This window comes from Scyliorhinus torazame, chromosome 27, assembly GCF_047496885.1.
Source record: "Scyliorhinus torazame isolate Kashiwa2021f chromosome 27, sScyTor2.1, whole genome shotgun sequence".
NCBI classification, from domain to species: Eukaryota; Metazoa; Chordata; class Chondrichthyes; order Carcharhiniformes; family Scyliorhinidae; genus Scyliorhinus; species Scyliorhinus torazame.
The window spans coordinates 8,414,193-8,558,371 of NC_092733.1; the positions used below are offsets into that span (position 1 = coordinate 8,414,193).

Sequence of the window (144,179 nt, forward strand, 5' to 3'; positions counted from 1 at the left end):
GTCTCTGAGTGTGACTGAGTGAGTGAGTGTGTGTCTGAGTGAGTGTGTGTCTGAGTGAGTGTGACTCTGATGTGTGTCTGAGTGAGTGTGTGTCTGAGTGAGTGTGACTCTGATGTGAGTGTGTGTCTGAGTGAGTGTGTCTGAGTGAGTGTGACTCTGATGTGTGTGTGTGTCTGAGTGAGTGTGTGTCTGAGTGAGTGTGACTCTGATGTGTGTGTGTGACTGATGAGTGTGTGTCTGAGTGAGTGTGTGTCTGAGTGAGTGTGACTGATGTGTGTCTGAGTGAGTGTGTGTCTGAGTGAGTGTGACTCTGATGTGTCTGAGTGAGTGTGTCTGAGTGAGTGTGTGTCTGAGTGAGTGTGACTGAGTGAGTGTGCCTGAGTGAGTGTGTGTCTGAGTGAGTGTGACTCTGATGTGTGTGTGTGTCTGAGTGAGTGTGTCTGAGTGAGTGTGTGTCTGAGTGAGTGTGTCTGAGTGTGTGTCTGAGTGAGTGTGACTCTGATGTGTGTGTGTCTGAGTGAGTGTGACTGAGTGAGTGTGTGTCTGAGTGAGTGTGACTCTGATTGTGTGTGTCTGAGTGAGTGTGTCTGAGTGAGTGTGTGTCTGAGTGAGTGTGTCTGAGTGAGTGTGACTCTGATGTGTGTGTGTCTGAGTGAGTGTGACTCTGATGTGAGTGTGTGTCTGGGTGAGTGTGACTCTGATGTGTCTGAGTGAGTGTGTCTGAGTGAGTGTGACTCTGATGTGTGTGTGTGTCTGAGTGAGTGTGTCTGAGTGAGTGTGTGTCTGAGTGAGTGTGACTCTGATGTGTCTGAGTGAGTGTGTCTGAGTGAGTGTGTGTCTGAGTGAGTGTGACTCTGATGTGAGTGTGTGTCTGAGTGAGTGTGTGTCTGAGTGAGTGTGACTGAGTGAGTGTGTCTGAGTGAGTGTGTGTCTGAGTGAGTGTGACTCTGATGTGTGTGTGTGTCTGAGTGAGTGTGTCTGAGTGAGTGTGTGTCTGAGTGAGTGTGTCTGAGTGAGTGTGTGTCTGAGTGAGTGTGTGTCTGAGTGAGTGTGACTCTGATGTGTGTGTGTCTGAGTGAGTGTGTGTCTGAGTGAGTGTGAGTCTGAGTGAGTGTGTGTCTGAGTGAGTGTGACTCTGATGTGTGTGTGTGCCTGAGTGAGTGTGTCTGAGTGAGTGTGTGTCTGAGTGAGCGTGTGTCTGAGTGAGTGTGACTCTGATGTGTGTGTGTGTCTGAGTGAGTGTGACTCATGTGAGCGTGTGTCTGAGTGAGTGTGTCTGAGTGAGTGTGACTCTGATGTGTGTGTGTGTCTGAGTGAGTGTGTCTGAGTGAGTGTGTGTCTGAGTGAGTGTGACTCTGATGTGTGTGTGTCTGAGTGAGTGTGTGTCTGAGTGAGTGTGACTGAGTGAGTGTGTGTCTGAGTGAGTGTGTGTCTGAGTGAGTGTGACTCTGATGTGAGTGTGACTCTGATGTGAGTGTGTGTCTGAGTGAGTGTGTCTGAGTGAGTGTGTGTCTGAGTGAGTGTGACTCTGATGTGTGTGTGTGTCTGAGTGAGTGTGTCTGAGTGAGTGTGTGTCTGAGTGAGTGTGACTCTGATGTGTGTGTGTGTCTGAGTGAGTGTGTGTCTGAGTGAGTGTGACTCTGATGTGTGTGTGTGTCTGAGTGAGTGTGTCTGAGTGAGTGTGACTGATGAGTGTGTGTCTGAGTGAGTGTGTGTCTGAGTGAGTGTGACTCTGATGTGTCTGAGTGAGTGTGTGTCTGAGTGAGTGTGACTCTGATGTGTCTGAGTGAGTGTGTGTCTGAGTGAGTGTGACTCTGATGTGTGTGTGAATGTTTGAGTGAGTGTGTGTGTGTCCGTGTCTGAGTGAGTTGTGGTGGTATGTATTAGGGGTATTAAGGTACCCTGTGATGCCGAGAGGCTATTGGGGGATAACACTGGGTCCCGATTGGATCAGCCGCCTACTGTCTCCACCCAGTAAGGCGGAGTATAAGAGCCCGGGTACTCCCAGCAGCCGCATTCTGTAACTGTGCTGGGGAACAAGTCTGCGTAATAAAGTCATCGTTCGACTCCTTCTCATCCCGTCTCGTGACTGATTGATTGCGCCACAATTTATTACGCGAACTTTAAAGGACATGGAGCTCCGAATCATTCCGGAGTGTCTGCGAATCAGCCCCCACGCGGCAAATTCAGCGGCCACTTTTAAACATTGGTTAGCGTGTTTCCAGGGATACCTCCGAACGGCCCCCGGCATACCTACAGAAGACCAGAAAATGCAGGTCCTGCATGCCAGGGTGAGCCCTGAAATCTACAATCTCATAGAGGATGCGGACGATTTCCAGGTGGCACTCGCCATGCTGACAGGAATCTACGTTTGGCCCGTCAACCAGGTCTAAGCACGCCACCAGCTCGCGACGAGATGGCAAATCCCCGGGGAATCGCTGGACGAATTCTACGGTGCGCTGTTAATACTGGGGAGAAACTGCAACTGCCCATCGGTTTCGGCTAACGAACACACGGAGCTACTGGTCCGAGATGCGTTCGTGGCAGGTATGCTTTCATCCCAGATTCGCCAGCGATTGCTGGAAAGAGACACGCTAGGCCTCAAAGAGACACGGGCCCTCGCGGCCTCGTTCTATGTGGCATCACAGAACACCCGTGCCTACGCCCCCGACTGCACGGAAGCCCCTTGGGCACCGTGGACCACCGCTGCGACTGAACCCCCGGGACCCCACGCCCCCCCGTAGGCCTCCGCTGCCAGAGCGGCAGATCACCCGGGGGGGGCCCCGTTGCTACTTTTGTGGGCAGGGGAAACACCCCCGAATGCGCTGCCCGGCCCGCTCAGCCCTGTGTAAAGGGTGCGGCAAAAAGGGGCACTTTTTAGCAGTGTGCCAGGCCCGGGGGGTAGCCGCAATCTCCGGGGGAGAACCCCAAACTCAACCCCCCCAGCGATCCATGTGCGGCCAACGGGCGCCGCCATCTTGGGTCCCGGACTCCATGCGGGAGGGATGGCCGCCGCCATTTTGTGCTCCTCCGGCAATGTGCGAACCATGGGCAGTGCCATCTTGTCCACCCCAACCGTGTGCGATCCGTGGACACCGCCATCTTGGCTGACGGTTAAGGACCCCGGGATGGATGGCCCCACGGGGCCTGAACAAAACGCCCCGATGCAGCAACTACGACTGGCTTCTGTGACCCTGGACCTGTCGCGGCCCCGAACGCTCCAAACAGCAACGACAGTATTTATAAACGGGTACGAGACGCCCTGCCTGATCGACTCTGGGAGCATGGAGGGTTTTATACATCCCGATACGGTAAGACGCTGTTCCCTTCCGATCCACCCGAGTAATCAAAAAAGATTTCTGGCGGCAGGGTCCCATTCTGTAGAGATAAAAGGGTTTTGCATCGGGAACCTCACGGTGCAGGGGAGGGAGTTCAAGAACTACCGGCTTTACGTCCTTCCCCACCTCTGCGCTGCCACACTCCTGGGATTGGATTTTCAGTGTAACCTCCAGAGTTTAACGTTTAAATTCGGCGGCCCTATACCCCCACTCACGATCTGCAGCCTCGTGACCCTCAAGGTCGATCCGCCTTCCCTGTTTGCGAACCTCACCCCGGATTGCAAACCAGTCGCCACTAGGAGCAGACGGTACAGCGCCCAGGACTGATCTTTTATCCGGTCAGAAGTCCAGCGGCTGCTGAGGGAAGGCATAGTCCAGGCCAGCAACAGTCCCTGGAGAGCTCAGGTGGTAGTTGTAAAGACCGGGGAGAAGCAGAGGATGGTCGTAGGCTATAGTCAAACCATCAACAGGTACACGCAGCTGGATGCGTACCTTCTCCCCCGCATATCTGACATGGTCAATCCGATTGCACAGTAAAGGTCTTTTCCACGGTGGACCTTAAGTCCGCCTATCACCAGCTCCCCATCCGCCCGAGCGACCGCAAATACACTGCTTTTGAAGCAGACGGGCGGCTCTATCACTTTTTAAGTGTTCCATTCGTCATCACTAACGGGGTCTCGGTCTTCCAACGGGAGATGGACCGAATGGTTGACCAGCACGGTTTACGGGCCACGTTCCCGTACCTCGACAACGTCACCATCTGCGGCCACGACCAGCAGGACCACGACGCCAACCTCCGCAAATTCCTCCAGACCGCGAACGCCCTGAATCTCACATACAACAGGGAGAAATGCGTGTTTAGCACCGACCGTCCAGCCATCCTCCGCTACGTAGTGCGAAATGGAGTGATAGGCCCAGACCCCGAACGCATGCGCCCCCTCATGTGTGTGAATGATTGTGGTTTTGTGGGAGTGAGTGTGTTTGCTTTGACAAAGAGTCATCCAGACTCGAAACGTTCGCTCCCTTCTCTCTCCACAGAGGCTGTCATACCTGCTGAGATTGTCCAGTATTTCCTGTTTTTGTTTCAGATTCCAGCATCCACAGTAATTTGCTTTAATCCTATGTGTTTGTGGGTGGGTGTTTGTGGGTGTGTGTGTCTGAGTGTCTGTGTGAATGATTTTGGGTTTGTGAGTCAGTGTATGTTTGTGTGTGTATCTGAGCGTGTGTGAGCGATTGTGTGTGTGTGAGAGTGTGTCTGTGAGAAGGAGAGTGTGTGTGTGTGATTATATGGTTTTGTGTGTGCATGAGTGTGTCTGAGCGTGTATGTGCGTGTGAGAGTGTGTGTGGGAGGGAGAGAGTGTGTGTGTGAGAGGGTGAGTGTGTGTGTGAGAGAGTGTGTGTGTGTGAGAGAGTGTGTGTGTGTGTCAGTGATTATGTGGTTTTGTGTGAGTAATTGTGACTGCGTGTGAGAGTGTGAGTGAGTTTGTGTGTGTCAGTGATTATGTGGTTTTGTGTGTTTGTGAGGAATTGTGCATCTGTGTGTGAGAATGTGTGTGAGGGTGTGTATCGGAGGGTGACACCATGCTACACACTGTGCTACACTCACACTGTGCTACACACACACTGTGCTACACACACACTGTGCTACACTCACGCTGTGCTACACTCACACTGTGCTACACTCACGCTGTGCTACACACACGCTGTGCTACACTCACACTGTGCTACACACACACTGTGCTACACTCACGCTGTGCTACACTCACGCTGTGCCACACTCACACTGTGCTACGCTCACGCTGTGCTACACTCACACTGTGCTACACTCACGCTGTGCCACACTCACACTGTGCCACACTCACACTGTGCTACACTCACGCTGTGCTACACTCACGCTGTGCCACACTCACACTGTGCTACGCTCACGCTGTGCTACACTCACACTGTGCTACACTCACGCTGTGCCACACTCACGCTGTGCTACACACACGCTGTGCTACACACACACTGTGCTACACTCACGCTGTGCTACACACACACTGTGCTACACTCACGCTGTGCCACACTCACGCTGTGCTACACACACGCTGTGCTACACACACACTGTGCTACACTCACGCTGTGCTACACACACGCTGTGCTACACTCACGCTGTGCTACACTCACGCTGTGCTACACTCACACTGTGCTACACTCACGCTGTGCTACACTCACGCTGTGCTACACTCACACTGTGCTACACACACACTGTGCTACACACACGCTGTGCTACACACACGCTGTGCTACACACACGCTGTGCTACGCTCACGCTGTGCTACACTCACACTGTGCTACACACACACTGTGCTACACTCACACTGTGCTACACACGCGCTGTGCTACACTCACACTGTGCTACACACACGCTGTGCTACACACACTGTGCTACACACACACTGCTACGCTCACGCTGTGCTACACTCACACTGTGCTACACACACACTGTGCTACACACACACTGTGCTACGCTCACACTGTGCTACACACACACTGTGCTACACTCACACTGTGCTACACACGCGCTGTGCTACACTCACACTGTGCTACACACACGCTGTGCTACACACACTGTGCTACGCTCACGCTGTGCTACACTCACACTGTGCTACACACACACTGTGCTACACTCTCGCTGTGCTACACACACGCTGTGCTACACTCACGCTGTGCTACACTCACGCTGTGCTACACTCACGCTGTGCTACACACACGCTGTGCTACACACACGCTGTGCTACACTCACGCTGTGCTACACTCACGCTGTGCTACACACACACTGTGCTACACTCACGCTGTGCTACACTCACGCTGTGCCACACTCACGCTGTGCTACACACACACTGTGCTACACTCACACTGTGCTACACACACACTGTGCTACACTCACGCTGCGCTACACTCACGCTGTGCTACACACACGCTGTGCTACACTCACGCTGTGCTACACTCACGCTGTGCTACACACACACTGTGCTACACTCACGCTGTGCTACACACACGCTGTGCTACACTCACGCTGTGCTACACTCACGCTGTGCTACACACACACTGCTACACTCACGCTGTGCTACACTTACACTGTGCTACACACACGCTGTGCCACACTCACGCTGTGCTACACTCACGCTGTGCTACACTCACGCTGTGCTACACACACGCTGTGCTACACACACACTGTGCTACACTCACGCTGTGCTACACTCATGCTGTGCTACACTCACGCTGTGCTACACTCACGCTGTGCTACACTCACACTGTGCTACACTCACACTGGGCTACACACACACTGTGCTACACACACGCTGTGCTACACACACACTGTGCTACACTCACGCTGTGCTACACACACGCTGAGCTACACTCACGCTGTGCTACACTCACACTGTGCTACATTCACACTGTGCTACATTCACGCTGTGCTACACTCACGCTGTGCTACACTCACACTGTGCTACACACGCCTGTGCTACACACGCGCTGTGCTACGCTCACACTGTGCTACACTCACGCTGTGCCACACTCACGCTGTGCTACACACACGCTGTGCTACACTCACGCTGCGCTACACTCACACTGTGCTACACTCACGCTGTGCTACGCTCACACTGTGCTACACTCACGCTGCGCTACACTCACACTGTGCTACACTCACGCTGTGCTACACTCACACTGTGCTACACACACACTGTGCTACACTCACGCTGTGCTACACTCACGCTGTGCTACACACACACTGTGCTACATTCACGCTGTGCTACACTCACGCTGTGCTACACTCACGCTGTGCTACACTCACACTGTGCTACACACACGCTGTGGTACACTCACGCTGCCACACACGCTGTGCTACACACACACTGTGCCACACACACACTGTGCTACACTCACACTGTGCTACACACACGCTGTGCTACACTCACACTGTGCTACACACACACTGTGCTACACTCACGCTGCGCTACACTCACGCTGCGCTACACTCACACTGTGCTACACTCACGCTGTGCTACACTCACGCTGTGCTACACTCACACTGTGCTACACACACACTGTGCCACACACACATTGTGCTACACTCACGCTGTGCTACACTCACGCTGTGCTACACACACGCTGTGCTACACTCACGCTGTGCTACACTCACGCTGTGCTACACTCACACTGGGCTCCACACACATTGTGCTACACACACGCTGTGCTACACTCACACTGTGCTACACTCACACTGTGCTACATTCACGCTGTGCTACACTCACGCTGTGCTACACACGCGCTGTGCTACACATGCGCTGTGCTACACACACGCTGTGCTACACACACACTGTGCTACACTCACGCTGTGCTACACACACACTGTGCTACACTCACACTGTGCTACATTCACGCTGTGCTACACTCACGCTGTGCTACACTTGTGCTACACACGCGCTGTGCTACACACACACTGTGCTACACTCATGCTGTGCTACACTCACGCTGTGCTACACTCACACTGTGCTACACTCACACTGTGCTACACACACACTGTGCTACACTCACGCTGTGCTACACTCACGCTGTGCTACACTCACACTGTGCTACACTCACACTGTGCTACACACACGCTGTGCTACACTCACACTGTGCTACACTCACACTGTGCTACGCTCACACTGTGCTACACTCACACTGTGCTACACACACGCTGTGCTACACTCACACTGTGCTACGCTCACGCTGTGCTACACTCACACTGTGCTACACTCACGCTGTGCTACACTCACACTGTGCTACACTCACACTGTGCTACACTCACGCTGTGCTACACTCACACTGTGCTACACTCACACTGTGCTACACTCACGCTGTGCTACACTCACGCTGTGCCACACTGTGCTACACTCACACTGTACTACGCTCACGCTGTGCTACACTCACACTGTGCTACACTCACACTGTGCTACGCTCACGCTGTGCTACACTCACACTGTGCTACACTCACGCTGTGCTACACTCACACTGTGCTACACTCACACTGTGCTACACTCACGCTGTGCTACACACACGCTGAGCTACACTCACGCTGTGCTACACTCACGCTGTGCTACACACACACTGTGCTACACACACGCTGTGCTACACTCCCACTGTGCTACACTCACGCTGTGCTACACTCACGCTGTGCTACACACACGCTGTGCTACACTCACACTGTGCTACACACATGCTGTGCTACACTCACACTGTGCTACACTCACACTGTGCTACACTCACACTGTGCTACACACACACTGACACACACGCACTGGGCTACACACACTGTGCTGCACACACGCTGTGCCACACACACACTGTGCCACACACACACTGTGCCACACACACGCTGTGCCACACACGCTGTGCCACACACAATGTGCCACACACACTGTGCCACACACACACTGTGCCACACACACGCTGTGCCACACACACACTGTGCCACACACGCTGTGCCACACACGCTGTGCCACACACACACTGTGCTACACACACGCTGTGCTACATACACACTGTGCCACACACACACTGTGCTCACACACACTGTGCCACACACACACTGTGCCACACACACACTGTGCTACACACACACTGTGCCACACACACACACTGTGCTACACACACACTGTGCTACACACACACTGTGCCACACACACTGTGCTACACACACACTGTGCCACACAAACACTGTGCCACACAAACACTGTGCCACACACACACTGTGCTCACACACACTGTGCTACATTCACACTGTGCCACACAAACACTGTGCTACACACACACTGTGCCACACAAACACTGTGCCACACAAACACTGTGCCACACACACACTGTGCTCACACACACTGTGCTACATTCACACTGTGCCACACAAACGCTGTGCCACACACACGCTGGAGCCACACACACGCTGTGCCACACACACACTGTGCTCACACACACTGTGCCACACACACACTGTGTCACACAAACACTGTGCCACACACACACTATGCCACACACACACTGTGCCACACACACGCTGTGCCACAAACACGCTGTGCTACACACACACTGTGCCACAAACACGCTGTGCTACATACACGCTGTGCCACACACACACTGCCACACACACACTGTGCCACACACACACTGCGCTACACATGACAAAGGTGCCATGGAACCAAGGGCAAAGTAAGTGGTGATTGATGCGAGTATAAAAGAAGAGGAGGGTGGCCAGCCTCTGGTTGTGGTCCACGTTGGTAGGAACGATGATGAGGTCCTGAAAACAGATATGAAGGAGCTGGGAAAAGCAGGATATTAGCAGCAGTAATCTCACTCCACAGGCAAGTGCATAGAGAAATAGGAGAATTGAACGATTCAATACATGGCTGGAAAACTGGCGTTTAGCAGACTAACACCAGGAATGGGTGGGTTGTTTGATGAGGAAAGGTTGGAGTTTAGCAGAGTGAGAGGCGACTTGATTGAAACCTTTAAGACCCTGAGGGGTGTTGACAGAGTGGGTGTGGAGAGGATGTCTCCTCTTGTGGGAGAATCTAGAACGAGGGGACCCTGCTAAACAATAAGGGGTCGCCCATTTAAGACGGAGATGAGGGGAATTTCTTTCTCTCAGAGGGGGGGGGGGGGGGGGGTGGTGAGTCTGTGGAACTGTCTTCCTCAAAAGGCAGTGGACGCAGAATCTTTGAATATTTTTAAGGCAGAGCCAGATTGGTTCTCGGTAAACGAAGGGGTGATGGGTTACCAGGGGGTCAGACTTGAAGCTACGATCAGATCAGCCACGATCTTATTAAATGGCAGGGAATGGTTTGATGGGCCGAACGGCCCTCCTCCTGCTCCTTGTCCATTTGTTCGATGGGCCGAATGGCCCCTCTCCTGCTCCTTGTCCATTTGTTCGATGGGCCGAATGGCCCCTCCCCTGCTCCTTGTCCATTTGTTCGTCGGAGGAAGGGCAGCAGACGTCCGCGGCACTGGGATGATGGGACTGTGGTCCAGAAGCTTGGATAAAATAGAGATTAAAGAATTGGATAAAAGGGGATTGAGGGGGGTTCAGCCGCCCTGAGGGGTTTTTGACACGTGCACTGAAGGTCAGCGCTGACTGAAGTACAGGACTGGCACTTGGGGCGGGAATCAAAATGGAGGACAGGGTTCAAGGTCTTGATCGTAATGTTGAGTCCTCAAGGCTGTTCCTGTAGCAGGGTTGGGCTTCACTGGAGCAGTGCGGCCGGCCAAGGACAGACATGTGGGCGTGAGGTGGTGGCTTTAAATGCCAGGCTGCAGGGGGGGAGGGTTTGGGGTTACGTTTGTGGACTGAGAGAAGGTGTTCCGCAAAGCGGTCACCCAGTCTGCGTTTATAGAATCATAGAATTTACAGTGCAGAAGGAGGCCATTCAGCCCATCGAGTCTGCACCAGCCCTTGGAAAGAGCACCCTACTTACGCCCCATGCCTCCACCCTATCCCCTTTATCCCCGTAACCCAAACTAACACTAAGGGTAATCTAGCACGGCCAATCCATCCAACCTGCACATCTTTGGACTGTGGGAGGAAACCGGAGCACCCGGAGGAAACCCATGCGCACACGGGGAGGACGTGCAGACTCCGCACAGACAGTGACCCAGCCGGGAATCGAACCCGGGACCCTGGAGCTGTGAAGCAACTGTGCTAACCACCATGCTACCGTGCTGCCCACTGGGATGCCCGTTTAGTCTCCCCAGTGTAGAGCAGAGAGGATTGGGAGCAGCAAACACAATCGACCGGACTGAAAGCAGCACGTCTGAATTTCCGCTTAACCTGGATGGGATGTTTGGTACCCGCGGACGTGAGGAGGTAAGGGCGCGGGTGCTGCACTTCCTGCGGTTGCGCGGGAAGATGCCGTGGGAAAGGGATGAGGTTTTAGGGATGCAACAGCAGTGGGCCAGGGTGTTGGGAGGGAACGGTCCCTTCGGAATGCTGCGAAGGGAGGTGAGGGGAAGGGGTGGCATCAGGCTGGAGTTTTGCAGAAATGGCAGAGGATCATCCTTTGAACGTGGAAGTTGGTGGAGTGTGTGGTGTTCTTTGGGTGACTCACTGTCAGGATGGATTTGTAGTGTACACAAGACCACAAAATGCTGAGTCAAATAAACAAAGCTACATTTATTACACTACTTATACAGTTCCTAAAGCAATCAATATTCTAATTAAATTACAATCTACACTATACTAAATTGTACTCTACTCTGCTCCTAGTCTCTCTAACCTTCTTGTTGTGTTAGGTACACTGGTCTAACACTGGCTGCAACTGGATGCAGCTTAGATCAGAAAGATACTCCAGTCCTTGAAGTTAGTTCAATCAGGTTTGTTGAACTAATAGCACAGTTAGCACAGTTCTCTGTGAGTTCGACTCTCTGCTAATTTAAGTGTGGTTACTCAGTCTGACTGAACCAGACTAGCTCTTAGCCACGTGCTGGGGGTGTGAGATTGTAACAACACCCTTGACTGATTCTCTAGATGTTCATCAGTGGAAAGAGGTGGAGTGTGAGGGCCTCGTCTCTTTTATAGTCAGATCCCACCCCTGAGTGTCCTGCCTGCTTATTGGTCATGTCCTGTTCTCTGTGTCCATTAGCTGCTTGTCTGTATATCATTGTGTTTGTGTGCATATCACAACACTTCTATCGCCTTCTCTGTACTCTCCACTTCTCCTGCGAGGCATTCCCTTTTATAAGTTTGCTCCCCAGCTCCATCTGGTGGCCGATTATGACGTTACATTAACCCTTTATGTACTAGACATTATGCATAATGTCACAGAGTGAAAAGTGAGCATCTATTATATTCCTGGGAGGGAGGAGAGGGGGAGAGGGCAGAGGAATGGGAAATGGGTCTGACAAGTTGAGGGCCCTGTTGACCACAGTGGGGGGTGTGGGGGGTGGGAGGGGGGAATTAATAATAATTAATAATAATCTTTAGTGTCACAAGCAGGCTTACATTAACACTGCAATGAAGTTACTGTGAAAATCCCCTGGTCGCCACACTCCGGCGCCTGTTCGGGTACACAGAGGGAGAATTCAGAATGTCCAATTCACCTAACAAGCACGTCTTTCGGGACTTGTGGGAGGAAACCGGAGCACCGGAGGAAACCCACGCACACACGGGGAGGATGTGCAGACTCCGCACAGATAGTGACCCAAGCCGGGAATCGAACCTGGGACCCTGGAGCTGTGAAGCAACAGTGCTAACCACTGTGCTACCGTGCTGGAACTATGGAAACATGGAAAATAGGAATAGAAGTTGGCCATTCGGCCCCTCGAGCCTGCTCCGCCTTTAAATATGATCATGGCTGATCCTCGATCACATAGTTACCGACTTCCTTCTTAAATATATTCAGTGCGTTGGCCTCCAGCCTTCTGTGGTAGAGAGTGCCACAGGTTCACCACCCTCTCTATTTCTCCTCATCTCAGTCCTGAATGGCCCACCCCCTGTATCCTGGGACTGGGACCCCTGGACCCCCCAGCCAGAGGGAACAACATCCCGGCTCCCAGCCTGTCCGGCCCTTTCACAATTTGATACGTTTCAATAAGATCCCCTCCCATTCTTCTAAACTCCAGCGAATACAGGTCTAGCCGACCTAACCTCTCCTCGTAACACCTCGGTTGAGGAAAATGGAAGACCGCCCAATGCCTTCTGAATGTAAGGCACTGCACCGAGACCAGCTCAGCATTACCATCTCAGTTAACCTCCCCTCCAAGTACGTCAGCAGTGTAAACCCAGGAAACCCACAGTTCCTCGGACACTGGCCCTGAATTACTTTGACGGGCAAATCACGGGCAGGCTAAAAAATCTAAAGGGGGCTTGGAGTGAAGCATTTTAATGACACCAAATTTGGGAGGGCAGGATTCCCAAACTGTAAGAAGCTCCCCCCACCCCTCAACCCCCACCAACACCCCCCCCCCTCCCCCCCACACCCACACTCCGCGCACGCAACTCCTGAAGCGTGAGTCACTGCGAAACTGGGCGACAGCTTTAATCGGACGCCACGTAGAACGAAACTAACATCCACGACAGAGACAAGAGAGAATTCCCAAACGTGGTTTTATTCAAAGATTTCACATCACAAGGGATGAGCGAAGATTCGCGAAAAACTCACCAGAACCCAAAATAAAATGGATCCCAGATAGAATCATAAAGTCGCTCAGCACAGGAGGATGCCATTCTGCCCCTCAGCTCTGTGAAAGAACTGTTTAACCAGACACCCCCACCCCCCCGGCTTGATCTCTCTGTCCCTGTAAATGTTGACTTGCCAACTCAGGTGAAAAATGAGTGAAGATACGGGTGGGGCGGGGCCCAGAGCATGTGACGCACATTCAGGTTGCATTTTGTGCGGTGGGCAAGAGGTTGTGGGGGGGGGATGGGTGCATTCAAATGAATGAATGAAAATCGCTTCTTGTCATAAGTAGGCTTCAATGAAGTTACTGTGAAAAGCCCCTAGTCACCACATTCCGGCGCCTGTTCGGGGAGGCTGGTACGGGAATTGAACCGTGCTGCTGACCCGCCTTGGTCTGCTTTCAAAGCCAGCGATTTAGCCCAGTGTGCTAAACCATTCCCCTGATCAGCTGCCGTGCGGTTCAGTGTAAAATCCCAGATGGACAGATAGATTCGGCGAGACTACTTGGGAGAGGAATGGGGGTGTCTTCCCCAGTATCCTGGTCAATATTTACCCGTTCACCAACATCCCGGGAACAGGTCACCTGGACATTATCACATTGCAGTTTGACGGGGCTGCCTGTGAGCAAATTGGCTGCCGCGTTTCCGACATTACAACGGTGCCTGCATGTCAGAAGTGCTTCATTGCGAGAAGTGATGAAAGGTGCTACATAAATGCAGTTAGAGGTGAGCGGGAAGGGATTAAAGAAAATCCAAAATAGTGCTTTCCCATTCCAGACGTTGAACGGTCACAGTGTAGCAGACTTGGCAACAGGCTTATTGCTGAGCCTCCATTTCACAGACAAAGTACTCTTTCCCGGTACAGGGGGCGTCGTTCCAGGCTCCATCCACCCACAAGTGAGCACAGCTTTCATCAAGGTTGCTCGGTTCCCCAGGCATCCAGTATCTGAGGACAGTATCCAGTATCCAGAACAAATCACGGTTATTACAGCGTCCAATCCTGGCTATCCACCACGTTAGCACAGGCTAAATAATACTGTTTACAAACAAACCAGCCCATCCAAATTCTCATCCGTGTTTCCAAATCCCTCCATTACATTGCCCTCTCCCTATCTCCAACCCCCTCCAGCCCCTACACCCCTCCCTATCTCCAACCCCCTCCAGCCCCTACACCCCTCCCTATCTCCAACCTCCTCCATCTCCTACACCCCTCCCTATCTCCAACCCCCTCCATCCCCTACACCCCTCCCTATCTCCAACCTCCTCCATCTCCTACACCCCTCCCTATCTCCAACCTCCTCCATCCCCTACACCTCTCCCTATCTCCAACCCCCTCCATCCCCTACACCCCTCCCTATCTCCAACCTCCTCCATCCCCTACACCCCTCCCTATCTCCAACCTCCTCCATCCCCTACACCCCTCCCTATCTCCAACCCCCTCCATCCCCTACACCCCTCCCTATCTCCAACCCCCTCCATCCCCCACACCCCTCCCTATCTCCAACCCCCTCCATCCCCTACACCCCTCCCTATCTCCAACCCCCTCCATCCCCTACACCCCTCCCTATCTCCAACCCCCTCCATCCCCTACACCCCTCCCTATCTCCAACCCCCTCCATCCCCTACACCTCTCCCTATCTCCAACCCCCTCCATCCCCTACACCCCTCCCTATCTCCAACCCCCTCCATCCCCTACACCCCTCCCTATCTCCAACCCCCTCCATCCCCTACACCTCTCCCTATCTCCAACCCCCTCCATCCCCTACAACCCTCCCTATCTCCAACCCCCTCCATCCCCTACAACCCTCCCTATCTCCAACCTCCTCCATCCCTTACACCCCTCCCTATCTCCAACCTCCTCCATCCCCTACACCCCTCCCTATCTCCAACCCCCTCCATCCCCTACACCCCTCCCTATCTCCAACCCCCTCCATCCCCTACAACCCTCCCTATCTCCAACCTCCTCCATCCCCTACACCCCTCCCTATCTCCAACCTCCTCCATCTCCTACACCCCTCCTAATCTCTGTAACCAACTCCAGCCCCCACAAAGCCTCCCTATTTCTGTAACTTCCTCCAGTCCCTGCAACCCTCCCTATTTCTGTAACTTCCTCCAGCCCCGACACCCCTCCCTATCTCTGTAACCTCCTCCAGCCCCTACTCCCATCCGTATCTCTGTAACCTCCTCCAATCCCTACACCCCTCCCTATCTCTGTAACCTCCTCCAGCCCCTACAACCCTCCCTGTCTCTGTAACCTCCTCCAGCCCCTACAACCCTCCCAATTTCTGTAACCTCCTCCAGTCCCAGCAACCCTCCCTATCTCTGTAACCTCCTCCAGCTCCTACAACCCTACCTATCTCTGTAACCTCCTCCAGCCCCTACAAAGCCTCCCTATTTCTGTAACCTCCTCCAGCCCCTACTCCCCTCCGTATCTCTGTAACCTCCTCCAGCTCCTATACAGCCTCCCTATTTCTGTAACCTCCTCCAGCTCCTACAACCCTCCCTATCTCTGTAATCTCCTCCAGCCCCTACACCCCTCCCTATTTTTGTAACCTCCTCCAGCTCCTACAACCCTCCCTGTCTCTGTAACCTCCTCCAGACTCCACAACCCTCCCTATCTCTGTAACCTCCTCCAGCCCCTACAACCCTCCCTATCTCTGTAACCACCTCCAATCCCTACAACCCTCCCTATCTCTGCAACCTCCTCCAGTTCCTACAACCCTCCCAATCGCTGTAACCTCCTCCAGTTCCTACAACCCTCCCTATCTCTGCAACCTCCTCCAGTTCCTACAACCCTCCCAATTTATGTAACCTCCTTCAGTCCCAGCAACCCTCCCTATCTCTGTAATCTCCTCCAGTCCCTGCAACCCTCCCTATCTCTGTAACCTCCTCCAGTTCCTACAACCCTCCCAATCTCTGTAATCTCCTCCAGTCCCAGCAACCCTCCCTATCTCTGTAACCTCCTCCAGTTCCTACAACCCTCCCTATCTCTGTAACCTCCCCAGGTCTCTGCAATCCTCCCTTTCTCTGTAACCTCCTCCCCCCCCATCATCCTCCCTATCTCTGTAACCTCCTCCCCCCCCATCATCCTCCCTATCTCTGTAACCTCCTCCACCCCCTACAACCCTCCCTATCTCTGTAACCTCCTCCACCCCACCACCCTCCTCCAGCCCCACAACCCTCTGAGATCTGCGCTCCTCCAATTCCAGCCTTTCTTCATCCCGATTGTCACTCCTCTGCCGTTTGACACCGTGTTTTCAACTGGCTGGGTGCGAACCCCTGGAATTCCCTCTCTATCCTTTCCCGCTCCTTTAGGATTCTCCATAAAACCTAGCTCCTTGACTCAGCTTCAGATCACCTGTCCCAATATCGCCTCATGTGGTTTGGTGCAAATTTTGTTTGAAAATGGTTCCCCTGAAGGACCTTGGGATGTTTTACTAGTTTGAAGTTGCTATATAAATGCCGGCTGTCGTTGTTGCCGCAAAGACGGTTGGGAAACCGCTTCAGGAGTTGATTTCCATCAGAAGTCCTTTTCTGAGGGCAGCACGGGGGCGCAGTGGGTTAGCCCTGCTGCCTCACAACGCCAAGTTCCCAGGTTCAATCCCAGCTCTGGGTCACTGTCCATGTGGAGTTTGCACATTCTCCCCAAAGATGTGCAGAGTAGGTGGATTGGCCACGCTAAATTGCCCCTTAATTGGAAAAAATTAATTGGATACTCTAAAAATTAATTTAAAAAAGAAGTCCTTTTCTGTCCCTCACACTACATGTCCGAGGTGAGCATTGACGAAAAAGAGACACATGCCGTCGAAGCTGATTGTCTTGCACTCATCAGATCAGTTTGCAAGAATACCAAATTGTAAAGGGAACAACAAGCTACATTAAGTGAGAAGAGAGTGCCGGTTGGTTGGCAAGTGGACTTTTATTGGTCGAGGCGTTGCCGTGGAGATTGGAAGATGAAAAGCTTTGACAACACGCCTCTTATTTCTTGTTGTGGAGATGCCGGCGTTGGACTGGGGTGAGCACAGTAAGAAGTCTTACAACACCAGGTTAAAGTCCAACAGGTTTGTTTCAAACACTAGCTTTCGGAGCGCTGCTCCTGATTCACCTGAGGAAGGAGCAGCGCTCCGAAAGCTAGTGACATCGCAACAAACCTGTTGGACTTTAACCTGGTGTTGTAAGACTTCTTACTTATTTCTTGCTGTGTGCTCCCAAAGGACTATTTGTTCACATACCAGGCAGCTCGCTGTTCTTTGTCATTAAGGAAGCGCCATGACTTTGTAGTGCAATAATAATTGTTGCAAACAACGTCCAGCTCGGAGGCAATATTGGAACCGTAGTTTTTATATTACGGGCTAGATTCTCTGGTGCCCAAGCTGCGTGTGTCTCGGTGGCGCACCATTCTCTGGTGGCGGGATTCTATACTCCCGCCTGTCGCTTGTCAATGGAATTCCCCATTGGAGCCACACCCCCAGCCGGGAGAGCCAGGGTTGGGCCGCCAGCGGGAAAAGTGAATCTCAACAGCGGAGAATTCCGGAATGTGTTCCCTCTGTTGTGTTGTGTTAAAACCAGGTATAGGGATTGGGCCGCGAGGCACTCAGATAGCCAGTGTTGGGTTTTGTATCTCTTGGCTGGACTTACGTGGGTGTTTTTGTGTAATCTGTGCCGTCTATCCACTGCCATTTATTCACCTCTTTGTGATCAGTCAGACCAATCCAGAACCTCCTGGATTGGGTTTCCAAGGTCGCAAAATGCTGCGTACGGATGGAGATGGAACATCGTTAGTATTTTTCAAATTCTTTCATCGGGCGAGAGCGATTCATTGCCCGTCCCCCATTGGGCGTCGAGAATTGATCTCCAGGCCTTGGTCAAGGACAAACCTGGGGAACAAGCCGTTGGTGCGTTGCCCTCGCTCCCTCTCCTACCCGTGCGGCCCAGGCCAATCTCGGCTCCGCAAAGCATCCAAACTCCCTCCTTGCTATCAGCCACGCCCAGAACCGGAGACATCCCGCGATGGATTTAAAAAATACAAATAAAAACCCGGCAGCTCTGCGGACTGGGATCGAGTCAGCCACACCTCTGGGCAGCATAGCGTTGAGGAACCCCCCACCCCCACCCCACCCCCGCATTGTCTCTTGAAGGGGTGGGAATGATTTTGCGTAAGCGGCAGTAGAATCCCACCTTCCGCCGTGTCCCGGCCTCTCTGTCATACCCCAACATCCCATCCTGTCTCTCCCCTGTCTCTCTGGGCCCAGCCTCATTCCTTCCCTGCCACCCAGCTGTGGTGGGATGCCAGAGAATTCCGGCCCAATGGCCTCCGCAAACGGAGACCAGACATGGTGGCCACACTGGTGGTCTTGGAGACCATGGTGGTCCCTGCCCAGGGACATGGCAACTGGCACTCCCAGGTTGGCACTGCCTGGAGGAGGCGGGGTCTGAGGGGGGCGGGGCGTGAACAGGACATTAATTGGGGGGCATTTGGTGCCCTATAGCAGGGTGTGGCTCTCCAGGGGCTGGGGGGGTTTACTGGCGCGTGAGGGGGTGCAATCTGATGCTGGAGGAAAGTGGGGGACGTCTTTGCCAGAGAGAAGTGGGTAGGGCAGGGGGGGGCGGTTGGAGAGAGGCCGGAGTGTTAGTTTGAGATCTGGCTGGCCTTTACAAAGGGCGCCTCGATTCATGAAGCGCCGGACCTTGCCGGCGTCTCCAGGTCCCGCGCGCGTCATCCAGGGCACAGTTTACCTCCTCCTCCGAAAGAATTTCCAAGTGTGGGCGAATGCCGATCTGGATAACTCCAAACCAGCCAGCGGGGAAATCACATGGCCTTTCCCAGCGGTGATCACGTGAAGAAAGCTGATGGGAGGACTGCGCCCACTATCGCCACCTCACCTTCTGAACTGGAACAGTCATCGCTGCACAGGGACAGGAGGCCATCCAGCCCCCTCAAACCACCTCCATCAATCGATTGGACCACAATCCTCACTGGGGGGGGGGGGGGGGGGGGGGGTGGGGGGGGGGGGTGGGGGGGGGGGGGGGGGTTGGGGGGGGGGGTGCTGAGGGGTGTGGTGTGGTGCTGGGGGGGGGGGGGTTTGCCTGGTGCAAGTTTCGGAAAGAAAGGCAACAGATGAACAGACATTTGTCCCAACTCCATCCACCTACTTGGTTCTGTGAGCGAAGGAAAGTCTGGAATTTAAGAGGGCAGAAAGCTTTTATCCATCACGTTGTGTCACCGCATTGAAGAGATCTGAAATGAATCCCAGATTTCTCCTATCACTCTGTAAATCGGCCCTCTTCAGAAACATTGTCCTTTCAAACCTTCCAGTGGAACCTGACCTCAACCCTCCGCTCAAAGGGGAATGTCGCAAACCTCTCCATTGTCTGCACAGATCTGGATCTCTCATCTCTTCTCTCTACTCTCTCCGCCGCCACATTCCCTATTGCAGTATATTTCAAACTTTTTTTTACGGGGACCCATTTTTACCAACCGGTCGACCTTCGGGACCCAACCCGGCCGACCTTCGCGGCCCACGCCGGCCGACCATCGCGGCCCACGCCGGCCGACCATCGCGGCCCACCATTTTCTCTTCCCTTGTTTGTTGCTGACAAAAATGGAGGACATGGTTTTGGCCCCCCCGAACTTGAAAAGAAAAGGCTGCGACCATATGAAAAAAAAATGCGGCCGCACTGCACATGCGTGCCCGATCATCGGTGAGCATGCGCATTGTTTTGCGCATGCACAGTGCGGCCAAATTTTTTAATCTGTTCCTGGCCAAGTTGAAGGCCGCTCGCATTCGGCATTATTAAAAGCCAGCCGCTGCGTGCGGATTTGCGCGATCGGGAGCGCCGCGACGGACGGCTCCACGACCCTCCAGACACCCGCCCGTGACTCACCCGCGGGTCACGCCCCTGAGTTTGACAATGCCTGCCCTATTGGACATCGGCGGATTGTATAAAGCTGGCTTCACCTGCTCCCGAAGGCTGTTAATGACGAGAAGGTGGGTCCCACGCAGGGAACAGTACAAACTGCTTGCATTCCACGAGGCTTGGTTGGTTGAGAAGTAGTAACAGCTCTCATTGAAGTATAGCCAGTGGCGAGGGCATTGAAGATTCTGACAGGCTGGAAAACATTTAACATTGACCTGGAAATGCTGAGTAGACAAGTCAACAAAGGAGCATGAATTTCACCAACACAACACAACATGGAGTAGGAATGGCTTCCAGCCACCCACAGTTTCCTGGTTTAAGAGGGGCTCCCTGTTGTACTGGGCCAAACGTGAAAAGTATTGATTTCCCTCCCATCTTGGCCACTCCAGCAACTCCAATTTTCAATGCTCCGTCAATGACGACTTGTCTCCAGCCGCTAAAGGCCTCAATTCTATGATTTTCTCTTGAAACCTCTCCACCTCTCTCTCTGCCCCTTTAAGGTGCTCCTCTGAACCTACCTCTGACCAAGCTTATGGTCATCCTCCGGGCACTAATGCGGAACCTTCCTCTCTGAAGTGTAGGATTGGTGGTGGGTGGGGAGGTAAGGGTGATTCCCCGGCCTGGGCGCAGGATGGGTGACCACATGCGATCGCGCGCTGCGGCTTGCCCATTCACGTGGCTGCAGGTCGTCGTCCCCGCCCTTCGGTTCATTGGGTCGGAGGTCAAGGCGCCATATTTAAAGGGCACAGGGGCAGCCGGCACTCTCCCTCCCACCTTCGCCCGTACCCTGGTCTAGTCTTGCCCGCTAACCCTCCCTCGGTATCCTCCACGCAGCTTTTACTGGCACCGCCCGATCTCCAGCACAGGTTGGCCATTCGCACACGCTCCCTAAAGAGGGTAATGGATGCCTACCCCACCAGGGGCAAGACAGTTGTAAAGGTCAACGTTCTAGTTTCTGACTGGTGGGCAACTTAATTCTGGTCGGTGGCATTTTAATGAGCTGGCCTGATAGGCTTCCCGATGTTGTATATCAGAAAAGCTCAAACCGGCCTTAAAGTCCCAAGAAATCCATTCCTAAAGTTCATCCCGGGAAACTGATTTCTGGCCTCGCTCCTGCCAGCTTCCTGCTGCCAATGGAAGGGAAGATTCCACCTTAAACCTATTTAAATCAGCTTATCATCGGATAACTCACCAGGTTCGGGTAACATTTCCAATCTTCTGGTCATGATCTTTATAAAGTTATTGTTCTTCAGTAACTCGGCCATAACTGAATTGCAAGAGTGCATCGTAAGGGAGATAAAATACAAACACCTTCACCCCCACACCCTCACCCACAAACCCCCACCCTCCCCACCCATCCCCACCCTCTCCACACTCTCACCCACAAACCCCCACCCTCCCCACCCACCCCCTCCATCCCCACCCTCCCCACCCCGCCCCACCCATCCCCACACCCCCACACCCTCACCCACAAACCCCCACCCTCCCCACCCATCCCCACCCTCTCCACACTCTCACCCACAAACCCCCACCCTCCCCACCCACCCCCTCCATCCCCACCCTCCCCACCCCGCCCCACCCATCCCCACACCCCCACACCCTCACCCACAAACCCCCACCCTCCCCAACCATCCCCACCCTCTCCACACTCTCACCCACAAACCCCCACCCTCCTCACCCACCCCCTCCATCCCCACCCTCCCCACCCCGTCCCACCCATCCCCACACCCCCACCCACAAACCCCCACCCATCCCACCCATCCCCACCCTCCCTCCCCACATCCCACCCACACACCAATCCCCACCCTTCCCACCCATCCTCCCCACCCTCCCCATCATCCTCCCCACCTCCCCTCCCCACCCATCCTCCCCACCCTCCCCCCCAACCCACCCTCCCCTCCATCCCCACCCTCCCCACCCACCCTCCCCCCTCCCCACCCACCCTCCCCTCCATCCCCATCCTCCCCACCCATCCCCCCACCCACCCTCCCCTCCATCCCCCCCTCCCCACCCTACCTCCCCACCCTCCCCTCCCCCACCCACCCTCCCCTCCATCCCCACCCTCCCCACCCATCCCCCCACCCCACCCTCCCCACCCCCCACCCACCCTCCATCCCCACCCTCCCTCCCCACACCCCACCCACCCTCCCCTCCATCCCCACCCTCCCCACCCATCCTCCCCACCCGCCCACCCTCCCCTCCATCCCCACCCTCCCCACCCATCCTCCCCACCCTCCCCACCCCCCCAACCCATCCTCCCCTCCATCCCCACCCTCCCCACCCATCCTCCCCTCCTCCCCACCCCCCCACCTACCCTCCCCTCCCTCCCCACCCCCCCAACCATCCTCCCCTCCATCCCCACCCTCCCCACCCATCCTCCCCTCCATCCCCACCCTCCCCACCCATCCTCCCCATCCCCACCCTCCCCACACCCACACCCTCCCTCCCCCACCCGCACACCCCCCACCCAATCCACCCTCCTCACACCCCCACCATCCCCACCTCCCCACCCATCCCCACCCGCTCCACCCACACCCCCCACCCTCCCCACATATCCAAACCATCTCCACACTCCCCCACACTCTCCAACCCCCCACTCTCCCACACCTGCCCACCCTCCCCACTCACCCCCACTCACCCTCCCTATCCCCACCCACCCCCACCCTCCACACCCATTCATTCTCACAAACACAAACACACTAATACACTCACACAAACACAAACTCACACACAATCTCACATAAACACACACTAATACACACACTCACACTAATACACACACTCACACAAACACAAACACACACTATTACACACAAACACACACATTCAGTGGCACAGTGGTTAGCACTGTTGCTTCACAGCGCCAGGGTCCCAGGTTTGATTCCCGGCTTGGTTCACTGTCTGTGCAGAGTCTGCACGTTCTCCCCGTCTCTGCGTGGGTTTCCTCCGGGTGCTCCGGTTTCCTCCCACAAGTCCCGAAAGACGTGCTGTTAGGTGAATTGGACATTCTGAATTCTCCCTCCGTGTACCCGAACAGGCACCGGAGTGTGGCAACTAGGGGCTTTTCACAGTAACCTCATTGCAGTGTTAATGTAAGCCTACTTGTGACACTAATGAAGATTATTATATTATTATTATTCTCTCACAGATTGTACCTGATAAAGTAAGCTTGCATTCATTTACTGTCATTTTACACAAAATATTCCGAGCTGATTCATGCAATGAATTTTTAAAAATGTTATTATATGTAGCTGCTCTACCAACATAGGAAGGCCTCTGTGAGGAATGGGCCATCTGATTCGGAGGCATTGCTGCAGGAATCTTGGTTGAGGGAGTGATGTTTGTCAAAGGGGCGGCACAGTATCACAGTGGTTAGGTCTGTGCGGAGTCTGCACGTTCTCCCCGTGTCTGCGTGGGTTTCCTCCGGGTGCTCCGGTTTCCTCCCACAAGTCCTGAAAGACGTGCTTGTTAGGTGAATTGGAGAATCTGAATTCTCCCTCTGTGTACCCGAACAGGCGCCGGAGTGTGGCGACTAGAGGCTTTTCACAGTAACTTCACTGCAGTGTTCATTGTGGCACTAATAAAGATAACTATTATGTTGATTGAGGGAGGGATATTGATTGAGGGACGGATATTGATTGAGGGAGGGATATTGATTGAGGGAGGGATGTTGATTAAGGGAGGGATGTTGGTTGAGGGAGGGATGTTGATTGAGGGAGTGCTGTTGGTTGAGGGAGGGATATTGATTGAGGGAGTGCTGTTGGTTGAGGGAGGGATATTGATTGAGGGAGTGCTGTTGGTTGAGGGAGGGATGTTGATTAAGGGAGGGATGTTGGTTGAGGGAGGGATGTTGATTGAGGGAGTGCTGTTGGTTGAGGGAGGGATATTGATTGAGGGAGTGAGGTTGGTTGAGGGAGTGATGGTTGAGGGAGGGATATGGAATGAGGGAGGGATATTGATTGAGGGACGGATATTGATTGAGGGAGGGATGTTGATTGAGGGAGGGATGTTGATTGAGGGAGGGATGTTGATTGAAGGAGTGATATTGATTGAGGGAGGGATGTTGGTTGAGGGAGGGATATTGATTGAGGGAGGGATATTGATTGAGGGAGGGATGTTGATTGAGGGAGGGATATTGATTGAGGGAGGGATGTTGGTTGAGGGAGGGATATTGATTGAGGGAGGGATATTGATTGAGGGAGGGATGTTGATTGAGGGAGGGATGTTGGGTGAGGGAGGGATATTGATTGAGGGAGGGATATTGATTGAGGGAGGGATGTTGGTTGAGGGAGGGATGTTGATTGAGGCAGGGATGTTGGTTGAGGGAGGGATATTGATTGAGGGAGGGATATTGATTGAGGGAGGGATATTGATTGAGGGAGGGATATTGATTGAGGGAGGGTGTTGATTGTGGGAGGGATGCTGGTTGAGGGAGGGATATTGATTGAGGGAGGGATATTGATTGAGGGAGGGATATCGATTGAGGGTGATGTTAGTTGAGGGAGTGATATTGATTGAGGGAGGGATGTTGGTTGAGGGAGTGATGTTGGTTGAGGGAGGGATGTTGGTTGAGGGAGGGATATCGATTGAGGGAGTGATGTTAGGTGTGGGAGTGATATTGATTGAGGGAGGGATATTGATTGAGGGACGGATATTGATTGAGGGAGGGATATTGATTGAGGAAGTGATGTTCATTGAGGGAGGGATGTTGGTTGAGGGAGGGATGTTGATTGAGGGAGTGCTGTTGGTTGAGGGAGGGATATTGATTGAGGGAGTGAGGTTGGTTGAGGGAGTGATGGTTGAGGGAGGGATATTGATTGAGGGAGGGATATTGATTGAGGGACGGATATTGATTGAGGGAGGGATGTTGATTGAGGGAGTGATATTGATTGAGGGAGGGATGTTGATTGAGGGAGTGATATTGATTGAGGCAGGGATGTTGGTTGAGGGAGGGATATTGATTGAGGGAGGGATATTGATTGAGGGAGGGATATTGATTGAGGGATGGATGTTGATTGAGGGAGGGATGTTGGTTGAAGGGAGGGATATTGATTGAGGGAGGGATATTGATTAAGGGAGGGATATCGATTGAGGGAGTGATGTTATTTGAGGGAGTGATATTGATTGAGGGAGGGATGTTGGTTGAGGGAGTGATGTTGCTTGAGGGAGGGATGTTGATTGAGGGAGGGATGTTGGTTGAGGGAGGGATATCGATTGAGGGAGTGATGTTAGTTGTGGGCAGATATTGATTGAGGGAGGGATATTGATTGAGGGACGGATATTGATTGAGGGAGGGATATTGATTGAGGGAGGGATGTTGATTGAGGGAGGGATGTTGGTTGAGGGAGTGCTGTTGGTTGAGGGAGGGATATTGATTGAGGGAGTGAGGTTGGTTGAGGGAGTGATGGTTGAGGGAGGGATATTGATTGAGGAAGGGATATTGATTGAGGGACGGATATTGATTGAGGGAGGGATGTTGATTGAGGGAGTGATATTGATTGAGGGAGGAATGTTGATTGAGGGAGTGATATTGATTGAGGGAGGGATGTTGGTTGAGGGAGGGATGTTGGTTGAGGGAGGGATATTGATTGAGGGAGGGATGTTGATTGAGGAAGTGATATTGATTGAGGGAGGGATGTTGATTGAAGGAGGGATGTTGGTTGAGGGAGGGATGTTGATTGAGGCAGGGATGTTGGTTGAGGGAGGGATGTTGGTTGAGGGAGGGATATTGATTGAGGGAGGGATGTTGATTGAGGAAGTGATATTGATTGAGGGAGGGATGTTGATTGAAGGAGGGATGTTGGTTGAGGGAGGGATATTGATTGAGGGAGGGATGTTGATTGAGGGAGTGATATTGATTGAGGGAGGAATGTTGATTGAGGGAGTGATATTGATTGAGGGAGGGATGTTGGTTGAGGGAGGGATGTTGGTTGAGGGAGGGATATTGATTGAGGGAGGGATGTTGATTGAGGAAGTGATATTGATTGAGGGAGGGATGTTGATTGAAGGAGGGATGTTGGTTGAGCGAGGGATATTGATTGAGGGAGGGATGTTGATTGAGGGAGGGATATCGATTGAGGGAGTGATGTTAGTTGTGGGAGTGATGTTGGTTGAGGGAGGGATGTAGATTGAGGGAGGGATGTTGGTTGAGGGAGGGATATCGATTGAGGGAGTGATGTTAGTTGTGGGAGTGATATTGATTGAGGGGGGAATATCGATTGAGGGAGTGATGTTAGTTGAAGGAGTGATGTTGGTTGAGGGAGGGATGTTGGCTGAGGGAGGGATGTTGGTTGACGGAGGGATAGCGATTGAGGGAGTGATGATAGTTGAGGGAGTGATGTTGGTTGAGGGAGGGATGTTGATTGAGGGAGGGATGTTGGTTGAGGGAGGGATGTTGGTTGAGGGAGGGATATTGATTGAGGGAGGGATATTGATTGAGGGAGGGATGTTGGGTGAGGGAGGGATATTGATTGAGGGAGGGATGTTGATTGAGGGAGGGATGTTGGTTGAGGGATGGATGTTGATTGAGGGAGGGATGTTGATTGAGGGAGGGATATTGATTGAAGGAGGGATGTCGGTTGAGGGAGGGATGTTGATTGAGGGAGGGCTGTTGATTGAGGGAGGGATATTGATTGAGGGAGGGATATTGATTGAGGGAGGGATATTGATTGAGGGTGGGATGTTGGGTGAGGGAGGGATAGCGATTGAGGGAGTGATGATAGTTGAGGGAGGGATGTTGGTTGAGGGAGGGATGTTGGTTGAGGCAGGGATGTTGGTTGAGGGAGGGATGTTGGTTGAGGGAGGGATGTTGATTGAGGGAGGGATGTTGGTTGAGGGAGGGATATTGATTGAGGGAGGGATATTGATTGAGGGAGGGATGTTGATTGAGGGAGGGATGTTGGGTGAGGGAGGGATATTGATTGAGGGAGGGATATTGATTGAGGGAGGGATGTTGGTTGAGGGAGGGATGTTGATTGAGGCAGGGATGTTGGTTGAGGGAGGGATATTGATTGAGGGAGGGATATTGATTGAGGGAGGGATATTGATTGAGGGAGGGATATTGATTGAGGGAGGGTGTTGATTGTGGGAGGGATGCTGGTTGAGGGAGGGATATTGATTGAGGGAGGGATATTGATTGAGGGAGGGATATCGATTGAGGGTGATGTTAGTTGAGGGAGTGATATTGATTGAGGGAGGGATGTTGGTTGAGGGAGTGATGTTGGTTGAGGGAGGGATGTTGGTTGAGGGAGGGATATCGATTGAGGGAGTGATGTTAGGTGTGGGAGTGATATTGATTGAGGGAGGGATATTGATTGAGGGACGGATATTGATTGAGGGAGGGATATTGATTGAGGAAGGGATGTTCATTGAGGGAGGGATGTTGGTTGAGGGAGGGATGTTGATTGAGGGAGTGCTGTTGGTTGAGGGAGGGATATTGATTGAGGGAGTGAGGTTGGTTGAGGGAGTGATGGTTGAGGGAGGGATATTGATTGAGGGAGGGATATTGATTGAGGGACGGATATTGATTGAGGGAGGGATGTTGATTGAGGGAGTGATATTGATTGAGGGAGGGATGTTGATTGAGGGAGTGATATTGATTGAGGCAGGGATGTTGGTTGAGGGAGGGATATTGATTGAGGGAGGGATATTGATTGAGGGAGGGATATTGATTGAGGGATGGATGTTGATTGAGGGAGGGATGTTGGTTGAAGGGAGGGATATTGATTGAGGGAGGGATATTGATTAAGGGAGGGATATCGATTGAGGGAGTGATGTTATTTGAGGGAGTGATATTGATTGAGGGAGGGATGTTGGTTGAGGGAGTGATGTTGCTTGAGGGAGGGATGTTGATTGAGGGAGGGATGTTGGTTGAGGGAGGGATATCGATTGAGGGAGTGATGTTAGTTGTGGGCAGATATTGATTGAGGGAGGGATATTGATTGAGGGACGGATATTGATTGAGGGAGGGATATTGATTGAGGGAGGGATGTTGATTGAGGGAGGGATGTTGGTTGAGGGAGTGCTGTTGGTTGAGGGAGGGATATTGATTGAGGGAGTGAGGTTGGTTGAGGGAGTGATGGTTGAGGGAGGGATATTGATTGAGGAAGGGATATTGATTGAGGGACGGATATTGATTGAGGGAGGGATGTTGATTGAGGGAGTGATATTGATTGAGGGAGGAATGTTGATTGAGGGAGTGATATTGATTGAGGGAGGGATGTTGGTTGAGGGAGGGATGTTGGTTGAGGGAGGGATATTGATTGAGGGAGGGATGTTGATTGAGGAAGTGATATTGATTGAGGGAGGGATGTTGATTGAAGGAGGGATGTTGGTTGAGGGAGGGATGTTGATTGAGGCAGGGATGTTGGTTGAGGGAGGGATGTTGGTTGAGGGAGGGATATTGATTGAGGGAGGGATGTTGATTGAGGAAGTGATATTGATTGAGGGAGGGATGTTGATTGAAGGAGGGATGTTGGTTGAGGGAGGGATATTGATTGAGGGAGGGATGTTGATTGAGGGAGTGATATTGATTGAGGGAGGAATGTTGATTGAGGGAGTGATATTGATTGAGGGAGGGATGTTGGTTGAGGGAGGGATGTTGGTTGAGGGAGGGATATTGATTGAGGGAGGGATGTTGATTGAGGAAGTGATATTGATTGAGGGAGGGATGTTGATTGAAGGAGGGATGTTGGTTGAGCGAGGGATATTGATTGAGGGAGGGATGTTGATTGAGGGAGGGATATCGATTGAGGGAGTGATGTTAGTTGAGGGAGTGATATTGATTGAGGGAGGGATGTTGGTTGAGGGAGTGATGTTGGTTGAGGGAGGGATGTAGATTGAGGGAGGGATGTTGGTTGAGGGAGGGATATCGATTGAGGGAGTGATGTTAGTTGTGGGAGTGATATTGATTGAGGGGGGAATATCGATTGAGGGAGTGATGTTAGTTGAAGGAGTGATGTTGGTTGAGGGAGGGATGTTGGCTGAGGGAGGGATGTTGGTTGACGGAGGGATAGCGATTGAGGGAGTGATGATAGTTGAGGGAGTGATGTTGGTTGAGGGAGGGATGTTGATTGAGGGAGGGATGTTGGTTGAGGGAGGGATGTTGGTTGAGGGAGGGATATTGATTGAGGGAGGGATATTGATTGAGGGAGGGATGTTGGGTGAGGGAGGGATATTGATTGAGGGAGGGATGTTGGTTGAGGGATGGATGTTGATTGAGGGAGGGATGTTGATTGAGGGAGGGATATTGATTGAAGGAGGGATGTCGGTTGAGGGAGGGATGTTGATTGAGGGAGGGCTGTTGATTGAGGGAGGGATATTGATTGAGGGAGGGATATTGATTGAGGGAGGGATATTGATTGAGGGTGGGATGTTGGGTGAGGGAGGGATAGCGATTGAGGGAGTGATGATAGTTGAGGGAGGGATGTTGGTTGAGGGAGGGATGTTGGTTGAGGCAGGGATGTTGGTTGAGGGAGGGATGTTGGTTGAGGGAGGGATGTTGATTGAGGGAGGGATGTTGATTGAGGGAGGGATGTTGGTTGAGCGAGGGATATTGATTGAGGGAGGGATGTTGGTTGAGGGAGGGATAGCGATTGAGGGAGTGATGATAGTTGAGGGAGTGGTGTTGGTTGAGGGAGGGATGTTGGTTGAGGGAGGGATAGCGATTGAGGGAGTGATGATAGTTGAGGGAGTGATGTTGGTTGAGGGAGGGATGTTGGGTGAGGGAGGGATATTGATTGAGGGAGGGATGTTGATTGAGGGAGGGATGTTGGTTGAGGGATGGATGTTGATTGAGGGAGGGATGTTGATTGAGGGAGGGACATTGATTGAGGGAGGGATGTTGATTGAAGGAGGGATGTTGGTTGAGGGAGGGATGTTGATTGAGGGAGGGATGTTGATTGAGGGAGGGATGTTGATTGAGGGAGGGATGTTGGTTGAGCGAGGGATATTGATTGAGGGAGGGATGTTGGTTGAGGGAGGGATAGCGATTGAGGGAGTGATGATAGTTGAGGGAGTGGTGTTGGTTGAGGGAGGGATGTTGGTTGAGGGAGGGATAGCGATTGAGGGAGTGATGATAGTTGAGGGAGTGATGTTGGTTGAGGGAGGGATGTTGGTTGAGGCAGTGATGTTGGTTGAGGGAGGGATGTTGGTTGAGGGAGGGATGTTGATTGAAGGAGGGATGGTGATTGAGGGAGGGATATTGATTGAGGGAGGGATGTTGATTGAGGGAGGGATGTTGGTTGAGGGAGGGATGTTGATTGAGGGAGGGATGTTGATTGAGGGAGGGATGTTGGTTGAGGAAGGGATATCGATTGAGGGAGTGATGATAGTTGAGGGAGTGATATTGGTTGAGGGAGGGATTTTGGTTGAGGGAGGGATGTTGATTGAGGGAGGGATGGTGATTGAGGGAGGGATGTTGATTGAGGGAGGGATGTTGGTTGAGGGAGGGATGTTGATTGTGGGAGGGATGTTGATTGAGGGAGGGATATTGACTGAGGGAGGGATGTTGATTGAGGGAGTGAAATTGATTGAGGGAGGGATGTTGGTTGAGGGTGGGATGTTGGTTGAGGGAGGGATGTCGGTTGAAAGAGTGATATTGATTGAGGGAGGGATATTGATTGAGGCAGGGATGTTGATTGAGGGAGGGATGTTGGTTGAGGGAGGGATGTTGATTGAGGCAGGGATGTTGGTTGAGGGAGTGATATTGATTGAGGCAGGGATGTTGGTTGAGGGAGGGATGTTGGTTGAGGGAGGGATGTTGATTGAGGGAGGGATGGTGATTGAGGGAGGGATATTGATTGTGGGAGGGATGTTGATTGAGGGAGGGATGTTGGTTGAGGGAGGGATGTTGATTGAGGGAGGGATGTTGATTGAGGGAGGGATGTTGGTTGAGGGAGGGATGTTGATTGAGGGAGGGATGTTGATTGAGGGAGGGATGTTGGTTGAGGAAGGGATATCGATTGAGGGAGTGATGATAGTTGAGGGAGTGATATTGGTTGAGGGAGGGATTTTGGTTGAGGGAGGGATGTTGATTGAGGGAGGGATGGTGATTGAGGGTGGGATGTTGATTGAGGGTGGGATGTTGGTTGAGGGAGGGATGTCGGTTGAAAGAGTGATATTGATTGAGGGAGGGATATTGATTGAGGCAGGGATGTTGATTGAGGGTGGGATGTTGGTTGAGGGAGGGATGTCGGTTGAAAGAGTGATATTGATTGAGGGAGGGATATTGATTGAGGCAGGGATGTTGATTGAGGGAGGGATGTTGGTTGAGGGAGGGATGTTGATTGAGGCAGGGATGTTGGTTGAGGGAGTGATATTGATTGAGGCAGGGATGTTGGTTGAGGGAGGGATGTTGGTTGAGGGAGGGATGTTGACTGTGGGAGGGATGTTGATTGAAGGAGGGATGTTGGTTGAGGGAGGGATATTGACTGAGGGAGGGATGTTGATTGAGGGTGGGATGTTGATTGAGGGTGGGATGTTGGTTGAGGGAGGGATGTCGGTTGAAAGAGTGATATTGATTGAGGGAGGGATATTGATTGAGGCAGGGATGTTGATTGAGGGTGGGATGTTGGTTGAGGGAGGGATGTCGGTTGAAAGAGTGATATTGATTGAGGGAGGGATATTGATTGAGGCAGGGATGTTGATTGAGGGAGGGATGTTGGTTGAGGGAGGGATGTTGATTGAGGCAGGGATGTTGGTTGAGGGAGTGATATTGATTGAGGCAGGGATGTTGGTTGAGGGAGGGATGTTGGTTGAGGGAGGGTTGTTGATTGAGGGAGGGATGGTGATTGAGGGAGGGATATTGATTGAGGGAGGGATGTTGATTGAGGGATGGATGTTGGTTGAGGGAGGGATGTTGATTGAGGCAGGGATGTTGGTTGAGGGAGGGATGTTGTTTGAGGGAGGGATGGTGATTGAGGGAGGGATATTGATTGAGGGAGGGATGTTGATTGAGGGAGGGATGTTGGTTGAGGGAGGGATGTTGATTGAGGGAGGGATGTTGATTGAGGGAGGGATGTTGGTTGAGGGAGGGTTATTGATTGAGGGAGGGATGTTGGTTCAGGGAGGGATATTGATTGAGGGAGTGAAATTGATTGAGGGAGGGATGTTGGTTGAGGGAGGGATGTTGGTTGAGGGAGGGATGTTGGTTGAGGGAGGGATGTCGGTTGAAAGAGTGATATTGATTGAAGGAGGGATATTGATTGAGGGAGGGATGTTGATTGAGGGAGTGATATTGATTGAGGGAGGGATGTCAGTTGAAAGAGTGATATTGATTGAGGGAGTGATGCTAGTTGAAGGAGAGTAATTGATTGAGGGAGGGATATTGATTGAGGGAGGGATGTTGATTGAGGATGCGAGGTTGGTTTAGGGAGGGATGTTGATTGAGGGAGTGATATTGATTGAGGGAGGGATATTGATTGAGGGAGGGATATTGATTGAGGGAGGGATATTGATTGAGGGAGGGATGTTGATTGAGGGAGGGATATTGATTGAGGGAGTGATATTGATTGAGGGAGGGATATTGATTGAGGGAGGGATATTGATTGAGGGAGGGATATTGATTGAGGGAGGGATATTGATTGAGGGAGGGATATTGATTGAGGGAGTGATATTGATTGAGGGAGGGATATTGATTGAGGGGGTGATATTGATTGAGGGAGGAATGTTGATTGAGGGAGGGATATTGATTGAGGGAGTGATGTTGGTTTAGGGAGGGATATTGATTGGGAGAGTGAAATTGATTGAGGGAGTGTTCTTGATCGAAGGCGGATTGCTGACTGTGGGAGTGACAGAGCTCAGGCTCCATCCCAGTGGAGGTTGTCACTTCCGATCAGAGCTCCAGGCCAGGGAAGGCCTGGGTACTGCTGCCACCTGCAGGAGACTGACTCTCACTGCACGTCATTGAACTGAAATCCAATCAATCCCCTGTCGGCTCCTTCAGAATGTGGAGGAGTGACTTATTATTAAACCCGTCCTGCAAATTTACAATAAAATATGATGTCTCGATTTCTCCTTTCCAGCTGCAACAAACATGATGGGCTGAATGGCCTCCTTCTGTACCATAAATTTCTACATTCCCCCATGGGAATTCGCTCCACAATTTCTATTCACGCCAGCCGTTTGACCTAACCCAGCGCTGTCTCTCTCACCTCTCTCACTCCTCCGTGAAACTTCGCTGAGGATGCGCAGCTCGAGCTCCCGCAGCTCTGTCCTGTCGGAGACTAAAATGGGAGAAACGGTTTAGATTTCAAGATTAGAAATTTAAGCAAATCACCTCCTAACCGGGTGCAGGGTGTGTGAGCCACAATACGGGGAAACTTTACCCCCTCACCTCTCTGTAACCTGTTCACCAATTCATCGCAGAATATCAACTCACGGCAGAGATGTGTTAACCGCTGTGTTACCGTGCTGTCTGTGCGGAGTCTGCACGTTCTCCCCGTGTCTGCGTGGGTTTCCTCCGGGTGCTCCGGTTTCCTCCCACAAGTCCCGAAAGACGTGCTTGTTAGGTGAATTTGACATTCTGGATTCTCTCTCTGTGACCCGAACAGGTGGCAGAATGTGGCGACTAGGGGCTTTTCACAGTAACTTCATTGAAGTGTTAATATAAGCCTACTTGTGACAATAATAAAGATTGTTCTTATAATTATTAGTGGGTGCCTGGAATTCGCTGCCGGGGGAGGTGGTGGAAGCAGGGACGATAGTGACGTTTGAGGGGGGACTTGAGAAATACACGAATAGGATGAGAATAGAGGGAAGATTGGGGGGGAAGGGAAAGTCAGGGAACCAAGAGGTGAAGTAATCAGTGGGAAGCGTAGCTGCTTAGGAATACAAAAAAGCACGAAAAGACAGAACTCAGGAGAGGTTACGATAGTCCCCATCCCACAAAATATGACACAGTGTATGGAAAGTCTCAGTAAACCAAGGTCCACCACACTAAGAAAACAAAAAGGGACGGTCAATAGAGAATTAAAGGTGCTATATTTAAATGCGCGCAGTGTACGGAACAAGGTAGATGAGCTTGTGGCCCAGATTGTGACTGGCAGGTATGATGTGGTAGGCATCACAGAGACATGGTTGCAGGGGGTTCAGGACTGGCATTTAAACATCCAGGGATTCACAACCTATCGAAAAGACAGGGAGGTGGGCAGAGGGGGCGGGGTTGCCTTGTTAATTAGGAATGAAATTAAATCAATAGCACTAAATGACATAGGGTCAGATGATGTGGAGTCTGTGTGGGTAGAGTTGAGGAACCACAAAGGCAAAAAAACCATAATGGGAGTTATGTACAGGCCTCCTAACAGTGGCCAGGACCGGGGGCACAAAATGCACCACGAAATAGAAAGTGCATGTCAGAAAGGCAAGGTCACAGTGTTCATGGGGGACTTTAATATGCAGGTGGACTGGGTAAATAATGCTGCCAGTGGACCCAAGGAAAGGGAATTCATTGAATGTTTACAGGAGGGCTTTTTGGAACAGCTTGTGATGGAGCCCACGAGGGAACAGGCCATTCTGGACTTAGTGTTATGTAATGAGCCAGACTTGATTAAAGATCTTAAAGTAAGGGAGCACTTAGGAGGCAGTGATCATAATATGGTAGAATTCAATCTCCAATTTGAAAGAAAGAAGGTAGAATCAGATGTAAAGGTGTTACAGTTAAATAAAGGTAACTACAGGGGCATGAGGGAGGAACTGACGAAAATCGACTGGGAGCAGAGCCTAGTGGGAAAGACAGTAGAACAGCAATGGCAGGAGTTTCTGGGAGCAATTGAGGACACAGTACAGAGGTTCATCCCAAAGAAAAGAAAGGTTATCAGAGGGGGGATTAGGCAGCCATGGCTGACAAAGGAAGTTAGGGAATGCATCAAAGCAAAAGAGAAAGCCTATAATGTGGCAAAGAGTAGTGGCATCAGAAGATTGGGAAGGCTACAAAAACAAACAGAGGATAACAAAGAGAGAAATAAGGAAAGAGAGGATCAAATATGAAGGTAGGCTAGCCAGTAACATTAGGAATGATAGTAAAAGTTTATTTAAATACATTAAAAACAAACGGGAGGCAAAAGTTGACATTGGGCCGCTCCAAAATGACGCTGGTAATTTTGTGATGGGAGACAAGGAAATAGCTGAGGAACTAAATAAGTACTTTGCGTCAGTCTTCACAGTATAAGACATGAGTAATATCCCAACAATTCCGGAGAGTCAGGGGGCAGAGTTGAATATGGTAGCCATCATAAAGGAGAAAGTGCTAGAGAAACTAAGAGGTCTAAAAATTGATAAATTTCCAGGCCCAGATGGACTACATCCTAGAGTTCTAAAGGAGATAGTTGAAGAAATAGTGGAGGCGTTAGTTATGATCTTTCAAAAGTCACTGGAGTCAGGGAAAGTCCCAGAGGATTGGAAAATCGCTGTTGTAACCCCCCCTGTTCAAGAAGGGAACAAGGAAAAAGATGGAAAATTATGGGGCAATTAGCCTAACCTCGGTTGTTGGCAAGATTCTAGAATCCATTGTTAAGGATGAGATTTCTAAATTCTTGGAAGTGCAGGGTCGGATTAGGACAAGTCAGCATGGATTTAGTAAGGGGAGGTCGTGCCTGACAAACCTGTGAGAGTTCTTTGAAGAGATAACAAATAGGTTAGACCAAGGAGAGCCAATGGATGTTATCTATCTTGACTTCCAAAAGGCCTTTGATAAGGTGCCTCACGGGAGACTGCTGAGTAAAATAAGGGCCCATGGTATTCGAGGCAAGGTACTAACCTGGATTGACGATTGGCTGTCAGACAGAAGGCAGAGAGTTGGGATAAAAGGTTCTTTTTCGGAATGGCAACCGGTGACGAGTGGTGTCCCGCAGGGTTCAGTGTTGGGGCCACAGCTGTTCTCTTTATATATTAACGATCTAGATGACGGGACTGAGGGCATTCTGGCTAAGTTTGCCGATGATACAAAGATAGGTGGAGGGGCAGGTAGTATGGAGGAGGTGGGGAGGCTGCAGAAAGATTTAGACAGTTTAGGAGAGTGGTCCAAGAAATGGCTGATGAAATTCAACGTGGGCAAGTACGAAGTCTTGCACTTTGGAAAAAAGAATAGAGGCATGGACTATTTTCTAAACGGTGACAAAATTCATAATGCTGAAGTGCAAAGGGACTTAGGAGTCCTAGTCCAGGATTCTCTAAAGGTAAACTTGCAGGTTGAGTCCGTAATTAAGAAAACAAATGCAATGTTGTCATTCATCTCAAGAGGCTTGGAATATAAAAGCAGGGATGTACTTCTGAAGCTTTATTAAACATTAGTTAGGCCCCATTTAGAATACTGTGAGCAATTTTGGGCCCCACACCTCAGGAAGGACATACTGGCACTGGAGCGGGTCCAGCGGAGATTCACACGGATGATCCCAGGAATGGTAGGCCTAACATACGATGAACGTCTGAGGATCCTGGGATTATATTTATTGGAGTTTAGGAGGTTGAGGGGAGATCTAATAGAAACTTACAAGATAATGAATGGCTTAGATAGGGTGGATGTAGGGAAGTTGTTTCCATTAGCAGGGGAGACTAGGACCCGGGGGCACAGCCTTAGAATAAAAGGGAGTCACTTTAGAACAGAGATGAGGAGAAATTTCTTCAGCCAGAGAGTGGTGGGTCTGTGGAATTCAATGCCACAGAGGGCGGTGGAGGCCGGGATGTTGAGTGTCTTTAAGACAGAAGTTGATAAATTCTTGATTTCTCGAGGAATTAAGGGCTATGGAGAGAGAGCGGGTAAATGGAGTTGAAATCAGCCATGATTGAATGGTGGGGTGGACTCGATGGGCCGAATGGCCTTATTTCCGCTCCTATGTCTTATGGTCTTATGGAAACGGTCCCTGGAAGTGTAGAAGATTGTAGTTTAGTCGGGCAGCATGGCCGGCGCAGGATTGGAGGGCCGAAGGGCCTGTTCCTGTGCTGTACATTTCTTTCTTCTTTGTTCTAGGTTTGAGGCGTTGGAAAAGATTTGGGGGATGATGGGATCCTGAGTCCAGCTGCGGCGGAGTGGGAGATCATACAGGCCAGGCATGAAATGAAATGAAAATCGCCTTATTGTCACGAGTAGGCTTCAATGAAGTTACTGTGAAAAGCCCCTAGTCGCCACATTCCGGTGCCTGTTCGGGGAGGCTGTTACGGGAATTGAACCGTGCTGCTGGCCCGCCTTGGTCTGCTTTAAAAGCCAGCGATTTAGCCCAGTGTGCTAAACCAGCATGTCGAACATAAGGCAACAACAACTTGCATTTAGATGGTGCCTTTCACCGTAGGTAAGCATCCCAAGGTCCTTCGTGAGACCGTTGTCGCAAATTCTGACTTGGTGAGGGGACACTAGGGCAGGTGACCAAAAGCTTGGTCGAAGAGTTTGGGTTGCAAGCAATGTCTTAAAGGCAGTGAGCTGGGAGTTTCAGGAAGGGGATGCCCGTGTTTCTGGCCCAGCTGGCTGAGGAAGCGGCTGTCAATGGCAGAGATAAAAAAAGAATCTGTCCTGACAAGGATACAACAGAGAACTCAGAGAGTTGCACGGCGAGCCCCAATTCTTCAGTGTCCACCCCTCCATCCCCAATCCCTTGCTGCCCTCCAAGTACACACTCTCTATATTTAATTCTTCATTGACGAGAAAGTCACTGACAAAAGATGGCTGCCACGAGTCACCTCATTTTTCTTATTTCCAGTGACCAGTGTCTGGAATGTTCCAAAGCGGAATATAATCCAGACATGCCACGCCAACCATCTCTGGAATTTCTTAACTGAGGTTGTCGAGAACAACTTCCAAAGGATGGACTGAAAAAAATATCCTGGTCGTTACATTTACGTGTCTATAAGGGTACCTCTCCAGCAGAAACAGGAAGCCTGCTGGACCAATAGACGCATGAAAGATGTCTTCCTATCTCATCAAGAGAGGTATTGACTCATTCAGGGGACACTTCAGAATCCACTCACCCACCAGCCATGAAGCAAAAGCAACTATTGGTTCCGACATCAGACCAACAAATCCTCTTTGAAGTCATTATGGGAAGAGAGAGGTCATGTGACTGAAGTAACCATTTTGAAATTTCTTTTACTCCAAGCTGCTAAAGACAGAAGCGTTCAGTACTCTGGGAAAGCTGCCAACAGAGCAGTCAGGAACTCCCTTCTCCCCTCTCCCTATCACTTACAGATTAAAAATCCAGCACAGAGATAGTGAATTCTCCATCAAACGGAACATCAGGTGCAAAACCCATCGACTTCTGGAGGAGACAGGTTATGGATTAAAAAGGAATTATCGCCGGCAATTGTAGTTATCCGGGCTTCAACTCGACTCCTGGAACCTAAAGGAACTCGGGAAAAATTTCTGGCACAACCACAGCACCAACAAGGACTCTAAACAGAGAACACTCAAGTTTTAAAATCTTTCAGTAGTGAATTTTGATTTGGATAAATAAGTAACTACCAATGGTAAAACTTGTAAATTTTGCATGCTTGTGTGTGTGTTTGTGTGTGTGTTTGTGTGTGTGTCTGTGTGCGTGTGTGTGTGTGTGTGTGTGTGTCTGTGTATGCGTGTGCGCGTGTCTGTGTGTGTGTTTGTGTGTGTGTCTGTGTGCGTGTGTGTGTGCGTGAGTGTGTGTCTGTGTGTGTGTGTGTGTGTGTGTGTGTGTGCGTGTGTGTCTGTGTGCGTGTGTGTGTGCATGAGTGTGTGCGTGAGTGTGTGTCTGTGTGTGTGTGTGTGTGTGTGCGTGTGTGTCTGTGTGCGCGCACGTGTGTGTGTGTGTGCGTGTGTGTCTGTGTGCGCGCACATGTGTGTGTGTGTGTAAATGTGGGCCATGAAAGTTTGAGAAGCGCAGATTTACCTGTTTAAATATTTTGCTATCTTTTCCTGGGTGGGATTATTAACTCAATAAAAACAAGCCCCTCTTTCTTTTAAAATTAAAGACAGCCAGTTAGCTTTGTTACTGGTTGTAAATGATTAAAGGCAGACCTTCAGTAAAATACCTTCATCCTTCTAAATTCACAAAAGAAAAACCCTGTAATGGTCAGACACGGTGTGGTACAATAGGGGGATCAATTTGACCCCTCACCTGGTGCTAATGTCATGTAAAAAGCCAGTTAACCGACGCTGCTCAGGAAGGTGAACCTGTTGTGAACTCAGTTGTTTGAAAATAAATCTAAAGACGCACAAAACCCTCGGGGTAATACAGGACGTGTGATAAATGCGGACTTGTCATTGCAGTCTAAGAACAGAGGATAAATAGTTGTTAGAGTTCTGAGTAATTAGCTGCTAACCTAACTGGCGTTCTAATCATTTGTCCTTTACTCTGAATTCTTGGGTTTTTACAGGTGAAACTCTCCCAATGACATTGATTTCACAGAGACTGCACTCACCGTTATTCAGTGCGTGAGAGACTTGCATCTGGACTTTCGACTGAAACTCCTCCACTGTCTCATTGGTCTCTGAACCTGGGAAATCAGCAAGAACTTAGTCGCAAAGTTTAATTTAGCAGCCGAGAGATTGTAAGTCGAATTCTCCGAAACTCAATAACTAACAGCAAACACTTCAAACTGTGACAATCAATGGAACCTTCTGAAAAGTGGGAATGGTGAACAGATTTGAGTGTGTCGAGGGTGACGGCGGCATCTTACCGTCGGGCGTTCAACGTCGGACAAGCTTCTGGGACCTTTAATGTGGGCTTCACGGTAGCACAGTGTTAGCACTGTTGCTTCACAGCTCCAGGGACCCGGGTTCGATTCCCGGCTTGGGTCACTGTGCGGAGTCTGCACGTTCTCCCCGTGTCTGCGTGGGTTTCCTCTGGGTGCTCCGGTTTCCTCCCACAAGTCCCGAAAGACGTGCTTGTTAGGTGAATTGGACATTCTGAATTCTCCCTCTGTGTACCCGAACAGGTGCCGGAGTGTGGCGACTAGGGGATTTTCACAGTAACTTCATTGCAGTGTTAATGTAAACCTACTTGTGACAATAATAAAGATTATTATTATGCCCGGCAGTGGGAAGGTTGAACCACGCAAAACGTCGTAGACATCATCAGAATGGGAAGATCCCGTCAACAGCAATGGCGATTCACCCTTGCCACCAATAAACACGGGGGCGGGATGGGACATGGGGAATGGATCCTGCGGAATGTTTCACCTCTGTTTGTCTGTCTCCGCGGATACTGCTCGAACTGGTGACTACTTCCAGCGGTAGCTCATTTTATATCATTTATATTTTCAGCGCCGGCACAGTGGGTTGTGTTTTTGGAGATATGACTTTCTCCCAGAGGCCGACTCCCACCTGACTGAAGGCCCGCCTGAACTCGATTGCCAACGACCCCTCCTCCTGCGCAAGGCTCAGCCTCATGCAGCTGGAAGTGGTGCACAGAGCGCACCTGACCAGAACCTGAATGAGCAGGTTCTCCCGATGGAGGGTAAATGTGAACATTGCCAGAGGGGCCCGGCCAACCACGTCCAGATGTTCGGGGCCTGTCCAGATGTTCGGGGCTTGTCCCAGACTTGCTGGGTTCTGGACAGCCTCCTCCGAGGCAATGTCCAAGGTTGTGGGGGTGAGGGTGAAGCCATGCCCAATAGTGGCAATCCTCGGGGTATCGGAGCAGCCAGAGCTACACATGGGGAAGGGGGCCAACGCCCTTGCTTTCGCTTCCCTAATCGCACGCCGGAGAATCCTGCTCGGCTGCCGATCGGCAGCACCACCCACAGCTGCAGACTGGCTCGCTGACCTCTCGGAATTTCTCCTCATGGAGAAGGTCAAGTTCGCTCTGTGAGGGTCTGAAGGTGGCTTCCTCAAAGCGTTCCAAGACCTATTCGAAGTCAACAACCAATAGAGTGGGGGAAGGGGAACGGAGATACACGGGGGCTATCGGGACCACAGGGAGCAGACAGAAATGGGAGGGGGGGAGAAATCAGCGGGGTGGGGGTGTGGGCAGGGGAGACCTGAGGAAACAACAGGGGGGAGGCCAGAAAGTGGCCGACACAGAGACCAAAGGGCCCAACACAAAGCCACACGAAAGAGACAGGCTGACAACAGGAAGAGAAGAGGAGAAAAGATAACAATCTGCCTTCCTGATTTTACAACTAAAGTGGATAACCTCGCATTTATCAAAATTATACTGCCATTCATTTGCCCACTCACTCAACTTGTCCAAATCACACTGAAGGATCTCTGCATCCTCCTCACAGCTCACCCTCCCACCCAGCTTAGTGTCATCTGCAAATTTGGAGATAAGACATTTTGTTCCCTCATCTAAATCATTAATATATGTTGTGAATAGCTGGGGTCCCAGCACCGATCCCTGCGGTATCCCACTGGTCACTGCCTGCTAATTTGATAAAGATAAAGACTGTTAATTCCTACTCAGTTTCCTGTCCGCCAACCAGTTTTCTATCCACCATGGGGCTGTTTAGCACAAGGCTAATTCGCTGGCTTTGAAAGCAGACCAAGGCAGGCCAGCAGCACGGTTCAATTCCCGTACCAGCCTCCCCGAACAGGCACCGGAATGTGGCGACTAGGGGCTTTTCATTTGAAGCCTACTTGTGACAATAAGCAATTTTCATTTCACCTCAATACATTAACCCCAATCCCATGCATTTTAATTTTACATACTAATCTCATATGCGGGACTTTGTCAAAAGCCTCCTGAAAGTCCATATACACCACATCCACTGTCTCCCCCTCATTAACTTTACTTGTTCTATCCTCAAAGGATTCCAGTAGATTTGTCAGCACGGTAGCACTGTGGCTTCACAGTGCCAGGGTCCCAGGTTTGATTCCCGGCTTGGGTCACTGTCTGTGCGGAGTCTGCACGTTCTCCCCGTGTCTGCGTGGGTTTCCTCCGGGTGCTCCGGTTTCCTCCCACAGTCCAAAGACGTGCAGGTCCGGTGGATTGGCCATGATAAATTGCCCTTAGTGACCAAAAAGGTTAGGAGGGGTTATTGGGTTACAGGGATAGGGTGGAAGTGAGGGCTTAAGTGGGTCGGTGCAGACTCGATGGGCCGAATGGCCTCCTTCTGCACTGTATGTTCTATGATTTCCCCTTCATAAATTCATGCTGACTCTGTCTGATCCTGCCACTATTTTAGAAGTGCTCTGTTATAAATCTTTGATAATGAATTCCAAAATTTTTCCCACTACTTATGTCAGGCTTACTGGTCTATAATTCTCTGTTTTCTCTCTATCTCCCTTTATAAATTGTGGAGTTACATTAGCTACCCTCCAATCTGCAGGAACTGTTCCAGAGTCTGTAGAATCCTGGAAGATGACCACCAATGCATCAACTATTTCTAGAGCCACTTCCTTCAGTACTCTGGGATGTAGATTGTCAGGGCCTGGGGATTTATCGGCCTTCAATCCCATCAATTTCCCCAACACTATTTCTCTACTAATATTGATCTCCTTCAGTTCTTCCCTCTCACTAAACCCTGCGTTCCCAACATTTCTGGTATCTGATTTGTGTCCTCATTTGTGAAGACAGAACCAAAGTATGCATTAGTTGCTCAGCCAATTTTTTGTCCCCTATTATACATTCCCCTGTTTCTGACTGTAAGGGACCTACATTTGTCTTCACCAATCTTTTTCTCTTCACGTACCTCTGGAAAGTTTCATAGTCAGTTTTTATGTTCTCCACAAGCTTACTCTAGTACTTTATTTTCCCCTTCTTAATCAATCCCTTCGTCCTCCCTTGCTGAATTCTAAACTGCTCCCAATTCTCAGACCTGTTGTTTTTCTTGGCCAATTTATTGCTTCTTCCATGGATCGAACACTATGTTTAATTTGCCTCGGAAGCAATAGTTTGGCCACTTTCATGTTTTACTTTTGCGCCAGACAGGAATAAACAATTGTTTCAGTTCCCCCATGTGCTTCTCGAATGTTTGCCATTGCCTATCCACTGTCAGCCCATTAAGTTAAGTTTCCCAATCTATCACAGCCAACTTGCACCTCACACCAGTGTAGTTTCCTTTATTAAGATTCAGGACCGTAGTCTCAGAATCAATTACCACTCTGAATCTTGATGAAAAATTCTATCATGTTATGATTTGCTCATCCCCAAGGGGTCTCGCACAACTAGATTGCCAATAATTCCATTCTCATTATGGATGGCCTGATCTCTAGTTGGTTGCTCAACATATTGGTCCAGAAAACCACCAAGCACTCCATGAATGTCTCCTCTACTTATTGGGTCTAATTTGACCCATAATTACAGACATTCCTTTATCAAATGGGTCTCTAATTTACTGTTTAATACCATTCCCAACATCACCACTACAGTTTGGGGTCTATCTACAATATCCACTAACGTTTTTTACCCCTTGGTGTTTGTCAGCTCTACCCATACAGATTCCACAATGTCGGAACTAATACCCTTTCTCACTATTGCGTTAATTTCCACTTTAACCAGCAATGGAACTCCACCGCCCTTTCCTTTTTGTCTGTCCTTCCTAAGTACTGAATACCCCTGGACATTCAGTTCCCATTCCTGGTCACCCTGCAGCCACCTCTCTGTAATCCTGATTATATCATACCCGTTTATGTCTATGTGTGCGATTAGTTCATCTGCTTTGTAGCGAATGCTTCGCGCGTTAAGGCACAAAACCTTTAAGCTTGTCTTTGTAGGGGCAGTATGGTGGCGCAGTGGTTAGCATTGCTGCCTCACGGCGCCGAGGTCCCAGGTTCGATCCCAAGCTCTGGGTCACTGTCCGTGTGGAGTTTGCACATTCTCCCCGTGTCTGCGTGGGTTTTGCCCCCACAACCCAAAGATGAGCAGAGTAGGTGGATTGGCCGCGCTAAATTGCCCCTTAATTGGAAAAAACTAATTGGGTACACTAAATTTATTTTTTTAAAAGCTTGTCTTTGTAACATTACTTGTCCCGCTTCCAATACTTTTCACTGTGGCCCTGTTTGAATCTGGCTCTTGGTTTGTCTGCCGATCACTTTTCTTATTCCCCTTTCTGTCTTTTCCTTGTGTCCTTGTTTCCTCCCCCTCTGGCTCCTTCCAAAGGCTTCCATCCCCCCTGCCATTTAGGTTTAAACCCCCTTTTGTTTTAGCGTCAATGCCCCATCAGGGGTTGTGATTCCCTCTTTAATTTGTTTAATTCAGCGATTTCTGCTTTTTCAATAAGAGTATGAAACACATGCAATGCGGCATTCTGTGAATAAGCCTACTATCGGAGATAAGATTTCAGTCTAGTTTCACACTTCACCAACTGGGATCGATTTAACGTCACCAGTGACGCCCACATCCCAAGGATCAATTTGAAGAAAGCCAACGTGGACATGAAGTGTGCGGTTACTTACATTTAATGACCCCAGTGACCAGGAGAATAAGGAAGACACCGAGAAGGATACAGATTAGGAGCATCAACCCCTTTCCAGAGAAGATCGATTTAAATCGGCTACCTGAAATTTCAAACATGGCGCTGATTAGAATGTCATATTAAATGGTATCAAAATTTTCAAAATGATGATAATTGCTGCCAAAATAGCTCACCGTTAATAAGACGATTTAAATCCATAGCCTTGGAAAAGTAATATCAATCATTCAATCAATCAATCAACAGGAACACGCCCATCGCAAACCAGGTAAAGGAAACCGTGGGTTTTTATCGTGCCTTTTCTATCCTCACAACAGCCTGAAACATTTTACAACCAAATGAAGCTCTTCCGAATTGTTGCCACTGCTGTGAGGTAGGGAACACAGCGGCCAATTTGAGCACAGCAGGATCCCCAAAAAACAGTAACAAGATAACCAGAGAATCTATTTTGAGGGATAAATATTGCCCAGGAGAACCGAAAGAAGTCCCTTCCTCTTTTCCCGACTGAGCCTGAGGATCTGTTAGTCCCGCCTGCTGGGGAAGATGGGGCTTTAGTTTAGCGTCTCATTGTGAAGACAGGGCATCACGCCTTGGGTATTGCAGTGGGATGCCAGTTTAGGTTCAATGTACCCTTGACTGGGTGGTAATCCCAACACCTCTTACTCAGAGGCAAGAATCATATAATCTCTCCAGTGCAGCAGGGGGCCATTCAGCCCATCGAGTATGCACCAACCCTCCGAAAGAACACCCTACCTAGGCCCAATCACCTGCCCTGTTCCCATAACCCCATAACCCCACCTAACCGTTGGACTCAAAAAGGGCAATTTTGCATGGTCAATCCACCTGACCCTCACATCTTTGGACTGTGGGAGGAAACCGGAGCACCCGGAGGAAACCCACGCACAAACGGGGAGAACGTGCAGACTCCACACGGACAGTCACCCGGGCCGGAGTTGAAAGTGGGTCTCTGGCGCTGTGAGGCAGCAATGCTAACCTCTGTGAAACCATGCTGCCCGATAGAATGCTGTCACGGGGACAGGAATGACTCCTTACAGGAGCTCAAGGGCTCCTTGAACAGCTGATCTGTCCACAAATGTCACACAAATCTGGAAAGTTGCCGTTGTTGAATGCCAGCGTTGTAGCTATACTGTATCAGCTGGGCTAGGGGTGCGGCAGGTTCTGGAGGGGAACTCTTCAGTACTATTGCCAGAATATTGTCAGGGCCCATAGCCTTTGCAGTATCCTCTATTCAGCCAGACCGTGAGGTTACAGATTGGGGGCTGAGTACAGTTCCGCTGCTGCTGATGGCCCACAGAGCCTCATGCTTGGCACGTTTGATTTGTTATATGTGTTTGAAATCTCTCCGATTTAGCAGGCTGGTAGTGCCGCACAACACGATGGAGGGTATCCTCAATGTGAAGACGGGGCTTCATCTCCACAAGGACCGTGCGGTGGTCTCTCCTGCCGATACTATGTTGCTGGACTAATCTGTGGGACAGTTCTCCCAATTTTAGCACAAGGCTTTGCAGAGTTGGCCCGGCTGGGTTCGCCAGTGTCAATTCTGAAGTCTGGGTCGACGCTGGGTGATCTGTCAAGTTTCATGCCTTCCTGTGGTTTAATGCAAGGTCAGCCACATTGCTATGGACTCGCATGTGGGTCAGACAAGGTAAGAGCGGCAGATTTCCTTCTTGAAAGGGACATTCGTTTTTTTATGACAATGATTTCATGGCCACTGGCTTTAACTTCCAGATGTATCAATTGAATTTAAATTCCACCTGCTGATCTGATGGGATTCGAATCCATGTCCCCAGAAAATTAGCCTGGGCCTCTGGCCTTACTAGCCTGGTGACATGACCACCGTCTCCCCTCTATCTATAGTCTGACTGCAGTCAGATATGCTTTGCACTTGTTACATCTTCAAAATGAATGTTTTATTTTCATTTCCAAATCCCATGGATGCCCTCCCTATTTCTGTAACCACCTCCGGATCTCTGCAACGCTCTTATTCTGATTTTAATCACTATACTGCTCGTAGCCGAGTCTTCAGGCGTCCCTTAACTCTGCAATTCCTTCCTTAACCCTCTCCCCTCTTGTTACGCGTGACTGAAAACCGATCTCTTTCACCAAACCTTTGGCCACCTGTCCAAATATCTCCTTCAGGATCTCGGTGTCACCTTTGTTTTATCCTATCAAGTACTACCTCGGGGGGGGGGGGGGGGGGGTTGTAGATGAAATGAGATTCTTGATGTTGTACAAACAGTTGAGATAAGGGGTCAGCAGTGAATTGCAAAGAGATTCAGCAAATACTGCAAGGTATCTTACATAGCAAGGAATCCGACCAACAGAAACACTCTCCCGTTGCAATTCTATTTCTGATGGCCAACATCACCCCCCCCCCCCCCCCCCCACCCCGCCTCACTCAATACAATGAGAAATTCATGTTAGCAACACCCGTGACTGTTTACACACAATATACTCAGGACGAAGGAGTGTCCTCTCCGACGCACTGATCCCGACCTTCGCTGAATGAAAGTTTACCTGGAATCTGCATCTCCCATTTCTGCTTTGATCCATTCTCGAGACTGAAGTTATCAACATCATCATAAGCCAGTTCTCCAGCCATTCTGCAAGGCCACGCGGAAACTGATGCCGAGCTTCACAATGAACTGGCCAGGCAATGGGAAGCTTTGTATCATCTGTTATGTCAATGACCCAAGTATTCAAGTCACTGGTAACGTGAATTACACCAACCTCCCCCCCCCCCCACCCTTTCCTCTCCTCCCTCCTCACCCACATCCCCCCACCCCGCACCACTTTTGCAGAATTGAAACCAGCTCGTGGAAAGCTGACGCCACTGTTTATCAACAGATATAAATATTACAGAAGGAAATGGTGACAAATGTTCGAATTGCCCAAAGTGCCCTCTCAGCAATATTAACGCAAACATTCTGGAAAAATTAGGTGAGGGTTTTCGCATGTTCTGAACTTCAGGAACTCAAGACTCCGATCCAGGGTTGGGATATCTTACACATTGTGGTAACTTGGCCACAAAGGGTGATGGTTCCAGAAGGTTCGATCAATAAAACATCGCACCAAAGGCCTGTTAATATGTTAAGAGCCCATGGTGTTGAGGGTAGTATATTAGCATGGATAGAGGATTGGCTGACTGATAGAAGACAGAGAGTTGGGATAAGAGGGGTATTTTCAGGATGGCAATGTGTAACTAGTGGAGTGTCAAAGGGATCTGTGCCGGGACCACAATTATTCACAATATACATTCATGATTCGGACGAGGGAAGTGAATGCACTATTGCCACATTTGCGGATGACACAAAAATAGGAGGGAGGGTAAGTGGTGAGGACGATACCAAGAGTCTACAGAGGGATAAAGACCGGTTGAGTGAGAGGGAAAAAACTTTGCAGATGGAATATAATGCAGGAAAATGTGAAGTTATGCACTTTGGTAGGAAGAATAAAGGAGCTGAGTATTATTGAAATGGAGAAAGACTGCAGAAAGCTGCAGCACAGAGGGATTTGGGGGTCAACAAAGAACAAAGAAATGTACAGCACAGGAACAGGCCCTTCGGCCCTCCAAGCCCGTGCCGACCATACTGCCCGACTAAACTACAATCTTCTACACTTCCTGGGTCCGTATCCTTCTATTCCCATCCTATTCATATATTTGTCAAGATGCCCCTTAAATGTCCCCATCGTCCCTGCTTCCACCACCTCCTCCGGTAGTGAGTTCCAGGCACCCACTACCCTCTGCGTAAAAAACTTGCCTCGTACATCTACTCTAAACCTTGCCCCTCTCACCTTAAACCTATGCCCCCTAGTAATTGACCCCTCTACCCTGGGGAAAAGCCTCTGACTATCCACTCTGTCTATGCCCCTCATAATTTTGTATACCTCTATCAGGTCGCCCCTCAACCTCCTTCGTTCCAGTGAAAACAAACCGAGTTTATTCAATCGCTCCTCATAGCTTATGCCCTCCATACCAGGCAACATTCTGGTAAATCTCTTCTGCACCCTCTCTAAAGCCTCCACATCCTTATGGTAGTGTGGCGACCAGAATTGAACACTATACTCCAAGTGTGGTCTAACTAAGGTTCTATACAGCTGCAACATGACTTGCCAATTCTTATACTCAATGCCCCGGCCAATGAAGGCAAGCATGCCGTATGCCTTCTTGACTACCTTCTCCACCTGTGTTGCCCCTTTCAATGACCTGTGGACCTGTACTCCTAGATCTCTTTGACTTTCAATACTCTTGAGGGTTCTACCATTCACTGTATATTCCCTACCTGCATTAGCCCTTCCAAAATGCATTACCTCACATTTGTCCGGATTAAACTCCATCTGCCATCTCTCCGCTCAAGTCTCCAGACAATCTAAATCCTGCTGTATCCTCAGACAGTCCTCATCGCTATCCGCAATTCCACCAACCTTTGTGTCGTCTGCAAACTTACTAATCAGACCAGTTACATTTTCCTCCAAATCATTTATATATACTACAAAGAGCAAAGGTCCCAGCACTGATCCCTGTGGAACACCACTGGTCACAGCCCTCCAATTAGAAAAGCATCCCTCCATTGCTACCCTCTGCCTTCTATGGCCTAGCCAGTTCTGTATCCACCTTGCCAGTTCACCCCTGATCCCGTGTGACTTCACCTTTTGTACTAGTCTACCATGAGGGACCTTGTCAAAGGCCTTACTGAAGTCCATATAGACAACATCTACTGCCCTACCTGCATCAATCATCTTAGTGACCTCCTCGAAAAACTCTCGCACATTAACCATCAAAAAGCAAGTTCAGCAGATATTATGGAAGGCAAATGGAGTATAGATTATAGGGAAGCACTCCTAAAACTATACAAGCCACTGGTTCAACCACATCTGGAATACTGTGAACAGTCTTGGTCCCCTGATCTAAGGAAAGATATCCTGGCATTGGAGACATTTCAGGGAATGTTCACTAGGTTGATCTGGATATGGAGGGATTTACTTTCCGAGGAGAGGTTGAGTAAGTTGGGCCTGAACTCATTGGAGTTTAGAAGAATGAGAGGCGACCTTATTGAGACATATCGGATTCTCAGGGGGCTGGTCAGGATAAATGCTGAGAGATTGTTTCTCCTTGTGGGAGAGTCTAGGACCAGAGGGCACAATCTCAGAGTCAGGGGATCACACATTTCAGACAGAGATGAGAAGGAACTTCTTCTCTCAGAGGGGAGTGAATCTGTGGAATTCTTTCCCGCAGGGAGCTGTAGAGGACGGGTCGTTAAGTATGTTCAAGGCTGAGACAGATTTTTAATCAGTGAGGGAATCGAGGGTGATGGGGATAAGGCAGGAAAGTGGAGTTGAGGATTATCACATCAGACCAGCCATGATCTCATTGAATGGCGGAGCAGACTCGATGGGCCGAATGGCCAACTTCTGCTCCTGTGTCTTATAGTCTAAGGGTGATGGTTCCGGAAGGTGATGGTTCCGGAAGGTGATGGTTCTGGAAGAGTGACGATTCTGGAATAGTGATGGTTCTGGAAGGGTGATGGTTCCGGAAGGGTGATGGTTCTGGAAGAGTGACGATTCTGGAATAGTGATGGTTCCGGTAGGGTGATGGTTCCAGAAGCGTGATGGTTCCAGAAGGGTGATGGTTCTGGAAGAGTGATGGTTCTGGAATAGTGATGGTTCCGGAAGGGTGATGGTTCTGGAAGGGTGATGGTTCCAGAAGCGTAATGGTGCTGGAAGGGTGATGGTTCCGGAAGGTTGATGGTTCCGGAAGGGTGATGGTTCTGGAAGGGTGATGGTTCCAGAAGGGTGATGGTGCTGGAAGGGTGATGGTTCTGGAAGGGTGATGGTTCTGGAAGGGTGATGGTTCCGGCAGAGTGATGGTTCTGAAATAGTGATGGTTCCGGAAGGGTGATGGTTCCTGAAGGGTGATGGTTCCAGAAGGGTGATGGTGCTGGAAGAGTGATGGTTCCAGAAGGGTGATGGTTCTGGAAGGGTGATGATTCTGGAAGGGTGATGGTTCTGGAAGGGTGATGGTTCCGGCAGAGTGATGGTGCTGGAACAGTGATGGTTCCGGAAGGGCAATGGTTCTGGAAGGGCGATAGTTCTGGAAGGGTGATGGTTCTGGAAGGGTGATGGTTCCGGAAGGGTGATGGTTCTGGAAGGGTGATGGTTCTGGAAGGGTGATGGTTCCAGAAGGGTGATGGTGCTGGAAGGGTGATGTTTCCGGAAGGGTGATGGTTCTGGAAGGGTGATGGTTCCGGCAGAGTGATGGTTCTGGAATAGTGATGGTTCCGGAAGGGTGATGGTTCCGGAAGGGTGATGGTTCCAGAAGGGTGATGGCGCTGGAAGGGTGATGGTTCCAGAAGGGTGATGGTTCTGGCAGGGTGATGGTTCTGGAAGGGTTATGGTTCCGGCAGAGTGATGGTTCTGGAATAGTGATGGTTCCGGAAGGGCAATGGTTCTGGAAGGGCGATAGTTCTGGAAGGGCGATGGTTCTGGAAGGCTGATGGTTCTGGAAGAGTGATGGTTCTGGAAGGGTTCTGGTTCTGGAAGGGTTCTGGTTCTGGAAGGGTGATGGTTCTGAAAGGGTGATGGTTCCAGAAGGGTGATGGTGCTGGAAGGGTGATGGTTCTGGAAGGGTGATGGTTCTGGAAGGGTGATGGTTCTGGCAGAGTGATGGTTCTGGAATGGTGATGGTTCCGGAAGGGCAATGGTTCTGGAAGGGCGATAGTTCTGGAAGGGTGATGGTTCTGGAAGGCCAATGGTGCTGGAAGGGCGATGGTTCTGAAAGGCGATGGCTCCAGAGGGTGAAGGTTCCAGAAGGGTGATGGTTCTGGAATAGTGATGGTTCTGGAAGGGCGATTGTTCTGGAAGGGTGTTGGTTCTGGCAGGGTGATGGTTCTGGAAGGGTGATGGTTCCATAAGGGTGATGGGTCAGGACGTGATGGTTCAGGAAGGTGACGATTTCGGAAGGGTGATTGTTTTGGAAGGGTGATGGCTCTGGAAGGGCGATGGTCAAAAGGAATATTATGACACGTCTACCAAGAGTCTGAAACCTTTGAAACCAAATGACCTGGTGAGAGTGGAGGACCCTGTGGTCAAAATGTGCTGAGGAATTGCAGAAAACATGTCCAAGGTCCTCTACTGTGATAACTGAGCAAGGACGGCTTTTAAGGAGGAATAAACAAGCCAAAAAGTGAAGCAACCTGTTGCTGAACAGCAAGGTGAGGATGTATATGAAAGTTTACATCCATCAAAACTGACAAAAGCAGTGAACAAGTTAAATATCAAAGTACAGAATGATGTTCAGAACAGTGATACATTCAGAGTAGATATACCTACAGAAGTTCAGAACTATCACACAACTTCACCAGGTTTACCAAAGTTGAGACGATCAACGAGAAACAGAAAGATACGGAACGGTTGGATCTGTGAATGGACAGTATAACTGTACATGATGTAAAATACATTGTTATGCATATCATATGTAATATTTACTGAAATAATGTATTATATGTTTTCTTCGAAATCTCAAGGAAAGGGGATGTAGTGGTAGGCATTGACAAGTGTATGTGCAAAGATGTATAGCCTCCGACCAGTCGGTGTCAGGCAAGTTATAGCACGTGACACTGTAATCGGGAGGAGAAACCGTCGCGGTCAGTCGGGTTTGTATTAGTTGCGGTTTTATACCTGTAGATTCCGACCCACAGTTTTTATACTATAATAAAATGAAGTAGTCATGAACGAGATGTTCTTTAGTACGCCGAGTCAGTAATTGTCTCTGTACAAGAACATAACATCCGGCAGCTCCGACACCCCGAATATGTCCCCCAGGGGTCCCGGCTCCAAATCCACATGCACGATCGCCGACATGAACGAACGACCCCCAAAATGTCTCTAACTTTGGGCAGGACCAGGACATGTCTACATGATTAGCTGAGCCCCCCACCCCCCCCCCCCACACCATTCGGAAGTAACCTCTAGCCCCCCTCCCCTGTCAAATGCGCCCTGTGCACCACCTTCAACTATATTAACCCCAGCCTTGACACGGGGTTGAGACATTCACCTCCGCAGTACCTCACACCACAGTCCCCAACTCCTCCTCCCACTTGGCCTTAACCCTCTCCATGGACACCTTATCCTCCTCCAAAGTCCTCTCATAAATCGCCCTCCACCCCCATTACCGGCAGCACCTCCTCCAACAATGAGGAGGCAGGCACCATCGGAAAGGTTGGAAAGACCTTTTTTGCAAAGTCCACACCTCATATATTGAAAACCATCCTCACGGGGAAACCCAAACTTGTCCCTCAACTCCTTCAAGCTTGCAAACCGCCCCCACAGAAACAAATCCTACATCTCCTTCACCCTTCTCGCTTCCCATTCCCAAAACCTCGTATCCAGCCTCCCCGGCTCAAATCCATGGATCCTCGAACCCCTCTCTGAACCTAAAGTGCTGCCGAAATTGCCTCCAAGTCTTCAGCATGGCAACCACCACTCCTCCTTCCCAGAATCCCCCTAACCACTTCCTCTCGAAATCACCTCACGCAGTATTATCCCCATCCCCCCCCCCCCACCATTCTCACCTCCCAGGCTCATCGGTACCTGTCCATACAGGATCCAACGACAGCTGCCCCTCCCCCCACCTCGCTCCCGTTCACTAACCAACCTGCCAGCGAGGTGGCCCCCTGCCAGAGGCCCCTCCCCCACACAGAAACAAAATCAACACCCAACCCCTACCCCCAAACCTTCCAAACTCCCCACCCCATAATCCCACAAACACAACATGAAAAAACACACAAACTCCTAGTCAATCTCTACCGATCCCCAAACCTCCCCAAATACATTTAAAAAAGGAAAAGAGATCACGTTCAATATCATGGAAGTCCAAAGTTATCTCTGTCCCAGTCCTTCAGCCTTCACAAACATCTTCGCCCTCTCTGCCATCTCAAGATAAAAGTCCTTCAAGTTGTGTGTCACCCTCAGCTCCGCCGGATAGACCACTCCAAACCTCACGTTGCTACTATACAATGCCCCCTTCACCCGGCCAAAGGCCGCCCACCTTCTCGCCAGCTCCGCCGTAAGGCCTTGGTATATTCAAATGCCAACACCTTCCCTCTTCACCTCTCGATTCTGCTTCGCCCATCTCAGCACCTTCTCCTTCACCTGGTAGCTGTGGAAGTGGGCTATCGCAGCCCTCGGCCATTCAATTGTCTTTGGCTTCGACCGGAGCGCTCGATGAGCCCTGACCAACTCGTAAAGGGAGGGGATAGGACGAGGGAGTGGGCCTAGCTAGGATGCCCTTTCAGAGGGTGGGTTCAGACTCGATGGGCTGAATGGCCATCTTCTGCACTGCCGCGGTTCTATATTGCTGTTAGGTAAAGATGGCAGGATTTCTTCCCTCGAAGAACATCAGTGAAGCAGACGGGTTTCAACAATCGAGGACATTTTCATGGTCACCAGATTTTATTAAGTGGAACTTGAGTGGGATTTGAACTCATGTACCGGAGTATTAACCTGGGCCTCTGCATTACTAACCCGGTGACATTCACACTCTGCCACCATCTCCCCGTGACGTAAGATGTTGAATGAACGTTTCCTCCGAGCAGCTCCCCCTGAGCCAGTGTAACCTGCTGAGCAGTCACACAGCAAGCGGTCCCCACACTCAACCAGGAGCAGCTCTAAAATTCCTCATCGTTCGCTTTTCAATCACATTTTTCCAGCCCTTGGGATTCTCCCTTCGCGCCGGCAGCACACCCATGACCTTACCATCAGTGACCTGAATGATAATTTGTGTATTCCATGGCATAAGATGATTCATTGTGGGTAGCACCTTGCCAAATATGCGCCATATAAAAATTATGTTTGTTAGTTAAATTTGTGTTTTTTATCAATGAACTGAAATACGTTTTTAATCTGTCAAGAAATGTCAAAGTCTTAGTTTTGTTGTATTGAAATTAAAGAGCAGCTCGGTGGCACAGTGGTTAGCACTGTTGCTTCGCAGCTCCAGGGTCCCAGGTTCGATTCCCGGCTTGGGTCACTGTCTGTGTGGAGTCTGCACGTTCTCCCCGTGTGTGCGTGGGTTTCCTCCGGGTGCTCCGGTTTCCTCCCACAGTCCAAAGACGTGCAGGTTAGGTGGATTGGTCGCGCTAAATTGCCCCTTAGTGTCGAAAAAGGTTAGGTGGGGTTGCTGGATTACGGGGATAGTGTGGAGGCGTGGGCTTGGGTGCTCTTTCCAAGGGCCGGTGCAGACTTGATGGGCCGAATGGCCTCCTTCTGCACTATAAACGCTATGATTCATGGATCATCCCAACAGGTCCGCTTTCTGGCTGTTCCCCTCCTGCTTTTCCAGGTGACAGGGTTGCGGGGGATGGGGGGGGGGGGAGGGGAGGGGGGGGTGGGAGGCGAGAGAGGTAAAACCCCCTCCTTCCTCCAGCAGCAAATGAAACAACAGGAAAATGGTAGCAAAGGAAATGTAACTTTGACACTTGGGCCTGATTTCCACGTGCGTCTCGATGAGAATGTATACCTCTGCCTGTGTTATTTCAATCCAGCGCAGAGTCAAACTGAAACAAAAGGGTTAATCAACATGTGAGCAGTGAGCTGACAGGAAGTGGATGGGGACCCATTAACCTGTGCTCCAAGAGACCCATACCTAGGGGGGGCTTAATGCTATCTCATCAATGTATTCTGGCTGGAAATACTACAGCAGGATATTGATCATGGTAAGCAGTAAAGCGGACACGATAAAGTACTGAAGATATATAACATGTATCTTTATTCAGTCAGCTGTAAGATAAACAAGTGTGTAAAAACAGGTAGAGACTGCAGGCAATCTGAATATAGAATCTCAATAGAGAAAGCAGCCCTGTGGTTAACACGGTGTTAGCGACAGAGTGATGTGGCTGACATCCAGCTGGAAGGAAGGTTTACATTTCGATACTTGTGGTGGTTTTCCTTTGGAAATGTAGTTCCTGTTGCGAGGCAGAGAATCTCTGCCCACATGGGTGACTTGTCGCTGCTTGGGGCTCGGTTGAGTTGAGTTGAGTTGAGTGCGGCAGCCATGTACGTTATACTCATTGTAGGTACAAACCGGGTATTCAGGCAATGCCGGGTGTGTCATCGAGACCTGCGGCAGGAATTTCAATCTGATTTGCCCTCTTGCTCGCAGATGTACAAGCGTTTCCCAGAGCAGTTGTTGTCATTCCAACGTCCACCAGAGCTAATCTGGGCACAGTCCTCACCGCTGTTGGCATTGTTCGGTTCACCAACGCTCCAAAACCTTCAAACAACAAAACCCACAGAGGTGACGGTGAGCGTGGTATAGCAGTTTGTCCTGAGCGCAACATTAGGCCGGGGGGCGGGGGGGGCATTGTCACTGGATGATTAGGTAATCCAGACTGCCAGGGGACCTGGGTTCCAATCCCACAAAATTTGAATTCGAAATTTGCGTTTAATAAAAGTCTGTAATGACTGGCACGGTGATTATCACTGCTGCCTCACAGCGCCAGGGACCTGGGTTCGATTCCAGCTTCGGGTCACTGTCTGTGCAGAGTCTGCCCGTTCTCCCCGAGTCTGCGTGGGTTTCCTCCGGGTGCTCTGGTTTCCTCCCACAGTCCAAAGATGTGCGGGTTAGGTGGATTGGCTGGGCTAAAATTGCCCCTTAGTGTCCATGGGATGTGTGTGTTCGGTTATGGGGATAGGGCTAGGTGGATGGATGAGCGAACAAGGGTGGAGAGCTCTTTTGGAGGGTCGGTGCAGACTCAATGGGGCGAATGGCCTCCTTCTGCACTGTAGGGATTCTATGATGACAATGAAACGATTGTCGTAAAAACCCAACTCATGTGGTTCACTAATGTCCTTTGGGGAAGGAAATCTGCTGTCGTGCCCTGGTCTGGCCTACACGTGACCCACAGCAATGTGGTTGATTCTTAATTGGCCCAGCAAGCCACTCAGTCCAAGGGCAATTAGCGATGGCCAATCAATGCTGGCCCAGCCAGCAATGCCCGCATCTCTTGAATGAATAAAAGAAATTACTCGAGAAGTAGCTGCTGCTTATATAGTTATTTATCCAAGCTGCATATCAATAACACGATTTGGGTCACCTGGCGCCTGACCTCCAGGCACGACACAGCCTGCGAGACCTCAAAATGGCTGCCAGGAAGAGGATGCGCGCTTCTGAATGAAGCTCACTTCAGGCCCTGGAATTTACAGCTGCAAACCTGTGGTGTGTGGTCTAGCAGCAGATGGAGGTCCACTCTCCAACGTGGCTGGTGCGAGGCACGAGTGTCGATACACTAGAGGGGGCCATGGGCCACGGAGAGCATCCCAGTAGAGGGCAGGCCTTGTCTCAAACAGAGGGCCACACACGCACATTTCCTCGTGAGACCCGGAGTCAGCTGGCCGGCTTTACACCCCTCTTCCTGCCGGAAGTTTGTCAAAAAAATGGGAAGGTTCCACCCCATGTGTGAGCATCAGGGACAAGGGGCTGGATTCTCGGATTCTGGGGTGATGTTCCCACGCCGGTGTGGGAATGGTGGTGTTTTACCCCAGAAAATCTGGCTCAAAATGGCCGCCGATTCCCCGTTTGGCTGGGGGGCTAGCACCGGAGAATTGCCGGGTCTGTGGCCATGCTTCATGGCGGACGCAGCCCGCGGACCCGGCCCATGAAATAGTGCCCCCCTTGGGCCGGCTCGCAAGCCCCAGACCACTTTCCTTAACCCTGGATTAAATTCTCCGTTTGAGAGACGCTGGGCGAGACCCCCCAAAGGAGAGACCCCTGTCTGGAACCCCCCAGCACAGAGACTCCTGTCTGGAACCCCCCAGCAGAGAGACCTCTGACTGGAACCCCCCAGCACAGAGACTCCTGTCTGGAACCCCCCAGCACAGAGACTCCTGTCTGGAACGCCCCAGCAGAGAGACCCCTGACTGGAACCCCCCAGCACAGAGACTCCTGTCTGGAACCCCCCAGCAGAGAGACCCCTGACTGGAACCCCCCAGCGCAGAGACTCCTGACTGGAACCCCCCAGCACAGAGACTCCTGTCTGGAACCCCCCAGCAGAGAGAACCCTGACTGGAACCCCCCAGCACAGAGACCCCTGACTGGAACCCTCCAGCACAGAGACCCCTGACTGGAATCCCCCAGCAGAGAGACCCCTGACTGGAACCCCCAGCAGAGAGACCCCTGACTGGAACCCCCAGCAGAGAGACCCCTGACTGGAACCCCCCAGCACAGAGACTCCTGTCTGGAACCCCCCAGCAGAGAGACCCCTGACTGGAATCCCCCAGCACAGAGACTCCTGTCTGGAACCCCCCAGCAGAGAGACCCCTGTCTGGAACCCCCCAGCAGAGAGACCCCTGTCTGGAATCCCCCAGCACAGAGACCCCTGACTGGAACCCCCCAGAAGAGAGACCCCTGACTGGAACCCCCCAGAAGAGAGACCCCTGCCTGGAACCCCCCAGCACAGAGACCCCTGACTGGAATCCCCAAGCAGAGAGACCCCTGTTCGGACCCCCCAGCAGAGAGACCCCTGACTGGAATCCCCCAGCACAGAGACTCCTGTCTGGAACCCCCCAGCACAGAGACCCCTGACTGGAATCCCCCAGCAGAGAGACCCCTGTTCGGACCCCCCAGCAGAGAGACCCCTGTCTGGAACCCCCCAGCACAGAGACCCCTGACTGGAACCCCCCAGCACAGAGACCCCTGACTGGAATCCCCCAGCAGAGAGACCCCTGACTGGAACCCCCAGCACAGAGACCCCTGACTGGAACCCCCCAGCAGAGAGACCCCTGACTGTAACCACCCAGCACAGAGACCCCTGTCTGGAACCCTCCAGCAGAGAGACCCCTGTTCGGACCCCCCAGCAGAGAGACCCCTGTCTGGAACCCCCCAGCACAGAGACCCCTGACTGGAACCCCCCAGCACAGAGACCCCTGACTGGAATCCCCCAGCAGAGAGACCCCTGACTGGAACCCCCCAGCACAGAGATCCCTGTCTGGAACCCCCAGCAGAGAGACCCCTGACTGGAACCCCCCAGCACAGAGACCCCTGACTGGAACCCCCCAGCAGAGAGACCCCTGACTGTAACCACCCAGCACAGAGACCCCTGTCTGGAACCCCCAGCAGAGAGACCCCTGACTGGAACCCCCCAGCACAGAGACCCCTGTCTGGACCCCCCCCAGCAGAGAGACCCCTGCCTGGCACCCCCCAGCAGAGAGACCCCTGACTGGAATCCCCCAGCAGAGAGACCCCTGTCTGGAACCCCCCAGCAGAGAGACCCCTGACTGGAACCCCCCAGCAGAGAGACCCCTGCCTGGAACCCCCCAGCACAGAGACCCCTGTCTGGAAGCCCCCAGAAGATAGACCCCCGCCTTGGAACCCCCTCCCCTAAAAGAGAGATCCCTGCCAAGAAGCCAGCGAGCAGGGGAAAAAGTCCCTGCTTTGACACTCCCCTGGGCAATACACCTGCTGGCTCAGACAGAGGAAGCAGCACGTTTCAATTCCTGGAAAGTGAAAACCAGTCAGCTGGGTTTAAAACCCCTCAGATCTTTAATCTGCAAGCCTTTCATTAATTCCTCTTTGACATTGATTTTACTAGGCTATGATTGGCAGTTTCCACCCCTCCCCCCCAGCTGTCTGCATTATTCCCATTGTCTCCCTTCATGGTTGAGTAGCTTTGAAGTGGTCAGCTGTGAAACTAACTGCAATGTTTAGAAATATCAAGCTGTGATTGACAGCTCCTGGACCACTTCAAATGGGGTTAAGTGCCTTCCAATCACCTTCCTTCTCGGCTGATGGATTTTGAAGCGGTCAGCTAAAAACTGACAGCACTTAACGTGGCCACTCAGATGACCGGGCTCCAGCACTTTGCTGTGTAGGCGTCTAAAGAACTTACTTTGGTGTTGCCTCGTAATCGGTGCCATCCACCCATTTCCACTTGTTCTCATGCTCATGATCACTCAGACCGATCCAGAATTCATTGGTGTTACTTTCCATTGCAACGAAATGCTGTTCAAGGATGGAAATGGCATGTATCAGTAAGGACGGTGAAATATTGAATACCTTATGCTCTTTGCCGAGTCGGTAATGGGTCTCAGCTTTCAATAGAGGGCCGCCAAATCTCCGGGACTGCCCTGGAGCCTCCGAAAATCGAAGATTAATCTCTGGGGCACGGCAAAATATAACATCAGGAAACTAAAAATCAACAAACATTGGCGGAATTCTCCAACCGTTGGGATTCCCTTTTCCCGCCTCCAGCGAACCCCCACCCGAGGGTTTCCAAGCAGCGTGGGGTATCTTCAATGGGAAATCTCAAATGTAGGAAGGTAGAATCCAGCTGCCAGCGAACAGCTGGAGACGAGACTGAGGGGGGACATGATTCAGATGTATAAAATTATGAAGGGTATAGATGGACAGGAAGAAATGTTTCCTCTTGGTGGAGAGATCAATGACCAGGGGGCATAGATTTCAGGTAAGGGGCGGGAGGTTTTGAAGGGGTTTGAGGACAAACATTTTCACCCAGAGGCTGGTGGGAGTCTGGAACCCGCTGCCTGAACGGACAGTGGAGGCAGAGACTCCCAGAACATTTAAGAAGTATTTCAATGTGTACTTGCGATGCCAGGGCAGACACAGCTATGGGCCAAGTGCTGGGAAATGGGATTGGAATAGTTAGGTGGTTGATTTGATTGGTGCAGACATGGTAGGTCTATGACTCTGTGTCATTTTGGGTGTGATTGGCGGGGTGTTTCTCAACAGCTGCGTTAGCGAGATCGTGGCCCACACTTAACAACACTTAGTGCCGAAAATGAGCCCCCCTCACTGCCGTCTCGTCGTCTGATTCGCCAGATTCGTGCCTCAGCGTCTCGCCGCTAACAAGGGGAAGCTGCTTTTAAACGCTCCCTCATCACTCTCTCCCAGTCAGCACACCAGCATGGCAGAGTGCAGACGTGCCCCTCGCTTTGGCATTACCAACCTGGACAGGATTCTCGACATTGTGACTGAGAAACAAGAGGTTCGGAGGACCAGGAGCAGAACCACCAATACCCCCTGGGAGGCAGTGGCAGTGGTTGTCATGGGCAGCATGACCACGTCCAATGGCAGAAGAAGACCAACGACCTAGACCAAGCTGCAAGGATAGATCCCACCTCTCTCCTGGCATCACTTCCACCTGCAACATCTCAAATTCCCCATAAAACCCTCCTCCCCCTCAATCCACTGGCTGACATCTCGCACCCTCCCCATATCTGATCTTGTGCTTGTTCCTCAGCACCCCCTGGCACCCACCAACACAACCCCTTCATGCCCAGGTGCGGTGCCCACACATGCCACCTGCTTTAGATCCCCCAATCCATCAAGTGTACGGCTCTTTGTCCCCGCAGGAGAAGATAACCCATAATAAGCGGGGAAGGGCCAAGGCAGGAGGCATGATGCCAGAGATTCGAATCCTCACCCCTTATGAGGAACGGGCCCTGGAGATGGCAGGATTAACCGAGGAGAGAGCAATCACTGACAGCGAGGATGGCCCACGCCGCAGACGTGAGGATCCACTGTCCCTTCACCCAGATCACCTGTCTCAAGGTGTTCATGTCAGACAAAATGATCCTTCCCTCTCACTGACCACATGTCCATTCTCTCAGGGGATCTCCATCTGATGGGGGCTGGGCCATCCGAGTCTCTGGACAAGGTTATCCCAGGACTGAAGCAGCTGCTAGGACAGCATTCAGGAGGGAATGTCAGCGACATTCCAGTGGCTGCAGAGACAATCGGGGGAGTTCCAAAGGCTAAGGGCACAGGCACCGAGGCCAACACTGCCAGGGTGGCGGCCGCAGTGGAAAGCCTGAATCACGAGGTCAGCGCCTCGAGTGTTGGTGTCCAAGGTATGGCCCAGTCACTGAGGGTGTCAGCATCATGGTGCAGACAACGGGGAGGCGCCAGGACTGGCAGAACCAGGTGGCGCAGAGGCCTCCGGAGCTCTCTCCAGCTGCCCCTCCGTCCCATGAGGACCCCCAGCACCCTACGCGCACTACCAGGGAGAAGGGATCGCTGGAGGCCAATGCAGGGCCCATCACCAAGGAGACAACTGCAGACTCCAGTTCTTCCAAATCCCCAAATGGGGTTAGGAGGGGAATGAGGTAAGGAGGGGAGTTGGGGAAGGAGGGGAGTGGGGGGAAGAAGGGGAGTGGGGGAAGGAGGGGAGTGGGGGGAAGGAGGGGAGTGGGAAAAGGAGGGGAGTGGGGGGAAGGAGGGGAGTGGGGGAAGGAGGGGAGTGGTGGAAGGGGGGAATGGGGGAATGGGGGAAGGAGGGGAATGGGGGGAATGGGGGGAAGGAGGGGAATGGGGAAGGAGGGGAGGGGGGGAATGGGGGAAGAAGGGGAATGGGGGAAGGAGGGGAATGGGGAAGGAGGGGAGTGAGGGAAGGAGGGGAATGGGGGAAGGAGGGGAGTGGGGGAAGGGGGGAATGTGGGGAGGAGGGGAATGGGGGAAAGGGGGGAATGGGGGAAGGGGGAATTTGGGAAGGAGGGGAATGGAGGAAGGAGGAGAATGGTAGAAGGTGGAGTGGGGGAAGGAGGGGAAGAAGGGGAATGGGTGAAGGAGGGGGATGGGGGGAAGGGGGGAATTTGGGAAGGAGGGGAATGGGGGAAGGAGGAGAATGGGGGAAGGGGGAAGGAGGGGAATGGTGGAAGGGGGGAAGGAGGGGAATGGGGAAGGAGGGGAATGGGGGAAGGGGGCAGTAGGGGAAGGAGGGGAATGGGGAGGAGGGGAATGGGGGAATGGGGCAGTAGGGGAATGGGGGAAGGAGGGGAATGGGGGAAGGGGGCAGTAGGGGAATGGGGGCAGGAGGGGAATGGGGGCAGGAGGGGAATGAGGGAATGAGGGAAGGAGGGGAATGGGGGAAGGAGGGGAATGGGGAAAGGAGGGGAATGGGGGAAGGAGGGGAATGGGGGAAGGAGGGGAATGGGGGAAGGGTGGAATAGGGAGTCAGGAGGGGTGAGCTGACGGAGAAGGCCTTGTCCTATGAGAATCTGGTGTGGGTGACGGCTTGCCTGGTATCCGGATATGCCGGACCCTCGCCGCTGCCTGTCTTCCATCCTCCGGCCCCTCCTATGGGACCTCCCCCAAGTTCGCCCTGAGCTTCCTACCGGTAATTGGAAATGGCTCCTCACCTCCTCAGTCGTCTCGGCAGCCAATCCGCCAGCTTCATGTTTTTAAAAAGCACTAAACCCCACCCGCCTGATTTCTCACTGTGGAGCCGGTTCATTCTCGCAAGGCCGTTACATTCGACTTCAATCTCACTAATGAGATGGAGATTGATGCAAATTGGTGTTAATGATAGGCTCACCATATTTGGGCGCGATCTGGAACTCATCATCCGGAGGGGACCGGTTAGACAGCAAACTGATTTACACCCGACGCAAATCTCGATTTTGGCCCTGCCCGCTTTTTAACTGGCGTGGGAGTCTGGGACTCTCTGCCTGAAAGGGTGGTGGAGTGCACTTGCGAGATCTCAGGCTACACAAGGCTATGTGCCAAGTGCTGGAAAATGGGACTAAAATACATCGGTCGTTGTTTGCAACTGGCACAGACATTGGGCCGAAGGGCCTTTTCTGTGTTGTAGACCCAATTGTTAAGTAATGGGTTAAGAGACATTGCAATTAGTTGTCTCATTTATGTTAAGCATCCATTAATTGACACTGATATGTAAAGGGGCTTCAGGTGGCCTCTGTCGGGTGGTGTGTTGTTAAGTGTTTTGTGCAGAGGCTGTGGAAGTGAAATAAATGGTGTTTGGTGAAAAGGAACAAGAAGGACTCTTCATTTCACAGCAACTAAAACGTCTAACAATTGGTAGCAGAGGATGGTTGCTGTGTAAATTTGAAGGGTTGAAAGATACAACTTTTCCCGGATCAAACCAAGGTGTGAGTGAGAAAAGAAAAAAAAGATACATGGCTGAACCGAGGATAAAGATGGCGGGATATGACTATCCGCCCTTATTTTCTGAAAGGGAATCGTACGACCAATGGAGAAGTGCAGTAGTTATGTGGACTAAAGTAACTGCTTTGGGAAAGAGAAAACAAGGTATGGCATTGGCTCTTTCTCGACCTTATGACAGTAAAATCCGAAACAAAGTGCTTTCTGAGCTGGAATTGGAAGAGTTAGACTCAGAAGAAGGTCTGGAGACGTTATTACATTATATGGATAAGATTTATAAGAAAGATGACTTGTTAAGTGCGTATGAAGCATGGTCGGATTTTGATAAGTTCCGGAAAATGGAGGATATCTCCATGGAAGACTATATGGTGGAATTTGGCAGACTATATAAAAGGCTGCAGAAACACAATCTGGAATTTCCACAGTCTGTGTTGGCCTTTAAATTACTTGACTGTGCTAGAGTGAGCAACATGGATAGGCTCCTGGTTTTGACAGGAGTTCAGTTTACTGATAAGGATACCTTATTCGAACAGATGACAAAAGCTTTACAAAAGTTTCTGGGGAAACATTCGATTCCGATGGCTCTGATGACCCAAATTGGTCAGCCTGCAATAAGGCAGAATATGGAAGATGCACTAGTAACAGGATGGCAAAATCGTATGGCTACGAACAGGGCTCAAGACTATAGACGGAGACCGAGACAAGGAAATTATGAAGACAGAAACCCAGTTAGAACCTACAAGAGGAAGATGAACCCCAGAAATGCACGGGGCATGATAAATCGATGTTTTCGATGTGACTCTCAATATCATTATACTTTCAACTGTCCAACTCGTTATGATAGAGTGTTTGAAGCGACACATGACACGGAAGAGTCAGAAGAGGAAAAAGATAGTGACCAGAAAGAAGGCATTGTCCTATTGACAAGCAGTTTTACGCCGGTAATGAGGGTGTTGGTTACAGAATCCTTCAACTGTGCTGTATTGGACAGTGGCTGCACATGTGTGGGATTGACTGGTTAAATGTTACCTGGACTCTTTGAATGCTGAAAATCGTAACAAGGTTAAGGAATTTAAAAGTTCCACAAGTTTCAGGTTTGGGGATGATAATACTCTGAAGTCGCTGAAAAGAGTGGTGATCCTTTGCAATATTGCCGGAGTGAATCATTTCATTAGCACGGATGTTGTATCAAGTGAGATACCTTTGCTTCTGAGCAGACCATCGATGAAGAAAGCACACATGAAACTGGATATGGAACAGGATAAGGCAACAGTTTTTGGAAAGACGGTGGACTTACAATTTACACAGTCGGGATACTATTGTATTCCATTACTGACAAATAATTTTTCAAATAGAGTGGTTAAGGATGTGTTAATGGCAGTTGAAAATGGGACTTTAGCTGATAAAAAGCTTGTGATATTAAAACTGCAAAGGCAATTTGCACATCCGTCTCCTCGGAGGCTGAAAAATTTATTAAAGGATGCAGGGGTAAGGGATGACGTCTATACTAGACTGATAGAACAGGTTAGTGACCGCTGTGAAGGTTGTAGGAAGTACAGAAGGACACCAGCACGACCGATAGTAACCCTACCTTTGGCCAGGGATTTTAACAACAGTGTGGCCATGGACCTTAAGATCTGGGATAAAGCAAATAATATATTTATTTTACATTTTGTAGATTTAGCAACCAGATTTAATCAATCAACGATTGTACGAAGTAAAGAAAAGAGAGTAATTCTGGATCAAATCGTGGAAAATGGATAGGGACAGGAATGGGTTCACCGGCAAAATTCCTTACGGACAATGGGGGAGAATTCGCTAATGATGAGTTGAGGGATATGTGTGAAAACATGAATATCAGAGTTATGAATATGGCTGCAGAAAGCCCATTTAGTAATGGTGTCTGTGAAAGAAATCATGCTGTCATCGATGACATGCTTCGGAAAATTTTGGCAGATCGACCAAATTGCAGGCTAAATTCAGCTTTAGCATGGGCAGTACATGCAAAGAATTCATTGCAGATGGTTGGGGGCTATAGTCCTTATCAATTAGTGTCTGGTAGAAATCCTAAAATTCCGTCCATTTTGGATGACCAGCCTCCAGCTTGGGAGGGGACTACAATTAGCTCTGGTTTTGCTGAACATTTAAATGCATTACATAGCAGTAGAAAAGCTTTTTTGGAAGCAGAAGTCTCTGAAGGAATTCGCAGAGCTTTAAGACATAACGTACGGCCATCAGATGCCGTTTTTCAGCAAGGAGGCATGGTATACTATAAAAGAGACAATTCTAATGAATGGAAAGGCCCAGGGAAGATCATAGGCATAGATGGCAAAACAATTATTTAGCAACATGGTAATCAAACTGTTAGGGTACATTCATCAAGGATAATGGGTACAGATTACAAATTTTCGCATTGAGACAGAGCAGACAGACATGACGAGGAACCAGAGTCATCTGGTACGCATGTGTTACAGAACTATGAGGACCAATTAACTAATATAGACAGGGTTTCTGTGGAGGAACACAACACTTCTGGTGAATTAAAACAGGCCATTTTTCCGAAAGGGCAACTGCCAAAAGTTGGTACGAAAGTGACATACTTGCCTGAAGGGTCTAGCCAATGGAAGGATGCAACTGTTATTAGTAGAACAGGGAAGGCCACTGGAAAGTATAAACATTGGTTGAATGTACAGCATTCAGGGGAAGGAGTCAAGACAATGGATTGGGAAAATGAAGTTCAAAAATGGAGGGCACAGAAAGGCATGGGCCAGTTCAGATAGTACATCAGATAGTGAACAGGTCCGCAGGAAAAGGTCGAGAACTATTGAAAGGACATCCCACAGCAGAAGGGAAAGATCAAGCAGTAGCAGTACAGAACGAGATACCAGGCGGGAGAGGGGACGTAGTTTGTCAAGAAGCTTTATAAAGCATTAGTTAGGCCCCATTTAGAATACTGTGAGCAATTTTGGGCCCCACACCCCAGGAAGGACATACTGGCAGTGGAGCGGGTCCAGCGGAGATTCACACGGATGATCCCAGGAATGGTAGGCCTAACATACGATGAACGTCTGAGGATCCTGGGATTATATTCATTGGAGTTTAGGAGGTTGAGGGGAGATCTAATAGAAACTTACAAGATAATGAATGACTTAGATAGGGTGGACGTAGGGAAGTTGTTTCCATTAGCAGGGGAGACTAGGACCCAGGGGCACAGCCTTAGAATAAAAGGGAGTCACTTTAGAACAGAGATGAGGAGAAATTTCTTCAGCCAGAGAGTGGTGGGTCTGTGGAATTCATTGCCACAGAGGGTGGTGGAGGCCGGGACGTTGAGTGTCTTTAAGACAGAAGTTGATAAATTCTTGATTTCTCGAGGAATTAAGGGCTATGGAGAGAGAGCAGGTAAATGGAGTTGAAATAAGCCATGATTGAATGGTGGAGTGGACTCGATGGGCCGAATGGCCTTACTTCCGCTCCTATGTCTTATGGTCTTATGGTCTTAAGATCTCGGAACATGAGTAAGACTACGAATACTAAGCACGTGAGATTTTGGTGGCTTCAAATAAATTAGATGAAAAAGTTATTAAAGAAGCTAAACAGCAAGAATTGCATAGTTGGAGTGAATTTGGGGTATACACGGAAGTACCGGATAGGGGACAAAGAGCTCTATCCCACAGATAGATTTGCACAGAAAAGGTTCTTCCGGATGGAACTTATAAGGCAAAGGCCAGGCTTGTGGCAAGGGGATTTGAAGAAAATTTAGAAGATCAGGATTTAAGGGTAGATTCACCGACAGCAGGAAAGGTTATTTTAAAGATCTTCTTGGCTCTATTAGCCACAAAGGCATGGGAATGCAAATCTATAGATATAAAAGCTGCCTTTTTGCAGGGGCATCAGCTCCAGAGAGGCATTTTTCTCCGTCCTCCTAAAGAAGCAGCTAACATAGAAGGGTACTCTGGAAGTTGAACAAATGTGTATATGGATTAAATGATGCATCTAGAATCTGGTATTTTTCGGTAAGGTCAGTTTTGTTAAAGTTAGGCTGTTGCCAGTTGAAAGCAGATCCTGCAATGTTTACTGGCACTATAAAGGAAATCTTTCTGGCATTTTTATGATGCAGGTCGATGATTTTTTGTGGGGTGGGACTAGTGATTTTGAAGCTATTGTAATCTCTGGTTTGAGGAAAGAATTCAGGGTTGGAAGTCAGGCTTCCGGTGCATTTAAATATATTGGACTGGAAATTGGACAGACTAAGTTAGGGGCAACTTTACGTCAGCAATCTTATTTGGAAAGCATTACCCCAATAGCAATTAGTCGTGACCGAGTTTCACAAAAAGACGCAATGGTTTCAAAGATAGAAAAAGAGCAACTGCGAAGTTTAATTGGGCAACTGAACTGGTTAGGTAGACAGACTAGACCGGACATAAGTTTTGATGTCTTAGAGTTGAGTACAAAAATGAATGATCCCAAAGTGGAAGACATAATAAGAGCAAATAAAGCGTTGGCCAAACTTAAAATGCAGGAGTGTGTTTCAAAGTTCCCGCTTTTAGGTGACCTTAAGCACTTGAAACTCATAGTTTATAGTGATGCGTCCTACGCAAATTTATGTGATGGGGTTTCAAGCGCAGGAGGTTTTATAATTTTCCTTTTGGGGAACAATGGTAAATGTTGCCCACTTGTGTGGGAAACAAAGAAAATAAGGAGAGTGGTAAAAAGCACTTTGGCTGCTGAGACGCTAAGCCTTGTAGAGGCGGTGGATATGGCCTTTTATATAAGTATGATATTGACAGAAATTTTGGGATTAGGGGATTTGGGTAATATACCTATTGACTGTCACATTGACAATAAATCCCTGTGGGAAAATGTGCACTCTACAAAAAAATGTCAATGAATAGAGGTTACGGATAGACATCGCAAGTTTGAAGCAGATGTTGGACAGAGGGGAAATAACAAAAATTAAATGGGTCGACAGGAGCTATCAACTGTCGGACTGTTTTACAAAAAGCGGGGCGAGTTCACAGAAACTTTTGGATATTGTTAATGAAAGGCGCTTGTTTCTGTGACTTTTTTTTTCTTTCTCGTCCAAACAAAAAAAAAGGGGGGGGTGAAATCATGTGTGTTTTTGGGTTTCTTGAAATTTTGTTTTCACCTAATTATTTTTTTTCTCCAAGGAAGGGGAGACTGTTAAGTAATGGGTTAAGAGACATTGCAATTAGTTGTCTCATTATGTTAAGTATCCATTAATTGACACTGATATGTAAAGGGGCTTCAGGTGGCCTCTGTCAGGTGGTGTGTTGTTAAGAGTTTTGTGCAGAGGCTGTGGAAGTGAAATAAATGGTGTTTGGTGAAAAGGAACAAGAACTTTAGACTCTTCATATCACAGGAACTAAAACGGCTAACACCAATGTCTCTCTGACTCTAAAACCATCTCCATTATTTCTTGAAGAATATTAGCGTTCTGAACAAATTGCCACCTGCAACAAAGGAATTCTCAGTACCCATTCCCAGAACTCTGTTCTGCCGTCATTCTGCCCATCTCCAACATCCCATTCCTCAGGACCCTCCCTCACTCTGCCCAACTCCTTTCAACCCCCACATTCTGCCAACGCCACACTATCCGCATCTCATCCCCTTTGTTGCCACAGCCATAGCTTGTATAGGGACAGGAGGAGGCCATTCAACCCCTCAAGCATGTTCCGCCATTCAATCAGATAACAACTGGTGTACATCTTGAGCCCACCCACCTTCCTTGATTCTGTAATCGTTACCATCTTTGCCTAACAGTTAGCAGCCTGAGTCAGTCCTGGAAAATCTCCGCAACCCAACCTCAAACAGACAATTGAAACAGTGCTCGCCATGTACACTTAAATTCACCTGCTCTTCAATGGTATTAATGACGAGAAGATTGGACTTTAGGATGGAACAGTAAGTCTTGCTCGAGCTCCATGAGCCTTTGTTAGTTGAGAAGAAGTAACAGCTGCCATTGAATGATATCCATTTGAGACGACATTGAAGGTTCTGGCACTCTGAAAAACAATTAACGTTTACCTGGAACACTGAGAGGCCAAGCCATATATTTTATCAAACTAACACAATGCAGCAGAAGCAAATTTCAGTCAACCACAGTTTTGAAGATTTAGACGGGTTCCACATTGTTCCAAACTATTAATGATTTCCCACAAATTCTGACCTCTTGCACATTCCACATTTCTGTCACTTCACCAATAGCCACCATGCCAGAGTCTCATTATGTATGCTTTGATATGAGCCAAGATCAATGAAGACCATCAGGGGCTCTGATTTGACAACTGAAGTGAGTTGTCCATTTTGCTTCATCTTTTTTATTTTTCTAAATTTTATTAAGGCATTTATAAATTTTTTAACAACAATTTCAAGAGTAAAAACAACAAAATAAGCGCGGTGGCGCAGTGGGTTAGCATTGCTGCCTCTCGGCGCTGAGGTCCCAGGTTCGATCCTGGCTCTGGGTCACTGTCCGTGTGGAGTTTGCACATTCTCCCCGTGTTTGCGTGGGTCTCACCCCCACAACCCAAAGATGTGCAGGCTAGGTGGATTGGCCGCGCTAAATTGCCCCTTAGTTCGAAAAAATGAATCGGGTACTCTTAAAAAAAAACAACAAAATAAATAACACCCACCCAACCAACAACCATACCCAGCCAACGTGGTTTACATAAAAAGTTCCCTAGTCCCTCTCCCCCACTTACTAATCCCGCCTCAACTATCCCTCCCTACCTCCCTTAACCCCCTCATTTTTTGTATCTGCTGGCAGCTTAATTTTCCCCAAAGAAGTCGATCAATGGCTGCCACCTCCGGGTGAACCCTAATGTCAATCCTCTCAGGGCAAACTTGACTTTCTCCAGCCTGAGAAACTCGGCCATGTCGCTAACCCATACCCCCGATTTCGGGGGCTCCGAGTCCCTCCACGCCAATAAGATCCGTCTCCGGGCTACCAGGGAGGCAAAGACCAAAATATCAGCCTCTCTCGCCCCTTGTACTCCCAGGTCTTCTGACACAACACATTTTGCTTCATCTTTAAGTGGTTATAATAAGTTGTTCATTCTGTGATCTCTTTTGTCAATGTCTCGATATTTATTTGGGCAAGATTTAAGATTTGCAAAGTGCTTGAAATCTCTGTTATTGCTACAACAGAATCTATCTGAACTAGTTCCACCCTTGGATCTGACATGCCCATTAGAAACACCAGCTGTGATTGTACCATCAAGGGGACAATGGGGGCTGGTTGTGGGGGGGGGGGGGGGGGGGGGTGGTGGTGCAGTAAGTTGGTATGAGTTCACATAGGTTCGCATGGAAGGTGCCAAGGGGGGTGGGTGGCGAGGTGAGGGGTTGTAGGCTCGAGGGCGTGAAATCTAATAACTCAACTGGGACAAAGTCTTTGAGAGCCGAGGCGACCCTTCTCGTCATCAGTCCACTTTGGAACTCACTTGCCAGAACCGCCCAACTCAAAGGCAAGAGGGTTACTCATGAACCTCAGCTAATTCAGAAGGAAAGGCGTCAAATTTTGAAGAAGGTCCAGAGGGGTTCACTAGAATGAACATGCTTCCCTCACACCCATTTAACCAAACAGATTATTATTTAATCATTCTGGTTTTGATCAACAGACCATTGCTTTATTTAAGTGCACTAATCTTCAGATAACTTACCAGGTCTTTGGAATGTTTCCAGTTTTTGGGATATTATGTTTTGCAAGGAAGTAATCTTCTTCGAAAGCTCTGCCATAACTGAACAGCAAGGGGAAATAAAGAGTAGATCATAAGGATTGATGGACACTTAGACATACACACACTAACATGTGCATACACAGCAACACATACACACATATTGACATACAAACACTCTCCCCTAAAGACACACACACTCACTCACAAATATGCGTGCGTACACACATGTACACACTATACCACACTCAAATTCTCACAAACACACTTGCACTCACGCTAATATACACAGACACATACACAGACATACTCCGACACACACACGCACTCTCACACACAACACGCACAATCAGACACTCACCTGCACACTCACACTCTCAGGCACGCCCAAAAATACGTTCTCTAACATGCAAACACTAATTCTCTATCCCCTACAGAAACACACACACACAAACCTACACCAATACACACACCCGCACACACTCACCCACTAATACACCCGCACACACACTAATACACACACGCACTAATGCATCTGCACACACACTAATACACAGACACACTCACATACACCAATACATACACACACTAATACACCCGCACATACACCAATACACACACACACACAAACAAACACCAATACACACACCCACACACACTCACTCACTAATACACCCACACACACTAATCCACAGACACACTCACATACACCAATACACACACACACACTCACTAATACACCCACACACACTAATACACAGCCACACTCACATAAACAATATTTAAATACATAGACAAACACTAAGGCTTGGATTTTCACCCAATGGAGAGTCTCTCCGACATTGCAAAAATCATGGAAATGGCTGAAAATCCGAAGTCCTGCTCTGCACCTGACAGTTCCTATATTGACAGGGGACTGGAGTTGGACCAGGGTTCACGCATGTTCAATTTGCAGAGGCAGCCAGCCATTTACATCACTAGCTGCCTCTACTGAAGTGGAATTGTGGAAGGACAGGAGTGTGGAAACAGGAGTATACAGAGTGAAACAGGTAAGAAGAGGTCTGAATTTTCTGAATTCTTATGGATAGTCTGGGTACCCCTTTGGGAGAGCTTAAATACCTTTCGGGATTGTTAATAATGAACACAATTATGCACTTTTTACGCACAAGCATTTTGGAACTGTCAAGCTGTCAAAGAGGTGTCCAGCTATCCAGGAACTGTCCAGCAGCCCAGGAGCTGCCCAGCTGTCAAGGAAACTTCCAGCTGTCAAGGAACTGTTAAGGGGTAGTTGTAGAAGCCAGGTATTTCGAATACAACTAGTATAGGTGATAGCTGTTTAAGTACTCATTTTTAAAATGAGAATTTCAGCACACATAAATTCAGGACTTCAATATGATACATGAAACAGCATAAAATTCCATTATAAGATTATAACAGCACAGTTGCAAGACAATTTGACACTGCTTGTGCTAATTGTCAAGGACAAGGACTGAGTTCCATGGCAACGAGGTGGCAAGAGTCCAATGCAGTTTGTAAGAGCATTGAATCATATATATTTTACTCAATCTTTCTCGATATGAAGTCTCAATTGTTACATTAGCCAAGCCAGCTTACAACCAGTCTATTGCTGGTAAAGATTAGCAGAATATCACATTCCATAACATGTAGACATGAAACAATTAAAAAGCTGATGTTGCACATTGAAGATGGACGGCTTGCCATCAAATCAAATGTGTTTGAGTCTAACCCAAACCAATTAGGATTATATTGGGGTGTGATTAGATGACTTAAGACAGATATGAAAGTGTATAACTGAAAAGTTTCCGCCCACCATTTTAGTGTTGTCTTTGGGGGTGTTGTGCTGTGTTGTCTTGTGTGTTGTCTGTCCTTAATTTCTGTCTTTGTGTTGTGCTGTCTTTCTGTTAGTTTAGGATATGTCTTTTGGGGGTTCTGTCAGTCTGTTAGTCTGTGTCAGTGATGTAATGCACTTTTGACTTTGAGTTTGAATTTAGCTGAAGATTAGCTCTCTCTCTCTCTTCATGTTTCATTGCCAGACTTTGACCTTTTAAAAGTTACTTTCGAGCTGTCTGCCTAAGCAAAAAAAATAATGTCTGTAATTCTCTGAAAGCTTCGAATTGTCTACGAATTGCCTTTTAAATGACTTTCAAATTGTAATCAAGCAACTACAAATAAAACAATTCTTTTTGGCACCTGAGAAGTTTTAACTGCAAATTTCTGCTGAGTCCCAGTATTTGCAAAGTGCTACTGGTAACCGTATAGTGGAAATGATATAAATTCCTTCAACTTTACACAGTCGAATAATACAAGGAATCGAACAACTTGGCATAGTCCAGAAATATTACAAATCTTACAACTTGTCGTATTGCACCAGGACTTTGATTCATCAACTAAGCTTCCCCCAAACTTGGCGTAGTTCAACAGGCTAAGATCCCATCAATTAAAGATTCTTACCCATCAAATCTGTCAAAGCCATTCAGGAAGTGTCAAACTTGTAACAGTTATCCAGGGAATGTCAAAGCTGTCAATGAAATGTCCAAGGATACTAGGTGCATTGGCTTGGAGGGGTTAAGATCAAAGGGTGATGGGTGGAAAACATGGGTTGGCATATCTTGGCACTATGTGAGCTGTTGCTCTTTTTAACCTTAGTCTATTTGCTCTGATTACGCCACCTTTGCTCATGAGTCGCCAGGTATCTTTATGATACCGCCACGTGGTTCAAGTTCAGGTTATGATTAATAATACAGCACACCGCTTAGTAAGGATTAAAACAACGGTCATTTATTGTATACAACAAGCAATATTAATACCCTAATACTACTTTCTATATAATAAACCTATCACTACTGGCCAATACTTAACTTAGGAAGAGCCCACCAGGTCAGGGAAACGAATGGCTTGTCCAATCAGATCTGGCCCGCGGGATTCAAAAGGCTGCTACAGGTCGGTGGCTGGGTGTCTCTACCGGATAGCGATCGCTGGATTCAAACTTACTGTTGCCGGTTGCTGTTCTTGCGAAGGTCTCGAGCAGGCGAAGAGGAGAGAGAGAGAGATCTGAACTTGGACCCTCACTTTTATAGGGCCCAGGGGCTTCCCGCCTCCCGGGGCGGCCTTTGACCCTGAGTCCCAAGTGATTGGATCTGTCCCCAATCTCTGGGGTCGATGTGTCCAATGGTGAGGCGATTCCTCGATCGGGGGGTGGTCGCTCACCTGGGCTAACTTCCCAGAGCCGAATATGCCATACTGTCTGCAGCTGCCTGCTTGTGTCTTCTTAGCTGTTTTTCCCAGCAGTCTTTCGGGTTAGCCATTTTAAACTGGGTTTTGGCCAGATTAATCGGAACGCAGCCATTTTACGTGGCTACAGAGCATAGCAGGTATGGGGGAATAGGGTGGGGAAAGGGAGCATTAAGTTCACAAAGGTTGGCATGGTTAGGGCAAAAGGATAATGTGGGGGGTGGGGGGGCAGCGATGATGGGGGAGGGCTGGAGGGATTTCTTTTGTTTTATTATTATTAGTCATTTATGTAAACCCTGCCGGGACAATCTCAGTAATGGTCACCATGAAATTGTTATAAAAACCCACCTGGGGTCAACCAATGCCCTTTAGGGAAGGAAATCTGCCCGCCTTACCCGGTCTGGCCTCCATGTGATTCCAGACCCAACGGCGGCGTGGTGGACTCTGAACCACCCTCTGTGATGGCCGAGCGAGGCGCGCAGCTCAAGGGCAATTAGGGATGGGCAAGGAATGCTGACTCAGCCAGCGACGGCCACATTCCGCGTGAGAATTTAAAAATGGCAGCCTTCTTCACGAGACACACACACACACCTCCAGATTCAAAAACGCAGATCATGCTGTCGGGCCTTGGAAAGATTTGTGCTTTTACAAGCGGTGGTTTTTGAGGACACTGTAAAGGCTTCTATCTGTCTTTGTTTATTTCTCTCCCTTTCTCTCACTCTTTCTCTCTCTCTCTCTCTCTCTCTCGCTCTCTCGCTCAATTCTTTTTGTCTATTATGTTCCCTTGGCCGCAGAAAAATACTTTTCACTGTACTTCCGTACATGTGATAATCAATCAATCAATCAATCTCTCTCTCTCCCTCTCGCTCTCACGCTCTCTCTCTCTCGCCTGACAATCATCTTTCCTGCAAGTGGTTGGGGTGAGGATTGAGAGCTGCTGCCACCTGCAGGGCATTGGCCCACACTCCATACTCGCCGTGAAACGATAAATTAAATGCACTTGGCCTGCCCGAGACTGATGTCTCGAATCGGGCCAAAGGCTCTCTCTCCAACCCCTGCCTTGCATTTGAAAGATTATCAGAAATTAGTTTAAGGATTGAAGATTAGAATGTGTGAAGGTAGGATTGAATGTTTTATAATTCATTTTATGAGATGTGTGCGTCGCTGGCTAGACCAGCATTTATTGCCCGTCCCTAATTGCTCCTTGAGAAGGTGGGGGTGAGCCGCCTTCTTGAACCACTGCCGTCCCTGAGGTGTAGGTACACCCACTGTGCTATTAGGGAGGGGGTTGCAGGTTTTGTCCCAGCGACAATGAAGGAACGGCGATACATTTCCAAGTCAGGGTGGTGAGTGACTTGGAGGGGAACCTCCAGGGGGTGGGCTTCCCAGGTATCTGCTGCTCTTGTCCTTCTGGATGGTCGTAGGCATGGGTTTGGAAGGTGCTGCCTAAGGAATCATAGAATTTACAGTGCAGAAGGAGGCCATTCGGCCCATCGAGTCTGCACCGGCCCTTGGAAAGAGCACCCCACCTAAGCCCACACCCCCACCCTATCCCCATTACCCAGTAACCCCACCCAACCTTTTTGGACACGAAGGGCAATTGTAGTGTGGTCAATACACCTAACCTGCACGTCTTTGCACTGTGGGAGGAAACCGGAGCACCCGGAGGGAACCCACGCACACACGAGGAGAATGTTCAGACTCCGCAGAGACAGTGACCCAGCGGGGAATCGAACCTGGGACCCTAGAGCTGTGAAGCAACTGTGCTAACCACTGTGCTACCGCGCTGCCCTAACGGAACCTTGGTGAGTTACTGCAGTGCATCTTGTAGATGGTACACACGGCTGCTACAGTGCGTCGGTGGTGGAGGGTTTGAATGTTTGTGGAAGGGAGAGCAATCAAGCAGGGCTGCTTTGTCCTGGATGGTGTTGAGCTCCTTGAGTGTTGTTGGAGCTGCGCTCATCCAGGCAAATGGAGAGTATTCCATCACAGTCCTGACTTGGGCCTTATAGATAATGGACAGGCTTTGGCGGGATCAGGGGGTGAGTTAGTCGCTGTAGAATTCCGAGCCTTTGACCTGCCCTGGTAGCCACAGTATTAATATGGCTAGGTCCTGTCCAGTTTCTGATCAATGGTAACCCCCAGGATGTTGATAGTGGGGATTCAGCGATGGTGATGCCATTGAATGTCAAGGGGCAGTGTTAGATCCTCTCTTGTAGGAGATGGTCATTGCCTGGTACCTGTGGGCGTGAATGTAACTTGCCACTTGTCAGCCCAAGCCTGGACATTGCCCAGGTCTTGCTGCATTTGGACACGGATTGCTTCATTATCTGAGGAGTCGCTAATGGTGCTGAACATTGTGCAGGCACCCGCAGACATTCTTACTTCTGACCTAATGATGGAAGGAAGATCATTGATGAAGCAACTGAAGATGGTTGGGGCCGAGGACACTACCCTGAGGAACTCCTTCAGTGATGTCCTGGGACTGATATGATGGCACAGTGGTTAGTCCTGCTGCCTCATAGCACCAGGGACCCAGGTTCAATTCCAACCTTGGGTGACTGTACTTTCTCCCCATGTCTGCGTGGGTTTCTTCCGGGTGCTCCTGTTACTTACCACAGTCCAAAGATGTGCAGGGTAGGTGGATTGGCCATGCTACATTGCCCTTTAAGGTTCAAAGATGTATATCTTTGAAGTGGTTATTGGGAGAGGGCGGGGGAGTGCGCTTTGGTGGAGTGCTCTTTCAGAGGTCAATGCAGACTCGAAAGGCCAACTGGCCTCCTTCAGCACTGTAAGGATGCTATAATTCTATGACCTCCAATCACCACAACCATATTCCTTTGTGCCAGGTATCCAGGTATGACTCCAACCAGCAGAGAGGTTTCCCCCTGATTCCCATTGACTCCAGTTTAGCTCGGGCTCCTTGATGCCACACTCTGTCAAATGCTGCCTTGATGTGGAGGGCAGTCACTCTCACCTCACCTCCGGCATTCAGTCTTTTGTCCTTGTTTGAACCAAAGCTGTATTGAGGTCAGGAGCTGAGTGACCCTGGCGAAACCCAAACTGAGCATCCGTGAGCAGGTTATTGCCGAGTAAGTGTTGCTTGATAGCTCCTGGTGATGACTCTTTCATCACTTTGCTGATGATGGAGAGTAGACCAATGGGACGGTAATTGGCTGGGCTGGATTTGTCCTGTTTCTTGTGTCCAGGACAGACCCGGCAATTTTCCACATTGTCGGGTAGATGCCAGTGTTGTAGCTGCACTGGAACAGCGTGGCTAGGGGTGTGGCAAGTTCTGGATACTGTTCAGAAGACAATTTGCGTAATTAAATATATTGAATGGATCAGTGATGCATCCTACCCCAAGATATCTTGGTGATATCTTTGTGGCATCATTGTGATATCTTGGTGAATCCTTGGTAATATCTTGGTGATAGCTTAGTGACATCTTGGTGATACCATGCTGATATTTTGGTGATATGTTGGTGATAGCCTGATGATATCTTGGTGATATCATGGTGATATCTTGGTGATACCATGGTGATACTTTGGTGATATGTTGGTGATATCCTGGTGATATTTTGGTGATATCATGGTGATATCTTGTTAATATCATGGTGATATTTTGGTGATATCTTGGTGATATCATGGTGATATCTTGGTGATATCTTGGTGATATCATGGTGACATTTTGCTGAAATCTTGGTGATATCATGGTGATATTATGGTGACATCTTGGTGATATCATGGTGATATCTTGGTGATATTTTGGTCATATCTTGGTGATATCATGGTGATATCTTGGTGATATCTTTGTGACATCATTGTGACATCATTGTGATATCTTGGTGATATGAAAATGAAATGAAAAATGAAAATGAAATGAAATGAAAATCACTTATTGTCACAAGTCGGCTTCAAATGAAGTTACTGTGAAAAGCCCCTAGTCGCCACATTCCGGCGCCTGTTCGGGGTGGCTGGTATGGGAATTGAACCGTGCTGCTGGCCTGCCTTGGTCTGCTTTAAAAGCCAGCGATTTAGCCCTGTGCTAAACAGCCCCTGACATCTGCTCCTGAGTCTCGTATCAGCCTTTCTGATATTGCCATTAAATTGATCCAATATCCCACTCACCTGTCGCTCCCATCTCTGTCACCTTAACTTGAATAAGTTGCGCAAAGTCCTCCAGATCTGCTTTCTGTGAAACTAAAACGTGAGAAATGGACTTAGTCTTCAAGCCAAGATGAGAATTTTTTTTTAAAATTACCTCCTAATGTTTTCTTCTGTGATTTACAAACTGGGAGAAAATGAATGCCACCAGCTCCCAGGAAAGAATTCATAACAGAATTTTAACCAACGCCAGCGATTTGGTAGAAGAGCCCCCTCCCCCCCCCCCCGCCCCCCACACACCCTCAGGCCCCACAGTGGTGGAGTGACGGAAATTTGGTGACGTGTGAGAGGTCGGAATTGGAGAGATTACAAAAAGTTGTTGCACTATCATTGGACACCTCTGTCCTCAGTATCCATCTCTGCATCCCCAATCCCTTGCTGCCCCCCAAGTACACACTCTCTATATTTCCTGCCTCCTTGTCTTTAACCCCCCTAACGTCTGATCTTTTGTTCCCATCCGTCTTCTGTTCAATTAAGCTGTCTGACATAAAGATGTTTCGCCATTACTGTGGGAGGTTACAATCATGGGACTTCGGAAATTTGTCTCAAAGTCAAATCAGGGTTCGAGTTCAAGTCCCACCTTGACAATCTATGAAATTAAATGGGGTATTTTCCAGACGTTATGACCGGTAAAAAGCCAGCCAGTCGCTGCTGCTCAGGTACGTGACCCTGAGCAAGACTAATCCTAGGTTAATGTCCTCTGAAGTGACCTAAGTCAGTTGTTTGAAAATAAATCTAAAGACACACAAACCCTTGGGGTAATACAGGACGTGTGATAAATGCGGACTTGTCATTGCAGTCTAAGAACAGAGGATAAATAGTTGTTAGAGTTCTGAGTAATTAGCTGCTAACCTAACTGGCGTTCTAATCATTTGTCCTTTACTCTGAATTCTTGGGTTTTTACAGGTGAAACTCTCCCAATGACATTGATTTCACAGAGACTGCACTCACCGTTATTCAGTGCGTGAGAGACTTGCACCTGGGACTGCGACTGAAACTCCTCCACTGTCTCATTGGTCTCTGAACCTGGGAAATCAGCAAGAACTTAGTCGCAAAGTTTAATTTAGCAGCCGAGAGATTGTAAATCGAATTCTCCGAAACTCAATAACTAACAGCAAACACTTCAAATTGTGACAATCAATGCAACCTTCTGAAAAGTGGGAATGGTGAACAGATTCATATCTTTAACAAGTTTGATTTTGGGGGAAGCCCATCTTCACCGTATGGACTCCAACGATTGAAGAGGAAAACCCATCACTATCTTCTCCAGGGCAACCCCGGGGAAGAGACAATGACTGTCCCCCATTGCAATGCTGCCCATATCCCAAGGATCGATTCAAAGAAAGCCAACGTGGACATGAAGTGTGCGGTTACTTACATTTAATGACTCCAGTGACCAGGAGAATAAGGAAGACACCGAGAAGGATACAGATTAGGACCATCAACACCTTTGCAGAGAAGATCGACTTAAATCGGCTACCTGAGATTTCAAACAGGGTGCTGATTAGAATGGCGTATTAAATGTGACCAAAATCTTCAAGGTGATGAGTAAACATAATTGCTGAAAATTTAACTCATGGCTTCCGGTGGTGGCCATGGAGTGAGTGGTCGCACATTTGGTGGTCCTCATTCAAGCTGGATTGTTTGGGTCCTTCCCCACACGACTTGTGTGGTCATGGATGGCGAGGTTAAGCCTCATCCAATCTAAGTTGGTGCATAGAGCCCACATGACGGTTGCGAGGATGAGCTGGTTTTCTGCAGGGGGGGAGGAAAGGTGCGGGCAGTGTGCGGGGGGTGGGGGGTGGTGGGCTGCAAATCACGCCCACATGATCTGGGCGTATCGAAAGCTGAGGGGGTTCTGGCTGGGGTCCGCGAATGTCCGGAGGTGGCGATATTTGGAGTGTCGGAAGATCTGGAAGTCCAGGTGGGGAGAGAGGCCCGATGCCTTGGCCTTTACCTCGCTGATAGCCCGGAGGTGGATTTTGGTGGGCTAGCGGGACTTGGAGACGCCAACGGCAGGGGTGTGGGTGAGCGAGCAGGCAGAATGCCTGCACTTGGAGAAGGTTGGGTTTGCCTTAGGGGATCGCCCGTAGCTGGAAGCCATTCATCGATTTCGTTAAGGAGAATTAAGGCGTCAGTGGGGAGGGAGTGGGCGGTGGGGGGTGGGGGGTAAGAGGTTGGCTGTGTTGTTTGGGTGGGGGGGTATAAATTAAGGGGTCGGAGATATTTGTGAGATTGGTATCAGAGGGGGGTGCTGGGCATGTTTTTTCTGTGTTCCTGTGTGTTATTGATTTTTTTATATTTCCATGTACATATATTAAATACCTTGATAAAAATATTTCCTTTTTAGAAAAGCTAATCTTTAAAAGGCAGAGACTCTGAGAATCCAAAGCCAAACAGCAGCAACATGCCCAGCACGTATAAACAAAACTGAGGATTTCTGTAGCGCCGCTTACATCCTCAGTTCCACAGGGCTTTGGTGAGACCATATCTGGAGTATTGTGCACGGTATTGTTCTCCCTATTTAAGGAAAGATGTCAATGTGTTGGAAGCAGTTCAGAGAGGGTTTAGCAGACTAACACCAGGAATGGGCGGCTTGTCGATGTGGAGAGGCTGGGTTTGTATCCACTGGAGTTTAGCAGAGTGAAAGACGACTTAATTGAAACCTTTAAGACCCTGAGGGGTGTTGACAGGGTGGGTGTGGGGAGGATGTTTCCTCTTGTGGGAGAATCTAGAACGAGGGGCAATATTTCCTCTCCGAGGATCGGGAGTCTGGCAAACTCTCTTCCTCACAAGCCAGTGGAAGCAGAATTTGTGAATATTTCTAAGGCAGAGCCAGATAGATTCTTGATTAACAACGAGGGGGCGAAAGGTTATCGGGGGGTCGGCAGGAATGTGGGGTTGAGGTTACAATCAGATCTCCATGATCTTATTGAATGGCGGAGCAGGCTCGAGGGGCTGAATGGCCTCCTCCTGCTGCACTTTGTTCTGGAGACATCCCAAAACTTTTTACAGACAATGAGGTCCTTCTGAAGTGCCGTCACTTTGACCTTCACTAGCTAACTCCTGCATACACTCCTCCTCTAAGGACTAGCATCAATACCTTATATAGTGGTAAATGTAGCTCCCTCTAGTGGCTACTCTCGACACTACATTAACCCTTGTAATGCTGATAATTATGATAATACCACAATAATAACTAGATAATATATTTTGGTGTTGTTGGTTAAAAAATAAATATTGGGGAGGACACCAGTCAGAAACCCACCCCAACTCACCCACCGAGAGGTCCTTTTTGAAATGATGCCTTTGGTTCTTCTTTGTGCAGCTAAGAGTGTAGCTGGGGGAGTGGGGGGGGGGGGTGCTTTGACAGGGCAGCACTCCCTCAGTTCAGCACTAGGGCATCTAAGGTTCTGTGCTCTGAACCTTCTGACTCAGAGGGAAGAGAGCTACTATGGAACCTGGATTGACACTTCCCAGGAGTTTGGGTGCTCCATCAATTACTGAGCCCAGAGATTTGGTTCTCGTAGGATGTGTTTGAAAGAGATCTATAAGCTCACAGCAAGTCTTTCGGCAGCTCCAGAAACTGACGCCAGGGGCAAAATTCTCCCGAAACGGCGCGATGTCCGCCGACTGGCGCCCAAAATGGCGCCAATCAAACGGGCATTGCGCCGCCCCAAAGGTGCGGAATGCTCCGCATCTTTGGGGGCCGAGCCCCAACATTGAGGGGCTAGGCCGGCGCCGGAGGAATTTCCGCCCCGCCAGCTGGCGGAAACGGCCTTTGTTGCCCCGCCAGCTGGCGCGGAAATGACATCTCCGGGCGGAGCATGCGCGGGAGCGTCAGCGGCCGCTGACAGTTTCCCACGCATGCGCAGTGGAGGGAGACTCTTCCACCTCCGCCATGGTGGAGACCGTGGCGGAGGCGGAAGGGAAAGAGTGCCCCCACGGCACAGGCCCGCCCGTGGATCGGTGGGCCCCGATCGCGGGCCAGGCCACCGTGGGGGCACCCCCCGGGGCCAGATCGCCCCGCGCCCCCCCCCCTAGGACTCCAGAGCCCACCCACGCTGCCTTGTCCCGCCGGTAAATAGGTACTCTAATTTACGCCGGCGGGACAGGCAATTTATCGGCGGGACTTCGGCCCATCCGGGCCGGAGAATCGAGCGGGGGGGCCGCCAACCGGCGCGGCCCGATTCCCGCCCCCGCCGAATATCCGGTGCCGGAGACTTCGGCAACCGGCGGGGGCGGGATTCACGGCAGCCCCCGGCGATTCTCCAACCCGGCGGGGGGTTGGAGTATGACGCCCCAGTTCTCTGACGACGTGAAACACGTTACTGGCATCGCCCTACAGTGACACATGGCGGCTTTGCACTTTGGAGTCTGTCACCGCTTCACAGTGAATGGCACTGTTCTAGTTTCCAAACCCCTGCATGCCATTGCCTGTCCCTGTGACCTCCTCCCTCTGAAATCTCTGTACTTCCCGCCCTCCTTCCACAGCTCTGGGGCGCGATTCTCTAACCCCCCCACTGGGTCGGAGAATCGCCGGGGCTAGCGTGAATCTCGCCCCAGCCGTGTCCCGAATTCTCCGCTCCCAGAGAATCGGTGGGGGCGGGAATCGCGCCGCGCCGGTCGGCGGGCTCCCCCCTGGCGATTCTCCGGCCCGCCATGGGCCGAAGTCCCGCCGCTGTCAACCCTCGCCAGCCGGCGTGGATTGAACCACCTACCTTACCGGCGGGAGCAGACGGCGCGGGCGGGCTCCGGGGTCCTGGGGGGGGGGGGGGCGCGGGGCGATTTGGCCCCGGGGGGTGCCCCCACGGTGGTCTGGCCCACGATTGGGGCCCACCGATCGGTGGGCGGGCCTGTGCCGTGGGGGCACTCTTTTCCTTCCGCCTTCGCCATGGTCTTCACTATGGCGGAGGCGGAAGAGACCCCCTCCACTGCGCATGCGCGGGGATGTCGTGAGCGTCCGCTGACGCTCCCGCACATGTGTCGCCCGGCGAAGTCCTTTCGGTGCCGGCTGCCATGGCGCCAAAGGCTTTTCCCGCTAGCCGGCGGAGCGGAAACCACTCCGGCGCGGGCCTAGCCCCTCAAGGTGAGGACTTGGCCCCTAAAGGTGCGGAGAATTCCGCACCTTTGGGGCGGCCCGACTCCGGTGTGGTTCACACCACTCCATCCCGCCGGGACCCCCCGCCCCGCCCGGGTAGGGGAGAATCCCGGCCCTGATTCCCATCACTTCATCACCGCTCTCCATACCTTCAACTGCCTAGGCCGTAGGGCCTGGAAATCCCTCCCTAAAGCTCTCTGATTCTCGACCTCTCTCACCTCCTCTAAGTCACTCCGGTATAAATTATTTTGATCCTGACTTTTCCTCACTTTTTATTATCTTCTTGTGTAGTTCAATGTCAAATTGTATTTAATGATCATTCCCGAAAGCACCGTGTGGTATTTAAAGGTGATATAATATTCAGGTTACGATTGCTAAACAGAGATATGGGAACAGTGAGAAGCTAAGAAATTCACGGTGGCGCAGTGGTTAGCACTGCTGCCTCACGGCGCTGAGGACCCGGGTTTGATCCCGGCCCTGGGTCACTGTCCGTGTGGTTTTGTCCCCACAACCCAAAGATGTGCTGGGTAGGTGGATTGGACACGCTAAATTGCCCCTTAATTTGAAAAAAATATAATTGGGTACTTTAAATTTATATTTAAAAAGCTAAGAGATTCGGCAAATACCATCTGGTATCAGAAAAAATAAGAATCTGTCTTTTTTAATATTTATTTATGAGATGTGGGCGTCACTGGTTAGGCCCAGCGTTTATTGCCCAGTCCTAATTGCCCCTTGAGAAGATGGTGGTGAGCCGCTGCAGTCCATGTGGTGTAGGTACACGCACTGTGCTGTTAGGGAGGGGGTTGCAGGATTTTGTCCCAGGGACAGTGAAGGAGCGGCCGATATATTTCCCAGTCAGGGCGGTGAGTGACTTGGAGGGGAACCTCCAGGTGGTGGGGTTCCCAGGTATCTGCTGCTCTTGTCCTTCTAGATGGTAGTGGTGGTGGGTTTGGAAGGTGCTGTCTGAGGAACCTTGGTGAGTTGCTGCATCTTGTAGACGGTACACACGGCTGCTGCTGTGCGTGGGTGATGGAGGAAGTGAATGTTTCAGGATGAGATATCGTGCAAGTAAGCTGGGTGGTGTAAAGCTGCTTGAGTGTTGTTAGTGCTGCACTTCCCAGGCGGGTCTGGGAGAAACATTCCCCATTGATGTCACAACATTTATGTGGACATTGCCCAAATCACAAGACGACTTTACCAAAGAAGATCTTGGGCGCGATTTACCCAAAAGCGAACAAAGTCCCCTGGCGATTGTGTTTAGCCACGTGTCCCGCGGCACTTGCAGTGCCGAGGAGCATATAACTATTCAACCTGACCCGTGTTGAATAAGGGGGCCTGAACGGGAAACACGGCTGAGGCCGCACATAGCCCCGTGTTGTACAGTGAGGAACTCCGCTCGTCGGAACTCCCCATTGTAGCGAGAGATTGGTGGTATCCTGACCTCAGAGGTCCCCGAAACACCCCCCCAGCCCGAGCGCACTATGGGAGCTTCCCCGGCCCCCCAACACCCACGTCGGGCCCCCCTGCCCTATTGCGCACGTGCAAAAAATGCCACCTTGGCAGTGCCAACTTGGCACCATGCCAGCTGGCAGTGCCACCTGAGCACCTTGGCAGTGCCCGGCTGGCACCAGGTGGCACTGCCAGGGTGCCCAAGAGGCACCAGCCGTGCCAAGGCACCACCCTGCCCAAAGGGCATGCAGCTGGGGGCCTCTGATCCCCTGGGAGACCCCCACGAGTGCCGTTCCATCTGGTCCCCATTTGAGGTCTCCAAGGTGAAGGGGGTGAATCCCAAAGCCGCAGATACCTGAAGAATCTGCACATAAGGGTGAGACTAGCTGCCTCGCTCTAATGTGAAGATTTGCCAAAAGGTGTTGGATCTCGCGAAGTGTGGCGAGACAGGTGGATCCCGGGAACGGGGGGCGCGATTCTCCACTCCCACGCCGGTTGGGAGAATCGCCTGGGCCGCCGGAATTTCCGGGGACGCTGGTCCGACGCCCTCCCGCGATTCTCCCAAGTGGCGGGAACGGCCCGGTCGGGTTTCGCGGGCCGCAGGCCGGAGAATCGCCGAAAACACCAAAAATGGCGATACTCCTGCACCCCCGCGATTCTGAGGCCCGGATGGGCCGAGCGGCCAGGCCAAAACGGCGGGTTCCCCCCGGCGCCGTCCACACCTGGTCACTACAGTCGTGGGCGGTGCGTGAACGCTGGGGGGGGGCGGCCTGTGGGGGGGCGAGGGGGGGATCCTGCACCGGGCTTCACCTGGAATGTGGGGTGGCCCGCGATCGGTGCCCACCGCTCGTCGGGCCGTCCTCTCTGAAGGAGGACCTCCTTCCTTCCGCGGCCCCGCAAGATCCGTCCCCCATCTTCTTGCGGGGCGGACTTAGAGAGGACGGCAACCACGCATGCGCAGGATGGCGTCCGTTATGCGGCGCCGGCCGCGTCATCTATGCGGCGCCGCTTTTACGCGGCCGACAAGGCCTGGCGCGGGTAGATGACGCGGCCCCGATCCTGGCCCATTGTCAGGGCCTGAATCGGTCGGGACCGGGGCCGTTCCGCGCCGTCGTGAACCTCGACGGCATTCACGACGGCGCGGCCACTTTGGCGTGGGGGTGGAGAATCCCGCCCGGGGTTTCCCGGCTTTCATTGGCCTCGCTGAGCCGCGGCGAGCTTTACTGGTGCAGCGTGGCCATTGGATCGCATTCCTTGACTAACAAGTTGACTTCATGACCAACACCCCCTCCCTCACTCAGTACAAAGAGAAATTCATGTTAGCAACACCCGTGACTGTTTACACACAATATACTCAGGACGAAGGAGTGTCCTCTCCGACACACTGATCCCGACCTTCGCTGAATGAAAGTTTACCTGGAATCTGCTTCTCCCATTTCTGCTTTGATCCATTCTCGAGACTGAAGTTGTCAAAATCACCATAAGCCAGTTCTCCAGCCATTCTGCAAGGCCACGCGGAAACTGATGCCGAGCTTCACAATGAACTGGCCAGGCAATGGGAAGCTTTATATCATCTGTTACTTCAACAATCCTAATAGTCAAGTCGCTGGTAACGTGATTTTCACCCACTAGCACCTCCCCGCCCCCCGCCCCACTCCCGTGCCCACTTTTGCAGAATTGAAACCAGCTCGTGGAAAGCTGACTCCACTGTTTATCAACAGATATAAATATTACAGAAGGAAATGGTGACAAATGTTCGAATTGCCCAAAGTGCCACTCTCAGCAATGTTAACGCAAACATTCTGGAAAAATTAGGGAAGGGTTTTCGCATGTTCTGAACTTCAGGAACTCAAGACTCCGACCCAAGGTTTCGATATTCTGGACAAAATTGATTGTCCCAGAAAGGTAATGTTGCCGGAAGGGAGATGAATGTAGAGGATGATTGCTCTGGAAGGGTGATGGTCCCAAGAAGGGCGAAGGTAATCATAAAAACATTAATATAATAACTTGGCCTCCACAGCCTCTGTGGAAGAGAATTTGACAGGTTCACCATCCTCTGAGTCAAGACATTTCTCCTGGAGCAAAATTCTCCATTTGGGAGATGAAGGGGTGATTTCTCCGATTTTGAGGCTATGTCCGGAGGAAGTGTCCAGTTTCTAACCAAAACGGATTCTCCGGCCAATCGGCGAACGCGATTTCGCCGTCGGCAATCAGAGAATCCCGCCCTAAGTGTTGATGCTGGGACTGAATTGCATGTGGTTTGTGTTCCTGTTGGGGGCGATATTTCTGGAGTAGTTCAGGACATGCTAATGGGCCAGCTGTCTGCCCACGTGAGCGATTCTCATTCTCGCTGCCATTGGATTCGCTGGGAAAGGGGGCACCACTTGGAAGTGGGTGTGGGGGGGTGGGGGGGGGGGGGAGAGTAGGGTGAGGTGGGAAAGGGCGGAGCAGCTGCTGGTGCCCAGGCCTCCGGGGAGGGAAATCAGGAAATGGTAAGGTTATCCTGCCGTGCCAGCCCAGGCTTCATGTCCGGTTCCTCCTGGCCATCCACCTCGCTAGATGAGGCCTGGCGCTCTTCCTCCTCCTCCGGAATGTTCGCCCTCTGTGCTAAGTTGTGCCGGCCAGCATCATCTTGGTGATGCTCCTGGGGTTATAGGTTTCATAGAATTTATAGAATTTACATTGCAGAAGGAGGCCATTCGGCCCATCGAGACTGCACCGGCTCTTGGAAAGAGCACCCTACCCAAGGTCAACACCTCCACCCTATCCCCATAACCCAGTAACCCCACCCAACACTAAGAGCAATTTTGGACACTAAGGACAATTTATCATGGCCAATCCACCTAACCTGCACATCTTTGGACTGTGGGAGGAAACCGGAGCACCCGGAGGAAACCCACGCAGACACGTGGAGGATGTGCAGACTCCGCACAGACAGTGACCCAAGCCGGAATCGAACCTGGGACCCTGGAGCTGTGAAGCAATTGTGCTATCCACAATGCTACCGTGCTGCCCCAATGTATATTGGAGAGTCCCACTGGAGCGGTCCAGGCATCGGACGCACATCTTGAGGACGCCAATGCTCCGCTCAATAACTCTCCTGGTTGCTGCATGGGAGTCATTGTAAAGGTTCTCCACCTCAGTCTGGGGCCTCCATGCAGACTTCATTAGCCAAGACCTCAGCGGGTAATCTCGCGCGATGTCATGATCATAATAGCTTATCTAAGTGAGCCATGAGGTTCCATTAAATATGTCTGCGCCGGATTTTTCTGGGGCCCGGCAATTAACAGCATTGCCTGGGAGACCTCACAGAGCCCCATTAAGCACCTTTCCACAAATGCGGACCAGGTGTAACGGCACCTGGAGGGGTCTCCCAGGCCATTAGAGACTCTCAGATGGGCGGGCTCTGGGCAGGATGGTCCCTGGCTCTCCCTCCGGCACCCAGACACATTGGCGCTGCCAGCCTGGCACATTGGCACTGCCAGGTGACAGTATCAGGATGGCAGGGGCACTGCCAGGGTGACTGGGTGCCAGGTTGCCTATGCCAGGGATCGGGCCCGGGGTGCCTTGCCCATAAGAGATGGGGTGAGGGGGGGGTGCTTGAGGACCCCAGAAGAGGTAGGTTGGGTGCAGTGGGGGGATTCAGAGGGCGCAGTGGGGTGAATGAGGAGGTTCTGAAGATCAGGCCCACATTTAAAAATGGCGCCGCCGCGATCCACGAATACTTTTCCTGCACTGACGAGCTGAACCAGCCTCGAGCGTAAACAACTGATAAAGTGCCGTTAAATAGCGGGGTCTTTCACAGCGCCGTAGGCATGCTGAACGTGCCTGAAACGGGGATCTGTTTTTGTCCCGTTAAATCACGCCCGTTTTTGCTCTAGGATATATTTCAAAATGATTTTCAAACTTTCAAACAAGTCTGAAATCCCAGACGGGAAGGATCTCTAATTATCTGAGATCAATTTGGTGGAAGAGGTACAGAAATCAGGGACATGTGGCGATTGATTGTTCCTTGGGCTGTTGGGCTTTGACGAATTGGAAGCAATCTTCCATCATTTAAAAAACAAAATTCCAATTAAGGGGCAATTTAGCGTGGCCAATCCACCTAGCCTGCGCATCTTTGGGTTGTGGGGGTGAGACCCACGCAGACACGGGGAGAATATCTGCGTAGGTTTAGCACAGTGGGCTAAACAGCTGGCTTGTAATGCAGATCAAGGCCAGCGGCGCGGGTTCAATTCCCGTGCCGGCCTCCCCGAACAGGCGCCGGAATGTGGCGACTAGGGGCTTTTCACAGTAACTTCATTGAAGCCTACTTGTGACAATAAGCGATTATTATTATTACGTGCAAACTCCATATGGATAGTGACCCAGGGCCGGGATCGAACCCAGGTCCTCGGCAGTGCCATGAAGCAGCAGTGCTAACCACTACACCACTGTGCTGCCCCGCAATCTTCTATCACCTGCACCAATTTAGGTCCTGCATCAATTGGTGAATAGGGTCTTGCATGTGACCATTGCACTGCTTGGGGTTGCTTTTGCTGGAGATTCCAAGTCAAAGAGAACCTTAAAGGAGCAAATTGGTCAAGGTGGAGAAAGCAAACAATTAATTATATATTTGTTTTTATTCAGTCGGTTGTAAGATAAACAGTGTAAAAACAAACAAAACCCCCAAACAATCTAGCGTGACTGACTTTAGCTGAGTTGAGTTGATCTGAATTGAGTTGATCTGAATTGATTTGAGTTGAGTTGGTCTGAGTTGTGTGCGTTGCCCCGCAGCCTGGCTTATTTCAGATACTAACTAACAATGAATAAAATGTGTGTTTATTTGTAGAATCGAGTTATTGCATGCTGACTTTTCTATTTCTCACAAATCCAAGAAAGGTTTGCGGAGCACTGGTTGTCATTCCATCTTCCTTCATCTTCAATGTGGACACAGTCCTCAGTGTTACCGTTCCAGTTGTTTGGCTCCCCAGCAGTCCAGAACCTTCCAACATAAAAACACATAGAGGTGACGGTAAGTGTGAACAGCAGATTACCCCACAACTCGAGAAGCACTTATTGTTTAAACCATAAGATTAACAACCTGCAGTCAAGTACCTGTTTGGAGTCTGCAGTCCAACATTGGTTTAACTTGAAGTATAAGGGGCTGCTCCAGTGTTTGGGCCAAGGAGGGGATCACAGCAGCATTGGACCTTGTCCTGATCAGAGGTTTACACATTCACACTTGGCAAGGGAATTACTGCACAGTGATCAGAACCAAGAATTCTGGTCTGAGTTTTTTCCCCCTTCCTTCACTTTCCTTAGAACGATTCTGAACTTGGTGGACTATAGGGAGCCAATAGTGGAGGAGGAGAGAGTGTCTCTCAGACATGAGAGGGACATTGGGTTTGAAGAACAGGAAGAGGGCCTGAAACTGAAAGATGAGGAAAGATGATACTGATTATCCCGTATCCCAATCATTGACCACTGGGCCTTCAATCACACAGGGTCCAATTCTCAGGAATTCCCTCCATACATCTTTTGGCACCTTCCTCACCTGTGACCAAGCTTTGGTCACCCCTCTTAATGCCTCCTCCAAAGATTTGGCTGACTACCAATTGTGAAGCATCTTTTGCTAAGTTGAAGGTGCTCCGTCCACAGCACAGATCAGAACATGTGGAGTGGGAGGAAGCAGACTGCAAAACACAAAGCAGGGAGTTATTCACACTGTGGGAAGTAGGATTGATGCTGGGACTCATAGTGCTCACAATTTACACCGTAGGAGGCCTGTGACGTAGTGGGCAGCACCTCTACCGCTGGAGTAGAAGCTCTGGGTTCGAGTCCAACACCAGTTGGCCAGGGAAAGAGCACGCAAACACAGTTCAACAGGCTGGTAAACAGCTCGGAAATCCTTCCACCATTTCCCCAAAGGCTAAAATAGCAGTGTACGGGTGTGAAGATATAACAACAACCATTTACATCAACAATTCAGACTCTGGCCACAGTTTTACACTCCCCCCACGAAGACGGCGGGGGGAGGGTGGGGGAGCGGGCATAAAGCTGTATGGACGGGATTCCCCCCAGTATCCTCCCTTTCCCGACCCAGACATGCTTTTACCCTTGGTAAGTTTGTACATCAACAGGTACACATATTGGCCAAACTAAGCATGATGGGAAAAGGAGACGAACATCGATGAATAGCACAGTGAAGTTGCTGATAGCGGAGAAAACGGTTTCGATATCGCAGCAGGCTACATAAGGGACTAAGCTTTCTCGAAGCTGCTGTGATTGACCGAGATGATGTGATTAACAACAGATTTCAGCCCTGCAGTGGGTACCTGCAGGATAAAGGAGGAAGGTGTATTCTGTTATCTACAGGCGGGTCAGTGACTCACAGTTTGGAGGAACATTGAGTCCTGAGCTAAGTAACATACACAGGAAGCAAAGAAGGAATAAAAGGGAGCCGAGTGGAGACTGGAAGATAGAGGACTCGAGACCAACCATTGCAGAAGATTGAAGACTGAAAACCCAGAGTTCCGAGGAGGACAACACTCTTCCCCCATGGGAATGAACCCGGCCATGTTCCCCCCAGACGGTTAATATCTCGGGTAACTTGAGTTCCGCACACATGAGTACGGCCTCAACCATCTGGCCTGGGCTTGCACGGTAGCATTGTGGATAGCACAATTGCTTCACAGCTCCAGGGTCCCAGGTTCGATTCCGGCTTGGGTCACTGTCTGTGCGGAGTCTGCACATCCTCCCCGTGTGTGCGTGGGTTTCCTCCGGGTGCTCCGGTTTCCTCCCACAGTCCAGTGATGTGCAGGTTAGGTGGATTGGCCACGATAAAATTGCCCTAGTGTCCAAAATTGCCCTTAGTGTTGGGTGGGGTTACTGGGTTATGGGGATAGCGTGGCGGTGTGGACCTTGGGTAGGGTGCTCTTTCCAAGAGCCGGTGCAGACTCGATGGGCCGAATGGCCTCCTTCTGCACTGCAAATTCTATGAAAAAATCCCACCAACTGTCCTGGCTTGAGACAATTCACACCTCTTTAACCTGGGGTTACCCCTATCTCTGGATCTGTAAAGACTTAATTACCTGCAAATGCTCACATTCTAAGCATTGTCTGGCATCTTTGACTTTGTCTATATATATGTTTCTGGAACCCACCTCTTCATTCACCTGATGAAGGAGCAAACAAACCTGTCGGACTTTAACCTGCTGCTGTAAGACTTCTTACTGTGCTCACCCCAGTCCAACGCCGGCATCTCCACATCATTACTGATATCATGATCATGTTGTAATTCACCAACTGACCACCTGGAGTCTCATCAGTATATAAGTGAATGTTAGAGTCAGGTGACCTCAGACTGACCAGGGAGCTGGGAGAGAGGTATTGCCAATTCGCACCGGAGACGCCAATAATGTTGCTCTTTTTAACTGGATACTAATATGACAGTTATTAATGATGATATTGCTTTTCAGAGTCGCCAGGTATCAGATGATACCATCACAAGGTTTTATCGGATATCGATCAAAGATCAAACAACAGTTAGTTAGTTCAAGTTCAATGGTAGTTTATTGACACAGGGTCCCAGGTTCGATTCCTGGCTTGGGTCACTGTCTGTGCGGAGTCTGCACGTTCTCCCCGTGTTTGCGTGGGTTTCCTCCGGGTGCTCCGGTTTCCTTCCACTGTCCAAAGATGTGCAGGTTAGGTGCATTGGCCATGCTAAATTGCCCTTAGTGTCCAAAATTGCCCTTAGTGTTGGGTGGGGTTACTGGGTTATGCGGATAGGGTGGGGGTATGGGCTTGGGTAGGGTGCTCTATCAAAGAGCCAGTGCAGACTCGATGGGCCAAATGGCCTCCTTCTGCACTGTAAATGTTATGATTCTATGATCCCAGATGGCTACAGAGGTTGCTTGTTCATGTTCATACTGTTATTCAACTGTTGTTTTGTATATATTTGACCCACAGTCACACCCGACCCCCTTCCTGACCCTGCAGGCCATCCCCTACCTGGGAGATGTGGGGCGGAATTCTCCGAGCCTCAGCGCGGGGGCGGAGAATGTGGCTTGATGCCGGAATCTGGTGCGACGCCGATCCCGCGGTCCCTGGAGAATTGCCGCGAATTGCGCCCGCGCGGTCTATGCCATTGACAGAGGCCCCTGCGGCGATTCTCCGAGGACTCAGTCCGCAGCCGCCCTGGTGGGGGCGGGGGGGGGGGGGGGGTCCTTCACCGGGGAGAGGGGGGGCCTCACAGATGGCCAGGCAAGCGATCGGGTGGCACCAGTTCGCGGGCGCGCATGATCTCGGGGTGTCCTACAATCCTGGTGCCGCTCAACGGGCTGAGTCCGCCATGTCGCACGGGGCGGCCGCCATAGGCTGCCGCCGTGCGTATTCGCGGACTCCTGACCAGACGTGCGGGGCCCCGTATCCGCAGCCAGAGCCAGAACCCTGCTAGCCCCCTGCAAATCGGAGAATCTGGACTGTCATAAGGAAAGTCCAGAGTGAACCACCCACGTTTTGACAGTGGCGTGGGGACATAACCCCATTATTGGAGAATCCCGCCCCAGGTACCCCCCCCGCAATGCAGTCCCGGAATTTAGGCTGAGGCACGTGCTGCAGTACCTCTTACGGCCACTGCAATGCTGTGTTTGGAGGGGCTGGAGAGCTGTTGGCCAATCAGATTGGGCTGGGGAGCTGTTGGCCAATCAGATTGGGAAGGAGAGATTGGCCAACACCTCTCCAAGGCAGGACTTCCATCAAAGTACAGATGCAAGGCCCTCTGCTGCCAATCAACGCTCAATTGAGGGTAAAATAACAGCGGGCGTGGCAGAGTTGGCGGGGAAGCATTTCAAGTGCTCACCATCCTGAAAATTCAAACCTCTGGAACGGGAAGTAGAATTCCAAAATTTTCCAGTGGCAACAAATCATGGGCTGTGATTGATACAAAACAGGATCGTGAAAAACGCAGGAAAACATTCAAAAATCTGTGAGCTGAATAAACAAATTTAAATATTGGCAACTGTGAAATAGAGAGCGTTTTGGGATGAATGAAAGGTCACATTGTGCTTGGACTCTAAAAATCTAATGGAATAGAGGGTCAACTATCTAGATGTCCAAGTACACAATTCACTAAAGGCAGTGACACGGTTTCATTAGACCGCAGAAAATATCACACCTGGGCTTCATTTCGAAAGACAGAAGTGATGTTAAACTGTGGTGAGCTAACTGTTGGACCACTGTGAGCACTATAGAGACACTGCGGAGAGTGCGGGGAAGATGTTCAGCGAGAGGTGACAATCAGCAGGAACGATTCAGCAAGGTGGAACTCTTTCCTTTAGAAAGAAAATCGAGGGGAATCCTGATAAAAGTCTTTCAAAGAATCATAGAAAACCCACAGTGCAGAAACAGGCCATTCGGCCCATCGAGAAACTTTTTGGACACCAAGCGGCAATTTATCATGGCCAATCCAGCACACCTTTGGACTGAGGGAGGAAACCGGAGCACCCGGAGGAAACCCACGCAGACACGGGGAGAATATGCAGACTCCACACAGACAGTCACCCGAGGTTGGGATTGAACCTGGGACCCAGGAGCCGTGAGGCAGCCGTGCTGACCAGTTAATGCAAGGTGGACACCGAGAAGGTGCTTCCACCTGTGGGGGAAATCGTTACTAATGGACCCAAAGGGGAGTTCAGGAGAAACTTTGCCGGGAAAATCCTGCCGGGTCGGAGAATCGCCGGGGGAGCAGCGTGATTCCTGCCCCCACCGGCTGCCGAATTCTTTGGCGCCGGGGATTTGGCGGGGGCGGTAATCGCGGTGCACCGGACGGCGGCTGCTGGCAGAGGCCCCCCCCCCCCCCGGTGATTCTCCGGCCCATGATGGGCCGAGTGGCCGCCTGTTTCCGGCCGGTTCCGCCGGCGTAAATCACCACAGGTCCTTACCGGCGGGACCTGGCTCCACGGGCGGCCGGCAGAGTCCTCCGGCGACGGCCTAGCCCCTGAAGGTGCGGAGGATCCTGCACCTCGGGGGCGGCCCGGCGCCGCCGTGGTTCCCGCCACTCCTCGGCGCCGGAGTGGTATGCCCCGCCGGTTCGCGGAGAATCCCGCCCGTGGTCACTCAGAGGGTGGCAGGAATGTGGAACGCGCTCCCACAGGGAATGGTTGAGGTGAATAGTGTCGAGACATTGAAGGGGGAAGCTGGATAAAGACGCGAGGGAGAGAGGAATGAACAGAAGGATACGTTGATGGGCTGAGGTGAAGGCAGTGTGGGAGGAGCTGTGGAACATTAACACTGACATGAACCTCTTTGGGCTGACGTGCAGTTCCTGAGCTGTACATTCTCTGTATTAATAGAAACAAAGTAAAGTTGGTCTCAAAGCTTTACTCACATGGATGATGATCTGCAAATTGTATCATCAACCCAGGTCCAGTTCCCTCCACTGGTATCCCTCAGTCCGATCCAGTACATAGTATTGTTTGCTTCTTCCGTTATAAAATTCTGTAAAAAGAATATCACAAGTGAAACATCTTAAGATGAGGAAGCAATCCTTTCACTCTCCGTGTTTTCAAAATAGGCACTGCATTCAACTGGTGTCAAGCTAGGCCCAGGGTCAGTACAACAGTTACCTGGGGGCAGCTAACATCAGGAAAATAGTCAGCAATCGTCACCAACCCGAGGCAAGTTGCTTTACAGAATGGTCAGGTTTAACAGCATCAACGGCTGGGAAATCTGGGTTGGGGTGGCTGGGGGAGGGCGAGGTGGGGTGGTGGGGGGGGGGGTTTACTGGGGAGGGGGTCCCTGGGGTGGAATCTTCTGTTAAAACCATGGACCCTACCAAGGGGATATTTCCTCCTCTTGACCACCTCAAAAGCTGTCCCGGCTGAGGCAGGAGCTGGTAAAGGCCCGTAAGTGATCATTAATTGGCCGCTTAAGAGCTTCAATTGAATGAAATGAAATGAAAATCGCTTATTGTCACAAGCAGGCTCCAAATGAAGTTACCGTGGAAAGCCCCTAGTCGCCACATTCCGGCGCCTGTTCGGTGAGGCTGGTACAGGAATTGAACCCGCGCTGCTGGCCTGCCTTGGTCTGCTTTAAAAGCCAGCTCTTTAGCCCTGTGCTAAACCAGCCCCATTGGCCCACGGGCAGTGGGCCTGCTTGAGACCTCTCCTCCGATGTGTAAAATGGTGGGTTTCAGCAGGGAGGCTCCAGGAATGGCACACATGACATGATGCCCAACTATGAACCCCGCTCCCCATCTACCCACCTGCCAACCCCCCCCCCCCCCCCCCCCCCCACCCCCCACCCCCCCGGGAGTATACAGAATTCAGCCCAGTGAGTTAACTCACGGACCCTGCATTAAATGTGAGTTTTCTTGGCTACCTGCTCATCGCAGGAGCAACTAATGACGCGTCTCACTTCATCCCAAATCTGTAACACAAAGATGCATTTCTGGCACTTGCTGTGTTTCGAGGGCAATGGAAGGAGGGTGTCTGGGACAAACCCCTAACCCCTTGGACATCAAGCCGGTTACACATGGTGACAAAAATAATGCGGAGATCAGAGACTGTTCAGGTGGAAAATGGTATTGTTGCAACAACAACTTCCATTTATCTATCCTCTTGAATGTCATAAGACCTCCTAGGCTGGTTGGCAGGTTAAGTAACCAAACTGAAATTGACAGTGAGCCATGCTGAGAGATATTAGGTCAGGTGATCAATAACCTGGCCAAGGAGGTGGGGATTAAGGAGTGTCATAAGGTGTGTGGGGGGTGCGGGGAGAGGGGGGAGGTAGGGAGGCGAGAGGTTTAGGGAGGGAATTCCAGAGCCCAGCAGCTGAAGACCTGGCCATCAATGGTGGAGTATTTAACATTGGGGATAGTCAAGGGGGCAGCATTTAAGAATGCAGAGATCTTGGAGGTTTGTAGGGGCTGGAGCAGATTACAGAGATAAGGTGGGATTTGAACCGAAGGATTTGTTTTTAATATAGCAAAGCTCTGCTGGATTGGGAGTCAAGTCAGCGAGTGCAGAATGGACTTGGTGCACGTTACGACACAGAGTCTTTGATGAACTGAGGATCCTCAGTATATTTCCAAATGTCAAGGTGTATATGGGAAGGCAAGAGTTTAAAAGCAGATCTCTGCTAGAATGGTAATGTGAATAATTACATATTCAGGATTAATAATAAGAACAGGTTTACATTTATATAGCGACTTACATGACTGCAAGTTACCGCAAAGTACTTTATAACAGATTTTGTTTGGGAATGTAATCTCCTCCAGCCCTACAAGATGTCCACATTCTTCAATTCTGCCCTCTTGAGCACCCTCCCCTGTCAATTGCTCCATCACTAATTGTCATGTCTTCAGTTACCCAGACCCGAGGCTCTTGAATTCCCTCCCTAATGCTCTCTGCCTCTCTACCGCTCTCTCCTCCATTGTAACACTTCTAAAGCACAGCAAGCTCCCCAAACAAAATGACCCGGTCATTTGTTTTACTGATGTTGATTGAGGCGTAAATGATATTTCGGACTTTCCTTGCTTTTTAAAAAATGGTTCAGTGGCTTCTTTTCCATCATTGAAGGGACAGATGGTTTGGTGTACATGAGATCGCGGGGCAACCATTATCGCATTGAATGGTGGAGCATGTTCAAAGGGCCAAATAGCCCATTCCTGCTCCTGTTTTCTATCTTTCTATGCGATTGATAGAATTGCTTAGATTTATTGCACTTACTGTTGGTACCCAGTGGCACGGTGGTTGGCGCTGCTGCCTGACAGCGCCAGGGTCCCAGGTTCAATTCCGGTCTTGGGTGACTGTGTGGAGTCTGCACGTTCTCCTCGCCTCTGCGTGGGTTTCCTCCGGTTTTGTCCCACAGTCCAAAAGATGTGCAGGTTAGATGGTTTGGCCGTGCTAAATTGTCCCTTAGTTTGCCTGTGTGTGAGTGTGGCAATGCTTGACATGGTGTAATGCCCCTCGAGGCATAAGCCCCTGGCAACAGGCTAGCGACCTGTCTGGGAATAATTAGCCACAGAAGCAGATGAAAATGTGCCCTGTGCACCGTCAGAGCAGGAAAGGTTGAGAGAGAGAGGGAGAGACAATCTACCAGGGATAGGGAATTTGATAAATCCTTGAAATTGACACATTTACAGGGTGGGGGACTAATTGGAAAGCTCTTCCAAGGAGCCTGCACGGGGTTGATGGACTGAATGGCCTCCTCCTGTGCTGTCTGTTTCTATGAGGCAGTGAATGTCACTCCTCCCAACAGTGAGGATATCCACGCTGAGGAGCTGCAAGGGATGCTCCAGCTTCAGATGAACTAACCAGCTGGAATGTGCCAAAGTAACAGTTCGCTGGCTAGCGACCATCATCGCTCCAACGTCAGCAATATTCACACATGTTCTCGTTCCTTGTTTTCAATGACTCATTTCTGAAAGGCGAACTTATCAATCATCCTCAATATCCTTGTTCATTCCACCTCCTGTGCGTGGAAGTAATGCCTGGAAATAGCAGCAGCACAGTTGAAGTTCCAATCGTGACGAGTCTTTCAACACGTCCGGTCTTTCGAGGTTGCACATCCGAAAGTTAAACCACAAAAGTTGCCCAATTGACGCGATGCAATTGGTTCAGCCTTTGAGAAGGAGGCTCGGCGGTTTGTATGGAACGTTGTACAATCCTGGGGTCTCCCAGTACACTCCACAGCCAATGTGGCATTTTTGAAATGTTCGTTACTGTCAGAACCACGGAGTTGCAGCAGCAATCTGTGCACAGTAAGATCCCACAATGTGACAGTGACCAGTTAATCTGTTTCTTTTGTGATGTTGCTTGACGGATGAACATTCTCAGATTCACAGGATAATACAGTGCAAACGAGGCCCTTCGGCCCATCGAGTCTGCACCGACACGTGAAAAACACCTGACCTGCCCACCTAATCCCATTGGCCAGCACTTGGTCCATAGCCTCGAATGTTCAGACGTGCCAAGTGCTCACCCAGGTACTTTTTAAAGGATGTGAGGCAACCCGCCTCTCCCCCTCCAGACCGTCACCACGCTCTTGGATAAAAAGGTTTTCCCTCAAATTCCCCCCTAAACCTTTTGCCCCTCACCTTGAACTTGTGTCCCCCTCATAACTGACCTTTCAACGAAGGAGAATAGCTGCTCCCTATCCCTGTCCATGCCTCTCAGAATCTTGCCCACCTCGATCAGGTCGCCCCTCAGTCTTCTCTGCTCCAGAGAAAACAACTCAAGCCTATCCAACCTCTCTTCATAACTTAAATGTTCCATCCCAGGCAACATCCTGGTGAATCTCCTCTGCGCCTCCTCCAGCGCAATTACATCCTTCCTATAATGTGGCGACCAGAACTGCACACAGTGCTCCAGCTGTGGCCTCACCAATGTTCTACACAACTCCAACATGACCTCCCTGTTTTTGTAATCTATTGAGAAGACAATTGTCCCATCTGCCTTTTTCACCACTCTATTAACCTGCCCTTCTGCCTTCAGAGATCTCTGGACAAACACACCAAGGTCCCTTTGTTCCTCAGAACTTCCCAGTGTCAGGCCATTCATTGATTATTTCCTTGTCACATTACTCCTTCCAAAGTGTAACAACTCACACTTTTCAGGGTTAAACTCCATCTGCCACTTATCCACCCATTTGACCCTCCCGTCTATATCTTCCTGTAACCCAAGACACTCAACCTCACTGTTAACCACCCGGCCAATCTTTGTGTCATCCGAAAAATTGCTGATCCTACCCCCCACATAGTCATCTTTGTCGTTTATATAAATGACAAATAGGGGGCCCAGCACAGATCCCTGTGATACACCAACACAGGCTTCCCGACACTAAAGCCGCCGTCTGTCATCACCCTCTGTCTCTATAGCTAAGCCAATTTTAAATCCACCTTATCAAATTACCCTGTGCATTTGCCTTCTTTATAAAGCCTCCCATGTGGGACCTTGTCTAAGGCTTTGCTGAAATATTGGCCAGGGCGTTGAGATAACTCCCCTGCCTGTCCCCCACATCCACTCGGGAGAGCAGATAGAACTTTGGTTCAGCATCTCAGCTGGGGTACCTCTGACAGTGCCGCAGTACGGCGCTGCCAACACCAGGCCCTGTGGGGTGGGTCCTGCACTCACAGCCCTCGGACTAGAAACCGCAGCACTCCCCTCGCAACCGTGTTTGACACCAATGGAACTCAGGGATGGGCACCAAGCACCAGCCGCTTTGCCACTGCTTCGTGCCAATGAATCACCGCACGCCCGCAACCCTACCTGCTCCTCGGTGCTGTTGATCACAAGCAGGTGTGAATGGTCCATGGAGCATTGCTGTTTCGCAAATTGCCAGGTGCCTGTTTGGTTTGAAAAGTAGTAACAGGCCTGATTGAACGAATGCCAGTTCGGGGGGCACTGGCGGCAGGAGCATTCTAGAGCGGGAGAGAGAGAGAGAGGGAGAGAGTAACAAGAATGGGCAAAGGAAAAAAGTCAAAATATCAGACACTCCCCTTGAGAATGTACCCTCTCCTAAATCCTGAGTCATGTGAACACCCCCAGTATGGTTCCTGAAGGTGGGTTGGGTTTGAGCTGTTCTATAGGGTGTTACAGAGGGGCCTCTGACTGCCCTTCTCCAGGTGATAGCCTCGATTATTTGTGGGTAGCTTATGCCGTGATTTTACAACAGGGAGGGCGAGGAGGCACGTCCCAAATCCACCTCAGCCGGAACAAGGATCCGACTCCCCGCTGTTGGTGTCATTATGAATTACACGGTAACCGTCTTACCAGCTGCGTTAACCGGACCCCCGCATAGAGGTATTCCTCCAAAATCCTTTACCTGATCTGTGGGTGACTATCCTGTGTTTATTCAGGACTCGATCAGAAGGGCTGGATTCTTTCCTTGACCCATTTGCTTCCTTTAATTGGCTGTGCACCGGATTCTCCATCATTCTCCAGCCCTCTGGGCTGGGATTCACGTGGATTGGTACAAGCATTTCCCAGCGTGGCCCTGACGTGGTGGACCTTGCGGAGGGCCAAGGGTGTAGGCATTTATGGTAGGTGCCCCCCAAGTCCATCAGAGGGACCCTTCTCCCCTCACAGTGTATATCCTGCCCGCCGTACCCTCCAAGCCCCCTCACCAGACCCCCCTCGCCAGACCCCCCTCACTAGAGACACCCGCCAGAAACCCCGTCTGAGACCCCCCCATAATAGCGAACCCCCCCCCCCCCCCCATGACAGGGAACCCCCCATGACAGGCAAACTCCTCATGACAGGCAAACTCCCCATGACAGGCAACCTCCTCATGACAGGGAACCCCCCCATGACAGGGAACCCCCCCATGGCAGGAAAACTCCCCATGACAGGCAAACTCCCCATGACAGGCAACCTCCTCATGACAGGGAACCCCCCATGACAGGGAACCCCCCATGACAGGGAACTTCCCCGCCCTTCCCCCACCACCACCACCCAATCAGTCACCCCAGCCTGGCAGTTCAGTAAAAAAAATCACTGCTTTTCACTGACCCTTGCCTTACACCTGCTGCCTCAGATGGAAATCATCAAAAAGTCACAAAGACATCACAAGGCTTTAATCGCCCTCAGATCCCTTGATCTGCACTTGAGAAATGGCGTTAGTTCACAGCTTCCAGACAGTCAGACAGCCTGGTTTGATTATTTTCATTTCTCTTCACGCTTGAATGGATCTCAAGCACCCTGGCGAGCCACCGACAATGGAGAAGTCCATTGACCTCGGGCGGGATTTAGCGGACGCCAGGTGGACACGGCCGGAGAATCCCACCCATAGTCTCCCGACCAGAGAATTCCAGCCAATATCTCCACTGCCGACCTATCGAACCCCTTTGTAATTCTGAGGAGCTCGATCATGAACCCCTCAATCTTGTGTACACTGCGTCCACTGGAGTATATAACCGCGTGCAAAACGCCGCAGATTCTGCGTGGCTCACTCACCTTTGCGTTTGAACAGAGCAAATTCTTTCCGTAAATTCTTCAGCTGCCACCTAGTTTCCATAGCCGTCCCTGAAACTGAGAGACAAGGAGGTTAAACCCTGGGCCCTGCACCTCTCCATGGGTCATTGAGAACTCCCAGTAATCGGCAGCAGCCGATGGTGTGTGAGCGGTAAGGTATGTTACCTGTCCGAGCGGTAAGGTATGTTACCTGTCCCTCGACACAGCTAACGGGTAACCTGTTTAGCAATATTATTACGCGGTACCACAGCAGAATGTGAGTATGTCACCGCATTCAGATAGAGGTTACAATAAACCTTCCGAAGTCACTGGTTAAACCCCAGGAGAATTGTGTCCAGTTCTGGGCCCCAAATCTTTGGTAGAATATCAAGAGCAGGAGTGTTATCATTAGTGGTCATTATGGCACAGTGTTTAGCACCGCTGCCTCACAGCGCTAGGGACCCGGGTTCAATTCCGGCCTTGGGTGACTGTCTGTATGGAGTTTCTGTCTCCCCATGTCTGTTTGGGTTTCCTCCGGGTGCTCCGAATTTCTCCCACAGTCCAAAGATGTGCAGGTTAGGTGGATTGGCCATGCTAAATTGTCCCTCAATGTCCAAAGATGTGCAGATTAGGTGGATTGGCCGTGCTAAATTGTCCCTCAATGTCCAAAGATGTGCAGATTAGGTGGATTGGCCATGCTAAATTGTCCCTCAGTGTCCAAAGACGTGCAGGTTAGGTGGATTGGCCGTGCTAAATTGTCCCTCAGTGTCCAAAGACGTGCAGGTTAGGTGGATTGGCCGTGCTAAATTGTCCCTCAGTGTCCAAAGATGTGCAAATTAGGTGGATTGGCCGTGCTAAATTGTCCCTCAGTGTCCAAAGACGTGCAGGTTAGGTGGATTGGCCGTGCTAAATTGTCCCTCAGTGACCAAAGATGTGCAAATTAGATGGATTGGCCGTGCTAAATTGTCCCTCAGTGTCCAAAGACGTGCAGGTTAGGTGGATTGGCCGTGCTAAATTGTCCCTCAGTGTCCAAAGACGTGCAGGTTAGGTGGGTGGGGGTTATGGGATAGGGCACGGAAGTGGGCCTAGGTAGGGCACTCTTTCAGAGGGTCGGTGCAGACTCGATGGGCCGAATAGCCTCCTTCTGCACTGTAGAGATTCTATGATTCCATCGCAAGGGTACGTGTGCGAACTTGCTGTGCAGACAGTGTCTCCCAAGTTTCCGAGATTTCAACGGGGACAGTATTTCAATAGCGCTTCATTGTAAAGTGATTCATGACACCCTGAGGTGGTGGCAGGCGCTAGAAAAATGCACCATTTTTTCCTTTAGGTGAACCAAACAGGCCAGGGGTTCAAGAGCTGGAACTTTAATCAGGGACGGAGCCTTGGAGATGCACCCATACAGTCTAAACATACCGTGTAACAGCCCGATCAGCAGTAACACGAGACTCAGAAAGACACAGGAAGACAGGAAGACACTGATGTGCAGCAGGGTCTTTCTTCTTCGACAAGGTTCCACTCCAGACTGAGCTGGAAGAGAAGACAACAATATCCTGATTAGTAGGAAGACGGTGGGGTTTAAGGACATTACAATGGGAACATCCTGAACTAACCCAGTGGCACAATCAATCAATCCTGCGCACTATCTGGCAGTGTGGTGACGGCCCTGCATCGCAAAATCATCGCGTTAAAAAATTGATGTTTTGTTTCTCATTTTGATGGTGTGGACAGCGACTCGTTTCCTGACGTCATTTTCCTCTGCTTCCATGTTGTGTGAATCCGTCCCCTAAAATTCCACCCTCCCCCGCTTCCCTAAATTCCACCCGCACCCACTTCCCTAAGTTCCACTCGACCCCCCCAACTCAACCTCCCATCCCCCTAAACTCCCCATTCCCAAGACACCCCCTATCCCCTAAAACCCATCCCCCAAACTCCGCCCACCCCATCCTCCTAAACAACACCCACCCAGCAGTGTCCCGAATACCCCCTACCAGTGTCTCTCCAACTTCTCACAGCCCCAGAATATATGTGTGTGGTTCACTGGTCCTCGCCCACACTTCTCACGCCCGTCTGCCACCCCTCGAAGAATCCACTCATCCTCACTCGAGTCATATGCATCCTGTACACCACCTTAAACTGAATCAAACTCATCCATTCACCCTGCCCATCGCCTCACTCCACACTCCCCATCCTATCCACCCCCACAAATCCTCCTCCCATTTCTCCTTAATCCTCAGCACCTGCGTTCCCCCCTACTTCTCCAACCACCCATATATATCCCCAATCCTACCCTCCCCTTCCACATCCGGGAACAGCAACGGTTCCAACAGGATATATTCCGGCAGCTTGGGAAACCCTCTCAATATCTTCCATGCAGATACCCTCATTTGCATATACCTGAACTCGCTTCCCTTCAGAAGCCCCACCCTCTCCCGCAACTCTTCCAGACCCGCAAACCTCTCCTCCAGGTACAAATCCCTCTCCCTCACCAGCTCCACCTCCTATAGTGGTCTCCCCTGGCCCATAGTTCCCACACAACATCCCCACATGGTCAGCACCAACATCCCCTCCATCCTAAAGTGTCTCCTCAACTGGTTCCGCACCCTAATCGTGGACTGCACCCCCGGGCGCACCGTGTACCTCTTTGACACCCGTGGAAGCGGCGCCGTCACCAGAGCCCTCAGGCTGGATCCTCTACAGGGCTCCTCCACCTTAACCCACTCTAACCCTTCTCCTTCCCACCACCACCTCACCTTCTCCGCATTCGCCGCCCAATAATAATGCAACAGGTTTGGTCGCGCCAACCCCCCTTTCTGCCTCTGTGACAGGGCCCTCTTCACCCTCGGTACCTTCCCCGCCCATATAAACTCTGAAATCACAGCATCCAATTTCCGGAAAAAGGCCTCCAGGATGAAAATCGGGAGTGTTTGGAATTCAAACAGGAACCTTGGCAGAACATTAATTTTTACCACCTGGACCCTCCCCGCCAATGTCAGGTGTAGTGTATCCCACCTCCTAAAATCCCCCCGAACCTGCTCCACCAATGTTGTCAGGTTCCACTTATACATCGTCGCCCACTCCCCCATCGCCTGGACCCCCAGATACCTGAACCTGTCCCTGGAAACCCGAAATGGCAACGGCCCCAGATTGGCTCCCCGACCGGCCGCATTCACCGGAAACACCTCACTCTTCCCAACATTCAACTTTTTAAAAGTTGGTCCATGGCTGGGTCAGCTTTATTGCCCATTCCTGAGGGTCTGGAGTCACCTGTAGGTCAGGACGGCAGATTTCCGAATGAGTGAACCAGATGGGTTTTTATGACAAGCAACAGCAGCTTCGTGACTTTAATTCCAGATTTGTATTGAATTCAAATGTCACCATCTGCCGTGGTGAGATTTGAACCTGGGTCCCCAGAGCTTGATTCTGGGTCTCTGGATTACTAATCCAGCAATAATACCACTACGCCACTGCCCTGAGCCCTAGCAGGTCCCGAACCTCTCGAGTGTGTCTCTAATTCTCCTCATGTGCTCCAGCGGATCCGACACAAACAGCAGCAGGTTGGCTGCATCCAGCGACGCCCGGTGTCCGCTACTCCCCCTCACAATCCCCTGCCACTCTACCAACCGCCTAAGGGCCATCGCCAAGGGCTCTTATCGCCAGAGCAAGCGGCAGGGATGACAGCGGACACCCCTGCCTCGTCCCCTGTGCAACTTGAAGCTCCGTGAACCCATCTCATTTGTCCGTACACTCGCCACCGGGGCCACATACAACACACGCCACAAACTGCGGGCCAAACCCAAGTCTTCCCAGAATCTCATAGAGGTACCATCACTCGGCCAAAGGCCTTCTCTGCGTCCATACAGACCACTACCTCCGGTACCCATCCATTCGACGGGGCCACGATCACGTTTAATAACCACCTAATGTTATTGGAAAGCTGCCTGTCCTTCACAAAACCGTTTTGTCCTCTGCAACCGCCCCCCGGAACAGACCCTTCCATCCTTCCCACCACTAACTTAGCCAACACTTTCACATCCGTGTTTAGCAGTGATATGGGCCTGTATGACCTGCATTCCAACAGGTCCTTCCCATCTTTGGGATTAGCGTATTCAATGCCTGGGTCAGTGTCTCTGGCAGCTCCCCCTTCTCCAGTGTCTCGTTAACATGCCCAGCAAATGCGATGCCAACTCCATCGTGAACTCTTGATAGAACTCCGCTGGGGAGCCATCCGGCCCCGGGACCGTCCTCGACTTCATCCCCCTCATGCTACCCATCACCTCCCTCAGCCCTAGCGGTCCCTCCCACGCCAGCCTCCTCTCCTCATTCAGCCTTGAGAACTCCAGCTCATCTAAAAACTGGCCCACAGCCCCTTCCTCATCCTCCAGCTCGCTCGGCCCTATAAAACTTCTTGTAATATTCCCCAAACACCTTGTTAATCTTCCCCGGCTCTGACACTACTTCCCCCCATCTTTGTCCATACCTTCAGAATTTCCCTGGACGTGGCCTGCCTCTATAGCTGATGAGCTAACATACGGCTCGCCTTCTCTCCATATTCATACCGTACCCCCCTCGCCCTCCATAGCTAGCCCACTGCCTTCCCCATCGTCAACCCATCACACTGCTCCTGTAACCTCTTTCACTCTGCCAACCCCTCCTTGGTGGGGGCACTCAAATATTTCCTGTCCATCTCGACTATCTCGTCCAACGACCTTCCATACCCATCCCTCCTCCTCCTGTCTCTGTGCCCCTTGAACGAGATAACCTCCTCCCGGAATCGCCGCCTTCAACACCTCCCAAAATGTGGCCGCTGGTACCTCCCCATTCTGATTCAACTCCACATAGTCTCTGATCACCGACCGCACCTTCTCACAGAACACCTTGTCTGCTAAAAGCCATGATTCTAGCCTCCATCGTGGCCTCTGCTCCTGCCTCGAACTAAGCCTGACCTCCAGCCAGTGCGGCACATGGTCCGAGTTCACGATTCCCGCATACTCCGCCTCCGCAACTCCCACCAACACCGCTCAGCTCACTCTGAAAAAGTCAGTTCTGGAGTACACCTTGTGCACATGCGAGAAGAAGGAGCACTCCTTTCTCCCCGGGTTCCTATACCTTCACGGATCCACCATTCCCATCTTTTCCATAAATCCTCCCAGCTCCTTTGCCATCCTCAACCTTCCCATTGACTTGGGGCTCGATCTATCCTCGGTTCCAGCACACAATTAAAATCACCCCCCCCCCCCCCATAGTCATCTGATGGGTGTCCAGGTCAGGGATCGATCCCGGCAACCCTTCACAAACCACATGTCATCCCAATTCAGCGCATATACATTCACTAGCACCACTGGCGTCTCCTCCAATACCCCGCTCACTATCATCGACCTCCCACCCGGGTCCCACACTTCCTTGGCCCCTACAAACCCCCGTCCTTTTGCTCAGCAGCATGGCCAACCCCTGCGACTTTGAATCAAACCCCGAGTGAAATCCCTGACCCACCCATCCCTTCCTCAAACTGACCTGACCAGTCACCCGGAGGTACACCTCCTGTAGAGAGATCACCCCCACCCACCCCACACCCCCACCCCCCGCCGCTTCTCAAATGCATGAAGACGCGAGACCTCTTCACCGGCCCCTTCAGACCCCGTACATTCCATGTTACGAACCTTACCGGAGCCTTGCGCCTCCACTCCCCTCCACTGTCCGCCATCATCCCCTGCCAATTCTACCTCCTTTAATTTCGCCCTGGACCGGGCCCACCCAAGGTGGCCCCCTTCTCCGCCCATGACCCCGTTCCTTCTCCAACACTGCCACGTCCCTCTCCCCTCCCCACCCCACCCCCTCCCCCACCCCCAACTGACCAACCCCTGTGGCCACCTCCCCCACCTCATTTCTATTTACTTACCTGCCAGCAGCGTGGCAACTGCTGCCCAAAGGCCCCTCCAACCTGCCCCTCCCCCCCCCCCCCCCCCCCCCCCACCTTCCGGACACTCTGTTTCATGAAGTAACTGATGTTACGGTTCTAAACCCAAGTGCGAGATGAACAGAAATGAAATGAAATGAAAATCGCTTATTGTCTCAAGTAAGCTTCAAATGAAGTTACTGTGAAAAGCCCCTAGTCGCCACATTCCGGCACCTGTTCGGGGAGGCCGGTACGGGAATTGAACCTGCGCTACTGGGCTGCCTTGGTCTACTTTACAAGACAGCTATTTAGCCCTGTGCAAACCCTTGGAAAACATTCCATTGACGTTTATGACGTTCTGACGGAGATCGATACTAATACGCGCTGGATTGAGGCCTTGCCAGTGCGCCCGGTGACCCCCTGTTGCCGGGAGAAAAGGCCTCAACCGGCTGCGCAAATAAAGTTGCCGTTTCGCTGCCCTTCCAGTGAAACATTCGCCCGCACCCTGCGACCCAACGGATACCTCCATCTCGGGCTGCCGCTACGACTTTGCTTCCACGCTGTTCCGTCATTTCGGCCAAATCCACATTTTCGTACAGGCTTGGATGGGACATGTTTCCTGCTCCTCCGGCTGAGCTTCCTTGGTGAGGAAATGGCTTCTATTTGCTTTGATGCTGCCAAGGTCTGAGTCTCGTTTCCCCTTTTATTTTTCTGATCTCCGAATTCGAAAGCAGACGCCTCACCAACCAGTCTTGTGTCTTCACATCTATTTCTCCTTTCTTTGGGAGCGAAACCGATACTTTGCTGTTGATCATCAGCAATGTCAAGTTGCTGGGGTGGTGAATATAAGAAATTGTCATATTTTATATTTTTCTGCAGTAATGTTATTAAAAACTTGGGTTAAGATGCACCCAGACAGCATGACTGTTAGAGCGATGATTAAGGTGTGGTAAAAGTGAAGTAATCAATGATTTGCAGTGTTCCGCTAATAGATCTTGAGAACTATTTACTTGTTTACAGGTAACGAACTCATGGAATTAAAAAATATATATTTTTATTCTCCACATTTTCATCAAACAAACAACAAAAGCAAAGCAAACATGCAACAATCCCAACAAACAGCCCCATCAATATGCAGTTTGATACATCAACTCATACATTCCAAGAATAAATTAACAACAAAATAGAGAAAAATAAACCCAACCACCTACCCTTCGCACCCCCGCCCAGTGTTCAATGGCAACAAGTTCACGAAAGTGCATGATAAACAATCCCGTGAATTGACGAACCCCTCCATCGCCCCCCCTCAGCTCAAATGTCACTTTCTCCAAGGTCAGCAATTCCAGTAGGTCCCCCCGCCAAGCCGAGGCACAGGGCGGAGAAGGTGACCTCCGCCCCAGCAGGCCCCGCCTCTGGGCAATCAGTGAAACAAAGGATAAAGCATCCTACTCCCGCACTCACCTGCAGCCTGGGCCGGTCCAACACCCCGAATATGGCCTCTAGGGGACACGGTTCCAAGTCCACATGTAACACCCCCGAGGTGATGCTGAAGACCTCCTCCAACTTCGGGCAGGACCAAAACAGACGTACATGGTTTGCGGGGCCCCTCCCACATCGCTCGCAGATATCCTCCACCCCTCAAAGAGCCGGCTCATCCTTGCTTTTGTGAGGTGCGCCCTGTACTCGGCCTTCAGCTGTATCAGCCCCGAGCTCGTGGATGAGGTTGAGGCATTCACCCTCCGGAGTACCTCACACCACAAACCTTCTTCCATTACCTCCCCCAAGTCTTCTTCCCACTTGGCCTTAATCCCTTCCATGGACGCCCTATCCTCCTCCAGAACATTCCCGTAAATCGTCGACACCACCTCCTTCTCCAATCCCCCTGCTGACAGCACCTCCTGCAACAACGAGGGGGCCGGCGCTAAGGGGCAGCTCGGAAACTCCTTCCTTACAAAGTCTCGGAGCTGCAGCCCCCGGAACAGGTCTTTTATTACCTTGATTCTCCTCTCCTCCCATCTGAGAAATCTCCTGTCCAACTTCCCTGACTCGAACTTGTGATTCCCCCTAATCGTCACCTCCCTTGACCCAGCCCCCATCTTCAAGTGCTGCCTCCACAGTCTCCAAATCTGCAGCGTTGTCACCGTCACCGGGCACCCAGAGTACTTGCCCGGGGCCATCGGGAGCAGCGCCTTTGCCAGTGCCCTCAGCCCGCCCCCTTACACAAACCTTCTGATTTTTAGACATCCCCCTTCTTCCTTATAACTTCTGGAACCTGCTCGTCTAAACGTTGCCCCTGGGACTGGGCATTAAATTGCAAAAAGCCGAGCCTCGGGCAGGTGCAACCCAATGTGCAACTTGCCCCTACATGCCACCACCGTGCTCGCTAATGGAATATTGTTTAAGTTTGCAGGACCCCTGGGGGTAGATAATCTACGAGGGGCATTGTGTTTGGGCCTGGCTAAACAAATCAAGGGACATCCTGTCAGAAGAGACAAAAGAATGCCTTATGCTTTGGGTACAGTTGATGTTATTAATGGGAGGAGCCAGGTCTGCCTGAAGAGTCGGGAGGTCCTGAACTCCAATCTGAACAGAGGGGTTTCAGTTTCGTTCTGAAGGTTTCTCTCCAAAGACTCTGCACTGGGAAATTTGATTTGATTTGATTTATTGTCACACGTACCGAAGTACAGTGAAAAGCATTTTTCTGTGGCCAAGGGAACGTACACAGTACGTATACAGTAGACAAAAAAGAATAATCAACAGAGAACATTGACAAATGGTACATCAACACCAATGAATGGTAACAGTGCGGAACAAGGGGCCAAACAAAGCAAATACATGAGCAAGAGCAGCATAGGGCGTCGTGAATAGTGTTCTTACAGGGAACAGTTCAGTTGAGGGGGAGTCGTTGAGGAGTCTAGTAGCTGTGGGGAAGAAGCTGTTCCTATGACTGGATGTGCGGGTCTTCAGACTTCGGTACCTTCTGCCTGATGGAAGGGTCTGGAAGAAGGCAGTGCCTGAGTGGGAGGGGTCTCTGATAATGTTGTCTGCCTTCCTGAGGCAGCGGGAGGCGTAGACAGAATCAATGTGCGGGTGGCAAGCTTGTGTGATGCGTTGGGCTGAGTTCACCACAATCTGCAGTTTCTTGCGATCTTGGACCGAGCAGTTGCCATACCATCTGTGATGCAGCCGGATAGGATGCTCTCTATGGCACATTTGTATAAGTTTGTGAGAGTCGATGCAGACATGCCAAATTTCTTTAGCTTCCGTAGGATGTAGAAACATTGTTGGGCTTTCTTGTCTGTTGCATCAACGTGAGTGGACCAGGACAGACTGTTGGTGACCCCCAGGAACGTAAAGCTATCGACCATCTCCACTTCGGAGCTATTGATGCAGACGGGAGTGGGTGTCGTGCTGCGCTTCCTGAAGTCGATGATCAGATCCTTGGTCTTTCCAACATTTAGAGAGAGGTTGTTTTCGGTACACCATGCAACCAAGTGATCTATCTCCCTTCTGTAGTCTGATTCATCGTTGTTCGAGATACGACCCACCACAGTCGTATCATCCGCAAACTTATAGATTGAATTGGAGTTAAATCTTGTCACACAGTGATGTGTGTACAGGGAGTACAGTAGAGGACTGAGCACACATCCTTGCAGGGCCCTGGTGTTGGGGACTATTGTGGAGGAGGTGCTGTTACCTAGCCTGACAGATTGTGGTCTGTTGGTGAGGAAGTCAAGGATCCAGCTGCACAGGGAGGGATCAAGTCCAAGATTGCAGAGTTTGGTTATTAGTCTTGTTGGGATAATGGTGTTGAAGACGGAGCTGTAGTCTATGAACAGCAGTCTCACGTAGACGTCCTTGTTGTCAAGGTGTTCGAGTGTCGATTGTAGAGCCAGGGAGATAGTGACAATATTAAGTTCTTTACCCGTCATTCTGGCCTCAATAAAACTCGAGATGGATTTGTAGGTATAGTTTTATTTATTTTTCACCAACTTGCAAGGCTGACTCGCTCCACAGAGATTCAGAACACACAAGCTGTCTCCTGGAGCTCCAGAACCGAGTGAGATCGGAGACAAAGAAATCTCTGCAAATACATTCAAATGGCATCAAGTTTCACATACAAGATTCCCATAGGCCATCCTATACCCCTCCTGACCTGGCCATATATCCTGATTGGCTCACTTCGCATTCCTTAACCCTGGGCCTCTTGTTACCCAGCATCCTTTTCCCCATCCTTGCCATGCTTTCTGAATCCCTTCGTCCTTTGTCCTTTGTGAACTCACTACTATCAGACTGTAATTAATATTTGAACTAACTATTTTATATCACATTCGTTTGTTCAATTCCTCAATAGCATCTGCTGTGGACCGTTTGCCGCGATAGGCAAACTGCAGTGGATCGAGACCGTCTGGGAGGCTTGCGTTGATCCGTCTCATGACTAATTGCTCAAAAAATTTCATGATAACAGACAACAGGGCCTTAATTGGAATTTAGAGGAATCATAGATTATCATAGAATTTACAGTGCAGAAGGAGGCCATTCGGCCCATCGAGTCTGCACCGGCTCTTGGAAAGAGCACCCTACCCAAGGTCAACACCTCCACCCTATCCCCATAACCCAGTAACCATTTCCAACACTAAGGGCAATTTTGGACACTAAGACCAATTTATCACGGCCAATCCACCTAACCTGCACATCTTTGGACTGTGGGAGGAAACCGGAGCACCCGGGGGAAACCCACGCACACGCAGGGAGGATGTGCAGACTCTGCACAGGCAGTGGCCCAAGCCGGAATCGAACCTGGGACCCTGGAGCTGTGAAGCAATTGTGCTATCCACAATGCAACCGTATTTAAGAAGTTAAGGTTTCTTCTTTTACTTAAGAGCTGATGTAACTGTTAACGATGAAGTAATTTCTTTGTTGCTAATGTGGTTAATTCTGTAATTAAGTTAAGGTTTGTTTTCACATAAAAGGTATCTATTGGTCAGTGTTATCACTGTTGTGGAGCAATAACATTTCCTCTGCTTTACAATAGTTGGGTTCTCATTCGGCATCATAAAATAAGAGAGTTCCTCAGTCTGATGGTTAACAAATAGGAAACAGAGATTGGGGGGAGCAGAAATAGTCAGAAGATCTGGGTATTATCACATTGCTGTTTACGGGTGTTTCTGTGCATGCATTGGCTGACATGTTTCGGTTACAACACTTCGAAAGTATTTCACCGAGTATGAAGAACTTTGGAAATCCTGAGGTTGTGAAATCTTCTGTGGAGATGTGAGTCCTGAAAAGGGGATGTTGTGCATTTGGACAGTTTGTAAGAGACACACTGTTGGGGAAAGTCTGGGCCTGTCTGTAAACAGGACATCGGAAGATAATCGTCCCCATTCAAATGGATCAATTGTTGCGGGTTGCCCACATGAAACCAGACTTTCTGGCACCCAGATCACCTGACATGGGATAAGGTTACGTGTAGTCAATGCACCCGAGGATGGTCCTCAGGTGTCCTGCAGAGTTGCAGTCAGCAACTCCATTGGGTGCTGTGCCTCCCTCCCTGCACAGCGACCTCATTGGCCGAGGGCCAGAGAAACCTCTGGAAGGGCTCAAAGAGGTGGATAAGAACAGGACACCTAGAAACCCTCCCAGCGAAGACCCGACTCAGAGACGACGGAGAAGACTCGACGGCGGACTAGAGAACGGACAGAAGTGGGACGGCTGAGGCTCAGAGGACTGGAGCTGCAGCTCGATCCAGTCCATTGGCTAGGTGGGATTCGGATCTTGGGAATACTATAATTGGGATAATTTGGGGGGGGGGGGGAGGGGGGATAACTGTTTTATTGTGTTTGAAAATAAAATTGGGTTGAATTGTGAATCTGGGGCAGTCCTTTGTTCATCTCGCAAATAACAACACCTCAGTAAAAGGTTTTACTAATAAACTGGAAGAACATCCAAAAATATCCAAACCCAATTTTTTGAAATCTGGACACGTGATAGTATTCTATATTGACAAATATTGCAGACATGCAGGAGACACTTTCATATCGACTGATTTGTATCAGAAATTTGTAAAATGTGTGCTTATAAAGAAATTCATATTTTTCATGCATATTCATTAAGATAATTTAGCATTATTACCACCTTATCAGAAATGCTGACTTAAAATCAATAAAAATTCATAACATTGGTCACTTGCACCTGACCTATGAGACGTAAACCCATTAGGGCAGCACGGTAGCACAGTGGTTAGCACAGTTGCTTCACAGCTCCAGGGTCCCAGGTTCGATTCCCCGCTGGGTCACTGCCTGTGCGGAGTCTGCACGTTCTCCCCGTGTCTGCGTGGGTTTCCTCCGGGTGCTCCGGTTTCCTCCCACAGTCCAAAGATGTGCAGGTTAGGTGGATTGGCCATGTTAAATTGCCCTTAGTGTCCAAAAATGTTAGGTGGGGTTACTGGGTTACGGGGATAGAGTGGAGGCAGGGGCTTAAGTCGGGTGCTCTTTCCAAGGGCCGGTGCAGATTCGATGGACCGAATGGCCTCTGTCTGTGTTGTGTTGGGTGCTCTGGATCCGTGGAACACATGCAGGCCATGTAGCCACCTGGGTTGGCCACTTCCCGACTTTAAAATGGTGGCCCGCAAAGACTGCAGGGAAATTCAGTCAAGCCAGGAAAAACTGCAAAGTTTCCTGTGTATTAGACTTTGCAGAAACCCAGACAGCACTGAAACTACCAACCATCTGCATACTAATGAGCGATCGCCAGGAACAATTGGAAACATTTAGTGAAACAAGGTGTTGCAGGGAAAAAGTCAGCCTGAGTCAGAAGTTTGAATCGCAAGACCGGGTTTATTGTCTGAAGCTCCAGGGAGAACAGCGGGCCGGCGTTCAAAGACAGCACGGTCCACACTGAACGCAAAATACATGCAGAAAGGCTTTATCTTATATAGTACAGATTTCTTCCAAGTTTTGGCGGGCTTTTGGGTTCATGCATATTTACAGGTTTACCCTGCAGACATGAGTCTTGGCGGGCTTATTCATGAAGGTTTTATCGTAGGTTAGTTTCAGTGGGCCATTACCGGTTCCCACTTCACAGCCCATTCATTCATGATTTCATTCATTCATAGTTTTTGTGGGCTTCCTGGCTCTGACGTCAATACCATGCATTTTAATAGGATTTATTTAGTTTCACAATAGAGCTCCCTTTAACTAGATTAAATGGTGATGACTTTTGGGTGGTGGTTGAGATCTGTTCCAGGTTTCATAACGAGGTGTTAAATGCAGGCTTTGTATTGATTGGGAATACTTTATTGTCCTGATAGGATCTGTCTCTGCTTTTTAAGTGTGGTCTTTCTGTGCTACCCATCTGATTTAACCCTTTGCCTGTTTCTGGTACAGTGTCAGCCATGATTTATGGTCTGGATCCATTGTCCCGAATTTTCCCCTTCCAACTCCCCCCTCTCGGCCAGGGGGTCCCATTCATGGCCGACCCCCCTCAGGCTGACATTTGTTCATAGATATCTCGTTGGTAGTTGAAAATCTTCTGGGGGAGTGAGGTCGCGGGGCTCTTCTGTCATTAGACTTGCGGCTGGAATGGCTTTGGACATTATTAATTTGCAACACATTCTCACACAACCCAGGCCTAGGCAGAGTACAAACAGTGTGGATAGCAGCAGAATCACCCCATTCATCAAATATATTCCCCAAGCTTTACCCAGTAACCAGCCAAGCCAATCACCATTTCCCTGGGACCCCTGTCTGAACCCATTCAGCTGTTTGCGTATTGCAGCCATTGCTGCTGTGATATTGAGGGTCTCATCGTGTACATATGTTATGCATTTGTCCTGAATAATAGTGCACACCCCTCCTTGTCGGGCCAGCTGATAGTCTACCGCATAGCGAGTTTGTTGTGTGTAAAGCCTAAATTCCGCGAGTTCCTGATTAATAGCCCCTAATGCTGCAAAGTGTGATTCCCGAGAACGGTTAAACCACAGATGATGAAATTCCTGTTGTTTGCACTAACCACCCCGGCCGCTCCCCCTAGGGATACAGTCCCTAGAAGCCCATATCCTAATGATGACCCCAATGTAGTAGATGTCTGCCAGTCAGCGCAGAATTCTGCACTGGCAGATCGAGAAACTATTCGTTTTTGGACGTGTCCCTCGCTTGGGCATGGAACAGTAAGGGGTTTAATAGTCCCTACTGTGAAGAACCTCGGGGGTCGCACTGTGACTGTTGCGTAAACATTTTTAAACAAGAACACATATCCCTCCTTTGCCCGGTAGCACCCTGTGCTCCTGGGTCGCTTAACCCTGTGTTTCCATGTGGAGGAACCCTCCCTTTCCCTCGACTCCCCAGTTGATTCTACCCCCTGGTAGAAATCAAATGGGTAAGTCCATAAGGCTGAGCTTACGTGTGTGCCATTGCACATACCACACATAAGCTGCCTTCCCTTTGTAATCGCGACTCATTCCTGCTGCAGGCAAACGCAGGTGAAGTGTCCCTCTCGAATCTGGCATTTCTGCTGGGTGCACTGTGTCTGGACGCACGAACTGCTTCTAGGGACTAGGGCATACACGCATCCCCAGCCCTGTCCTTTGAAGCATTGGGGGTAATCCCCATATCCCTCTGCCCGTTGGGGCTCTGATCCTCCCGATATCCCGAGCTCAGCGAGCTCCACACACCTCCCCTGTATTCCCCGTTTGAAATGTCCAATTTGCTCGTTACAGGGTTTCCCTGAGGTGTCTATGGTATATAATCCGCGTGGTAGCCACCCTGGTGTGGCTATGAATAGGGATTCTACTGACTGTGCTTTAGGATAGCAGGTGGTCCTGTTTCCATGTATCTGGGTGTGGGTTTTATAAAATAAATTCTCCCCTATAAGTGACATTTTTACATTGGTAGGACATAGATATTGGAAAATATATATAGTTATAAGAATGGATTTGTCTAGCCCCATGTTGTGGGCCTCAATACAGTAATATACAGTACAGAAATATAACCAATATTAAATAGGGTGCTGTCTTGCTGGCCGATCTTTTGATGAATTGTGTTTGTCCTGTAGTCCAAAAAGAGAAAAATCAGTATTTAGATTTGGTTATCTGTACATGGTTTCAATTGGGTCCAGTGTTTCCAAATCCTTGTCCTCTGATAGCTACACATTCACAGGTGTCTCCACTGATAATAATTTCATATGGTCCACACCACTTTGGGGCAATCCCGGTTTTGCGGGCAGCATTTTTACAAAGACGCGGTCTCCAGCTTCTGGGACCTCAGGGAATATTTCTAGGTCCCTCTGTGCGTCGGCTTGTGCCTGATTAGTAATTGTGGTTCGGCGCATCCCTTTCAGTTGGGTGCTATGATTCTGGATGTATCGCCGAATTTTGTCTTTTATTGGACCCACATCGGTCCCACCTGTGATGATATTTTCGGGCAGTTGCATGGCTCGCCCGGTCATTAACTCGTACGGGGTTAGACCCGTGGTCCGGTTCGTGGTTGCCCTAAGTCTCATTAAAATCGGCGGCAGGACCTCTGTCCGCCCTCTTCCCGACGTTTGTATAGCTTTAGCTAGGGCAACTTTTAAAGTTCGATTCATTCACTCTACCATCCCTGAGCTTTGAGGGTGGTATGGTATGTGGAATTTCTGTTTTATATCTAATAATTGGCAAATGGTTTTCATGACCTTACCTGTGAAATGTGTTCCTTGGTCTGAATCGATTTGTACTGGCATTCCCCATCGGGGAAGTATCTCCTCTGCTAAAATTCTGGCCACAGTGGTGGCAGTACAATTTGTTGTTGGGAATGCTTCCACCCACCTGGTAAATTGGTCGATAATAGCCAGGCAGTATGTTTTCCCATGAGAGGGTGGCAACGGTCCTATGAAGTCCATTTGTATCTGTTCCCAGGGCCCCCTTGGTCTCGGCTGGTGTCCCATTCTAACTTTTATGGGTCTCCCGGGATTGTGCTGTGCGCACACGGTGCAGTTGTGACAATATGTTGCTACGTTTCTCCCCAATCCCTTCCACCGCCATTCTCTCTCCAGGCTGCTTATCATTGCATCTCTGCCCGTATGGGAGAGTCCGTGGTGTAGTTCCAATCAGGTGGTCTGAATACATTCTGGTGCCATTACCCTATTGTCCTTCCTCCAAATTCCATCAGCCCCCTCGGCTGCCCCTAATTCTCTCCATCTATCTCTCTCCGGTTGTGGAATGTCCTCATGTAATTTCTGGATATTGATTTCCTCCCTTTCTATCCCTAGTACTGCAATGGGTTGTTCCTCCATAGCACTGTCTTCCAGTGCTCGGTGTGCTGCTCTGTCTGCCGCTTGATTTCCTTCATAATGGATCCACCCCGGGGTACCTTTCCCTGGCTCCTTTTGGTGGGCTTTTATTTTTATTACTACGGCCTCTTTAGGCCCTTTGCTAGCTTCTAACAAAGAACAAAGAACAAAGCAATGTACAGCACAGGAACAGGCCCTTCGGCCCTCCAAGCCCGTGCCGACCATGCTGCCCGACTAAACTACAATCTTCTACACTTCCTGGGTCCGTATCCCTCTATTCCCATCCTATTCATATATTTGTCAAGATGCCCCTTAAATGTCCCTATCGTCCCTGCTTCCACTACCTCCTCCGGTAGCGAGTTCCAGGCACCCACTACCCTCTGCGTAAAAAAACTTGCCTCGTACATCTACTCTAAACCTTGCCCCTCTCACCCTAAACCTATGCCCCCTAGTAATTGACCCCTCTACCCTGGGGAAAAGCCTCTGACTATCCACTCTGTCTATGCCCCTCATAATTTTGTAGACCTCTATCAGGTCTCCCCTCAACCTCCTTCGTTCCAGTGAGAACAAACCGAGTTTATTCAATCGCTCCTCATAGCTAATGCCCTCCATACCAGGCAACATTCTGGTAAATCTCTTCTGCACCCTCTCTAAAGCCTCCACATCCTTCTGGTAGTGTGGTGACCAGAATTGAACACTATACTCCAAGTGTGGCCTAACTAAGGTTCTATACAGCTGCAACATGACTTGCCAATTCTTATATTCGATGCCCCGGCCAATGAAGGCAAGCATGCCGTATGCCTTCTTGACTACCTTCTCCACCTGTGTTGCCCCTTTCAATGACCTGTGGACCTGTACGCCTAGATCTCTTTGACTTTCAAGCAGTGCTTTTATTCACTGCTGGTGTTTAATGGGGGTACCACCAGTCGTAAGGAATCCCCTTTTACCCCATGCGGTCATGTAATCATGGATCACACCGAATGCATATTGGCTGTCCGTGTAGATGTTTACAGTTCCTCCTTTGGCTTGCTGTAATGCTTGTGTGAGGGCTACCAATTCTGCTACCTGGGCGAATTGAGCCCCATCAATCCTTCCTGATTTTATGGTTTCTAACTCCTGATTTACCACGGCCCACCCCGTTCTGGGTGATCCGTTTATATACTTGCGGGACCCATCTACATAGAGGGTCTCTTCTGCTATTGGAAGGGGTACGTCCCTAATTTTTCCATCACTCTCATCTCCGCCCATGTCCCCACAGATGTGCTCCTCCCCAGTACCTAGAATTCCTTCTGCGGGGTTCTCTTCCGTGTCCCTAACTATAGTAACAGAATTACTGGGTGGCAAGAGGACTACTTCCCACCTTGCCCTTCTGATATTGGAAACCGTTTTTAGCTTCCCAGTGTTTAGCATCTCGACCAGGGTGTGCTTGGTATGTAAAACTGTCATGGTTCGCTCACCCTCACAGCCCAGGCTGCACAGTCCAATGCTGCTATGCACCTGGGCAGCCCACTAACCACCGGTCCTTCGGCTGTGGAGTAATACCCTATGGGTCTCTTCTTATTTCTGTGGTCCTGTGAGACCACAGCAGAGTAAAAACCGTCTTGGTTGTCACAATATATGTGAAAGACCTTGCTGCCATCTGGCAACCATAATCCTGGTGCTGAAATTAGTCTTGCCTTTAACTGGCTGTATGCTTCCTCCTGCTCCTTTCCCCATTCTATGGTCTCTAGGGCTGGTTTCCCTCCTTTTCCAAGTCTCTGTATGGCTATTTTGGCGAAATCGGGGATGAAGCTCCGACTGTAATTGAATAGTCCCATTACCTTCCTAACTCCTCTTACTGATACCGGTCGCGGCATCTGTTTAATAATCTGTCAGGAATAAAAGAATGACGAGGGTAAGAGTAGGGCCAGTCACGGACAGTAGTGGGAAGATGTGCTTGGAGTCCTAGGAGATAGGAGAGGTGCTAAATGAATATTTTTCGTCAGTATTCACACAGGAAAAAGACAATGTTGTCGAGGAGAATACTGAGATTCAGGCTACTAGACTAGAAGGGCTTGAGTTTCATAAGGAGGAGGTGTTAACAATTCTGGAAAGGGTGAAAATAGATAAGTCCCCTGGGCCGGATGGGATTTATCCTAGGATTCTCTGGGAAGCTAGGGAGGAGATTGCTGAGCCTTTGGCTTTGATCTTTAAGTCATCTTTGTCAACAGGAATAGTACCAGAAGACTGGAGGATAGCAAATGTTGTCCCCTTGTTCAAGAAGGGGAGTAGAGACAACCCTGGTAACTATAGACCAGTGAGCCTTACTTCTGTTGTGGGCAAAATCTTGGAAAGGTTTATAAGAGATAGGGTGTATAATCATCTGGAAAGGAATAATTTGATTAGACATAGTCAACACAGTTGGCCCTGGGGTCTACCATGCTTCTCCCAGCATGTTGCCTCCCTGTGCCCTGTCCTGTGACAGTAACTACAGCAGGGCCCGTCATTCCTCTGCCTATCTCCTGCTTGTGGGTTCCTGCAATTTCTAGCTATGTGTCCTGGTCTGTCACACTTGTAGCAGTTGGGCCCATTCCCTCCTTCGCCTCCTTGGTAAGAGGCTCCTATCCTGTCTGGTCTTGGTTTTGCTTGGGGCATTTTTCCTTCCTGTACCCCGCTAGCCCACTCGACTAGCTCATCATAATCTTGGAAGGCTATCACTCCCATTCTCAGGATTCCCTGATGCGTTTCGGATAACCCGTCCTTAAAGGCTTGGACAAAGGCTCTGTCCCCCCTCTCGGAGTTATCCTGCCCTGAGCATTCTTTATAGATTTTAAACAATCGTTCCCCAAATTCGGATGCTCCCTCTCCCTTCTGCTGTTTTGTGTTAGTAATCTTGCTCCAATTAGTGGGAGAGTTCCCCAACACCCGCTGTATTTCAATTTTAAATTGCGCAAAGGGAACCAGCTGTGTTTCTATTGCTGCCGTTACCTGGGCGGCTGGAGCGGTGGGTCCACCCGCTACCCGTCTCCACTTATCTGCTGGGCAGGCTGCCCTGACCAGTTGGTGTACATCTCTGAGGTGTAGTTGGTGTCCCACCCAGAGTGTATCCAATTCCTCCCAAAACTTCAAATTTGCACTTCTGGGACTCAGTCGCCCCAGGGAGGCCATAATCTGTTGTCTCTCTCCTGGGGTGAAAGGTTTGTAATTTGCTTTTGGTTGCACCTCAGTCCCCCCTCTGGTGACTGGTGCCAAATTGTAATTCCTCTTGTCCCACTCCTGTTGCGGAGCGGTAGCCCCAAGTTGCACGGGCTCATATGGAGGTGAGGGGTCTGTTCTCCTTTCCCTCTGCTTTACCCTCAACATGTAATTCTCTTGTTCAAACTCCCTAATCTTCTCCTCCAGCTCACTGATTTGTTTGGTTTCTTTCTCCTTTTCATCCGAGGAGGCATTTACTTCCTCAATCAGTCCCGCTAATTGAGTTACTAACATGATGTCCATCTTCTTTACTTTATCCCGTTTTATCCCATTTATCCACTCTCTTTGGTGTTCTAAAGGCTGTGTTGCATCCCACCCTTCCTTTCTCATCTTGGCTACTATCGCTTCTCTGGCTGATAAATACTTAAACATGAGGGAGTCTGCAGACACTCCCTTCAAAACAACACGGTCTGCCATTTTCTGGACAGACCCACAACCCCCGCGTGCTTGACTACAGTAAAGTGCCCGACTGTTTATCCCACTCCTATTCACTCTCCTGTCCCAGCACCGTACAGTCTTGCTATGTGTCCTCGTAGTGTGGTCACAGTGGGTCTCCTTGCCCCTGTACCCCCCACTATTCCTGACACCTCACGCTTGGCTTATCGCTGTCCTAATAGGGTATACGCCCAGGGATCACCCTCGGCGCCAGCAGGCCAAGACAAAGGAAGGCCAATGGACACCTAGAGACTGCCCAGCGATCAGGGAACCGCTCCAGTATTGGAGAAATCGATCCAAGTGATCAGAACGCAGTCCAATCACTTGGAACCAGGTAGGGGGTCCGCCCCGAATGAAGCGAAGCCCCTGGGGACTATAAAGTAGAGTCCCCAAGTTCAATTCGTCCTTCTTGGCAGGGTACCTCAGCAGCTCGAAACAACCCTTGAACTTGACCTGCCTAAGTTGCTGCACCAACCAAGTAAGTCTCCAGCCAACGCACGCTACGAGATAGGCGCTCCTAACTACTAGTCCGTACCAGCTTTGAATCCCGCAGACTCAGCACCCGAACGAAAGGCCATTGACACTGGGGAATCATATGGAGTGTAGTACAGTTCAGGTCATAATAGGGTCATTTAGGAGTCTGGTAACAGCGGGGAAGAAGCTGTTTTTGCATCTCTTATGCGTGTTCTCAGACTTATATATCTCCTTCCCGATGGAAGTTGGAAGAGTGAGTAAGCCGGGTGGGAGGGGTCTTTGATTATGCTGCCAGCTTTCCCCAGGCAGCAGGAGGTGTAGATAGAGTCAATGGATAGGAGGCAGGTTCGTGTGATGGACTGGGCGGTGTTCACGACTCTCTGTAGCTTCTTGCGAGCAGTTGCCATACCAGGCTGTGATGCAGCCCGATAGGATGCCTTCTATGGTACATCTGTAAAATTGGTAAGAGTCAATGTGGACATGCCGAATTTCCTTGGTTTCCTGAGGAAGTAAAGGCGCTCTTGTGTTTTCTTTGTGGTAGCGTCGACGTGGGTGGATCAGGACAGATTGTTGGGAATGTGCACCCCTAGGAATTTGAAACTGTCAATCATCTCCACCTCGGCATTGATGCAGACAGGAGTGTGTACCATGCTTCGCTTCCTGAAGTCCTCCTGAGAGCATCTCTCTCTCCCGTCAGGCACCGTACCCATGGCGACCATGGACCTCCATGTTTTTCTTGCTCTCGAGGTCTTGGTGGTACCTTTAACCAATTTGTGAGGCTCCAGAAAGATCATTCTTTACCTACTTGGAGCTCCTTCACCACCGATAGGCTATCCCATTTACACCTGCTCGAGATCCATCTTTTGTTTTGTTACTGAACCCATCCCCATCTCCTTTCATCCCGCACCATCACCCCCATTGCTCATTCAATCTCTCCTGCCTTCATTGGACTTTCCTCTTTTCTCCTTCCCTCCCCTCCCGTCGCTGCCTCTGGCACTCGTTTGAAACTTGCTCCATCTCTAACTTCCTCCAGTCTTGCCGCAAGGTGACCGACCTGAAACGTCAGCTCTGTTCCCCTCGCCACTGACCTTGGCCTGCAGAAGCCTTTCTGCCTTTATTTAGCTGCCAGACTTCCGTAGGCACCAATTTATCAAATGAAGAGAAAGCAACGCTGGCTTGACTCAGCAGCTTAAGATGGGGCGGGGGGGGGGGGGCGCTTTGAAGGACTATTTATGACTTTAACACCGTGTGAATCATAAACTCCTACATTCTCGGGGAGGATGACGAATCCACTTCCCACAGGAACATTGATGTGTGACCCCCCCCCCCCCCCCAATCCTCACAGCGCTCTTTCCTTGGGCCGGGAGCCTTCACTCCATCACTCCTCGTATGTTTTAACACCTTCGTCACCAGCGAATTACAAGTGGCAACACTGCATGAGTTTCACTTCTATTCTCAGATCCGCCTTTTGTTCTGGTACCAACTCCGCACGGGCTGACTTTCAGGCGCAGGTGAATTACCTGTAGCAGCTTGTAGGTTGTTCTGACTGGCCAGTTTGACAGATATGTTCAGGATATGTCGCTTGGTTTGACTTCCTGAATGCCCAGGCAAAGAATCTGGAGGGCTGCTGGGCGATATTAACCTGATGGGTAAGGAGTCCTGGATCGGATGAGGAATATGGTGGGACACACACAGTGGAATAATGGTTATGTTGCTGCACTAATAATTCAGACACGATAATTAATGATCCAGAGACGTGGATTTGAATCCCGACGGGGCAGTTAGATTCAGTTAATGCGATGAATAGAGAAGGTAAAGCTAGTCTCAGTACTGGTGATTACAAACCTACTCAGCCGGAACTGAAAACAACATCTGCTCCACAATTTCTCTCCAGGAATCTGTGGTCCTTACCTGGTCGGTCCGGACCCCCACAGCATTGCGCTGACTCCAACCATCCCTCTGGGACAGCCTAGCCGAGCGAGTATTCCAGGTGGAGCCTCATCACCACCTGCACAAGGGAACTTTCAACCTCTCCCGTTGATCATTGCAAGGTTTGAGGATTCGGTATCCTGGGGGAGGTCTGCTACTGAGCACTTGGGTTGGTCCTTAACCGTCTGTGTACTTCTAATGTCTCCCTCTTATCTGGACACCCCAATTAGGAGCAGGAGGGGACCATTCGGCCCCTCGAGCCTGCCCCGCCATTCAATAGGATCGTGGCTGATGGGTGGATTGGCCGTGCTAAATTGCCCTTAGTGACCAAAAAGGTTAGGAGGGGTTATCGGGTTCTGGGGATAGGGTGGAAGTGAGGGCTTAAGTGGGTCGGTGCAGACTCGATGGGCCGAATGGCCTCCTTCTGCACTGTATGTTCTATGTTCTAATTGTTTGCTAATTGAATGTCTTCCTCAGCCACTTCTGAGGGCGTTAAATATCATTGACCTCAAGTGTCGCACAGCACATTTTTAAAAATTATTTTTTTCATACGGGTGTCACTGGTGAGGTCAGCATTTATTGTCCATTTTTAATTGCCCTTCAGAAGGTGGTGGTGAGCCGCCTTATTGAACCGCTGCAGTCCATGTGGTGTAGGTACACCCTCTGTGCTGTTAGGGAGGGCGCTCCAGGATTTTGTCCCAGCGACAGTGAAGGAACGGCCGATATTTTTCCCAGTCAGGTCAGTGAGTGACTTGGAGGGGAACCTCCAGGTGGTGGAGTTCCCAGGTATCTGCTGCTCTTGTCCTTCTAGATGGTAGTGGCCGTGGGTTTGGACGGTGCTGTCTGAGGAACCTTGGTGAGTTACTGCAGTGCATCTTGTAGATGGTACACACGGCTGCCACTGTGCATCGGGGGTGGAGGGTTTGAATGTTTGTGGCATGAGGAGCAATCAATTTGTTCTGGACGATGTTGAACTTCTTGAGTGTTGTTGGAGCTGCACTCATCCAGGCAAGTGGGGAATATTCCATCACACTCCTGACTTGTGCCTTGTAGATGGTGGACAGGCTTTGGGGGGTCAGGAGGTGAGTTATTCACTGCAGGATTCCCAGCCTCTGACCTGCTCTCGTAGTCACAGTATTATACAGCTAGTCCAGTTCAGTTTCTGATCAATGGAAACTTCTCGGATGTTGCTTTACAATCAATTAAGTGCAGTCACTGTCAGTCATACGGCAGCCAACTTGTACTCAGCAAGATCCCACAAGTAGTGACCAGATAGTGGGTGGGATTTTCTGGCTGTTCCTGCCTCTGGCACTGGGGGTGACAGCCTGGATGTTTGTGGACTCAAGAAATGTAGTCAATTCGCCCCCCATTTTTGCACCGGAGATTACTGTATCTAAGTGATGATAACGCTGATTTGCTCTGTCTCCTTATAGACGTCTGCGTCCTGTGGGTCAGGGCTGAAGTTGGTCAGGTTATGGAGAGTCGATTCAGGTTGTGTCTGGCTTGTCACAGAGAGAGTTGTTTGGCAATCGTCCAGCATGTATGACTGACTATTTTCTATTTGCTTCCCTCACTGTCTGATTGTCCACTCATGCGAAAGAAATGTTAGCAGTCCCAGTCACGCATATAGACAGCCCGTCACTCTGCATTACCGCACACTAGGTTCTCATCTCGCTGCACACGAGAATTCACTTTACAGGCTCTTCTGAGAGTATCGTTTTAGATGTAATACTTCAGATGCTGTTGAAATGAGGGAAGCATCCGTTTAACTTTTAGGTGCCTTTGTCGGCTGGAGTTATTGCCCCGCATGGGTTCCCCAGCCGACTGCAGGTTTCCCAATGGAAGTCCCCTCCCTGCCTTCCCCCATTCCTACCAATCAATTGGAAATTTGCAATGTGTGCGCAACCTGTTAGATCATGAAACTAATGTTGCCAACTCTGGCTAGGTGTAGCCCTGGATGTCTTAACCAGTTCCCAACCCTTTATTCCTATCTCCAATTTTATTTTTAATATAACTATCAATGAAAGTGCTCAAAGTAATTTTTTTAAAAAAGTCAATGATTTTGCTCCTGAATTTTGCTCCCAGCGGTTTCTTGGAGATTAATCTGCAATTCCTGTGGACTCCAGGGCAATCCTGGAGAGTTGGTAGCCACCCGAGACGAGAGGCCATCGCCACAAAATCAAGTCCAACTTCTGAAAATGTGCCCTCTCCGTCATCGTTTGTCTGGTGATATGCCGATGGGCGACATCATAGGTGGATGGTGTGCGACCTCCAACCAGCAGGTGGCGGTGCAGACACACCATGCGGTCTCAAGACCGTGGTCATGTGACCAGTGACTCCCATATAAGGGACGACACATCCGGCACATTCAGAAGAAGATTGAGGGTATTAGGACATACATGTGAATAGTCAGAGCTAGGTATAGTTCCAGAGGAGCAGTTAGCAGACTCCATGATAACGTGCTCTGAATCAGATTGCTATCTTACCACACGAGACTCAATAAAAGGTTCTGGTTTGGATAAGTTGAGGATTCCTTCATAAGGTATAGAAGACCAAACACAACCATTTGGACCTGGAAAAGGGGGCCCAACTGATAGATCCCATCTATAGACTAAAGTCACCAATTGCAACATTCGGGGCCAGAGCCTTAGCTCCCCCCCCCACCGAGATCAGCTGACACAACTCCCACTAATACCGCACTTCCTTTGCTCCGACCTGACCCTGTCCTTCCATCCTGCCCCACCACCTCTGTCCACGTCGCCAACTATTCATTACATTCTTACCTCTCTTCAGTTCTGTCGAAGGCTCGTACAGGCTTGAAATGTTCACTGGTTCTCTCTCCGCTGATGGTGGCAGGCCTGCTGAGTTTATCCAGCCTTTGCCGGTTTTTAATTTCAGATATCCAGCACCTGCGGCATTTTGCTCCGAACGCATTACCACTGTGCAATGAAGCTCAGTGGAAGCTCGGGGAACAGCCTTTAAACCAGACACTTTACAGCCACGGCAGTGATTCAGCAACTTCCAATCACCAACAACCCGCTTCCACTTTGTTTGGACAGCGAATATTGGTGATAATTTTGCTGCTTCCATTTATACCTCCGTCTCGGCCGCCTTTTGTTCATTACGTCCATTTTTTGCTTTTGGGGGACCAATCATCAGGAAGGAAGGTTGGGGCTGCACGGCGGCACAGTGGGTAGCACTGTTGCCTCGGAGCGCCAGGGTTCCGGGTTCGATTCCCCGCTGGGTCACTGTCTGTGCAGAGTCTGCACGTTCTCCCCGTGTCTGCGTGGGTTCCCTCCGGGTGCTCCGGTTTCCTCCCGCAGTCCAAAGGTGTGCAGGTTAGGTGGATTGGCCACGATCAATGTGCGGGGGTTACAAGGATAGGGCGGGGAGTGGACTGCAGATTCAGAGGATTGGTGCCGATTCAATGGACCGAATGGCCTCCTTCTGCACTGTAGGGGTTCCTATGGAATTGTGACACTGAGCCGCTTGGAGGTGATATTTGGACAGGTGACCAAAGACCTGAGAGATAAAGGAGCCTCTTAAAGAAGCTAGAGAGGCTGAGGGAGAGAATTCTAGAGCCTGGTGTCCAGGCTGCTGAAGGCCTGGCCACCAATTCTGGAGTAATTAAAATTGGCCATGTGTATGCAAGAGGGCAGAATTGGAGGGCCGCAGATTCAAGAGCGTTAAAAAAAAATCTTAGATGGAATGTGAGCGTTGTTGGCAAGGCCAGCATTTGTTGCCCAACCCTATTTGCCCTTGAGAACAATTAAGAGTCAGTCACCTTGCTGCTGATCACAGGTAGGCCGTCCTCCCTTTTGGTAATCATTCCTGCTCTCCACCTGAATTCAGACCTACCCTATCTGTACTTTCCCGGAATCCTGTCCCTGAAATACAAGACGGAGAATTGCGGTAACAGACACTCTTTGGGGGAGGGGGGGTTATAATTGTGCTGTTCAAAGACTCATAGACCTTCACAACACAGCAGGAGGCCATTTGGCTATCAATGTCCACATTGATCAACAAAGCTCTGACTGCACTAATCCCATTTTCCAGCACTTGGTGCACAGCTCCAGCATGACCACCCTGCTCTTGTATGCTATGCCTCGGCTAATAAAGGCAAGTATCCCACAAGCCTTCTTAACCTCCTTAACTACCTGCCCTGCCACCTTCAGGGGCCTGTGGCCCTCTGATCCTCCGTGCTTTCCAGGATCCTACTATTCCTAATGTAATTCCTGTTCGCCCTCCCCAGGTGCATTAACCCACAGTTTTATGGGTTGAATTCCATTTGCCACAGCTCTGTCCTCCTGACCTTGCATTGATATCCTCCTGCAGGTTAGGGAGATCCTCCTCACTATTTGCCACCTTACCAGTTTCCACGTCAGCCCCAAATGTCCTGATCATCGCCCCTACATTTAAGTCCCTCTTGATATCAAATCCCTCAAAATGTTACCCCTTTGAGTATTAAACCAACTCCTTTGTGAATTGACTTTGCTCCCACTGTCCTCACAGGCGGCACATTCCAGGTTATAGCATCTCGCCGTGGAATGAGATTTTCCTCATCTCCTCTCTGGTCCCTTTTTCAATTGACCTTAAATCTACCTTGGCTGCCAATTGGCTCCCCTGCCTCCGCAAGGCTGCGCCCCTGTCACCAGAGAGCCAGTGTTCAGTTCAAGGCGGGTGGGATGCTCTCCTTGTGAAATCTTGCTGTGTGTTTTCCTCTGCCGGGTGCTGGTGGTCCCGCTGTACGTTCCCACACGTGTTTTGTACCCCCACTGTGGTTAACTTAGGCATTTCTCCGAATCCTCTGACTGCCCAAGTGCCCCCTGTCGGTAGAACAATCGAGTCGTTCGGACTTCCTGCATCACTGCCTGATGTACCTGAACACAGGTCGGAATGCCTCTACCCCTGCCTTGCTGTCTCCTCCACCCCCAGATTGTTGCTGCTGCTGCTGTGACAGATTGACGAACACATTCACACCTCACACGTAATAGCTCACATGTACTCTCTGATGCAGCTTAAGTTCCTGTGAAGTCACCAGCTGTCACGAACACAAACTGCAAACCCCTTCTGAAGAGGGAGGCCGGCAGACAGAGCCTCCCTTTTAAAAGACTCCCATCTTTAATGTGGGGAATCAGACGAGTAACGTAAAGAAGACATTTATTTATCATTCGGACTGTTGACAGGTTAGACCTCACCGGGCCCTGTCTCTCTGTCGGGCGGTTCCTATCTGGCCCATCTCGTAGACACACGGTAATAGCCCCGTAGCGAGCAGGGAGAGCTCACACTCCTCGAAAACAGCCGGGCAAACAGTCAACACAGCCCCGGGAGTTCCCTGCAGGTTAATACAACGTCTGAAGGCCTGGCCACCTGCACTGGAGTGATTAAAATTGGTGCTGCATGTCCCAGAGGCCAGAGTTGGGACACTGCAAAGTTCAAGGAACTTTAAAAAACAAAATCTTTCATGGGATGTGAGCGTCTGATGCACTATCAATTACCACAAAGACCAGAGTCGTGGAATAATCGAGGCTTCATTGAGCAAAGATGTTGGGCGCGATTCTCCACTCCCACGCCGGTTGGGAGAATCGCCTGGGCCGCCAAGATTTCCCGGGACGCCGGTCCGACGCCCTCCCGCGATTCTCCCAAGCGGCGGGAATGGCCCAGGGCGATTTTACGGCACCCCCGCGATTCTGAGGCCCGGATGGGCCGAGCGGCCAGGCCGAAACGGCGGGTTCCCCCCGGCGCCGTCCACACCTGGTCGCTGCAGTCGTGGGCGGTGCGTGAACGCTGGGGGGGGGGGCGAGGGGGGATCCTGCACCGGGCTTCACCTGGAATGTGGGGTGGTCCGCGATCGGTGCCCACCGATCGTCGGGCCGTCCTCTCTGAAGGAGGACCTCCTTCCTTCTGCGGCCCCGCAAGATCTGTCCCCATCTTCTTGCGGGGCGGACTTAGAGAGGACGGCAACCCGCGCATGCGCGGGTGACGTCCGTTATGCGGTGCCGGCCGCGTCATCTATGCGGCGCCGCCTTTACGCGGGCGACAAGGCCTGGCGCGGGTAGATGACGCGGCCCCTATACTGGCCCATTGTCAGGGCCTGAATCGGTCGGGACCGGGGCTGTTCCGCGCCGTCGTGAACCTCAACGGCGTTCACGACGGCGCGGCCACTTCGGCGTGGGGGTGGAGAATCCTGCCCGTTGTGCCTCCTGTAGCTGGAACCAGAAAGGCTGCAGCACCGGCGAGCACACACTTTTATACTCCGCCTACTGGGCGGAGCCAGCAGGCAGGGATTTACCCTTGTACCTCTAGTATATGTGTCTTACCGTAATACATATAATACAGCTAGTGGTGACTACCACAGTGTCGCTGGCAAGGACAGCATTTGTTGCCCATCCCTAATTGTCCTTGAGAGCAATTAAGAGTCCACCACCTTGCTGTGGGTCGAGAGTCACGTGTAGGCCATGTGGTGATATGCCTATGGGTCATATCATAGTTGGATGGTATGAGACCTTCAACCAGCAGGTGGCGGTACAGACACCTCATGCGGTCTCAAGACCAAGGTCATGTGACCTGGGACCTGTATATAAAGAGAAACGCATCCGGCCATCGACAGACAAGATATAGAGGGTAATAAGGCGTACATGTAATTCGCCAGTGCAAGGTGTAAGTTCCAGAGGAGTAGTAAAACTTCATGATAAAGTGCTCTGTATCAGATTGTAATCCTAGAATCATAGAATCATAGAATTTACAGTGCAGAAGGAGGCCATTCGGCCCATCGAGTATGCATCGGCCCTTGGATGAGACACAATAAAAGGACCTTGGTTTGGACAGATCGAAATGTTTGGTGATTTCTTCATAATAGTTTAAGTGCCAAACACAACAGGCTAGACGGGGTAAGGACGGCAGGTTTCCTTCCCGAAAGAGACATGAGTGAACCAGGTGGGGTTTTAACAGCGGGTGATGATAATTTCTTGGTCACCGTTGCTGAGACTAGCTTTGAATTCCAGGCTTGATTGTTGGATTTCAAATTCATCCATCTGGCACTGTGCTGGGTGTTGAACCCACCCTGAATGCATTAGGCTGGGCCTAGTCCAGTGACATACCACCACGCCACCATCCTCCTGAGTGTTGGCAATCGGACCCTCTCCAATGAGGGAGTTGAGTAATTAAGATCGCCTCCGAAAAAGCAATTCTGGTCATGGGGTCCTTTCTGAAGATGAAGCATTGCACCAGAACAGATAGGTCAAACAGCAGCCGAGGTTAGCACTTGAGCTGCCATCAACCCCATCCATGAGAAATTCTCCTTTTAAATCCTTGACAAACTCTGTGATAAAATCTTTTCCGCTCATTCTGTGTAAAACTTTTAATGTTCCACTTATCTCTTGTCGTGCTAACTCTGTGATTCTCTCTCCTCGTTATTGATTCACCAACGCAACCTTGACTATCGAATCCTGTTTTTAAATTTTGAAAATATCTATTAGATCCCAAATGAATCCGAAAGGCCCCAATTGTCTTAAAATAAATTTAGAGTACCCAAATCCTTTTTTTTTCCAATGAAGGGGTAATTTAGTGTATTTTGGGGGGTGTTGGGGTGAGACCCACGCAGACAGGGGGAGAATGTGCAAACTCCACACGGACAGTGACCCTGGGCCGGGATTCGAACCCGGGCCCTCGGCGGCGTGAGGCAGCAGTGCTAACCACTGTGCCGCCGACCGCCCTAAAAGGCCCCAATTTTAAACAAGTTTTCATATTAAAAACATAAACGCAGATAGTAAAAACTTCTACAAATATATAAGACAAAAAAGAGTGGCCAAGGCAAATATTGGTCCTTTGGAAGATGAGAAGGGAGATTTAATAACAGGAGACGGGGAAATGGCTGAGGAGCTGAACAGGTTTTTTGGGTCAGTCTTCACAGTGGAGGACACAAATAACATGCCAGTGACTGATGGAAATAAAGATATGATAGGTGAGGACCTTGAGATGATTGTAATCACTAAGGAGGCAGTATTGGGCAAGCTAATGGGGCTAAAGGTAGACAAGTCTCCTGGCCCTGATGGGATGCATCCCAGAGTGTTAAAAGAGATGGCTAGGGAAATTGTAAATGCACTAGTGATAATTTATCAAAATTCACTAGACTCTGGGGTGGTCCCAGAGGATTGGAAAGTAGCAAACGTGACACCACTGTTTAAAAAAGGAGGTCGGCAGAAAGCGGGTAATTATAGGCCGGTAAGCTTAACTTCGGTTGTAGGGAAAATGCTGGAATCTATCATTAAGGAGGAAATAGCGGGGCACCTGGAGGGAAATTGTCCCATTGGGCAGACTCAGCATGGGTTCATAAAGGGTAGGTCGTGTCTGACTAATTTGGTAGAGTTTTTGAGGACGTTACCAGTGCAGTAGATAACGGGGAGCCAATGGATGTGGTATATCTGGATTTCCAGAAAGCTTTTGACAAGGTGCCACACAAAAGGTTGCTGCATAAACTAAAGATGCATGGCATTGAGGGTAAAGTGGTAGCATGGGTAGAGGATTGGTTAACTAACAGAAAGCAGAGAGTGGGGATAAATGGGTGTTTCTCTGGTTGGCAACCTGTAACTAGTGGGGCCCCTCAAGGATCAGTGTTGGGCCCGCAGTTGTTCACAATTTACATAGATGATTTGGAGTTGGGGACCAAGTGCAATGTGTCAAAGTTTGCAGACGACACTAAGATGAGTGGTAAAGCAAAAAGTGCAGAGGATACCTGAAGTCTGCAGAAGGATTTGGATAGGGTAGGTGAATGGGCTAGGGTCTGGCAGATGGAATTCAATGTTGCCAAGTGTGAGGCTATCCATTTTGGGAGGAATAACAGCAAAATGGATTATTATTTAAACGGTAAGATGTTAAAACGTGCTGCTGTGCAGAGGGACCTGGGTGTGCTGGTGCACGAGTCGCAAAAAGTTGGTGTGCAGGTGCAACAGGTGATTAAGAAGGCTAATCGAGTTTTGTCTTTCATTGCTAGAGGGATGGAGTTCAAGACTAGGGAGGTTATGCTGCAATTGTATAAGGTGTTGGTGAGGCCACATCTGGAGTATTGTGTTTAGTTTTGGTCTCCTTACCTGAGAAAGGACATATTGGCACTGGAGGGAGTGCAGAGGAGATTCACTAGGTTGATCCCAGAGTTGAGGGGATTAGATTATGATGAGAGGTTGAGTAGACTGGGACTGTACTCATTGGAGTTTAGAAGGATGCGGGGGGATCTTATTGAAACATATAAAATTATGAAGGGAATAGATAGGATAGATGCGGGCAGGTTGTTTCCACTGGTCGGGGAAAGCAAAACTAGGGGGCATAGCCTCAAAATAAGGGGAAGTAGATTTAGGACCGAGTTTAGGGGGAACATCTTCACCCAAAGGGTTGTGAATCTCTGGAATTCCTTGCCCAGTGAAGCAGTTGAGGCTCCTTCTTTAAACGTTTTTAAGAAAAAGATAGATACCTTTCTAAAGAATAAAGGGATTCGGGGATATGGTGTACGGGCCGGAGAGTGGAGCTGAGTCCACAAAGATCAGCCATGATCTCATTGAATGGTGGAGCAGGCTCGAGGGGCCAGATGGCCTACTCATGTTCCTAGTTCTTATGTGCTTATGTTCTAAACATATGGCTCCCAGGTTGCTATCAGCAAACAGCAATATGGGAACAAACTGGGCCATTCAGCCTGTCAAACGTGTCCTTCACTCAGTTCGATCATGGCAAAACTTTTTTTTTTTTTATAAATATTTTATTGAAAATTTTTGGTCAACCAACACAGTACATTGTGCATCCTTTACACAATATTATAACAACACAAATAACAATGACCTATTTTATAAACAAAAAAATGAATAAATAATAAATAACAAATAACAAAAATGAAAACTAACCCGAATTGGCAACTGCCTTATCACAAGTAACACTCTCCAAAAATATAATTTAACAGTCCAATATATAATTATCTGTCGCAACGACCTATACATACTATACAGTATATATTAACAACCCTGAAAGTCCTTCTGGTTCCTCCTCCTCCCCCCCCCCCCCCCCCCCCCCCGATCCTGGGCTGCTGCTGCTGCCTTCTTTTTTCCATTCCATCTATCTTTCTGCGAGGTATTCGACGAACGGTTGCCACCGCCTGGTGAACCCTTGAGCCGACCCCCTTAGAACGAACTTAATCCGCTCTAGCTTTATAAACCCTGCCATGTCATTTATCCAGGTCTCCACCCCCGGGGGCTTGGCTTCTTTCCACATTAGCAATATCCTGCGCCGGGCTACTAGGGACGCAAAGGCCAAAACATCGGCCTCTCTCGCCTCCTGCACTCCCGGCTCCTGTGCAACCCCAAATATAGCCAACCCCCAGCTTGGTTCGACCCGGACCCCCACTACTTTTGAAAGCACCTTTGTCACCCCCATCCAAAACCCCTGTAGTGTCGGGCATGACCAAAACATATGGGTATGATTCGCTGGGCTTCTCGAGCACCTCGCACACCTATCCTCCACCCCAAAAAATTTACTGAGCCGTGCTCCAGTCATATGCGCCCTGTGTAATACCTTAAACTGAATCAGGCTTAGCCTGGCACACGAGGACGACAAGTTTACCCTGCTTAGGGCATCTGCCCACAGCCCCTCCTCGATCTCCTCCCCCAGCTCTTCTTCCCATTTCCCTTTTAGTTCATCTACCATAGTCTCCCCTTCGTCCCTCATTTCCCTATATATATCTGACACCTTACCATCCCCCACCCATGTCTTTGAGATCACTCTGTCCTGCACCTCTTGTGTCGGGAGCTGCGGGAATTCCCTCACCTGTTGCCTCGCAAAAGCCCTCAGTTGCATATACCTGAATGCATTCCCTTGGGGCAACCCATATTTCTCGGTCAGCGCTCCCAGACTCGCGAACTTCCCATCCACAAACAGATCTTTCAGTTGCGTTATTCCTGCTCTTTGCCATATTCCATATCCCCCATCCATTCCCCCCGGGGCAAACCTATGGTTGTTTCTTATCGGGGACCCCCCCAAGGCTCCAGTCTTTCCCCTATGCCGTCTCCACTGTCCCCAAATCTTCAGTGTAGCCACCACCACCGGGCTTGTGGTGTAGTTCCTCGGTGAGAACGGCAATGGGGCTGTCACCATAGCCTGTAGGCTAGTCCCCCTACAGGACGCCCTCTCTAATCTCTTCCACGCCGCTCCCTCCTCCTCTCCCTTCCACTTACTCACCATTCAAATATTAGCGGCCCAATAATACTCACTTAGGCTCGGTAGTGCCAGCCCCCCCTATCCCTGCTACGCTGTAAGAATCCCTTCCTCACTCTCGGGGTCTTCCCGGCCCACACAAAACCCATGATGCTCTTTTCAATCCTTTTTAAAAAAGCCTTCGTGATCACCACCGGGAGGCACTGAAACACAAAGAGGAATCTCGGGAGGACCACCATCTTAACCGCCTGCACCCTCCCTGCCAGTGACAGGGATACCATATCCCATCTCTTAAAATCCTCCTCCATTTGTTCCACCAACCGCGTTAAATTTAACCTATGCAATGTGCCCCAATTCTTGGCTATCTGGATCCCCAGGTAACGAAAGTCCCCTGTTACCTTCCTCAACGGTAGGTCCTCTATTTCTCTACTCTGCTCCCCTGGATGCACCACAAACAACTCACTTTTCCCCATGTTCAATTTATACCCTGAAAAATCCCCAAACTCCCCAAGTATCCGCATTATTTCTGGCATCCCCTCCGCCGGGTCTGCCACGTATAGTAGCAAATCGTCCGCATACAAAGATACCCGGTGTTCTTCTCCTCCTCTAAGTACTCCCCTCCACTTCTTGGAACCCCTCAACGCTATCGCTAGGGGCTCAATCGCCAGTGCAAACAATAATGGGGACAGAGGGCATCCCTGCCTTGTCCCTCTATGGAGCCGAAAATATGCAGATCCCCGTCCATTCGTGACCACGCTCGCCATCGGGGCCCTATACAACAGCTGCACCCATCTAACATACCCCTCTCCAAAACCAAATCTCCTCAACACCTCCCACAAATAATCCCACTCCACTCTATCAAATGCTTTCTCGGCATCCATCGCCACTACTATCTCCGTTTCCCCCTCTGGTGGGGGCATCATCATTACCCCTAACAGCCTCCGTATATTCGTGTTCAGCTGTCTCCCCTTCACAAACCCAGTTTGGTCCTCGTGGACCACCCCCGGGACACATTCCTCTATTCTCATTGCCATTACCTTGGCCAGGATCTTGGCATCTACATTTAGGAGGGAAATAGGTCTATAGGACCCGCATTGTAGCGGGTCCTTTTCCTTCTTTAAGAGAAGCGATATCGTTGCTTCAGACATAGTCGGGGGCAGTTGTCCCCTTTCCTTTGCCTCATTAAAGGTCCTCGTCAATACCGGGGCGAGCAAGTCCACATATTTTCTATAGAATTCGACTGGGAATCCATCCGGTCCCGGGGCCTTTCCCGCCTGCATGCTCCTAATTCCTTTCACCACTTCTTCTACCTCGATCTGTGCTCCCAGTCCCACCCTTTCCTGCTCTTCCACCTTGGGAAATTCCAGCCGATCCAAGAAGCCCATCATTCTCTCCCTCCCATCCGGGGGTTGAGCTTCATATAATTTTTTATAAAATGTCTTGAACACTCCATTCACTCTCTCCGCTCCCCGCTCCATCTCTCCTTCCTCATCCCTCACTCCCCCTATTTCCCTCGCTGCTCCCCTTTTCCTCAATTGGTGTGCCAGCAACCTGCTCGCCTTCTCCCCATATTCGTACTGTACACCCTGTGCCTTCCTCCATTGTGCCTCTGCAGTGCCCGTAGTCAGCAAGTCAAATTCTACATGTAGCCTTTGCCTTTCCCTGTACAGTCCCTCCTCCGGTGCTTCCGCATATTGTCTGTCCACCCTCAAAAGTTCTTGCAGCAACCGTTCCCGTTCCTTACTCTCCTGCTTCCCTCTATGTGCCCTTATTGATATCAGCTCCCCTCTAACCACCGCCTTCAACGCCTCCCAGACCACTCCCACCTGGACCTCCCCATTATCATTGAGTTCCAAGTACTTTTCAATGCACCCCCTCACCCTTAGACACACCCCCTCATCTGCCATTAGTCCCATGTCCATTCTCCAGGGTGGGCGCCCTCCTGTTTCCTCCCCTATCTCCAAGTCTACCCAGTGTGGAGCGTGATCCGAAATGGCTATAGCCGTATACTCCATTCCCCTCACCTTCGGGATCAACGCCCTTCCCAGCACAAAAAAGTCTTTTCGTGAGTAGACTTTATGGACATAGGAGAAAAACGAGAACTCCTTACTCCTAGGTCTGCTAAATCTCCACGGGTCTACACCTCCCATCTGCTCCATAAAATCTTTAAGTACCTTGGCTGCTGCCGGCCTCCTTCCAGTCCTGGACTTCGACCTATCCAGCCCTGGTTCCAACACCGTATTAAAATCTCCCCCCATTATCAGCTTTCCCATCTCTAGGTCCGGAATGCGTCCTAGCATCCGCCTCATAAAATTGGCATCATCCCAGTTCGGGGCATATACGTTTACCAAAACCACCGTCTCCCCCTGTAGTTTGCCACTCACCATCACGTATCTGCCCCCGTTATCCGCCACTATAGTCTTTGCCTCGAACATTACCCGCTTCCCCACTAATATAGCCACCCCCCTGTTTTTCGCATCTAGCCCCGAATGGAACACCTGCCCCACCCATCCTTTGCGTAGCCTAACCTGGTCTATCAGTTTCAGGTGCGTTTCCTGTAACATAACCACATCTGCCTTAAGTTTCTTAAGGTGTGCGAGTACCCGTGCCCTCTTTATCGGCCCGTTCAGCCCTCTCACGTTCCACGTGATCAGCCGGGTTGGGGGGCTTCCTACCCCCCCCCCCCCCTTGTCGATTAGCCATCACCTTTTTCCAGCTCCTCACCCAGTTCCCACGCAGCTGTATCTCCCCCAGGCGGTGCCCCCCCGCCCATCCCCTCCCATACCAGCTCCCCCCTCTCCCCAGCAGCAGCAACCCAGTAATTTCCCCCTCCCACCCCCCCCCCGCTAGATCCCCCGCTAGCGTAATTACTCCCCCCATGTTGCTCCCAGAAGTCAGCAAACTCTGGCCGACCTCGGCTTCCCCCCGTGACCTCGGCTTGCACCGTGCGACGCCCCCTCCTTCCTGCTTCTCTATTCCCGCCATGATTATCATAACGCGGGAACCAAGCCCGCGCTTCTCCCTTGGCCCCGCCCCCAATGGCCAACGCCCCATCTCCTCCACCTCCCCTCCTCCCCCCATCACCACCTGTGGAAGAGAGAAAAGTTACCACATCGCAGGATTAGTACATAAAACTTCTCTTTCCCCCCTTTTTAACCCCCCTCTTTGCCCCCCACATTCGCCCCACCACTTTGTTCAAACGTTCTTTTTAATAACCCGCTCATTCCAGTTTTTCTTCCACAATAAAAGTCCACGCTTCATCCGCCGTCTCAAAGTAGTGGTGCCTCCCTCGATATGTGACCCACAGTCTTGCCGGTTGCAGCATTCCAAATGTTATCTTCTTTTTATGAAGCACCGCCTTGGCCCGATTAAAGCTCGCCCTCCTTCTCGCCACCTCCGCACTCCAGTCTTGATAAACGCGGATCACCGCGTTCTCCCATTTACTGCTCCGAGTTTTCTTTGCCTATCTAAGGACCATTTCTCTATCCTTAAAACGGAGGAATCTCACCACTATGGCTCTGGGAATTTCTCCTGCTCTCGGCCCTCGCGCCATCACTCGGTATGCTCCCTCCACCTCCAACGGACCCGCCGGGGCCTCCGCTCCCATTAACGAGTGCAGCATCGTGCTCACATATGCCCCGACGTCCGCTCCCTCCACACCTTCAGGAAGACCGAGAATCCTCAGGTTGTTCCCCCTTGCGTTGTTCTCCAGTGCCTCCAACCTTTCCACACATCGTTTCTGATGTGCCTCCTGCGTCTCCGTCTTCACCACCAGGACCTGTATGTCGTCCTCATTCTCGGCTGCCTTTGCCTTCACGACCCGAAGCTCCCGCTCCTGGGTCTTTTGTTCCTCCTTTAGCCCTTCGATCGCCTGTAGTATCGGGGCCAACAGCTCTTTCTTCATTTCCTTTTTGAGCTCTTCCACACAGCATTTCAAGAACTCTTGTTGTTCAGGGCCCCATGTTAAACTGCCACCTTCCGATGCCATCTTGGTTTTTGCTTGCCTTCCTTGCCGCTGTTCTAAAGGATCCACTGCAATCCGGCCACTTTCTCCTCCTTTTTTCATCCGTATCCAGGGGGGATTCCCTTCTGGTTTACCGCACAGTGTTTTTAGCCGTCAAAATTGCCGTTGGGGCTCCTATCAAGAGCCCAAAAGTCCGTTTCACCGGGAGCTGCCGAAACGTGCGACTCAGCTGGTCATCGCCGCACCCGGAAGTCCGATCATGGCAACCCCCCCCCCCCCCCCCCCCCCCCCCGAGCCACATGTGTTTTCAGGGTGAGAGTTCAGGATCACCACTCTCCTTTGTGTAAAGAGGTGTTTCCTGTCCTCCTCGACTCCCCTCAAACAAAGTCTCCATCGACCCTATCAAATCCTGATCAATTATTTTAAACACATGAATTAGATCATTCCCCCAACCTTCCATATTGAATAGAATACAATCCAGGCCTATTGACCCTTTTAGTCCCAGCATCATTCTGGTAGCTCATAGAATCCCTACAGTGTAGAGGGAGGCCATTCAGCCCATCTAGACTGCACCGATTCTCTGAAGAAGCACCCTACATAGTCCTTACGCCTCCACCCGTTCCCAGTAACCCCACCTAGCCTTTTGGACACTAAGGGGCAATTTAACATGGCCAATCCACCTAATCTGTACATCTTTGGAGTGTGGGAGAAAACCAGAGCACCTGGAGGAAACGTGCAAACTCCACACAGTCACCCAAGGCCGGAATTTAACCTGGATCCCTGGCGCTGTGATGTAGCGGTGCTAACCACTATGCCAATGTGCCGCTCCATCTCCCTACAAGGACAATGGCCCCTTCCTGCGGTGCAGTGTCCAGAATTGAATGTGTACCCAGGATGGGCTCGGACCATCTGCAATGTTAACTCTGACCCGAGATAAGGGACCTAGCATTTTTCTTGTGTCCATGTCTAGACTGTTTACATCAATGGAAACGTGAAAGATCTCATAACATTGTTATATATACAGTAATGGCATTTCTAACACCTTCAAAGGCTTTGCTTGATGTACAGATGGACCACTTCATGCTTTTTGCAAGTAGTATCAACTACAAAAGCTGCTGGACTGTAGGCTGCTGGGAATTGCGAGGTTGCGAGGCTGCTGGGAAATTAGTGGTTGCTGGGATATACGAGGCCGCTGGGAAATCTGATCCTGCTGGGAAATTTGATCCTGCTGGGAAATGCCAAGTTGCTGGGAAATGCGAGGCTGTGGGGAAATGCAAGGCTGCTGGGAAATGCGAGGCTGTGGGGAAATGCAAGGCTGCTGGGAAATGTGAGGCTGCTGGGAAATGGGAGGCTGCTGGGAAATGCAAGGCTGCGGGGAAATGCGAGGCTGCTGGGAAATGCGAGGCTGTGGGGAAATGCAAGGCTGCGGGTAAATGTGAGGGTGCTGGGAAATTCGAGGCTGCTGGGAAAGCCAAGGGTGCTGGGAAATGCGAGAGTGATGGAAAATGTGAGGCTGCTGTGAATTATGAGGCTGCTGGGAATGGCAAGGGTGATGGGAAATGCAAGGCTGTGGGGAAATGCGAGGCTGCTGGGAAATTCGAGGCTGCTGGGAAATTTGAGGCAGCTGGGAAATTTGAGGGATCTTGGAAATTCAAGGCTGCTGGGAACTGCGAGGCTGCTGGGAAATGGGAGGGTCCTGGGAAGTTAAAGAATGCTGGGAAATTCAAGGCTGTTGGAAAAGGTGAGGGTGATGGGAAATGCGAGGGTGCTGGGGGACTCAAAGTGCCAGACGTCGCTTGCCACCTGCTGCCTTCTTCGCCCTCCCCGACAGGACAGGGTTAATGAGGACGTCTCTGAAGTGAACTTAGTTCCTCTCCAACTTCTTTTGTTCTGTTTGGCTGCATAAGACCTTGGCGTCCATGGAAACAGTGACAGTGTGATTGTGTGAGCATCAATGGTCCTGTCACAAGGCAATTAAAAATTCCGTATTGGGCGCGGAACTCTGAGGCCGAGCAGAATTATTTGTGTAAGTTCATCCCCCTGGAAAATATACCAAAGCTTTGAGCTGGATGTCAGTGAAAATAAAAACATTGTTCACTGATCTGACTTCTGCAAGTGCATCAGTCAGCCCACACTTTCTGATACTCATAGAAAAAACTGGGTTTAACCTCGGTGCACAGAGTGATTGGATATCGGGAGAAGGGACAGTTTTAGACCTGGGTGCGACCACAAAGCGGTAAAGACTTGCATTTCTATGGCGCCTTTCATGGCCCAAGGACATCTCAAAGTGCTTTCCAGCCAATGGTGCAGTGTTGAGGTGTAGGAAATGTTGCAATCAATTTGCACACAGCAAGATCCCCAAAACAGCAATGTGAGAACAACCAGGGTCATCAGTTTCAGTGAGGTTGGCTCTACCCTCCTCCAGCCCTGCGACCATCAGCAACCTCTGCATTGCTCTAGCTCCAGTCCCTCGTGCAGCTCCGTTTTCAATCACTGCACTGTTGGCAGCCTTGCCTCCAGCTGCTCAGACCCCAAACTCTGGAATTCCCTCCCTGCCCTTCCCTGTCTCACTCTCATCCTGAAAGACACTCCTTGAAACCAAGCTGTTTGTCCACCTGCTCTAATATCTCCTGCTGTGGTCCGGTGTGTGGTAACAGAAAAGCATAAGAATTGGGAACAGGAGTAGGCCATTCAGATCTTGCGAGGTGTTGCGAGGAGGTCCCCACCCACAATGGGCAGGAGCCAGTCTCGCACGGCTTAACCGTGCCAAGGCCGGATCTAACCGGCACCCAGCATCTATCGGCCTCCCCAGGGAGACCCCAGCCGGGCGCCGACTGGTCCACACAAAGGTCCCAGGCTATTGGAGGCCCCTGGGAGGTCAGGGACAGGGCAGGGTGGCCCCCTGGCTCCCTCCTGGCATCCAGGCACCTTGACACTGCCAGGCTAACACTGCCACGGTGCTCAGGCGGCAGGGTCAGGTTGGCAGGAGCACTGCTTGGGTGGCAATGCTGGGTTGCCCGGGTGCCAGGGTGGCACTGACAAGAGTCGGGGCCAGAAGGGGGCCATGCTCATGAAAGGAGAGCTGAGCGGGTATAATGGGTGTGGGGGGGGGGGGGGGAAAGAGGGTGAAGGGCCGGTATAAAGGGGCTTCCAGAAGGTTGGGGGGTTGAAGGGTGAGGGTCCAGAAAGGGGGTCCTCAGTGGCCCCGTAGTGGGGTGTCCTCACTTGGGAAGGTGTGGGTAATGCCTATATGTGTGGGGGTGACATTGCCCGTGGGTGGGGAGTGTAGGCGACCCTCAAGCTCACTTAGGGCTCAGGGCACCCTTTCAAAACGGCGCCCTGATCTCTGGGGAGCCGGCAAGTTCAACTCCCCAGTGATTGAAAAAATTCTAAGTGTGGGCTAGCCCAGGGAGAATCTCCCTCGGGCTCGGAAATGTAACTAAGTGTGGTTCGATAGTGGTGGGGAACTCACTAACAGAGCTGGGAAGAAATTCCCAGCAAAACCCACCTAAAGTTACACTTAGAAACGGCATGGTGGCACAGTGGTTAGCACTGCTGCCTCACAGCTCCAGGGTCCCGGGTTCGATTCCGGCCTCGGGTGACTGTGCAGAGTCTGCACGTTCTCCCCGTGTCTGCGTGGGTTTCCTCCGGGTGCTCCGGTTTCTCCACCCTGCAGTCCAAAGATGTGCAGGTTAGGTGGACTGACCACGATCAATTGCCCCTAAGTCAGGTTACAGGCATAGGGTGGAGGGGTGGGCTTGGGTGGGATGCTCTTTCCGGGGGCCGGTGAGGACACGGTGGGCCGAATGGCTTCCTTCTGCACTGTCTGATTAAGATTAAGAGAAACCTTTCTGTTAGATCGCACCCGGGAGCTCATTTTAATGAAACGGTGCCTCCGACAACCTGGTTATTGTAAAGAGGTAAGCAGCCTCTCTCTGATATAGTGAGTAGCAGAATATTATCCAGAGACACCCTACAGTACAGAAGGAGACCATTCGGTCCATCGAGTCAGCACCGACCCTCTGAAAGAGCACTCTACCCGGGCCTAATTGCCCGCGTTATCCCCGTAACCCCACCTAAGCTGCACATCTTTCGACTTGGGTTAAGCCTCGAGTATTCTGCCATTACTTCATCCGCAGTCATCTTGGTTACATGGTCAAGCTGTCTGACGGTGCTTTGCACACAGATCACTGCTGGAGTAGTCTGTTTTTAGTGTATCCAATTCATTTTTTCCAATTAAGGGGCAATTTTAGCGTGTTCAATCCACGTACCCTGCACATCTTTGGGTTGTGGGGGCGAAACCCACGCAGACACAGGGAGAACGTGTAAACTCCACACGGCCAGTGACCACGAGCCGGGCTCGAACCTGGGACCTCGGCGCCGTGAGACTGCAGTGCTACCACTGCACCAATGTGCTGTCCTCTGTTGTTAATAGTTAAGAACCTACATTAGCTTGCAAAACAGTGGCTGGGTCAAGGTTGGAGGTCAAAGGATCCAACAGCGAGAT

At 50.4% G+C, this 144,179-nt stretch overlaps 3 protein-coding genes across 5 annotated transcripts; all 3 read right to left on the reverse strand.

The window, feature by feature from the left end:
- Positions 1-13,438: 13,438 nt before the first annotated feature.
- On the reverse strand, positions 13,439-47,479 carry LOC140403181 (CD209 antigen-like protein C). 2 transcript variants are annotated; one of them, XM_072490905.1, is made up of 8 exons: positions 47,295-47,477; positions 44,740-44,841; positions 39,822-39,896; positions 33,599-33,670; positions 21,640-21,714; positions 20,489-20,640; positions 18,168-18,280; positions 13,439-14,475 (listed from the first exon to the last, which is right to left on the reverse strand). In XM_072490905.1, the coding sequence occupies exons 1-8, from the start codon at positions 47,377-47,379 to the stop codon at positions 14,346-14,348; spliced, it is 804 nt and encodes a 267-aa protein (XP_072347006.1). In that variant the 5' UTR covers positions 47,380-47,477; the 3' UTR covers positions 13,439-14,345. The 2 variants fall into 2 exon arrangements, with proteins under 2 accessions (XP_072347006.1, XP_072347007.1); XM_072490906.1 differs by lacking the exon at positions 21,640-21,714 and having other exon boundaries at positions 47,295-47,479.
- Positions 47,480-55,513: 8,034 nt separating this feature from the next.
- LOC140403182 (hepatic lectin-like) lies at positions 55,514-86,934 on the reverse strand. The gene is made up of 8 exons (XM_072490907.1): positions 86,764-86,934; positions 80,176-80,277; positions 79,749-79,823; positions 78,762-78,833; positions 71,364-71,441; positions 69,559-69,710; positions 59,657-59,769; positions 55,514-56,043 (listed from the first exon to the last, which is right to left on the reverse strand). Exons 1-8 carry the CDS (start codon positions 86,846-86,848, stop codon positions 55,905-55,907), a joined length of 816 nt encoding a protein of 271 aa, XP_072347008.1. The 5' UTR covers positions 86,849-86,934; the 3' UTR covers positions 55,514-55,904.
- Positions 86,935-89,970: 3,036 nt separating this feature from the next.
- Positions 89,971-108,819, reverse strand: LOC140403379 (asialoglycoprotein receptor 2-like). Of its 2 annotated transcripts, XM_072491311.1 has the most exons (6): positions 108,701-108,819; positions 103,698-103,811; positions 102,285-102,359; positions 100,599-100,750; positions 95,717-95,826; positions 89,971-90,331 (listed from the first exon to the last, which is right to left on the reverse strand). In XM_072491311.1, the coding sequence occupies exons 1-6, from the start codon at positions 108,789-108,791 to the stop codon at positions 90,205-90,207; spliced, it is 669 nt and encodes a 222-aa protein (XP_072347412.1). In that variant the 5' UTR covers positions 108,792-108,819; the 3' UTR covers positions 89,971-90,204. The 2 variants fall into 2 exon arrangements, with proteins under 2 accessions (XP_072347412.1, XP_072347413.1); XM_072491312.1 differs by lacking the exon at positions 103,698-103,811.
- Between the last annotated feature and the right edge of the window lie 35,360 nt (positions 108,820-144,179).

Coding starts and splice junctions, on each gene's coding strand:
- LOC140403181 (XM_072490905.1), bottom strand. CDS start 47,379: ATGGCTGGAGAACTGGCTTATGATGATGTTGATAACTTCAGTCTCGAG. Junction 21,715..33,598: donor TTCACGGAGGAGTGAGAGAG/GTGAGAGAGACA, acceptor CTTGCAATTCAG/TTATGGCCGAGTTACTGAAG. Junction 18,281..20,488: donor TTAACAGCCTTCGGGAGCAG/GTGAAGCCAGCT, acceptor ATCCGTACGCAG/CATTTTGCGACCTTGGAAAC.
- LOC140403379 (XM_072491311.1), bottom strand. CDS start 108,791: ATGTCCCATCCAAGCCTGTACGAAAATGTGGATTTGGCCGAAATGACG. Junction 103,812..108,700: donor AGCGGCAGCCCGAGATGGAG/GTATCCGTTGGG, acceptor CTTCTCTTCCAG/CTCAGTCTGGAGTGGAACCT. Junction 100,751..102,284: donor TGCTCTGTTCAAACGCAAAG/GTGAGTGAGCCA, acceptor CTCCCGCTCTAG/AATGCTCCTGCCGCCAGTGC.
- LOC140403182 (XM_072490907.1), bottom strand. CDS start 86,848: ATGGCTGGAGAACTGGCTTATGGTGATTTTGACAACTTCAGTCTCGAG. Junction 80,278..86,763: donor ATGGGAGAAGCAGATTCCAG/GTAAACTTTCAT, acceptor TTGAAATCTCAG/GTAGCCGATTTAAGTCGATC. Junction 71,442..78,761: donor GACAGAGATGGGAGCGACAG/GTGAGTGGGATA, acceptor CTTGCTGTTCAG/TTATGGCAGAGCTTTCGAAG.